The 112927-nt window shown below is 47.5% G+C and overlaps 4 protein-coding genes and 2 pseudogenes across 7 annotated transcripts; 2 read left to right on the top strand and 4 right to left on the bottom strand.

The window, feature by feature from the left end:
* Positions 1-4983: 4983 nt before the first annotated feature.
* ZNF264 (zinc finger protein 264) lies at positions 4984-36625 on the bottom strand. Its single transcript, NM_001270904.1, is given in 4 exon segments — positions 4984-15596; positions 20848-20943; positions 32851-32977; positions 36208-36625. Coding segments are annotated over 4 exon segments (1884 nt in total). The 5' UTR covers positions 36241-36625; the 3' UTR covers positions 4984-13968.
* A 3604-nt stretch (positions 36626-40229) lies between these two features.
* Positions 40230-41313, bottom strand: LOC100384963 (farnesyl pyrophosphate synthase pseudogene; annotated as a pseudogene).
* A 12973-nt stretch (positions 41314-54286) lies between these two features.
* Positions 54287-59937, top strand: DUXA (double homeobox A). Its single transcript, XM_008988746.5, is given in 6 exon segments — positions 54287-54439; positions 56768-56879; positions 57612-57757; positions 58821-58905; positions 58908-58922; positions 59390-59937. Coding segments are annotated over 6 exon segments (582 nt in total). The 3' UTR covers positions 59461-59937.
* Positions 59938-69444: 9507 nt separating this feature from the next.
* On the top strand, positions 69445-79039 carry ZIM3 (zinc finger imprinted 3). Its single transcript, XM_078359618.1, has 5 exons — positions 69445-69477; positions 69580-69636; positions 73826-74021; positions 75541-75639; positions 77277-79039. The coding sequence occupies exons 1-5, from the start codon at positions 69445-69447 to the stop codon at positions 78509-78511; spliced, it is 1620 nt and encodes a 539-aa protein (XP_078215744.1). The 3' UTR covers positions 78512-79039.
* Positions 79040-81979: 2940 nt separating this feature from the next.
* Positions 81980-95200, bottom strand: USP29 (ubiquitin specific peptidase 29). Of its 3 annotated transcripts, none has more exons than XM_035285149.3 (4): positions 95026-95200; positions 92057-92222; positions 90133-90233; positions 81980-85351 (listed from the first exon to the last, which is right to left on the bottom strand). In XM_035285149.3, the coding sequence occupies exon 4, from the start codon at positions 85333-85335 to the stop codon at positions 82579-82581; it is 2757 nt and encodes a 918-aa protein (XP_035141040.3). In that variant the 5' UTR covers positions 85336-85351; positions 90133-90233; positions 92057-92222; positions 95026-95200; the 3' UTR covers positions 81980-82578. The 3 variants fall into 3 exon arrangements, with proteins under 3 accessions (XP_035141040.3, XP_035141042.3, XP_017823704.4); XM_035285151.3 differs by having other exon boundaries at positions 90129-90233; positions 92057-92209; XM_017968215.4 differs by having other exon boundaries at positions 92057-92209.
* Positions 95201-100657: 5457 nt separating this feature from the next.
* Positions 100658-101534, bottom strand: LOC100410916 (COMM domain-containing protein 4 pseudogene; annotated as a pseudogene). The gene has a single exon (XR_013531152.1). The product of XR_013531152.1 is annotated as a COMM domain-containing protein 4 pseudogene (transcript).
* Positions 101535-112927: the final 11393 nt, after the last annotated feature.

Raw genomic sequence — 112927 nt, 5'->3', positions numbered from 1 at the left:
TCTACTAAAAAAATAAATAAATAAATTAGCCAGGCATGGTGGCGTGCACCTGTAGTCCTAGCTACTCAGGAGGCTGAGGCAGGAGAATCGCTTGAACCCAGGAGATGGAGGTTGCAGTGAGCAGAGAAATAAATCTCACCCTTTTGTATTCGGAAGCTGATAAAACCCAGTACATGCATGTTCTCAAAACAAACAATATTAGTCCTATAGTCACCAGGTGTGGTGGCTCAGGCCTGTGATCCCAAGACGTTGGGAGGCCAAGGCAGGTGGATCACTTGGTTTAGGTGATCCTAAATATAGCAACAGAACGGAGACTCCGTCAAAAAACAACCAACCAACCAAGCGAAAACAACAACCAAAAAAACACCAAGTCCCTCACTTGCCCTGAACTCTCTAATTCAACAAAATGGAAACGACTCCAACAATACAGGGCTCCTCGACGCCCAGCTCCAGTTGGAGGGGGATTTTTCTTTTTCAGGTGGAGTTTTGCTATACGTTTGCTTTCTGCAAGGGCTGTAGACTGGGTATTTCCGGTTATTTCAGGTGGATTCTGCATTCCTGCATGAGTGATCCTTGTGAAAACCCTGGACACCAAGGCTTGGGTGAGCTTCCCTGGCCGGCAATACTGTGAATGTTTAGCATACAACTTTGTTGTGTGCCCTTGTGCAACTGCCCTGGGAAGGAATGGCTGTTAGGTTTGTTCCTGGGCCAGGCGTGGTGGCTCGTGCCCGTAATCCCGGCACTTTGGGAGGCTGAGGCGGTGGATCACACCTGAAGTCAGGAGTTCCAGACCAGCCTGGCCAGCATGGTGAAACCCCATCTGTACTGAAAATACAAAAATCAGCGGGTGTGGTAGCATGTACCTGTAGTCCCAGCTACTCAGGAGGCTGAGGCAGAGGATCGCTCAAACCCGGGAGACAGAGGTTGCAGTGGGTCGAGAGCATGCCGCTGCACTCCAGCCTGGGAGACAGAGTGAGACTCTATCTCAGAAAAAAAAAAAAAAAAGAAAAAAAAATGTTGTGCCTGGCTTCTCACAGATTTCCTCCTGTGTGCGTTTTTCCTTTGGTGATCTTGCTCTGTATCCTTTCGCAGTGATAAACTGTCACCATGAGTATAAACAGCTTTTCTGAGGTTCATGACTTTCTTTTCTGAGTTTTGTTTGACTTTCGGGCAAATCGTCTAGCCTGAAGATTCAGGTACTGTGGAGAGAATGTCACATAACCTAAAATGTCAAAAATGATTAGGGCTCATTCACCTAACAAGTACCTGAATGTATACTTTTGACTAGAAACTATGCACCTGGAACAAATAGGAGAAACTCTAGATCAAGGTCTGTGCTCTCTTGAAGCTGGAAACTGAGTTGGGGAGAGTCGTTATTATTCAACAACCAAACAAACAGTCATGAAAGAATGGGTATGACCTAGCTGGGTGCTCTCTAGGACAAAATGAAGGATACATATTCGCTAACTGGGCAGAGCAGGTGGTGGAAGCTCCATCTCAGGTGGGAAAAGGAAAGGGAAGCATGGGGTGAAGGGGGAACAGCCGTAAGACTTGTGTGAGATGAGGGCTGGGGAAATAAGGTTTAGGGTGTTTACAGTAAAGTAGGCAGCTGACCCCGAGAGTGCAGATGAGGCGTGGAGAGAGGCCAGTGAGAGGAAAAAGGCCTGGGACAAAGCCTTAGAAATTTCAACACCGGCGCCGTGGCTCATGCCTGTAAGCCCAGCACTTTGGGAGGCCGAGGCAGGCAGATCACCTGAGGTCAGAAGTTAAAGACCAGTCTGGCCAACATGGTGAAACCATGTCTCTACAAAAAATACAAAAATTAGCTGGGCAGTATGGCAGGTGCCTGTAATCCCAGCTACTCAGGAGGCTGAGGTGGGAGAATCTCTTGAACCTGGGAGGCGGAGGATGTAGCAGACAAGTGGATGCGCCAACATGAAAGGGGAAAAGGAGTGAGGGGGTGCAGGGGAGAAAACCAGGAGCATAACCTTACAGAACCAAAGAGTACATCTGGAGAAAAGAGTGGACAGTAACGTTTCACGTCCTGTCCAGAGCCCAGAAAAGACAAGAACTCAGGATTTGTAAACAGGGAGCCACTGCTGACCTTCACCGGAGTGGCAAGAAGGGTGGCGCCGTAGTCGGGGTGTTTACAAGGAGAGGAGAGGTGTGGGAAATGGACAGAAATAACCCAAGGGACAGGTAATGGGAACGTTATATGAGTGAAGAGCCCCAAGAAGCCCCCCGTTAAAGAAAGAGAGGAAAAGACAAGGAACTCAAAGCTGGAGAAGCCTGTACGCACCCAGGGACACATGGAAGATCACACTGGTGATGTCTGACACTCAAGAAGTGTGAGGATAAGTCAGAAAGGGCTTGAAAATGATGGAAGAACGTGCAGGTGACGATCAGATGCGGTGGCTCATGCCTGTAACCCCAGCACTTTGGGAGGCTGGGGTAGGAGGATTGCCTGAGCCCACTAGTTTGAAACCAGCCTGGGCCACACAGGGAGACCCCTGTGTGGGGTAAGACCCTGTGTCAAACACACACACACACAGACGAACATGCAGGTGGAAAACCGGCTTGTAGGTGGCTGAAATGACATGTATGCCAAAAGTCAAGAAACTCAGATGAGAAAAGAGCACAATCACTGCTGAAGCGTAATTTCAAAGTTCAAGAAACACACTTTGAACATATGTGAGTTCTTAAATCTGAGAGCCAGGACATGGAATGGAACTAGGAAGAACAAGAGTCCACAGATGTTGAAAGACCGCACGGCTACAGATGGCTGAAGGCTTAAGAAAGAAGGGAGGATACCCAGGAAAGGGAGAATAATCAAGAAAACACCATGTGACCACGGCTGGAAGACGATATTCCTCCTCCAAACCTCGAAACAGTGAAGAAAGGACCCAGGGAGAATGATTCCTGAAGGGCATTGATGGTGTCTTTGGGGCCCTCCATCAGTCGTGCTTGAGCTTTCTTGAGTATCGGGCTGTGAAAAGGGCATCAGGAGCTGCCTTCCTAAAACCCCAACCCCTCAGGTCATTATTTTACTAACACAATGCTCCCTCAAACGCCTGGGTCCTGCCAATGCACAGGGTCAGCCCCTCTTTGGCACTGCTCCCCTGCTGCATCCATGGCTGTCTACTGAGTTCCAAGCTGAATATCACATTTGGCTTGGTGCACTGACAGTTCTTTGGAAACGACATGGAAATGGCTGATTTGCTCTGCTGAATTCTTGAAATTCATGAGTGCTTTCAGGTAGGTTTTTAAAAATGTAGATTGTGTTATTTAGCGTTGATGATGCCAACAGATGAGGAGATTGCCGCTGATGAGTATGTAACTCACAGTTCCCATGAAGAGGGGGCGTATCAAGCTACACAGGGCTAAACAGGGAAGCCTCGCAGTTGGTCAGGAGAGAGGAGTAGCAAGGGGAAAGTGTGGTAAAGCCTGTGTCATCATTTCTTCAGTTTTTGTTTTGTTTTGTTTTGAGACGGAGTTTCGCTCTTGTTACCCAGGCTGGAGTGCAATGGCGCGATCTCGGCTCACCCCAACCTCTGCCTCCTGGGTTCAGGCAGTTCTCCTGCCTCAGCCTCCTGAGGAGCTGGGATTACAGGCACGTGCCACCATGCCCAGCTAATTTTTGTATTTTTAGTAGAGATGGGGTTTTACCATGTTGACCAGGATGGTCTCGATCTCTTGACCTCGTGATCCACCTGCCTCGGCCTCCCAAAGTGCTGGAATTACAGGCTTGAACCACCGCACCTGGCCCAGTTTTTTTTTTTTTTTTAAGAGCCAGGGTCTGGCTCTGTTGTGGCTTAATCACAGCTTACTGCAGCCCCAAACTCCCAGGCTCAAGCAATCCTCCCACCTCAGCCTACTGAGTGGCTGGAACTAGAGGTGTGCACTACTGTGCTCCATGAATTAGGTTTTTTGTAGAGATGGAGTCTGGCTATGTTTCTCAAGCTGGCCTCAAACTCCTGGCCTCAAGTGAACCACCTGCCTTGGGTGCCCAGTGTTGAGCTAAAGATGTAAGCTACCACACCAGGGCTGTATTGCCATTTTCAAGCAAAGAAACGGGCAAGGCAGAATAAACAAGTCGTGAAATGGCTAGTTTGAACCATTTCAGGGAGCTCGAGAGTGTATGGACCACTTTTAGCTGCTAACTGGTACTGAGATGATTAAGAAGGGGAATCGTAGCTCCACATGTGAGAACTTGCCAAAGACAGTTGAGGGGTAAGGCTGTGGACTGGCTGGTTTGCACGTGAAAGGCAAGCTAGCACGGGAGACTTCTGCTACCTCTAAGAGGAGCAGTGTCTCCAGGACCAGCAAGGTCCCATCTGTCAAAACATCAGAATAAAAACACATGCTGAGCCGGGCAAGGTAGCTCGTGCCTGTAATCCCAGCACTTTGGGAGGTTGAAGCAAGGGGACTGCTTGAGCTCAGGAGTTCAATACCAGACTGGGCAACACGGAGATCTCATCTCCAGATTAAAAAAAAAAAGTCAGCTGGGCATGGTGGCAAGCACCTGTAATCCCGGTTACTAAGAGGTTGAGGCAGAAGGATCACTTGCGCCCGGGAGACTGAGGCAGCAGTGAGCTATGATTGCACCACTGCACTCCAGCGGGGGTAACAGGATTTCATTAAAGCCACCTGGCCAGTCAATACAAGGCCCGCGGCTCCTAACAGTATTTCTTCCTGGAGCAGTTTAGGTGAGAGCACACCTGTAAGATGCGTAACATGCCTGTGGCAAATAAATAAGAAAATTTTAACACTCAAAACCCAAGGACACTACTGAGCATCCAGAGACACTCCAGCTTCCCACAACTGAGAAAGCAAAGGCCATGGTGAGGCGAGCATGACCAAGAGGCGTGCTGTGCTATTCCCACAAGCCAGAGTCTCAGAGGCCTCCAGGACCCCTCTGCAGAGAACCTCTTGGCTTGAGTCAGCTGCTCTACTCGTCCCAAGTAGAACTCAGACAATCCATGATTCCAGTAACATACTCTTTAATCCCAAGTCATCTGCATTTAATAATGTAGAAATTATTATAAGCGTGTATTATTTAAATCTCTCCCCATTGAAGCCATGAACTAGTCTTAAAAGCAGCAACAACAGGATGACAGATTGTATACATATATACTATAGAAATACACATGGATCTGGCAGCAACATCTTTACAGAAGTGAACAAAAGGAGTACCTGCGATTCACAGCACTTGTAGCCATATTTATGTATTCATACACAATATGAATATTGTGTGCATATATATAGCTCGAAGCGGTACACACACACACACACACACACACACACAGCAGGCTAGGTCCTTTCTTACAAGACTTTCTCTGTACCTTGTCATAGCTAAATTAAACCTCTAGGCTAGGTTGTTCATAAGTTCCACTGCAACTTAGGATTTTCTTTCTCCTCTTAACAAAACTGAGGAAAGGAGAATTTTTTTTTTTTTTTTTTTTTGAGACAGAGTCTCACTTTGTCACCCAGGCTGGAGTTCAGTGGTACGATCTCGGCTCACTGTAACCTCCGCCTCCCGGGTTCAAGCGATTCTACTGCCTCAGCCACCCGAGGTCCTGGGACTATAGGTATGTAGCACCATGCCCGGCTCATTTTTGTATTTTTGTAGATACTGGGTTTCACCATGTTGGCCAGGCTGGGCTCAAACTCCTGATCTCAGATGATTCACCTGCCTTGGCCTCCAAAGTGCTGGGGTTACAAGCCACCTTACATGGTCTGGATTTATTACAATCATTACATAAGCCGTCACCACAGTCATGACCATTATTTTTTTGCTGAAAAAAATTATTTGCTTAATGTTAACATAAATTTGACTTACACAGTTTTTTAGTACCATTTAAGTCACTGTAGAAAAGTTAAAACAGCAGATGGGAGGCTGCTATCCTTTGAGTTTGCAAGGTTCGCCCCTGCTGGAGCGTGGGACCTTCGATTTCGGGAGCTTTACTACTGCTCCACCCAAAACAGCAGTAGCTCAGTGCCCTGTGTTTAGGTGCTATTCAACAAGGCACATCCTGTGTGACTTCACTGAAACAACACTCAAAAGATTGTGCCTGGTTTTCTCGGAATTTCAGCCTTTCCCTTACAATTTGCCTTGTATTCTTTTGCTGTAGTAAATCTTAGCTGTTGAGTATGACAGAATGCTGAGTCCCAGGTCTTCTCAGCCAACTGTCAAGACAGTCATTCATAACAATTTCTAAAATCATGTACAGCTGTCCAGAAAAGCCCAGGTAGATTCTCTTTGAGGTCAAGGAATGCTATATCTGGTGCCACCTATATGCACAGCTTCGTGGCAAACATTCTGAGAGAGAACCAAAAATTGCAATAAAGGCCAGGTGCAGTAGCTCATGCCTGTAATCCAGCACTTTGGGAGGCCGAGGCAGGTGGATCACCTGAGGTCAGGAGTGCGAGACCAGCCTGGCCAACATGGTGAAACCGTGTGTCTACAAAAAAATAAAATCAGCCGGGCATGGTGGCTACTTGAGAGGCTGAGTGGGGGAGAACTGCTTCAACTTGGGGGAGGGGGGTGGAGGTCGCAGTGAACTGAGACTGCAACACTGCACTTCAGTCTGGGTGGCATAGTGAGACTCCCATCTCAAACCACCACCACCACAACGAACTTGCAATAAAAATACTTTGCTGTGTGTGGCCATTTACCAAAGCACACACATACATGGGGGGTCTATTAAAAAAAGGTGGAATGAACAGAATGGGGCTGAGACTGGATGCGGGGACGAGGGAAGAAAAGATGGGTGCGATGTGTCTGCCCTGGGCAACAAAGTTCAACTGTGGGAAACTCAGCCTGATCTTCAAACACTCGTAAACCCAATGCACATCTGACCGCTTCTCTACTTATCCTTAGACCCAGACGGACACTGTTTTCTACAAAATCACAACACACATCGCACCCATTGAACAGTGGGTTTGGTTTACCTTCCTCAAGTTGAAGAAACGGCCGAGATGTGTTGTCAAATGAAGATCGTAGACTACAGCGCTGTTGAATCAACTTTAGTAAAAATCATGACCAGAAGGCAATTCCCAGCCTATGAGGAGCAGTCAGGTGGTTAAAGACATGAATTCTGAAGCCAGTCTGTGGCCTCCAGTCCCTAAACCCAAACTTCCTAATTGTGTAACCCTGGGAAGTTCTTTTTTCATGACCTTGCCAACTCTTTCTTGTAACTTGGAAAAATTCTTTTTTTTTTTTTAAGATGGGGTTTCACCCTGATGGCCAGGCTGGTCTTGAGCTCCTGACCTCAGGTGATCCACCCACCTCGGCCTCCCAAAGTGCTAGGATTACAGGTGTGAGCCACCGCGCCCGGCCAGGAAAATTATTAACCTGAGTCTATCTATACTCTGATCTGTAAAATGGAGGAAACAGCATTACCTACTGCACAGAGATGCTGTAAATGTTAAAAGAGCTGATGCATATAAAACATTCACAACAACGTCTGATACACAGCGACACTACTTTTGCATGCTCTTATAATTGTGGTGCATCCCCACAGACAGGGCCATGGCCACATGGCACACACATACAGGCTCAGTGTTTGTAAATACAGAGAAAGTGTAGAAACATGGCCAGCGGGTCACAGACATGAGAAACATCTGGTCTGGAGACATGGATTTGGGGAAATTCTGTAGATTATTGATGTAAAGTGTCTTCAGCAGGAATCATCTCATTCACAGAGCTTACGGCAAGTAAAAAAGCCACAACCAATGATGGATTCTGGGAAACAAAAATGTTTAAGAGTTGGAAGGAAGGGCCGGGCACAGTGGCTCACGCCTGTAATCCTAGCACTTTGGGAGGCCAAGATGGGTGAATCACCTGAGGTCAGGAGTTCAAGACCAGCCTGGCCATCATGGGGAAACCCCATGAAAAAAAAAAAAAAAAAAAAAAAAAGTTGGAAGGAAGATACAGACCCTCTGGAGGAGAAAGACAGCAACTGGCAGAAGCCAGGAAAGAACCTTCAGGTCAGAGGGGTGGTCGGCAGTACAAAGGTCTAATAAGGCAGTAAAAGGACAAATGATGGAAGCTCTTCTGTAGCTGCCCATGGAGTAAAAGAAATGAGAATGGCGGGGAACAGGTAGTGTGCTTCTGCAGGAGACAGAAGAAAGAGGGAGGCTGATGGGCAAGCAATGTGGAAACCGTTTGGGGATGAGGACAGAGACTTGAACACAGATACAGAGTAACGGGGAAAAATCTAGTTGTTACAGACAAGTTGAAGACTAAGCGAGGAAGTAAGCAGAGGAGCCTAGAAACAACTGGGCAGGAAGTGGGAAAGTGTGTCCGATAAAAGGCAAGAGGGATCCCGGAAAAGAAGTGACTCCTTCCTGAGGATACAACACGGCTTAGGCAGCTAGGGCATTTTACAAACGTTCCACGGACAACACGACTCTCAACAATCTGCACATCACCCTCAGTTGTAAGAGCTGTTCATAGAAATCTTTGTGAGGCACGACTGAGGAGACTGCAGGCTTTCTATTCCCCCAGAGAGTTTAACATTTCTATTCAAATGTCAAGACAAACCACCACAGAACCATGACTTTGGAATACGATTGTCTATTCTCTGAGAGTCTTTCTTTGGCAATAAAAACGAAGCAAAGAAATAGAAGGTGTACAAAAGAACGAAATGGAAATTAAACTGGAAAATACAAAACCAAGATGAAAAATCACGGGAGAAACGCAACAGATTAGGTGTGACAAAGGAAACAATCAGTGAGGACCACGGACCGTCAACAGAAATTAATTAATATTAACGACAGAGAAAACAGAATGGAAAACGAAGAAAGACGAAAGCCTGAAGGACCCATGGGAGTGTAAAAAAAGATCTGCCATTCATGTTATTCAAGTCCCTAAAAAAGACAAGACGGGGTGTGAAAAAAATATTTGAAGAAATAGGAGTTGAAAATCCCCCAAAGTTAGCAAAAGGCATAATCCTATAGATTAAAAAGCTGGGCAGGCATCAGGGAACACCAAGTAAGATACACTCAAAAAATTCCACGCCACGCACATCATAGTCGAACTTCTGAACACTACGGACAATGAAAAACACGCTGGATGAAGCTCAACAGAACTGATGCATTGCCAAATAGGGAATGATTATCTGAATGGTAGTAGATTTCTTATATTAAACCATAACGGACAGAACAGAGAGACATGTTTCTCAAGTATTAAAAGAAAACTGTAATCCCAGCACTCTGGGAGGCCGAGGCGGGTGGATCACGAGGTCAAGAGATCGAGACCATCCTGGTCAACATGGTGAAACCCCGTCTCTACTAAAAATACAAAAAATTAGCTGGGCATGGTGGCGCGTGCCTGTAGTCCCAGCTACTCGGGAGGCTGAGGCAGGAGAATTGCCTGAACCCAGGAGGCGGAGGTTGCGGTGAGCCGAGATCGCACCATTGCACTCCAGCCTGGGTAACGAGTGAAACTCCGTCTCAAAAAAAAAAAAAAAAACAACACAACTGAGGACTCTACACCCCACACATATATTCTTTGGGAATGAAGCAAACATAAAGATACCTTTAGAGGAAGGAAAACAAGGAACAGTTGTTACCCTAGAAAAAAGGCCACAGTAAGTTCAGTACACAGTGTGTAACGGAAAGGAAATGTTAATAGAAGAAGGCTTGGGACTTCAAGAAGGAAGAATGAATGATGGAATGGGTAAACAGGTCGAGACAATGCTCCTCACGACCTTTTGTAAAATACGCGAGAGATAAAGCAAAAATTACATCACGCACCATAGTGCTCAATTTTTGAAGAGGAATTACTTAAGATAGTTACATTAAGAGGTAGGGTAAAGGAACCCAGGAAGTGCTAAACTGTGGATACTTACATCAGCAATTACAATATTACAACTGTACCCGTGATAAAGTTGTCAAATTGCTGATAACTTACTAAACTGTCGTGTTATAGATTTACAGTGCAATGGTAGGACAGTCACTAAAAAATGCAGATATATGTAGTCCCTGACTTACGATGGTTCCACTTATTACTTGACTTTACGTGGTGCAAATGCTTCATGCACTCAGAAGAAGCCATACTTGAATTTTTATTCGAAATTCTTTGCAGTAATTTTATTATGAAATAGGCCTTGTGTTAGATGATTTTACCCAACGGCAGGCTAATGTAAATTTTCTGAGAGTGTTGAAGGCAAGATCGGCTATGATGTTTGGTAGGGTAGGTGTATTAAATACATATTTGACTTAATATTTTCAACTTGTAATGGATATTTTGGGATATAACCCCATCACAAGTCAAGGAGCATCTACACTAAAAACACTACGCATATATCAAATCAAACTCTAAGGAAAAAGATGAACTAGCCTACAGGAAGGTAAGTAAACAACCCCAAATAACAAGGAGAGGGATAATAAAACAAAAAAGCACACGAAAATCACTTAAGGGCAGCCTTAAGCCCTAAAATATCACTAGTCATTTTAATTTAACTGATTTCAATATACCAATTAAGAGAGAAATATGCAAAATGCATGGCCTTGAGTATATGCTGTTCAAAGAAACTGACTTCATAAGTAATGAAACAGAAAAGGTTTAAAATACAATGAAGAAATATTAACCATGCAAACATTAATCAAAATATGCAGGAGTCACTATAAAAATATCAGCTGAAGTACTGACAAGACTATTAAAAGGCAAAAAAAGGACATGAGTAAGGATAAAAGAGTCAATTTACCATGAAGATTTGGCGGATCTACATGTATATGTACCAAATAATAGAGCTTTGAACTTTGCGCAACGAAAAGTGACAGAACTTCGAAGAGCAACACACAACACACTCCCACAATTATGTTCAGGACTTTTTTTTTTTTTGAGACAGAGTCTCACTCTGTTGCCCAGGCTGGAGTACAATGGCATGATCTTGGCTCACTACAACCTCCACCTCCTAGGTTCAAGCAATCCTCCTGCCTCAGCCCCTCCTCAGTAGCTGGGATTACAGGCATGCGCCACCATGCCTGGCTAATTTTGTATTTTTAGTAGAGACAGGGTTTTGCCATGTTGGCCAGGCTGGTCTCAAACTCCTGACCTAAGGTGATCCGCCTGCTTCGGCCTCCCAAAGTGTTGGCATTACAGGCGTCAGCCACCACATCCAGCCTATGTTCAGGACTTGAACACCAGTCTTAGCAAATGACAGAAATGTTAGACAGAAAATCAGCAAGGACACAGCTGACCTGACTAACAATGAGCAGGATCATACAGACATTTGTAGAAACTCGATCCAGTAACAGCAGAACGCCCATTCCTTTCAAGCAGCCATGTGGAACAAGACAGACCCTATCCTGGGTCATAAAAAATGTTAACACATTTAAATGGTCAGATCAAATATGGAACGAATGAGAAAACAGTAACAAATACACTGAACACTAGAAAATTAAACATACTATTAAATAATTCATGGCTTAGAGAGAATGTTTTTAAAAATATAAATATTAGAATTGAGTAAAATGTAACAGAAACATATTAAAACTTGTGGGATTAAACTAATTGTGACGTTAGGAAAATTTATAGAATGTAATGCTTACATTAAAAAAGCAAAAAAAACTCAAATAAATAATCTAAAAACCCACTTTGGGAAAACTTACAAAGAGCCAAATACAACCAAACCAAGTGGAAGAATATAATACGGATCAAAGCAGAAATCAAAGAAATCAAGAACAGAAAGAGACAAATCGAGAATATAAAGTGCTAGTTCTCTGAGGTGAGAGATGAAGCAAAAATTACACCTTTCAGCACGGTGCACAATAGAACTGATTCATGTCTAAGAAGACTCACGACCACGGAGAGAGCACACGCATTTCAGATATCAAAAATAAAATGATGTAAGTACAGATCCCGCTGTCCAAACAGTAAGGGAATGCTACAAGAATATTTCCTCAACAGAACACAAACAAAGGGAATAATGTCAAATGATACATAAAAACAATTATACGCTACGAACAAGTCTGGCTCAATATTCAAAACTCTATCAAAGCAGTACATTCTACCACTGGGATGTGGAAGGAAAGTGGCATGACGCTATCAATCAGTGGAGAGAAAGCACTGAACGCAATTCGGCACTCATTCACGGCAACACAGAAACTCAAAACACTGTGAACACAGGACATTTTTAATACTTACAGAGAACATATGCTTTACAAGACTTACATTATACTTTATGATTAAAAACTGAACATGCTGGGCACAGTGGCTCATGCCTGTAATCCCAGCACTTTGGGAGACCCAGGCAAGCAGACTGCTTGAACCCAGGAGTTTGAGATCAGCCTGGGAATCATGGTGAAACGCTGTCTTTACAAAAAAATACCAAAATTAGCCAGGCGTGATGGTGCATGCCTGTAGTACCAGCTACTGAGGGTTGGTAGAGGCTGAGGTGCAGGGATCACTTGAGCCTGGGAAGTCAGGGCTGTGGTGAGACAAGATCGTGCCACTGCGCTCCAGCCTGGGTGACAAAGTGAGATCCTGTCTCAAAGAAAACAACTGAACGTTTTCCTCATAATACCAGGAACCAGGTAAGGATGGCCTTTCTCATCACTCCTATTCAACATTATAACCAAAGTCCCAGCTTGTGCAACGCAAGAAGACCAACAAAAAGGAAATAAGGAGTATACAGATAGGATGAAAGATAAAAAATGGTCTATATTTGCAGATAACGTTTCTATATAGAAAATTCCAAGGATTCTGTCAAAAGAAATTGCTAAAAATAAGTGGACTTACCAAGGTTGGAGGGTAGCAAAACAATGTCCAAAAAATTATATTTGTGTATACTACCAAAAATTGTGTGCAACTCAAAGTTTAAACATCAGTGGCAGTTACAATCACTCAGATTCCACACACAAACGAAAAAGCAGCACAGGATGCAGATTTTACCAAAAATGCATAGGGATGTATAAGCTGAAACTTTTAACTTAATGAAATACTTTGAGGAACGAGACCTGCTGAACTCATCAACTACAAGGCTCAACAGAGTGAAGACACCAATTCTTAACAGATTAGTCCGCAGATTTAATTTCGTTTCTGTGAAAATCTGAGCAAGATGGTTTTGTAAATATGTACAAACTGATTCTAAAAACTAGACGGAATGTCAAAGGAACTAAAAACGCTAAGTCGATTTTAAATAGGAGCAAAAAAGGATCACTTTACTCAATTAAAAAATTGACCAATGGTGGGGCGTGGTGGCTCATGCCTATAATCCAAGCACTCTGGAGGCCAACACAGGCAGATCACCTGAGGTTGGGAGTTCAAGAACAGCCTGACCAACATGGTGAAACCCCGTCTTAAAAAAAAAAAAAAAAAAAAAAATGACCACTGACATTTTGAGCTAAATAATTTTTTTTAAATTTAACAAAAATTTACCATATAGCTACAGTAATGAAGTTAACCAAAAGATGGGCATCAAGAAAAAGCCTGAGTGCTAAGACACGTAACCTCACTGATTTAAATGTTGGGTGTTTCATGGTTCAAGCCCCCTAAACTGTCACAGAGTTATGCTTCTCAAGAGTAAGTACTATCGGGAACACAGCAGATGTGCGATCCAAGTTTGCAGACTTGTCCTAAACTCACTCTTCTGACACTGGATAGCAATAAATGTATATACAAGACACAAAAAGGGTCAAGGCCCTTTACCTTGAAACACTTCCCTTCCCCCAAATACACTAAGGAATCTAGGACAAAGCGCTGCAGGCTTGGCAGAGAAGTCTAAAAAGATGTGTGCTTGCATTTCATTTTTTTCTATGTTTCCTCCTCCTTCTAAAAAATAATTCCTGAGATAACATTGCACTGTAAACTACGGAGAAAGATGCAGCTGAAGGTTTTCCTGTGTGCACAGTAACCACCAGGTCTCTCTCCAGGATAAATTATCAGATGGAGAATAAGGCTCTAGACGGAATGAATTTGACTCTTCAGATACACGTCATGTTCAGCAACAGAAGGTTTTCTCACAGTGAAGACACTTGTGGGGTTACTCTTTGGTATGGTTGGTCAGATGTAGAGGAAGATGTTTCCTCTGGCAAAATATTTGCCTCAGTGGTGACATTCAAAAAGTCCTTCCCTAAAAGAAGTTCTCGAAGGGTAACTGAGGTCTGCCCACTTGTGAAAGGTCTTCCCACATCTGTTACACTGATAGGATTCCTCCCAGTGTGCATCCTTTGATGCTGAGTGAGGGATGAGCTGCGACTGAAGGCCTTTCCACATTCACTGCACTTATAGGGCTTCTCTCCAGTGTGGATGATGGAGTGTCGAATGAGGTTTGTGCTCCAGCAGAAAGATTTCCCACACTCAACACATTCATAGGGCTTCTCTCCACTATGAATCCGCTTGTGCCTTGTGAGGCCTGACATGCGAGTAAAAGCCTTTCCACACTCCACGCACTCATAGGGCTTCTCCCCAGTGTGGATGCTGAAATGTCGAATGAGGTCCTTCCGATTGCTAAAGGCTTTCCCACATTCTTTGCACTCAAAAGGTTTTTCTCCAGTGTGGGCCCTTTTATGCAAGATAAAAGTAGAGCAGTGGGTGAAGGCCTTTCCACACTCACTGCACACGAAAGGCTTCTCCCCAGTGTGAATTCGCTGGTGCCTCTTGAGGTATGACCGGTGGTTGAAAGCCTTCCCACACTCGAGGCACTCAAAGGGCTTCTCCCCAGTGTGGATGACATAGTGGTGAATAAGGGCTGCGCTCTCCAAGAAGACCTTCCCACATTCACTGCACTCATAGGGCTTCTCCCCTGTATGAGTCTGCTGGTGCCACATGAGGTATGACCTGTGTTTGAAGACCTTGCCACACTCCAAGCACTCGTAGGGATTCTCACCACTGTGGACAACATAGTGCCGAAGAAAGCCTGGCCTATGTCGAAAGACTTGCCCACACTCTGTGCACACAAAGGATTTTTCTCCAGTGTGTCTCCTGTTGTGCAGGACAAAATTGGAGCGGTGGGTGAAGGCCTTTCCGCATTCACTGCACTTGTAAGGCTTCTCTCCACTGTGAATCCGCTGGTGCTGAGTAAGGTATGACTTCCGGTTAAAGGCCTTTCCACACTCCATGCACTCATAGGGCCTCTCCCCAGTGTGGATCATGTGGTGCTGCAGGAGATGTGTGCTCTTAATAAAGGTTTTCCCACATTCTGTGCATTCATAGGGCTTCACTCCAGAGTGAATTTTCTCATGTCCAGCAAGGAGGTGTTTCTTGTTAAATACTTTTCCACATTCACTGCATTTAAAGGTATTTTCCTCTTCCTGAATCATGGGACCTTTACCTGATTCACATGAGTTATGGCTATGGACTGTATCTGCCGGAGGGACTTGCTCCTGTCCAACCCTTGAACACACACCGTCAGCTGTCCCCACACCATCACATTCAGGGCTCATCTTCCCAGGAAGTTTCTGCTGGGGATCTATTCCTGGTATGGAGTGTCTTTCCTGCATTTCTGATAGCCCATCCTGATCCTTGGCTTGCCCCAACTGGGAGTCCACTGAGTTTCCTTGTGTCAGTTGTCCCTGAAGTGAGATTCCCTCTGACAAAGCTGGATCACAAGTAGTAGGTTCTGTGGTCTTCGGCTTTCCTTTGTCACCTGGAAGAAATCCAGTTCCCCAAAGGGCCTGTTAGTAATGGACACCATGGAAAGAAGAATATTACCATTTCTGTAAAAAAGCACAGATAAAAATATTGGTTCTGTGTCTCAAATTCTTGGGTTTGCAATTCTTTCTGTTCTGGCCCCTGGACTCGGGATACCCTGAAAGGGAGACCTAGTGGGGAGGGGCTGGCTGAGGAGACCGTGAGTTTGTAGTGGGGCTTCAGTTACACACTGGACCTGGGTGGACAGGGTAACGATTATACTGTGCATGGTAAGTTTCCTTTAAGCAATAAGCAAGGACGTTCTGTGTCACCACAAGAACAAGAGGAAGGAGCACCTCATGAGCCCACATGGAAGACAGGAAGTAAGCGACAAAAATTAATTCCCAAAAAGTAGTATGCTTGCTGTGTGAAGTCATGGAAAGTAACCTGTAAACAATTCCAAAATGTTTTTACTCATGGTGGGACCCAACGGCCCTAACTGACAGTTTATGTAAACGGGTAACTCATTATGGATCCCTCCACAGTTTATCCTGAAGAGATGACTCAGGCCACAGCAGAACACTAAACCACGTGATCAGAAGCTTGGGGCTTAATGTAACATCAACGCTCAGTCTCTGGAAAGGATGACATGCTGGAAACTGAGCCACACAAGTGATCACACAATCAACCGTGGTTATGTAATGACGCTTCAGTACAATTCTGGGCAATGGAGAGCTGGTGAGTGTCCTGGGTTGGCAACACTCTAAGCTCATATGCCAGACTGGGGCAGAGTGAGCTCCTGAAGAAACGGGGACTTTGTGTTGGGAACCTTTCCAACTTCACATTCTGTGTCATTTCTAATTTGTTCCTTTTGTCTGTAATAAACATGACTGTAACTAAAATAGGTTTTAGGAGTTCTGTGAGTCTTTTTAGCCAATTAGTAAACCTGACAGTGGCTTTGGGATCCAAACTTGTAGTCGGTGTCAGAAGAGCTGGACAGACCTGGTAGTTTTAGAGGACTGTGTCCTTAACCTTGAGTTCAGCTGATCCTGGTTAGGAAGAAATCAGAGTTTTCCCATAAGGAGTGCTCGACGAAGTGAGTCCTATGCTTGTGAAGAAGAGCTGCCATAAAGAGAAAGTGGGAAGGACACTGTAGTCTTAGGAGACAATACAAAGAAACTGCAGGATGGTATGGATGACAATCCAGGGACAGAGGGGAAACTGACTGTCATGATTCTGAGCTGGGTGACAGTGAAGGTCATGTGACTAATGCTACTATCAATCCAGGGCTCATGAGAAAAGAGGTAAGAGGACCTGGCTTGACACACACATATGCCCAGGAACAGCCTGGTAAAAAGAGTAGCACCATACACATCATCAATGGCCAGGCTGCTGTGTTTGGTGCTGCTCTTTTCATCTCAGCCTCCCAAAGCCTGTAATCCCACTGCTTTGGGAGGCCAAGATGGGCAGATTACTCGAGCCCAGAAGTTCAAGACCACTCAGAAACACAGCAAGCCCCCATCTCTATAAAAAAATTTTTAAAAACAAAACCAGAAGCACATTAGCCAGGCATGGTGGGGCAAACTACCCTGTCTCTTAAAAACAAACAAAAAACCCCAAATACACATAATCAAGATGAAGAAAATTATAAAATCTTATTTGAAGGTAATAAAGAAGATCTATATCAATGAAGAATTTAATAATATGAACTGACAATTTGACCCAAATTATATAAATTCAATATAATTCCCTGTAAAATACCAACTACACTTAATTATGGAACTTGATGGTATGTTAAATTAAGTAAATGAAGCTAGAAAAACTGGCTAGCCACATGGAGAATGAAAATAACTGTACTGCTATCTCACTATATAGTCCAAATCAACCTCACTGAAAAAATGTCAAGTGCCAAGTTTTAAGACTTTTAGAATAAAATATATATTTAATATTAGGTGAATCAACATTTTTATATAAGACAAAAAGTCATTAATTATATAAGAAAAGTCATAAGTTAAACTACAGTAAATTAAGCGAAAAAGGTATCTTTTGGTGAAAAAGATACTTTAAAAAGGGTAAGAGGACAAAATTAAAAACTAGAATATATTTTTCAGCATATGTAAGTGATAAAAGGTAAGCATAAGAAATGTACAGAGAATCCCTACCAAGCAAACAAAGAAAGGAAAGCAGGTTAATGGAATATGAATTTATTGTAAAGTAAATAAAGATCTGTATTTTCACAGGAGAAAATATAAATGAACTAAAAATCACAGTAAGTTGCTAAAACATTTCAGCAGCAAAAGAAAGGCAAATCAAGAGCACATGAGACTGTTCTGTGTTCATTTAATGAACAGACATTGAGAAGCCTCATAATGAAAAGGTCAATGGAACCTCTCCTTCCTGGTTGAGTGCAAACTGGTATAGGCTCTTTAGAAAACAATGGGAATGATCTCGCAAAGCTGAGCATTTGCATAGCCTACAAACCAATAATTTCACTCCAAGAATTATAAAAATACACACCTACACATGTGGAAATGAACTACATATATGAATGTCCGCAGTATCTCTGCTTTTGTGAATGAACACAGACAATCATTATTTTTTGCCTCTGGTTCATGGTCTCTCATGAACTATTTTTACTTATTTATTTTTTTGACATAGGATCTCACTGTCACCCAGGCCAGAGTGCAGCGGCATGAATAAGATCACTTCAGCCTCAACCTTGTGGGCTCAAGAGATCCTCCACCTCCGCCTCCTGAATAGCTGGGATCACAGGTATGAGCCACCATGCCCAGCTAATTTTTTAAATTCTGTAGAGATGGGGGTCTCGCCATGTTTCCCAGGTTGGTCTCAAACTCCGGAGCTCAAGTGATCCTCCCACCTCAGCCTCCCAAAGTGCTGGGATTATAGGCATGAACCACTGGGCCAGCCAAATCTAGACAATTAAGTGCCCACATAGTCAACAAACATATCAGTGAATATATAAATATGTCATGAGCCACAAGCATTTGCTTCGTAACTCAAAACAAAGTGTAAGAAACTTGAGGCCGGGCATGGTGACTCAAGCCTGTAATCCCTGCACTTTGGGAGTCCGAAGTGGATGGACTGCTTGAGGCCAGGGGTTTGAGACCAGTCTGGGCAACACAGTGAAACCTTGTCTTTCCTAAAAATACAGCCAGGCGCAGTGGCTCAAGCCTGTAATCCCAGCACTTTGGGAGGCTGAGGCAGGCAGATCACCTAAGGTCAAGACAAGCCTGGCCAACGGGGTGAAATCCTGTCTCTATTAAAAATGCAAAAAATTAGCCGGGGGTGGTGGCAGATGCCTGTAATCCCAGCTACCAGGGAGGCTGAGGCAGGAGAACTGCTTGAACCCAGAGCTGGAGGTTGCGGTGAGCTGAGATCGCGCCACTGTACTCCAACCTGGGCAGTGAGAGTGAAACTCCGTATTAAAAAATATATATATAAAAATCAGCCAGGTGTAGTGGCATGCACCTGTCATCTCAGCTACCTGGGAGGCTGAGGCACAGAGACTGCAATGAGCCAAGATAGCACCACTGCACTCCAGCCCGGGCTATACAGTGAAACTATCTTAAAAAAAAGGAAAAGTTAAAAAAAAGAAGCAAGCATATTTTTGAGTAGAGAAAGGATGAAATTACAAAACAAGCAGAATATAAATGAAGGAAGGATGTCCATGAAAGGGAATGTGATCTAGACCCTGGTGTAGGGACTGGCCGTGGCTGGAGCAAGACCTCGTCCAGTAAGGAAGAGAGAAGTTATCAATACAAGAAGTTGAGATGAACACGGAACGGCTCCTGATCAAGCAATACACGACAGCAGACATCCTTCTAACACGAAAGCATGCTGATACACATCAGCACTCGTATGCTGAGACATCTGCGCCTGAAGACGAAAACTGTCTGGCTGGCTGGATGCAGGGCCTCATGGAATGGTGGGGTTGACCTGTCTTGAGGTTGGGTCTAGTCTCCTAATCTACCTGGATGGCAAAAGCATTCACAGAAACTTGGGAGGCGGCAGGAGTCAGCAAGATCACGGATTCCTTCTTAGGCATGCTGAGTTTCGGGCTTTTGAGATTTTCAAGTGGAGATGTGACACTGAAGAGGGAACAGTCTAGAACAGACTCCGAGGGCTGAACAGGGACTGCACAGACACTCAGGGTTGGATGAGCAGCTCAAGGAACCCATGCAGGCAGAGGCCTAGGCTCTGCAGTGGCACCAATCCACACACCTGACAGAGACCCCAGTGCCCTCAGAAGCCTGACTGTGGGACAGAGGTCATATGTCATCCTGAGGGTTTTGGAAAACAGGAGATATAGAAAGAAATGGGAAAAGGACTGCTTTTTAGTGTCTCACTAACACTCAGGGGATGGGTGGAAGGAGAAGGTGGGAAAGGCTGGTAGGCAGAATGTAAGTGGAAAGAGAAACTGGGAGGGTGAGGTAAACTGTGCAGCTTTATGCATTAATGTATCACATAATTACATCTTCAAACTGCCCAGTGACATAAGAATAATTTCTGCTAACACTTTTCAGGAACAGACTTGGCGCAGTGGACTGAGTAGGTGCTCACTGAACCATCTGCTCTTCTCCTTGCACAGGCAGCTCAGCCACACTGCCCAGACCCACGGACCCAAGCCAAACGCCTAGTTCCTGTGGGTGGAATGTAAGGGGAGTTGCTATCTCTGGAGGGGGGTGTAACTTCCCTTATTCTCTCAATTCTCTGCCTGCTCAAGGATGTCAGGATAATCTTAACGCAACAGGCTGATGACAGAAGGAAGCTGAGTCCTGAATAGCCATGTGGTACAGAACCCTCTGCTGACCCACACAGACCTTGGTATGAGTGAGAGTTTTCATATGTGAACCACTGAGATTTTAGTCTGTCTGAAATAGTAGCTACTGTTAACTTAGCTGAAGTTATATATAAAGACAGGAGATCCTGCAACTTCATCAGGGCCACATAGCAGGTGATTGGCAGGCCACATTCGAGGCCCGCATAGTTGGAACCCCCAGACACATCTTAGTTTGAAAATCCCACTTCTTTCTAGGAATGGTGACAATGTGATGGGGCTGGGAGGACAGAGAAACCACAGGTCAAACGGCTCCATGGCTCTCAGATGGAGCATTCTACTGTGATCTACTGTAAGAGTTATACATAGACAGGCCACACTGAGAAGCTTCCCAAGAGATCCCAGGGCCAGTGGTCTCCTCAGTCTCAAACCTGCAGGGATTCCCACTTGCCCAGATCTTGGCTCCTACCTGGACGGGTGCCTTGGGAGAGGTCTTCCTTCCCGGTCCATGGCTCCTGCCCATGATCTAGGTGGCAGATCAGCTCTGGTCTGGGAACAGGACACCCTGTTTATGGAGAAAGAAAGTGGACACATGCATGTTGGTGAAAGGACATACAGACGTACAATCTAGTCTGGGACTTCAGGATGGGGACCAGACCTTGGAATGAAGCTGCTCCTGTGCATGGGGACGAAAAGCTGGCATGTGACCTGGAAACAAGAGCAGGCCATGCCATGCTGCCGTGGGATCTCTACCCCTGACAGTAAGTCAAGAACGAGGACTTATAGGCTGTAACCATGTCCAGGGGAACGAAAAGCTGGCGTGTGACCTGGAAACAAGAGCAGGCCATGTCATGCTGCCGTGGGATCTCTACCCCTGACAGTAAGTCAAGAACGAGGACTTATAGGCTGTAACCATGTCCAGGGGAACAAAAAGCTGGCGTGTGACCTGGAAACAAGAGCAGGCCATGCCATGCTGCCGTGGGATCTCTACCCCTGACAGTAAGTCAAGAACGAGGACTTATAGGCTGTAACCATGTCCAGGGGAACGAAAAGCTGGCGTGTGACCTGGAAACAAGAGCAGGCCATGCCATGCTGCCGTGGGATCTCTACCCCTGACAGTAAGTCAAGAACGAGGACTTATAGGCTGTAACCATGTCCAGGGGAACGAAAAGCTGGTGTGTGACCTGGAAACAAGAGCAGGCCATGTCATGCTGCCGTGGGATCTCTACCCCTGACAGTAAGTCAAGAACGAGGACTTATAGGCTGTAACCATGTCCGGGGGACTGGGCCACACAAGTTCACTGCATTATGTCATTCCAAAAGTGAGTATTTATGGAATACCTTAGAGAAAAACTGATGTGTTTACATATTAAATAATGACTCTTGTCATTCAAAACAAGGTATGTGATTTCAGTGACGTAAGTCTTACTTTTTTTGCATTCTAAGCAATGTTTTATAATGCTCTTCCTGTAGACCAAAGACAAAATGAGGATTCTAGCTGAGGATTTTCCCACAGCATCCCCAGGAAGTCCACATCGTGATCAACACCATTTACCGACAAAGAAACCCAGGCTCAGGAAGTAGTGATTTGCTGAAGAGCACAGAACTGGGAATGGCTGAGTCAGTAAGCACCTGGTCCTGCCATGTCTGTGCTGTTTAACCACAAAGCTCCACAACGCTGCCCAGAAAGTGCCAGGTCCAGGCATGCCAATGACAATAATCATGATGAGATGACAGTAACAGTACTGGTGGCAACAGGGACTGCAATGGCTCCCTGCCCACAGCCTGGTCTCCCAGGTGCTCTTCTGAGCCCTTTTCATGTAATAACTATATTAGTCAGTTCTCAGGCTGCTAACAGACGTATCTGAGACTGGGTACTCTACAAAGAAAAGGAGGTTGAATGGACTCGGTTTCACATGGCTGGGGAGGCCTCACCATAATGACAGAAGGCAAAGAAAGGTACATTTTACAGGGCAGCAGGCAAGAGGTCATGAGTAGGGGAACTCCCCTTTAGAAAACCATCGGATCTCATGAGACTTATTCGCTATCACGAGAACAGCATGGGAAAAACCACCCCCATGATTCAATTGCCTTGCACAACACGGGGATTATTTCAATTCAAGGTGAGATATGGGTGCTGACACCGAGCCAAAGCGTAACAGTAACACTCTACCCACAGTGATGGTGATGCAGAGACACGATGCTGATGGGATGCAGATGTGCTAAGTCCTCATCTTACCAATGTGCACACTGAGGCACAGACAAAGTTGGTAATTTGTCCAAGGCCACTGGGTTTTAAAGAGCAGCGCTGGGGCTGGACACCATGGTTCTGGCTCCCGTCCCAAACACGGCACTGAGGAGGAAACTACTAGAATCATAGAGTATGTGGTGGGTGGTGATGATGATGCAGAGACGTGAGCTGGGACTCATCCTCAGGGTACTAGCACCACAGAGTACGTGGTGGTCGGTGATGATGATGCAGAGACGTGAGCTGGAGGACTCATCCTCAGGGTACTAGCACCACAGAGTACGTGGTGGTCGGTGATGATGATGCAGAGACGTGAGCTGGAGGACTCATCCTCAGGGTACTAGCACCACAGAGTACGTGGTGGTCGGTGATGATGATGCAGAGACGTGAGCTGGGACTCATCCTCAGGGTACTAGCACCACAGAGTACATGGTGGGCGGTGATAATGATGCAGAGACGTGAGCTGGAGGACTCATCCTCAGGGTACTAGCACCACAGAGTACATGGTGGGCGGTGATGATGATGCAGAGACGTGAGCTGGGACTCATCCTCAGGGTACTAGCACCACAGAGTACATGGTGGGCGGTGATGATGATGCAGAGACGTGAGCTGGAGGACTCATTCTCAGGGTGAGGGTCCGGTTCAGGGACTCCAGACCTCAGTATTTCATGAACCACTAGAAATTTTAAAAAGTGAACCTTCTACTGTGATAGGGTTATATAAGGACATTTACAGAAACATCAAGTAGTGTACTCTCAACATTTTATAAAAAGAGAACTTCTAATTAAAAAGAATACCCACGAAGGACAGCTTCATAGATGAAGATTGATCCTCTAACCTGAGTAAGTTCAGGCTCAGTCAGACGGAAATACCGTAGGCATATTTTCTTCACTTTGCTCAGAACATCTTGAAGCCTTTTCAGACTTTGGGAGAGACTGCTCCTCTCAGGGACAGGTGATTTCTAGGAATACAAACTCCCCTGGAAACAAGCACATGCCTTTCATGTGCAATCCACCTAATACGAAACCATACCCCCAACCACTTCCTTAACGAACTCTTATATACGGAGTATTTCCCCTGCCCTACATCAACCCAGGGCCAGGTGCCAGACAACTAGAGATAGTCCCTATGCCCCAGATCTCACTGAAATTACTCAAATTGGCCAGCCCTAAACTGTTTACCACGCCCTGTCTTGCTTTTCCAGAAGAAACCCCACTATGAAGGGAAAACTCTCTCTAATCATGTTTTTTCTCCACTGCCACACCGTGACAACAATCGATACAGAACAAGACTTCTATGACCAAATGTGTGGGGTTTTTCCCCAGACTCCAAGCAGCGGACACCAATGTGGGGCGGGTGTCCTCTAATTGTTCGCACACGATCCACTGAGATGGCTTCAGAACCTACAGGTTGAGGGCTGAGTCTGCAAGCCTGCCCCACCCTACATACCAGTCCCAAGGCCAGGCATCGAACATGTCTGATGGGCTTGGAGCCAGGGTTCCCGAGACCCCCTTTGGGTTCCATTAATTTGCCAGAGTAGCCCACGAACGGAAGGAAACACTCATGTTTCCCAGTGTATTATAATGGGTATTGCAGAGGATACAGATGAAGCCACTCCTACGGCGAGATGCTGGCAAAGGGGCACAGAGCTTCCGTGTCCTTCCTGGGGGAACCACTTGGAAGCTCACTGGACTGTGACCTCTTACAGAGTCTCACTCTGTTGCCAGGCTGGAGTATAGTGGCGCCATCTCTGTTCACTGCAACCTCCAGCTCCCTGGTTCAAGTGGTTCTCCTGCCTCCTGCCTCAGCCTCCCGACTAGCTGGGATTACAGGCATGCACTACCATGCCCAGCTAATTTTTTTATTTTCAGTAGAGATGGGATTTCACCATGTTGGCCAGGATGGTTTCCATCCCCTGACCTCATGATCCACCCACCTTGGCCTCCCAAAGTGCTGGGATTACAGGTGTAAGCCACCATGCCCAGCCAACTGTGACCTCTTGAGTCTTTTTTTTTTCTTTTTCTTTGAGATGGAGTTTCGCTGTTGTTACCCAGACTGGAGTGCAATGGCACCATCTCGGCTCACCGCAACCTCCTGAGTAGCTGGGACTACAGGTACGCGCCACCATGTCCAGCTAATTTTTTGTATTTTTAGTAGAGACGGGGTTTCACCTTGTTGACCAGGATGGTCTCGATCTCTTGACCTTGTGATTCACCCGCCTCAGCCTCCTAAAGTGCTGGGATTATAGGTGTGAGCCACCGCACCCGTCAGGTTTCTTTTTTTTTTTTTTAAAGATGGGGTTTCACCATGATGGCCAGGCTGGTCTTGAACTCCTGATCTCAGGTGATCCACCCACCTTGGCCTCCCAAAGTGCTAGGATTACAGGTGTGAGCCACCGCGCCTGGCCGGCCTCTTGAGTCTTTATGGAAACTTCCCAACATCAGCATTCCTTCCCCAGGGTCTAGGGTTGGGCCCACTCATAAGACCCACAATCAGAAAGGTGGAGGAACGTTAGAGTGAAAGGAAGGCAGGAGAAGGTCAGAGCCCTGCCCTCAAGGCCTAACGCACCCAACATTTTAACAGAAGGGCTATGGGGGTTATGAACCAGGAGCAGCGGACAAAACCCAGCATGTATCATAAGACACCTTCACCCTCCCCTTCCACGCCTGTAAGTTCAATGAGATTATGCACATAATAAAAGTATTTGGAGTTCAGAGCTTGGGGCCAACGCTTGGGTCCAGGGGACCAACGCTGTAAACTCTACTCTTGTGTCTCTGTCTCTATTTCCTTTTCTCAATCCCTTGGCACCAGCAGGACTAAGGGCACCAGCATACGGGGTTGGGACTGGTACCCAAAGTGAAGAAGCTCAGTAGACTGCTGCTGCTTTCTATCCCTCAGCCAGAATGCCTCTGAGAAAGGGTGGGACCCAAAGAATGACACGCTTAGTCAAACTTCATGCAGTCAACTTGGCACCAAACGCCCCATCTTCAGAGTTACTGCAAACTGCTGATTGCCTAAAAATGGTCCCTTTCCAGGTAAAGAATTCTGAGAACCTCTTCCCTCACCGAAAAAAAGAAATCAAAATCACACATGTCTACACGGCCAAGGCCACAGTACGAAGCCTTGCCAAGACACTATTCTCTCTGGAGTTACAGACATTATGGGCAATAAGCAAGGCACACGTTTCACTCTCAAAATAAACAGTGCCACTCTTGAAAGATGCAATAACACTTGTACATTCTTAACGGGATTCTTCTTTTAGCGGCATTAACCTCTCTCTATTGTCACCCAGACACTTCCACAAATTGAAATCCTTTGAGTACATACAACAAAGTTGTGTGAGAATTACATGAGTGGAAGATGGACAGTGCCTGGAACAGGCCTGACACCGAATCGGTGCTCTGGGGACCCGGAATGTGACTATTAACTGCTTTTCTTAAAAGTGATCCACTTTTTATTTTTCTCAGATTTCTTTAGAAAGGGAATCCTCATCAATCTGGTGAGTGGAAAACCCTAGAGCCACTTGCCTTGATGGCGGGTCGCCATGAAAACGCAGCAATAAATGAAAACAATGCTGTCTGTGCAGGGCTGTCAGCTGAAGGCTGTCCCGTTGTGGAAAAAGGGAAATTACCAACAGTTTGCAGGGTGTTAAGACGCTGTACTAAGCCAAACCAGACTTTCCCTCAAACACTCCAGAGGCAGGAAGAGAAGAAATAAAAGAGCGGCTTCCTTGGGTGTTTCTCAGTGCCAGCTGATGAAGTGTCCAAGCACTCTCTGAAAAAGTTTCTCAACCTCAGCACAACTGACATTTAGGTCCAAATGGGTTTTTGTTTGAGGGTGAAGGAACAGGAAGAGACAGGGTCTGTCCTGTGCATTTTAAGAATGTTTGGCTGAATTCCAGGTCTCTACCCACTAGATGTCAACAGCCAGAATATAAAGCAGGCAGAAAAAAGGTGACAAGACAAGACTGGTTTAGCCTACACCTCTCTCTCGTGCTGGACGCTTCCTAGCCTCCAACATCGGACTCTAAGCTCTTCAGCTTTGGGACCTGGACTGGCTTCCTTGCTCCTCAGCTTGCAGACGGTCTACTGTAGGATCTTGCGATTGTATGAGTCAACTCTCCTTAATAAACCCCCTTTATGTATCTATCTATCCTATTAGTTCTGTCTCTCTAGAGAACTCTGACTGAATTTGGTACCAGGAGTGGTTCTAGGAGAACAGAATACTAAGGATGCAGTTCTTTTGTTGGTTCTGAGGTTTCTGCAGTTGGCTGCTTAATATGATTAGACCCCAAAATACAAATGATTCTAACAGTACACAGAACACTGACAGTCCCTGGAGTAAACTGTTTAGAGTTATGCAAAATAAATGAATTTGACACTCCTGATTCACAGTTTGCAAGAGGAAGGGAGTTTAGTGACTCTATATAACACCTTTGACTGTATGTGGAGAAGCAACGAACATACGAAGTTGGTTGGCTGCTCCTAAGTTCACTGCACAAAGTGATGAAAAGAAATGATAAACTCAGGGTCTTTCCTCTCACAAGTCCCCTCTCTCTCACTAGAGACAGAGCCATTTTCCTTACTCTTCTGTCTGTTAAACCTCCACTCCCCGCTCCCCACAAAAAGAAAACAAATGATGAACCCAGGGATTCTGACTCCTGGCTTCAGGAGCAGATAGTGAGCCTCAAATATGCTAGACTGTCCTCAGTGAGTCTTAGGTCCTGTACAGAGAGCTGAAATTGTGGAAAAACAGACACGAACTCTGTCATGTGGGTGGCTGACCTGCAATGAAATGTGCTTGCACAGCCTCAGCAGGTGTCTACTGTTAAATAAAGTGAGGGCATTGCTAAGAAAAGAATGGGACCCTGCAACTTGGAATGGGGATGTGTGGGAGGACCCTGATGAAGCTGGGGATGCTGCGTTTATAAACTCTGATGAAGCTTTTTTGCCAGAAGAAACAGCGTTCCCATCCCTATGCGGCCACCAGCCTTCCCACCTTTGTCTGAGGAGAGAAACCGTACGCTGCCTGAGGCAACAGTGATGGCCTCCCCTGAGGCAGCTGCTAGGCAAGATAATGCTGATTCTCCTCAGGAGCCACCTGCAACATCTTTGTTTGCTTCTAGACCTCTAACTAAAGTTCCGGTTCAGAGTGTGACTCACGGGGAGGTGAGCTACACTCAAAAAGAATGGCTTGAGTTTTCCAATTTATGTGAGCAGAAATCTGGAGAACAGGCATGGGAATGAATGTTAAGGGTGTGGGACAATGCTCGAAAGAACACACAGATGGATCAGGCTGAATTTATTGATTTGGGCCCTCTAAGTTCACTGGACAAAGTGAAGTAGGGATCCTGCATTTAATGTTGCAGCTTGGGGAGTTAAAAAAGTTCCTAATAGTTTATTTCCCTGGCTGGCTGAAATACAGATTAAAAGATGGCCCACTGTGAGCAAGCCAGAAATGCTTGAGCTCCCTTGGTTTAATGTAGAATAAGGCATCCGAAGCCTTAGGGATATCGGGATGGCGGAGTGGATTAGTCACTTCAGATCTACTCATCCCAGCTTGGAGGGCCCAGAAGATACACCCTTGACTAGTGATTTGCAAAGCAGCACCTGCATCTTTGAAGAGCCCTGTAATTGCTCTTCTCTGTATGTTAGATCTAGCAGAGGGAAGCAAAGTCACTCATCTACAAAAATTTAAACACAATGAAAACAACTGGATTCTGAGGTGGCAGGGGCCAAGTGGCAGCACTCAACCCACAAAGGCAAGGTGGGTATAGCTACCATAACGGACAGCAGAGGCAAAGCAGCAATCATAGTCTGACTCATGTAGAGTTCTGGCATTGGCTAATTATCACCATGTTCCTAGAAGTGAAGCTCATAGGAAGCCTACCGCATTCCTACTTAATTTACATAAGCAGAAAACTTCCAGGTCAAATGGATGAGACTAATTTGAATTACAAAAGCAGAGAATCAGCCCCTCAATCAATTTCCAGACTTGGGCCAGTTTACAGACCCAGAACCCCTTGAATGAAGGGGAGGCCAGGTGCCCTGAGGAAGGACCCCACTATACTACTGACAATTTATGCTGTTAATCTTTCTCCCATCCTTCCCCAAGACCTCTGGCAAATATCTGACGAGTAAGTCCAGTGTGTTTGCTGCTACTTGCTCACTGAATCCAGTCAGCTTAATGTCATCAATGTAATGGACCAGTGTGATACCAGGGTAACTGTACACTGGAGAAAGGGAAATGATCAGACATTTCAGGAACTACTGGACACAGAGACTGAGCTGATGTTGATTCCAGGTGGGCCTCACATTAAAGTAGGGGCTTATGGACGTCAGGAGTTTTAGCTCAGGTCCGACTTACAGTGGGTCCAGTGGGCCCCCGGCCTCAAACTGGTCACTTCCCCAGTGCCAGAATGCATGACTGGCATAGACAGACCTAGCAGCTGACAGAACCCCACACTGGCTCCGACTGGTAGGGCGAGGGCAACTAAGGTAGGAAAGGCCAAATGGAAGCCATCAGAGCTGCCTCTACCCAGAAAAAGAAATCAAAACCACTATCACATGCCTGGAGGAAATGCGACAAGTACCACCATCAAGGACTTTAAAGACGCAGGGGTGGTGATTCCTACCACATCCCCATTCCACTCTCCCATTCGGTCTGTGCAGAAGACAGATGGATCTTGGAGAGTGACAGTGGATTATTGTAAGCTTAACCTAGTGGTGACTCCAACTGCAGCTGCTGTCCCAGATGTGGTTTCACTGCGTGAGCAAACCAACACGTATCCTGGTACCTGGTGTGCAGCCACTGACGTGGCAAATACCGTTTTCTCCATTCCTGTCCATAAGGCCCACCAGAAGCAAGACGCCTTCAGCTGGCAAGGCCAGCAATATACCTGTCCTGTCCTACCTCAGGGGCCTATCAACGCTCCATCCTTGTCAGAATCTTATTCAGAAAGAACTTGATTGCTTTTTTGCTTCCACAAGGTATCACACTGGTCCATTACATTGATGACATTAAGCTGACTGGATTCAGTGAGCAAGTAGCAGCAAACACACTGGACTTACTCGTCAGATATTTGCGTGCCAGAGGATGGGAAATAAATCTAACAAAAAATCCAGGACCCTCTACCTCAGTAAAATTTCTAAGGGTCCATGGCGTACGGCCTGCTGAGATATGCCCTCTAAGGTGAAGAACAAATTGCTGCATTTGGTCCTTTCTAGAATCAGGAAAGAGGCAAAATGTCCAGTGGCCCTGTTTGGATTTTGGAGGCAATATATTCCTCATTTGGGTGTGTTACTCTGGCACATTGATCGAGAGATCTGAAAGGCTGCCAGTTTTCAGGGGGGTCCAGAACAGAAGGCTCTGCAACAGGTCCAGGCCGCTCTGCCACTTGGGCCAAATGACCCAGCAGATCCAATGGTGCCTGAGGTATCACTGGCAGATAGGGATGCTGTCTGGAGCCTTTGGCAGGCCCACAGGTGAATCACAGCAGAGGCCTCCAGGATTCTGGAGCAAGGCCCTGCCAGCTTCTGCAGAGATAAATGTTCTCCTTTCGAGAGACAGCTCTTGGCCTGTTACAATATGGGTCATCAAGTCGCCATGTGACCCGAACTGCCTATCATGAACTGGGTGCTTTCTGGCCCAGCTAGCCATAAAGTGGGTCATGCACAGCAGCATTCCATCAACAGATGAAAGTGGTATTATATGTGATTGAGCTTGAGCAGGTCCTAAAGGCACGAGTGGCTCAAATGCCCATGGACTACACTCCTGCCACCTCACCTTCCCTCCCCTAGCCTGCACCAATGATCAGTTGGGGAGTTCCCTATGATCAGCTGACAGGGAAAGAAAAGACGAGGGCCTGGTTCACAGATGGTTCTGCATGGTATGCAGGCACCATCTCAAAGTGGACAGCTGCAGCACTTCAGCCCCTTCTAGGACATCCCCGAAGGGCAGCACTGAAGGGAAATCTTCCCAGTGGGCAGAACGTCAAGCAGTGCACCTGGCTGGTGTACTATGCACAGGAGGAGAAGTGGCCAGATGTGTGATTATATACTGTTTCATGGGCTGTAGCCAATGATTTGGCTGGATGGTAAGGGACTTGGAAGAAGCATGATTGGAAAGTCGGTGACAAAGAAATCTGGGAAGAGGGATGTGGATGGACCTCTCTGGGTGGCCAAAAACTGTGAAGATATTTGTATTCCATGTGAGTGCTCACCAACGGATGGCCTCAGCAGAGGAGGATTTTGATAATTAAGTAGATAGGATGACCCATTCTGTGGACACCACTCAGCCTCTTTCCCCAGCCACCCCAGTCATTACCCAATGGGCCCACGAACAAAATGGCCACGGTGGCAGGGATTGAGGTTATGAAGGGGCTCAGCAACATGGACCAGCACTGAGCCCCTCAATACAGCACCATTCCTCAGGGTGATTAGCCAGCTACCTGGCAGCACGCTGATTACATTGGACCTCCTCCATCAGGGAAAGGGCAGATGTTTGTCCTCACTAGAATAGATACTTACTCTGGATATGGGTTTGCCTACCCTGCACACAACGCTTCTGCCAAGACTACCCTTCACGGACTCATGGAATGCCTTATCCACAGTCACGGTATTCCACACAGTATGGTCTCTGACCAAGGCACTCCCTTTGTGGGTAAGCAAGTGCAGAAGTGGGCTCATGCTCACAGAATTCACTGGATAGAACGGTGGAATGGCCTTTTGAAGTCACAATTACAATACCAACTAGTTGACAATACTTTGCAGGGCTGGGGCAAAGTTCTCCAGTAGGCCAGGTATGCTCTGAATTAGCATCCAATATATGGTGCTGTTTTTCCCATAGCCAGGATTCATGCCCTGTGATTAAAGTCAATGGGAAATCACAACAGCCCAATCCAGGCAAGACTAAAACGGTCCAGACCCTTCAGGAACGAAGGTTTGGGTCACTCTACCAGGAAACAAATAACCACGACCTGCTGAGGTGCTTGCCGACAGCAAGGTGAATACAGAATGGGTAGGAGAAGAAGGTGGTGATCAATTCCAACTATGGCCACATGGCCAGCTGCAGAAATGAGGACTACAACTGCCGTATTTCCTCCTTCTTTTGTTAAAAACATGTTTGTGATATATACACTTGTACTAAGAAAATATCTGCATTTTATTTCATTTATCATGCAATATAAGATTTATTGACTTCATATCAGCATTTAAGTAGTGTTACCTTTATGTAATAGCACTTAGGTTGAAGATTGGTGAGTTTCCAGTTGTATGAAGAATAGTTGTATTATGTTAGGCGTAATTACGACCTTATTATTCTTTATTTGAAGATTATGTACAATCTCAGGAGATGTGTACAGGTTCAAGTTGACAAGGTATGGACTTGATGGTTAACCTGGTGTCAACGTGAATGGATTGAAGGATGCAGCATACTGATCCTGGGTGTGTCCGTGAGGGTTGCCAAAGGAGAGTAACATTTGAGTCAGTAGCTGGAAAGGCAGGTCCACCCTTAATCTGGGTGGGCCCCATCTAATCAGCTGCCAGCACAGCCAGAATATAAACATGAAAAACACGAAAGGACTAGACCGGCTTGGCCTACCAGCCTACATCTTTCTTCCATGCTGGATGCTTCCTGCCCTCCATCATCGGACTCCAGGTTCTTCAGCTTTGGGACCCGGACTGGCTTTCTTGCTCCTCAGCTTGCAGACGACCTATGTGGGACCTTGTGATCATGTGAGTTAATACTACTTAATAAACTCCCTTTTTTATATACGTCTATTCGTTCTGTCCCTCTAGAGAACCCTGACCAATACAGGTGGTCACTCTTGTCTTGAACTCACTAAGGCAGAAAAAGCCATAGAGGATAGACAGTGACACGAGCAGACCCAGACAGAGAAGCCAGGACACCACTGTGGCGGTTGTCAGTTCCTACACCAGCCCCTCATGAAGCACAGCTGGAAATTCTACCTTTGGGTCCTGCAAAATATCCCACTTCCTTCTGTCACCTTCTTCTCCTTTGGCTGGGAGCCAAAGAGTAGTCTGTCTTTAGCCCAAAGAGATACAGCGAGACCAGACAGGAAAAGGTGAATATAGAAAATGACTAAAGCTGTGGGAAAGAGGCAAGGTAGGTTCCAGGGGCCTTCTTGTGCAGCCAGGCCCGGAATCAAAAGGTGAAATAAAGGAGGTGGCAGGTCCCTTGCATCGTGGAGAGGGAAGGCCTTACCCAGAGACACCAGGAGTCCACAGTTTTCCAGCATCACCTCCTGATACAGGGTCCGCTGCGCTAGGTCCAGCTGCCCCCACTCCTCCTCGGTGAAAGTCACAGCCACATCATCAAAGGTCACAGAAACCTGGAAAGTCAATTAGAAGTAGTAGTATTGGCCTTTCAGCTGCTGACTGTGATCACAGATTGTGCTCCACTGGAAAAGGTGCAGAGAGATGGGGTCCTGAAGCAGGGCACCTCCTGAGGGTCTAGCTCTATGCTGAGCTCAAGAGGGAAGGCATTATCCTCAAGCTTTGAAGATAATACCAGAGCAAAGGAGAGGAGTCTCCTATTTAAGGCCACTAGAGAATGACACAGGACAATGGAAACAACAGTGGACTGTGAGATACAGATACTAAGGGTTTTAAAAGGACAGGGAAATGAGGAAATGGTAATAATAGCAATTATGATTACAACAGCAATACAAGTCTCACTGGTCCAGCTCGGTGCCTGCCCCATGTTGAAGGCTTCACATCCTGTGTTAAAGTGATTAGAAGTCCCCAGCTCCAAACACGTGAAACTGACACTTGACAGCTGTTACCTCAAATATATAATTTTCTTTCTTTGAGCCTTGATTTCTGGATCAATACAATAATACTTCCCACTAGTAACAGTTGTTAAATTTAAAGAGAAATTATCTGATGCTCAGTGTGCTCTGGGATTTTTATTAATCCTTCCACAGCCCCTGCAATCAATACCATCATGGCCTCCAGTCAGTGACTTGATGTGAAGGAAGCTGTATCAATTCACCCCGTCACACATCTCACCACCGCAGCTAGGATCTAAACATGGAGTTACCATGATTCATGGTCTAACAGTGTAACTCCAGCACTTCATCACAGCAAATCTAATGCAATGAAGTTATAAAGCATTTCCACTCATTTCTGCCTTTAAATCCATTTCACTTAGCCCTGAAAACCTATCTGTGGGCCAGGCATGATGGCTCATGCCTGTAATTCCAGCACTTTGGGAGGTTGAGATGCGCGGATCACTTGAGTCCAGGACTTCCATACCAGCATGGCCAATATGATGAAACCCCATCACCGGGCGCGGTGGCTCACGCCTGTAATCCTAGCACTTTGGGAGGCCGAGGTGGGTGGATCATCTGAGGTCAGGAGTTCAAGACCAGCCTGGCCATCATGGTGAAACCCCATCTTAAAAAAAAAGAAACCCCATCTCTCCTAAAAATACAAAAATTCACCAGGTGTGGTGGTACATGCCTGTAATCCCAATTACTTGGAAAGCTTGGACAGGAGAATTGCTTGAACCCGGGGGGTAGAGACTACAGTGAAGCAAGATTGCGCCCCTGCACTCCAGCCTGACTGACAGAGAGAGACCCTGTCTCAAAACAAAACAAAACAAAAAAAGCTATCTGCGAACACGGGCACAGAAAGCACAACATTCCTCACTGACCCCACATGAGAGGCACTGGAGAGATTTGCATCTACTTGGAGAACGACGGGCCCCAGACCCGCTTCCCATGACCTCTGGGATCTCTCTGGGTCTCCCAACCCACTCTCCGCGCCCCCCACCCCCCGAAAAGGAAGTTCCGACATAACTTCTCTCTTGAGCCCACGGAACACGAGTGGCCAAGGATAATGCCGGCTGTGGCCATGAGAATAAAAATGAGAATAAGGGCCTCTGACCGGCCACAATGTCTGTATTAGCTGCGAATGGGTGGAACATCCAGGAAAAGACCACACACTCCTTCCCTCCTTGTCTCAGCAGCCGCAGAAAACCAGGGCAACCTCCCAGGCCCTCCTGGGCCTCCTGAAACGTACAATATACCTTGTGTCTGCCCACGCACTTTGGTCGGTCTGTTGCTGCCCTGCCCTCCACTTCCCCACTCAGAGCCCCAATTTCCTGCTGGAATGAGACCCGGTCCCCCAGAGTGGATGCTTGCAGGCCAAGGATGATGGGAGTCCCCAGAGGAAGCATCATTCACTCGACAACCTACAAAGCTCCCTCCAGCAGGCCCAACACCCCTTAGGACCAGGTATAAATTAAGTGGCTGTAGTCCCAGCTACTCGGGAGACGAGGCAGGGACCCCCACCTGAACCCAGGAGGCGGAGGTTGCGGTGAGCCGAGATCGCGCCATTGCACTCCAGCCTGGGTAACGAGAGCAAAACTCCGTCTCAAAAAAAAAAAACAAAAAAAAAAGCTCCCGTAATTTTAAACAAGACGATGCTTGGATGACCTCGGACTGTTCCAAATGCAGCCCTGGTATCAGCTCTTTCACCAAGGAATGTATTCCTTTATTCCTTCTCATGGAGATAGGCATTTAGAAACCAAATCTTCTATTAGCTATGTGTCGTGCTATTAGTATGTAGCAGTGCATCCATCACCTGAGTCCTGGACACTGTAGCTACTACGTACTTCTAAATCTTTCACCCCCTTCTGAGTCTCCAGGGTCTATTATTCCACTGAGGCTGAGACAAACAAATGCAAAAATGTTCACGTGTACCAACAGTTCAGCTTCCAGTTATAAATGAGAACATGCAGCTGGGCGCGGTGGCTCACGCCTATAATCCCAGCACTTTGGGAGGCCGAGGCGGGTGGACCACGAGGTCAAGAGATGGAGACCATCCTGGTCAACATGGTGAAACCCCATCTCTACTAAAAATACAAAAAATTAGCTGGGCACGGTGGTGCGCGCCTGTAATCCCAGCACTTTGGGAGGCCGAGGCGGGTGGACCACGAGGTCAAGAGATCGAGACCATCCTGGTCAACATGGTGAAACCCCATCTCTACTAAAAATACAAAAAATTAGCTGGGCACGGTGGCCCGCGCCTGTAATCCCAGCACTTTGGGAGGTCGAGAGGGGTGGACCACGAGGTCAAGAGATCGAGACCATCTTGGTCAACATGGTGAAACCCCGTCTCTTCTAAAAATACAAAAAATTAGCTGGGGGTGGTGACGAGTGCCTGTAATCCCAGCACTTTGGGAGGCCGAGGCGGGTGGATCACGACGTCAAGAGATCGAGACCATCCTGGTCAACATGGTGAGACCCCGTCTCTACTAAAAATACAAAAAATTAGCTGGGCATTTTGGGAGGCCGAGGCAGAAGAATTGCCTGAACCCAGGAGGCAGAGGATGCGGTGAGCCGAGATCGCGCCATTGCACTCCAGCCTGGGTGACAAGAGCGAAACTCCGTCTCAAAAAAAAAAAAAAATTAAGTGGCAAACCAGCTCTACACACCAAAGCGAACGACCACCGCGAAGACAAATCCGGGGGCTACCCGGGCTCCCACCCACTACGGGAACCGCCTCTGGCCCGGCACGGGAGCGGCGACGGCGAAGCCACCGTCCGTCCACTCACCTGAGCCCGGTCCGTCAGCACCGCTGCCGCCATCACGTCACCCCCTGGGCCGCAGAGCTGGGACAGAGGAGCCCCGGGCGGCTCGGCGGACCCCCACGTGTGCCCGGCCCTGGCAGCCGCGCTCGGGGCCGCCGCCTCCTCGGTGGCAACGGCTCTCCAGACCCAGGGCGCCGCCTCCCCGATGGTATCGGCGATGCAGACCCAGCGCGCAGCCCCGCTGAAGGGCGGGGGAGGAGAGACCGCGGCCTGACGGCGACCCAGGAACAAGCCCGTTGACGCTCGGTCAAGCTCGTACAAAGGTGCGCCGGGGATTCCTACTCTCCTCCCCGCCTCGGTCCTGACTAGGGCCCTGGAAAGCGGCCCCGGCCGAGACCCTCAGCGGCTCCAGACTGCTTCGGACACAAGCGCAGAGAAAAATGGCGTCCGCAGCGAACAACCCGGAAGTCCCGCCCCCGCCGGTGTGGGCCGCCGGAAACGTCCCCGTCCTAGGCCACCATTGGCCCAGCTCCCGCTGCAAGCTAAATGCACAGACTTGGCCGGACGCGGTGGCTCACGCCTGTAATCCCAACACTTTGGGAGGCCGAGGAGGGTGGATCACGAGGTCAAGAGATCGAGACCATCCAGGTCAACATGGTGAAAGCCCATCTCTACTAAAAACACAAAAAATTAGCTGGGCATGGTGGTGCGTGCCTGTAATCCCAGCTACTCAGGAGGCTGAGGCAGGAGAATTGCCTGAACCCAGGAGGCGGAGGTTGCGGTGAGCCGAGATCCCGCCATTGCACTCCAGTCTGGGTAACAAGAGTGAAACTCCGTCTCAAAAAAAAAAAAAAAAAAAAAAAAAGGCACAGACCTCTAGGTACTGTAGGTTTCCTAACGTGTTCAGCCAGGAGAGGAATGCTTCACGGTGCAAATTTTCCTCCCAGGGAAAGGCCCTCTCGGACCCAAGGACATGCTCCAGACCCACCTCTTTGCTGTGGGCACAACTCGAGGGGAAGGATGGAGGGACAGAAGGTTAGCCCGCTTTCTTCTCTGGGGAAGATCGGAGCTCGGGAGACAGGGACTTTAGTTCAGGTCAGGGCACATGCAAAGGCGCAGAACTGGGTCCTCAGCTCGCCTGGCGACTGGCACTCTTTCAGATGCCTCCTCCCTGGATCATCTTCTTGGAAGCCACAAAAAAATAGCCTGATGACCGTCTGGAAGCCCTGCCCCGACATGTGTGCGTAAATGGCCCTCTTTTGGGCCTCCTTTGCACCAGCGCAGCCTCCACGCGATGCAGGGAATCCTGTAGTTGGCCCAGACCACACAAAAAGTGGATTTGCCCACTTCTGAGATGGGGAGCCTGCAAGTGGAGGAGGCTCGTAGACTCAGGATGGTTAGTTTGAAATGTCTATAAAACCACAAAGTATGTAATCCCAGCACTTTGGGAGGCTGAGGCGAGTGCATCACAAGGTCAACAGATCAAGACCATCCTGGTCAACATGGTGAAACCCCGTTTCTACTAAAAATACAAAAAATTAGCTGGTCATGGTGGTGCGTGCCTGTAATCCCAGCTACTCGGGAGGCTGAGGCAGGAGAATTGCCTGAACCCAGGAGGCGGAGGTTGCAGTGAGCCGAGATCGTGCCATTGCACTCCAGCCTGGGTAACAAGAGCGAAACGCCATCTCAAAAACAAAAACAAAAACAAAAAAATTATAAAGTATCTCTGTCACAGGCAATTCAACTTACACTGCGTGTTGGAAGAAGGTTTGAGCATTGACACATGAATTTAAGAGTTGTTATCTTACACTGTTATTTCAAGTCATGATACTGAGTGAGACCATCAAGGCAATAAATGTAGATGGAGAAGAGAATAGACAGAGCCTGAGCAGGTGACCGAGTCTACATCATTAAGTGGTTAATGACAATATTACCGGAAAGGCCAGACTTTACATCTAGGTGCTCGCTGCACAGAAGGCCAATCAGTGAGACAATGAGTGTTGCCAGGGAGGAAAGGCTTTATTCGGTGTTGCAGTTGAGGAGAATGGGAGATTAATCCCAAATCCCTTTCCTCAACTGACCAAAACGAGGGGTTTATACATCAAGGAAGAAGTATAACTATGTGTGAGAAAACAGGAAGTAGGAAGGGGTCAGGAAGAGGAATGGGTCAACAGGCAGCAGACAGTTATTTAGGCAATCATGATGGGTAAGGGGTACAGCATGTCATTTTCCAGATGTGGTAATCCAGCAAGTTTCAACTTCTTGGTACTGTCTGGGAGGCCTGATGCTTGGGTTCCTTAGAAAGGAAATCAGATTAGGTAACTCTAAGTGGCTCTAGTTTTAGGAATGGGAGGCTCAATGTCTATAATGTGTTTATTCAAAAGAAACCATTAATATCAGTTTTTTTGGACACTGGAGCTGGTTTCACTTCCCTCTTTCTGTTTATCAATTCCTCAATCATGGGGCATCTGGACTTGATCTTTCTGGCTGCTTTATGCTGAGGAGGGCTATTGCGGGCAGCTCCATGCCATAGATGACCACGTGGCCACTCAGATTAACCCAAAGATTAATCCAACACTATATTTTTCTTTCCTTCCTTCCTCCTTTCCTTCTCTTTCCCTCTCCCTTTCCTTTCTTTCCTTTGAGGGGACTTTGCTCTTTCGCCCAGGCTGGAGTGCAGTGGTGCAATCTCAGCCCACTGCAACCTCTGCTTTCCGGTTTCCAGTGATTCTCATGCTTCAGCTTCTTGAGTAGCTGGGATTACGGGTGCCTATCCCCACGCCCAGCTAATTTTTGTATTTTCAGTAGAAACGGGGTTTCACCATGTTGGTCAGGCTGGTCTCAAACTCCTGACCTCGTGATCCACCTGCCTCAGCCTCCCAAAGTGAGCCACCACACCTGGCAGCGCTGTAGTTTTCTTTGGAAACACAGTTTTTCTCTCTCCAGTCCCTGACTTCCATCAAAGGCAAATCATAGTAGGAACAACCTATCTGCAAAATAAGCTTCTGTCCCACTATGCTTACCCAAACAAAGTTCAGCAAGAATCACTGTTTATACAGTTCCTCCTAAATTGGCGTTGCTGGAACCCCTCACAAGGAATCTCTCAGACTTGACCTCCAAAGACCTCTCAAGCGCAGCCAAAGCTTCATCTGCACCTGCAGATAACTGCATGAATTAGGTGAAAACCCCTTTTCTTAAGGCTCCAAAACACCTTGAGGTTCCTGGGCCTATCAGAGAATGGCACTGTATTTACTACAGGCCAGGAACCCTGCAAAGGAACTGCGTACACAAGATATGAGGCCAGTCCTTCCAAAGGCTCCCATCAGCTCCACAAAGTCAGTCTTAATTCCTCAAAGCAGTCTTCTCATACTTAAGAACATACCATTCCAGTCAAGCCCTGGGAAAATACCCAGTGCCTACAATTGTGTTACAAAAGAACGTGGATTTTTAAAAACGGAGATAGGGTCTTGCTCTTTTACCCAGACCGGAGTGCAGTGGCATGATTATAGCTTGCTACAGCCTCAAACTCCTGGGATCAAGTGATCCTCCTGCCTCAGCCTCCAAAGTAGCTGGGACTACAGGTGTGTGCCACCAGACCTAGCTAGAAAGCAGATTCTTATTGAACATATGCAAACAACCACATTGCCATGAATTAATAATATTCACAAATAGTTTCTGAATTCTGGAGAAATCAGGCAGAGAGAGAAATAGTCTTCAAATTTTGTTTACAAGTGTATTCTCAATTGTTGAAGGCTATAGATAGCTCGAAGGAAAAAAGTTTCATGGAGACAGAAAGTAGATTTCAAAAAAAAGTCCTCCTGACTCAAAAACAAAAAAGAATCAGCAATGTTTAAAACAAACAAAAAATAGTAAGTTCAGTCCTTGGAATAAATCTGTGTGTGGGTGTGGGTGGGGTGTTGGTGCGGGCGAGTGTCTGTTTATTCCTTTTCTCCCTAATTCCATTTCTCAACTGCATGAATCCTTTTTTTTTTTTTCACAATAATTTATTTATTGAGAGCCTCCTCTCCGCCCTTGCAGTCCCTAGGTCACTTTTTCCGCTTGTAGATTTTGCGCACAAGCCCCAGAAAGATAGCTGGGGGCAGGGCGCTGTGTACTGTTCAATGAGAGCCATAATGTGGTTGTAACTGTCTTCCTCATACTTCGAGAACGTGGCCGGCAGATCCAGCTCCTCCTATAATGCCTTCACTCTGGCCACCTTCTCAGCCTCCTTCTGCCCGTAATTTTCCTTCAGGATCTGGCACTGTTTCGGAGTGGACCGTTGCAGACACTGGACCACCAGCCAGCTGCATTTGTTGTCCTGCATGTCAGTGCCAACTTTGCCAGTCACACTGGGGTCCCCAAAGAGGTCCAGGTAATCATCCTGAATCTGAAAGAACTCTCCCATCTCCAGCAGGATCTTCTTGGCATTGGCATGCTCCTTCTCGCCATCAATTCCTGCCGTGTACATGGCTGCAGCTACAGGAAGGTAGAAGGAGTAGAAAGCCGTCTTGTACTTGACAATGGATTTGTACCTCTTTTCAGTGAATCTGCGGAGATCCACATTGTCCTGAGGGGCTGTGATGAGGTCCAGGGTCTGCCCAATCTCAGTCTGATAGGAACTCTGCAGGAAGAGCTCGATCAGGTTCAGGTGATGGGCCTGCTCCGGCAGTAGAGCTTCAGCAGGTGGTAGACACATGCTTTCAGAAGGATAGCATCATTGATGGCATCCAAACCCACACCTGGCTTCCGATACCAGCAGATCTGTCCCCGGCGGGTGAGGGATGAATCCATGGTGTTATCTGTCACCAGGAAGAAAGCTTACAGCAGTTCCACACACCAGCCCACAGTCAGGGCCCGCTGGAGACTATCAGCATCCTGTTTCCTTGGCTCCATCAGCTCCCGGAACGCTACGAGCCCCGTCAAACCCCGGTGATACTTGCCTCCAATGGCGTTGTACTCCAGGACCTCCTTGAGCCGAATGATAGCATCTCCTGTCTCTGGGTGCCCCATCTCATCCTCAGTCAGCACCGTAACAATCTGGGAGAAGTGCTGAACGAAATCCTGCTTTTCTTGGGCATAAACATCTGATTTCTGGTCTCCATTCATTCTGAGGGAGGAGCAAAGGGCTCTGTTCCTGGATGCAGGTTCCTGCTTCTGCATGAAAGATACTTTTTATCCTCTTGGCTCCACAATTAATGGAGAGAAAAAAAATCATCAACAGTGACTTTTAACAGTGCTTAATATACTATATAATAAAATATTTTTCATTTATAATAGTACAGTCCATGAAATCAACTCCTGCTCTGCAACATATTGGATACATATATATGTACATAGTTATGTATTTTATGAATACATCAGCCTTCTAATTAAAGTCCTAGAAGTTTTCACTCTAGACCAATAGAACAATCTCCAAAGCTACCAGGAGCTTGCATTCAAGAGTCCTTCTTATGAAGTCTCCGAAAGAAGCCCTGAACTGTAGCTGACTGCAAGCCACTTTCCGGAGTAGAATCAACGACAAACAATAACTGTGGATGACAAAAGTCTTAGGACAACCGTAGTATAAAAAAAATGGACAAGAACATTTGCTTCTTTCTATGACATAAGACAAATACATGAGACCGGGCGCGGTGGCTCAAGCCTGTAATCCCAGCACTTTGGGCGGCTGAGGCGGGTGGATCACAAGGTCAAGAGATGGAGACCATCCTGGTCCACATGGTGAAACCCCGTCTCTACTAAAAATACAAAAAATTAGCTGGGCATGGTGGCGCGTGCCTGTAATCCCAGCTACTCAGGAGGCTGAGGCAGGAGAATTGCCTGAACCCAGGAGGTGGAGGTTGCAGTGAGCCGAGATCGCGCCATTGCACTCCAGCCTGGGTAACAAGAGCAAAACTCCATCTCAAAAAAAAAAAAAAGACAAATAAATGTGCTTTTCTCAAGTTTTATGAGTGGGAGGGTCAGTCTCTGTGTGATGGCTTTGCTTGAATGCACTTAACTACAATTTGAATGCTGGGGCATATTGGGTTGATTGTATGGACACCACGGTTGCTGTGTCCTGAGGACACGGCCACTCCTTGACTACCTATCCTGCTTCACTGGTATATACTAAAAAGACGCCGGTGATACTGCTGAAGTTCTTAAATTGCACAGGATTTCCCACTGCAATCAAAAATTATCCATCCCACAGTATCAACAGTGCCAAGACTGAGAAACTCTGGGTTAAAGGACAGTCACAAGAAAGGATTAGGTAAGGGGAAGCAGATCAGAGTTTAGGGCTCTAGGCTACTATAATGGTTATCTTTAAAACCTTCTTTCTTTTTCTCATTTTATTTTGTTGCCCAAGCTGGAATGCAATAGCACGATCACGGCTCACTGCAGCCTCTACCTCCCAGGCTCAAGCGATCCTCCTGCCTCAGCCTCCAGAGTAGTTGGAACTACAGGTGCCTGCCACCCCACCTGCCTAATTTTTTTTTTTTTTTGTATTTTTTGTAGAGACAGGGTTCTGCCATGTTGCCTAGGCTGGTCTCAAACTCCTAAACTCAGGCAATCCACCTGTCTTGTTCTCCTAAAGTTCTGGGATTATAGGCGTGACCCACTGTGCCAGGCTAAAACCTTATTTATTGACTTCTTCCCGTCTAATTCAACCTGTACGCTAGGAACCACTTTCTTTTTCTAAACCTGTCACTCTCATCTGTAAGATCAGTTTCATTGCATCAGCCCTCCAAACTCATCCAAACTACAGCTGGGACATATCTAAATGTAATGCTTCTACTTTTCAGTTCTTTCTCACATAGACGAAGACACATGCACAGAGCAACATTGGTATTAGAGGAGCATGGCATCTATATTAGTCTGTTTTCATGCTGCTATGAAGACATACTCGAGACTGGGTAATTTATAAAGGAAAGAGGTTGGACTCACAGTTCTGCATGGCTAGAAAAGCCTCAGGAAACTTACAATCACGGCGGAAGGTGAAACAGGCACATCTTACATGGTAGCAGATGAGAGAAGTGACAGCCCAGTGAAGGGGGAAGCCCATTATAAAACCATCAGATCTCATGAGAACTCACTATCATGAGAACAATATGGGGGAAACTAATTCAATTGTCTCCACCTGGCCCTGCCCTTGCCACCTGGGGATGATTAAAATTCAAGGTAAGACTTGGTGGGGACACAGAGCCAAACCATATCCTCATCCTTTTTTCAGCATCTGGTTTATTGTGCTGTTTTGACTGGTAGACCTTCATTTTATTCAACAAGCATTTGGGGATGCGGAGTTTTCCCTGATCATCAAACTTGACTTTTGTTTGCCCTTTGACTAATTCTGATGTACTGTTCCTTACCTTGCTCCTAATAATGGACATTATGCTACTGGGTAAGTCTCCCTTTACAGCTTCATTAAAAAATTAAGATTGCCATAGGAGTACATATATACATGTAAATGAGAGATACAGAGAACTGGTTAAATCTAAATAAGAACTACAGATTGTAGCAATGTCAATTTCCTGATTTTAACTTTGTACTATATAAAGATGTCTTCATTTGAAAGAGCTGGATGACGAATACACAGAACTCTGCACTATTTTTTATCATTTCTGCATCTCCATAATTATTTTTTAAAATCTAAAAATGCAAATAAAAAGGCACTATTTTAATTTCCAAATGTTTTTTCTTATTTTATTTATTTATTTTTATTTTTTGAGACAGAGTTTCACTCGTTACCCAGGCTGGAGTGCAATGGTGCGATCTCGGCTCACCGCAACCTCCGCCTCCTGGGTTCAGGCGATTCTCCTGCCTCAGCCTCCTGAGTAGCTGGGATTACAGGCACACACCACCATGCCCAGCTAATGTTTTGTATTTTTAGTAGAGACGGGGTTTCACCATGTTGACCAGGATGGTCTCGATCTCTTGACCTTGTGATCCACCCACCTTGGCCTCCCAAAGTGCTGGGATTACAGGCGTGAGCCACCGCGCCCAGCCCCAAATGTTTATAAGTGTTCCCACTCTTACACAATCACTCAACCTCCCATTTCTGACACCACGTCTAAAGGAAAAAGCAAACTGTTCTTTTCTTTCTACTCTCTTAAAACAGAACATTTGTGTGACCAAATGAGTGGAGTTTTCATCCATCCCAGTTCTCCGGGAGACATCACTAGGTGTCCTATCAATCAAATCTGACACTATCTACTTGAAAGAAGTGTCAGATCCCACAGGTTGAGGACCGAGTCCCATAAAATTGCCCTTCACTTCAGATGCCAATCACAATCACCAGGTTGTGGCCTGTGCTTTTGACCAACTACATTAGAATTGGGGTTCCCGGCCGGGCGCGGTGGCTCACGCCTGTAATCCCAGCACTTTGGGAGGCCGAGGTGGGTGGATCATGAGGTCAAGAGATCGAGACCATCCTGGTCAACATGGTGAAACCCTGTCTCTACTAAAAATACAAAACATTAGCTGGGCATGGTGGCGCGTGCCTGTAATCCCAGCTACTCGGGAGGCTGAGGCAGGAGAATTGCCTGATCCCAGGAGGCTGAGGTTGCGATGAGCCGAGATCGTGCCATCGCACTCCAGCCTGGGTAACAACAGCGAAACTCCGTCTCAAAAAAAAAAAAAAAAGAATTGAGGTTCCCACAATGCCCTGGAACTCATTTCTAGAATGAATCATAGAACCCAGAGAAACACTTTGCTTATGTTTACTGTTTTATGATAAAATACATCACAAAGGATGCAAATGAACAGCCAGATAGAAAAGATACATAGGGCAAGGTATGTGAGAAGAGGTGTGGAGCTTCTATGCCTGGCACACTCAATGTTTTCAGCTGTGGGTAACCCATATAGGCACGGAGGAAGGAGAGCTAAGCAGAACCCTGGCACAATGAAACCTGAAGAATATCTCAGTTTATAGTATTACTACTCAGTTATTTCCTTTTATACAACCCTTTATATAATCATATATTAGTTTATAGAATTAGGGCTTGAAGTTTATCCCAGTTTAGTATTACTACTCAGTTATTTCCCCTTATATAATCCTCTCTATATAATCATATAATAGTTCATGGTATGAGTGCCTAAACAATATTTCCCTACATAGATGTAAAATGATATCTTAGTTCATAATCGGAGGAATGACTAGAGCAGACACAGTGCAGAGCATGAATTAAGGAGTAAGAACCTTATAATCAGAGGAATGCCTGGAGAAGACACAGTGCAGAGCATGATTTAAGGGAAAAACAGTTATACCAGGACAAGAATCCATGGCCCAGGCGGCAGCGTTTAGTATCGTGAAGATACCCGCTGTGTGGCAGACTTGGGGCGAGAGCCACTCCTGATAAAGGCGTTGTAGGACCTTGCTCCAGTTCTTATGGAAGGCTGCCCTCAGACCAGCAATCGCACCTTGGTGACCGTGAACTTTATCAGCTCTTGTTACTGTGCTGCTCAAAAGCATCTTCCTATAGAACTCACTGGAAGCTGCCAGCTGGTGGTGGTAACCCTGACAGCTCTGTCACTGCTGTATGACTTAAAGCATCCCCCATAAATCTTCTTAGAATTAGTTTGCCCATAGATAGAGGTATTGCACACTGCACCCTCTCCACTGCGCACGGCCCACCTTCAAGGCTCGGTGACGTAATGGGGGTGGACCCCCTTACTGCTCTTGGCCCTTGCCTCAATGACCTAATGGGAATGGACCCCTTGCTGCGCACTGTCCACCCCCTAGCCTGGGTGACCTAATGAAGCTGGATCCCTTGTTTTATTGCTCACGACCCTATCACTATCGTTAAAGACGATTTCACTCACTGCCCTGCCCCCTCAGCGCGCCCCACCCTAGCGGATTTCCCTTGCCTGCACCCCAGTGGGTAAAAGGGTAGACGTGGCAGCTCAGGGCACCTGCTTCCAGCAGGCTTCAGGCCCCACCCTCCCAGGGAGACCTATACACCTGTGAAGCTGCACAGAGGTGAGGCTGAAAAGTGGTACTGGAGATGACATCCCGGGTTTTGAGATCGCGGAATTGAAAACTGGAGTGAAACATAAAAATAAAAAGAAATAAAAGCTCGTCAAGGTCTCTTTGTCTTGTTGACGGTGTAGCACGAGTCAGATACCCGCCCTGCAGAAAGGTCAGGTCAGAAATTTAGGATGCAGAATGACTTCTGATTCTTCCCCCAGAGGCTCCACCTGTGCATTGCTGGCCTCCTGCACGACTTCACCTGCATTTTTATGTACAATTTTAAAGGTTCTGGATATATGTTGGAAGTGGAATCCTACCTGTGTCGTTTGGTAAACATTTACGAAAAGGCATGACATCTTGTTCTCCATTTTCACGAAGTGCAGTTAGACAATTAAACACAGATCCAAATTAGAAGAATGCTATAAAGACACACAAAACGTAAAAACAAAATATTATTTTAAAATGCTGAATTAAGAAAACACTTGCAGGACATAGGACAAATGCAGCAGGATATTTAAGCCTGAAAGAAATGTTCTACATAAGAAAGAAGCAAAGAATCGGAAACATAAGAAAAGTAAAATGTGGCGAGTACATTTGATTTAAGTTGTTCAAACACACTAGTACTCAAATTAAAAATAAAGCAGGCCGGGGGTGGTGGCTCAAGCCTGTAATCCAAGAACCTTGGCAGCCAGGGCAGGCAGATCACCTGAGGTCGGGAGTTCAAGACCAGCCTGACCGAATGATGAAAGCCCGTCTTAAAAAAAATGCAATAAGATATGATTTCCAGCTATAAGATCTATAATGATTGAAAATTTGGTGGCTGGGCGTGTTGGCTTGTGCATTTATTCTCAGAGCAATTTTGGAGGCCTAAGGGGTAGAATCCCTTGAGCCCAGGAGTTGGAGGCGACAGTGAGCCATGGTTGCACCACTGCACTGCAGCCTGGGTAACAGAGCAAGACCCTCTCAAAGTAAATAAAAAGTAAACAGTAAGAAAAATATTCTAAATAAACTGAAAGAGGTCAGGGTCACCGGTCTCACTGTTTAAGGGGTTATCTAAGCTCGTGGTCTCATGTCCAAGAAAATTAAAGAGTGTGGACACAAAGAGTAAAAGTTTAATAAGCTAAAGAAGAAAGCACTCCGCAGAGGAGAGGGGTCCTGAACGGGGTGCCATTTTTACAGCTGATTTCAAAAGATTTTTACAAGAAACTGCTCTTGGCCAGTCATGATGGCTCATGCCTGTAATCCCAGCACTTTGGGAGGCTGAGGTGGGCAGATCACCTGAGGTCAGGAGTTCGAGACCAGCCTGACCAACATGGTGAAACCCCATCTCTACTAAAAATATTAAAATTAGCTGGCCCTGGTGGCTTGCACCTGTAGTCCCAGCTGGTCAGGAGGCTGAGGCAGGAGAATTGCTTGAACCCAAGAGGTGGAGGTTGCAGTGAGCCAAGGCTGAGTTACTGTACTCCAGCTTGGGTGACAGAGCAAGATTCTGTCTCCAAAAAAAAAAAAAAAAAAAAACACACACAGAAAAACAAAAAACAAAATTCAAAATACTCAAACTAATAGAAACAGAGGGTAGAATGGTGGTTGCCAGGGGCTTGGGTGAAGGGGAAATGGGGATATGTTGCTCAAGAGGTACAAATTTTTAGTTTTGCAAGATAAATAAGTTTAGAGGATTTAATGTACATGGTGACGGTACTTGACATATGTACATAGTGACATTATGTGACATAGTTAACTAAAAAAAAAAATCTTAAAATGGGATGGTCAGAAGCAAACCATACTACTTGATATTTGCTGAGAGGATAGATTTTTTTTTTTTTTTTTTTTTTTTTTGCTACAAGGATAGATCTTAAGTACTCTTCTGCATGGGGGAGATGATAGAATTTTTTTTATTTTTATTTTTTGAGATGGATTGTTGCTCTGTTGCCCAGACTAGAGTGCAATGGCGCGATGTCGGCTCACTGCAACCTCCGCCTCCCAGGTTCAAGTCGTTCTCCTGTCTCAGCCTCCCGAGTAGCTGGGATTACAAGTGCCCACCAATGTGCCTGGCTAATTTTTGTATTTTAATTTTAATTTAATTTAATTTTATTTTTTAAAGATGGGGTTTCTCCATGATGGCCAGGCTGGTCTTGAACTTCTGACCTTGTGATCCACGTGCCTTGGCCTCCCAAAGTGCTGGGATTACAGGCGTGAGCCACCACACCTGACCAAGGATATTTTTTTAAAAAGTGTTCTGACTGGGCGCAGTGGCTCACACCTGTAATCCCAGCACTTTGGGAGGCTGAGGTGGGCGGATCACCTGAGATTGGGAGTTTGAGACCAGCCTGACCAAAATGGAGAAACACCGTCTCTAATAAAAATATAAAAAATTAGCTGGGCATGGTGGTGCATGCCTATAATCCCAGCTACTTGGGAGGCTGAAGCAGGAGAATGGCTTGAACCTAGGGAGTGGAGGTTGCAGTGAGCCGAGATCACGCCATTGCACTCCAGCCTGGGCAACCAGAGTGAAACTCTGTCTCAAAAAAAAAAAAAAAAAGTGTTCTGACCACACACATATGCACACAAACACAAAGGATATAATTTCAGGTGCTAAATACATTAATCAGCTTGATTTGATTACGGTAATCATATGTGCATATCAAAATTCAAATAATATATTTAAAATATTTGTATCATTTTTGGCTGGGCACAGTGGATCACTCCTATAATCCCAACACTTTGGGAGGCCGAGGTGGGTGGATCACGAGCTTAGGAGTTTGAGACTAGCCTGACCAAAATGGTGAAACTGTGCCTTTACTAAAAATACAAAAATCAGTTGGGCGTGGTAGGAGATGCATGTAATCCTAGCTACTTAGGAGACTGAGGCAGGAGAGTCACTTGAACCGGGGGGTGGAGGTTGCAGTGAGCCAAGATTGGCCATTGCACTCAGCCTGGGTGACAGATCGAGACTCAGTGTCAAAAACAGACAAAAAAATATCGTTTTTGTCAGCTGTATCTCAATAAAGCTAAAAGGTAATAAAATATTTAATCGGAGTAAAAATAACGTAATGCACACACACAAAGGGTGTGATTTGAGGTGGTAAATACATCAATCAGCTTGATTTGATTATGGTAATTATTATATGTGTATATCAAAATTCAAAATGATAAAATATGTATCATTTTTGTCAACTGTACCTCAATAAAGCTAAAAAGTAAATACAATATTTAATTGGAGTAAATATATTATGTAATATATAACATATATAATGTATATGTTATATTTAATATATGTTATATCATTTATGTTAATATATAGCAGCTATGTTATGTATTACACAATATAGTATTTATTAATATTATATATCATATATTAATATAATAGATTAGATAATATATTATAATTCCTTGCAAATATTCAATTTGTATCAATTAACCTTGAGAGCTTGTTTGGAGGTTCTAGCAGGGGAGCACAGCTACTCATATACCCTTGACCGAAGACCGGTCCTCCTCTATCGGGGGTGGTCGTCCTCTTCAACCGAGCACGCAGCTTTGGGAGGGGCACACATGGAGCAGTGAGGGAGGAAGGGGACACCCGCCTAGCCAGCCAGATCAGCCGAATCAACCCTGGCGATCAATGGGGCGACAGATGTCTCAGCCAGATCGCCCTTACATCCAATTTGTGTCAATTAACTTAAAACACATTTATAATTGTAATATGTAATGTTCAAGTAGATGTGCATATAATTTACATCAAAATAACATTGGCCGGGCGCGGCGGCTTAAGCCTGTAATCCCAGCACTTTGGGAGGCCGAGGCGGGTGGATCACGAGGTCAGGAGATCGAGACCATCCTGCTCAACATGGTGAAACCCCGTCTCTACTAAAAATAAAAAAATTAGCTGGGCATGGTGGTGCGTGCCTGTAATCCCAGCTACTCAGGAGGCTGAGGCAGGAGAATTGCCTGAACCCAGGAGGCTGAGGTTGCGGTGAGCCGAGATGGCGCCATTGCACTCCAGCCTGGGTAACAAGAGCAAAACTCTGTCTCAAAAAAAAAAAAATGTAAGCAGAATAGTACTCAAAAATATTCTTTTTAAAAAAACTGGGAACTATTGCAAGCTTCTCTCCCCATTTAGGTTCCAGCGACTTGAGATAAATTGTTTTCCCAAAGGGAGTTGGGGGAGCCAAGGAGCATGACACTCGTATGTGAGCTGGCATGGGGCAAAACGTTCTTCTTGTGATGGCTTAGGTGCAGGGATTGGTAATCATTTAAATATCAGCTGATGAAAAGGAGTCCTATCTAGTCCTTTTCAGATGGAGGGTACATGTTTCTAAGTAGTTTCTTTCTTTTTTTTTTTTTGAAGATGGGGTTTCACCACGATGGGCAGGCAGGTCTTGAACTCCTGACCTCAGGTGGTCCACCCACCTCGGCCTCCCAAAGTGCTAGGATTACAGGTGTGAGCCACCGCGCCCAGCCTCTAAGGAGTTTCTAAGGAGTGATACAGTGTCTAAGGGGAGAATTAGAGAATCATGTAAATGGTTTTAAAAAGTGGGCGGGACAACCTGGCTCAGCATATAAAAAGCCAGCCTCCGTGCAGATTTCCTCCCAGACAGTGGCTCAGCCTCCAGGACTCTTCCAGCATGGCCGAAGACACCTCTTCACACGGTAAGTTCCCTTGTGCTTGACTGAGCTCTTGTTGGTTTGGGGGAAAAGTAGGGCTAAAAACCTAGAGGTCTTGTCAGAAGTTGTGAGACCTGAACGTTGGACTTCATCTAATTGCCTACCTGGCTCCAACAGGCATCCCAGACTCATCGTGTTCCGAGCTGAACTTGAATAGTTTTGATGCTCATATCTACACGATTCCTCCCACTGTTTTCTCCAGCTCAGGAGGTGCCAGGTCATGCCTCATATCTAGAAAACACCCTGACTCTGTTTATTCCCTCATAACATCATCTAGGCAGGCTGAACATTCTGATGGCTTTAACATTCAAATATTTAAGGAATTTGACCATTTCTTGATCCATGTCATCAGATTATTATTGGTTTCTCTCATTAGATTATTAGTCCATCTCATTAGATTATAGGTCCATTGGATTAGATATCGAATCCATCTCATTAGATTATAGGTCCATTGGATTAGATATCGAATCCATCTCATTAGATTATAGGTCCATTGGATTAGATATCGAATCCATCTCATTAGATTATAGGTCCATTGGATTAGATATCGAATCCATCTCATTAGATTATAGGTCCATTGGATTAGATATCGAATCCATCTCATTAGATTATAGGTCGATTGTATAAGATTATTGCAGTCTCTTTTTCTTTTTAGTGCTTGTTTCACTGTATACTGTGTTCTCCTAACTGACCTCTCTGCTTCCATCAATCTATTTGCAGCCCTGTACCTGATGTGATGTTAAATTGTTAATTAAATCGTGTTGGCCAGGCGCAGTGGCTCACGCCTGTAATCCCAGCATCTCAGGAGGCTGAGGTGGGCAGATCACGAGGTCAGGAGTTTGAGACCAGAATTGGCCAGGCACGGTGGCTCACACCTGTAATCCCAGCATCTGAGGAGGCTGAGGTGGGCAGATCACGAGGTCAGGAGTTTGAGACCAGAATTGGCCAGGCACGGTGGCTCACACCTGTAATCCCAGCATCTGAGGAGGCTGAGGTGGGCAGATCACGAGGTCAGGAGTTTGAGACCAGAATTGGCCAGGCATGGTGGCTCACACCTGTAATCCCAGCATCTGAGCAGGCTGAGGTGGGCAGATCACGAGGTCAGGAGTTTGAGACCAGAATTAGCTGGGCATGGTGGCTCACACCTGTAATCCCAGCATCTGAGCAGGCTGAGGTGGGCAGATCACGAGGTCAGGAGTTTGAGACCAGAATTAGCTGGGCATGGTGGCTCACACCTGTAATCCCAGCATCTGAGGAGGCTGAGGTGGGCAGATCACGAGGTCAGGAGTTTGAGACCAGAATTGGCCAGGCGCGGTGGCTCACACCTGTAATCCCAGCATCTGAGGAGGCTGAGATGGGCAGATCACGAGGTCAGGAGTTTGAGACCAGACTTAGCTGGGCATGGTGGCACGCGCCTGTAATCCCAGCTACTCAGAAGGCTGAGACAGGAGAATTGCTTGAACTCAGGAGGTGGAGGTTGCAGTGAGCTGAGATCATGCCACTGCACCCCAGCCTGGGCAACAGAGTGAGACTCTGTCTCAAAATAAAATAAGATAAAATAAAATAAATTATTTCACTTATCTGCTCAAAACCCTCAATGACTTCTCACATTACTCAGAGTAAAAGGCACCTGGCCCCACTGTGCCCTAGATAACCTGGAGCCCGGTATGGTCTGTGACCTCATCTGCTTCCTTTTTCTTCTTTTATCTCCAGACGTTCTGGCCTCCTTGCCTTATGTGAAATAAGGCAGCCAGCATCCCAGCCCAGGGCCTGTCCCCTCTCTCTGCAATCGCTCACTCTCATCTGCCTCAAGTCTTTGTTCACGTTATACTTTCTCGTGAGCCCAACCCTAACTATTGCACTTAAAACTGTGATCTCATCCCTGCACACTTCACTCTTCCCACTTCATTATTTGCCATGGAAATACTCATCATCTGATTCACCACATCTTTTTATTTTTTATTTTATTTTATTTTTTTTTGAGACGGAGTTTCGCTCTTGTTGCCCAGCCTGGAGTGCAATGGCGTGATCTCGGCTCACCGCAACCTCCGCCTCCTGGGTTCAGGCAATTCTCCTGCCTCAGCCTCCTGAGTAGCTGGGATTACAGGCACTCACCACCATGCCCAGCTAATTTTTTGTATTTTTAGTAGAGACGGGGTTTCACCATGTTGACCAGGATGGTCTCAATCTCTTGACCTCGTGACCCACCCGCCTCAGCCTCCCAAAGTGCTGGGATTACAGCGTGAGCCACTGCATCCGGCCTCTTTCTTTTTTAAGTCTGGCTAAAAGATTGTCAATTTTGTTTATCTTTTCAAGAGCCCAACTTTTTGTTTCTTTGATTTTGTGTATTTTCTTCATTACAAAAATTTCTTTTTTTAAAAACATTTGTTTTTGAAGTGCAGTGGTGTGATCTTGGCTCACTGCAACCTCTTCCTCCAAAACTCGAGCAATCCTCCCACCCCAGCCTCCCAAGTAGCTGGGAATGTAGTTGCCATGCCTGACTAATTATTTTTTTTATAGAGATGGGGTCTCGCTGTGTTGCCCAGGATAGTCTCGAACTCTTAGACTCAAGGAATCCACCTGCCTTGGCCTTTCAAGGTGCTGGGGTTACAGGTGTGAAGCCACCCACACCCAGCCTCAACTGTTATTTTAAATGATCAATGCAAGAGGCTGCAAAATCATGCATAGGTAAAAGATCCATCTAAAATGTAAGATAATGTGTTGGAAACTCGAAAAAAGTATGAGACAAAAATGTATTTTAGTAGAATACAGTAAGAAAAGTTCACTGATGTGTTTTCAGACTCCAGGTAGCAACTACCCTTTAAAAAAGTTTAAGAAATTGGCCAGGCACGGTGGCTCATGCCTGGAATCCCAGCGCTTTGGGAGGCTGAGGTGGGTGGATCATCCAGCCCAGCCTGGCCCACTTGGCAAGACCCCGTCTCTACTAAAAATACAAAAATTAGCCGGGCCTGGTGGTGGGCATCTGTCATCCCAGCTACTCAGGAGGCTGAGGCAGGAGAATCACTTGAACCTGGGAGGTGGAGGTTGCGGTGAGTGGAGACCACGCCATTGCATTCCAGACTGGGCACCGAGAGTGAAACTCCTCCTCAAATGACAACAACAAACAATGAACCTGGGGGTATGAAATTAAAGATAAGAGGCTGGGTGTGGTGGCTCAAGCCTGTAATCCCAGCACTTTGGGAGGCCGGGGAGAGTGGATCACGAGGTCAACAGATCAAGACCATCCTGGTCAACATGGTAAAACCCCGTCTCTACTAAAAATACAAAAAATTAGCTGGGCATGGTGGCGCGTGCCTGTAATCCCAGCTACTCAGGAGGCTGAGGCAGGAGAATTGCCTGAACCCAGGAGGCGGAGGTTGCAGTGAGCCGAGATCGTGCCATTGCACTCCAGCCTGGGTAACGAGAGCGAAACTCTGTCTCAAAAAAAAAAAAAAGTAATCTATTAAATGCTTCTTCTTTTGTAATCTCCCTACAGAGATGGTAGGAACAAGTCACAGGCGCAGGCGCACCAAATTCACAGAAGATCAATTGAAAATCCTCATCAATACCTTCAATCAAAAGCCTTACCCGGGTTACGCCACCAAACAAAAACTTGCTTTAGAAATCAGCACAGAAGAGTCCAGAATCCAGGTAAGTTAAAGTTCTCTATCTCCAGGACCGGAAGTAGAAGGGAGGAGGGAGAACCATTAACGGAGCCCAGACTATGAACCCGTGTGCTAAGAGCTTTGTGGGAGTGTCCCAAGTGACCCTCAATAAACCCACAGAGGTGTTGCTCTCAGCCCCACTTCACAGACATGGATACTGAGGTTGACCCAGCTCACAGGAAGCCAGAGAACGTGTGTAGGCATACCTGCAAAGAGGAGGAGTTTTTTTTTTTTTTTAAAGCAAAACTGAATATATGTTCATTTTACACAAAGTACAATCCAGTATATGCAGAAAGGTACTCACCATCACAGTCATGAACAATAGCCTCCTATTTCCATTTGGTATGTCACTGAAAACCTGGTATATCACTTAGCTAAAAATCACATGAAAGCTCGCCTAGAGAAATCAAACTAATGTTTTTTTCCCCCCCAACCAATACATTTTCTCTTCATTAGCTAAATCTGATAGTGATATTCATTAATGAGGAAAAAAACTCACCGGGCGCTGTGGCTCAAGCCTGCAATCCCAGCACTTTGGGAGGCCGAGGCAGGTGGATCACGAGGTCGAGAGATCGAGACCATCCTGGTCAACATGGTGAAACCCCATCTCTACTAAAAATACAAAAAATTAGCTGGGCACGGTGGCATGTGCCCGTAATCCCAGCTACTCAGGAGGCTGAGGCAGGAGAATTGCCTGAACCCAGGAGGCGGAGGTTGCCGTGAGCCGAGATCGCGCCATTGCACTCCAGCCTGGGTAACAAGAGTGAAGTATCAACTCTGAATGGCAAAGACCCTAATCTGACTTACTGGCTACCAAGAACCCAGAAAGAGAATTCAAGAAGAGGGGGAAGCAAGAGCACTAGGGACACGATCTTCTTTTCGGTGAAATTCAGTCCCACGGCTATCTGAGCAAGGGTGCAAGGCAATGGAGAGGCAGCGAAGCTGCTGGGGGGGCTGTTCACAGGCAGAAATGCACCGGCTGTGCCCCTCTGTGGAGGAGGAGACTTTGAGCTGGTTTTTAAACATGTAATGATTGCAGCAGCTATTTACCTATTAAATCTTAATAACTAGAGCAAATCACATTGGCAGCAGATCGTGAAGGTGCTGAAGGCCAAATCTTTTGTTTTCATCTTTTTGAGACAGAGTCTCACTGTCTCACCCAATCTGGATGCAGCAGCACAATCACGGCTCACTGAAGCCTTGAAATCCCGGGTTCAAGCAACCCTCCCTCAGCCTCCCAAATAGCTGAAACTACAGGCACGTGCCACCATAGCTAATTTTTTTTTTTTTTGAGACGCTCTTGTCACCCAGGCTGGAGTGCAATGGCGCAATCTCGGCTCACCGCAACCTCCGCCTCCTGGGTTCAGGCAATTCTCCTGCCTCAGCCTCCCGAGTAGCTGGGATTACAGGCACGTGCCACCATGCCCAGTAATTTTTTGTATTTTTAGTAGAGACGGGGTTTCGCCATGTTGACCGGGATGGTCTCGATCTCTTGACCTCGTGATCCACCCGCCTCGGCCTCCCAAAGTGCTGGGATTACAGGCGCCCAGCCCATAGCTAATTTTTTACTTTTATTTTTTATTTTTTGAGGTAGAGGCTTGCTGTGTCGCCCAGAGTGGAAGTGTACTGGTGTGATCTCGGCTCACGGCAATGTCCTCCTCCCAGGTTCAAGAGATTCTCATGCCTCAGCCTCCCAAGTAGCTGGGACTACAAGTGCCTGCCACCACGACCAGCTAATTTGTGTATTTTTAATAGAGAAGAGACAGGGTTTCACTACGTTGGTCAGGCTGGTCTTGAACTCCTGACCTCGTGATCTGCCCACCTCGGCCCCCCAAAGTGCTGGGATTACAGATGTGAGCCACCAAGCTTGGCTGGCTATTTTTTTTTTTTTTTTTAGTAGGGACGATGTTGTCACACTATGTTGCCCCGGGTGTGAGTGCCAAGTCCTGCCCTAAGACTTGGTAGATAGGCCCGGTGCAGTAGTTCATGCTTGTAATCCCGGTGCTTTGGGAAGGCGAGCCGGATGGACTGAGCCTGAGGTCAGGAGTTTGAGACTGGCCAGACAAACATGGTGAAAACCCATTTCTACGCAAAATACACAAATTAGCCGGGCTTGATGGCACATGCCTATAATCCCAGTCCTTGGGAAGCTGAGGCACAAGAATGGCTTGAACTCAGGAGGTGGAAGTTGCAGTGAGCCGAGATTGTGCCACTACAGTCCACTCTGGGCCACGGAGTGAGACTCTATCTAAAAAAAATAAATAAATAAGCTGAAATTAACATGTAATTCTCTCCTTTCCTTTTCCTCACTTAGATTTGGTTTCAGAATCGAAGAGCTAGGTGTGGATTCCAGAAAAGACCAGGACCTGAGACTTCAGAATCAAGCCAGAGCCATGGGCAAGACCAACCTGATAGGAAGTTTCAAAGTAAATAACCCTCTCCCTTCTGTTTCCCAGCCAAGCTTCTCTACGGTAGAGCCAACGGATACTTTGATTGGGAAAAGAGTATCTCTTCCCTGATGACAGGATGTCATTCAGGGTCTTATGAGGCAAAGCGTTCATCATTCCCTGGAAGTTCTCCCCTGCCCTCTTCCTGGACCTTCTGAGTGTTTATCTTGCCTACTTTCTTTCTTTTTCTTTTGTTGTTGTTTTTTTTTTGAGACAGTCTTACTCTGCCGCTCAGGCTGGAGTGCAGTGGTGTGATCTCAGCTCACTGCAACCTCCGCCTCCCTGATTCAAGTGATTCTTCTTCCTCAGCCTCCTGAGTAGCTGGGACAACAGGCATGCACCACCGTGCCTGGCTAATTTTTGTATTTTTAGTAGAGATGGGAGTTTCACCACATTGGTCAGGCTGGTCTTGAACTCCTGACCTTGTGATCCACCTGCCTCGGCTTCCCAAAGTGCTGGAATTACAGGTGTGAACCACTGCACCGGCCTCTTGCCTACTTTCTGCTGGGAGTCCAGAAGCCCAGACATATCATCCTGTGTCTCCTCTAGAACCTTCCACCTGGAACGAACCTGGGACAAAATCCTCTCAGGAGGAGTCAGTGGGGTTGAAATGAGATGGAGAGCGACAAGCGTGATTCTGTGTTTGAACATGTGAACTGACCCTTGAAATATTCCTTGACCGCCCCCTCAATCTCTTCGTGCCTTCCCCAGGTAGAGAAGCCAGACGGTGTCGTACCGTCTACAGCGCCTCTCAATTATGCACGCTCATCGAGGCATTTATGAAAAACCCATACCCTGGGATTGATTACAGGGAACGGCTTGCCAAGGAAATCGGTATTCCAGAGTCAAGAGTCCAAGTGAGTGATAAGAAGTGTTTGGCTGTCCCATCTCCCAGGGACCTGGGCACACAGGAAGGGAAGCCACCTGGGCCTCGGGCAGTTCCTCATCATGCTGGGCACATTTCAGGGTCTTTCACCAGCTGTTCCCTCCCAGGTGTCCACAGGGCTCAATCTCACATCCCCTTCTGGTATTTTCTGTCTGTCCAGAACCATGTTGTATTCCTTGGGCCCTGAACAGTGTGTGGCATTTGACACCCAGTGAGAATTTGCTGAGTGAGTGAACGCTCTTTATCACTTCATATAAGCCAGGCATTTGGCTAAAGCCTTTTTTACCCCTCAAGACAGGTTCTCACTCACCCAGGCTGGAGTGCAGTGGTGAAATCTTGGCTCACTGCTGCCTCGACCGCCTGGGTTCAAGCGGTTTTTGTGTTTCGGCTGCCTGAATAGCTAGGATTACAGGTATGTGCCACCATGCCTGGCTAATTTTTTTTGTGTATTTTTAGTAGAGACGGGTTTCACCATGTTGCCCAGGCTGATCTTGAACTCCTGGCCTCAGGTGATCCGCCTGCCTAGGCCTTCCAAAGTGTTGGGATTACAGGGTTGAGCCACCGTGCCTGGCCTATTTGACTAAAGTCTTTATGTCTACTGTATCCTTCAGATCTTCGAATTATGTCCTGAGGTTAGAACTATGAGGTCCAGCCCAGGTGCTGTGGCTCACACCTGTCATCCCAGCACTTTGGGAGGCTGAGGCGGGTGGATCACGAGGTCAAGAGATCGAGACCATCCTGGTCAACATGGTGAAACCCCGTCTCTACTAAAAATACAAAAAAAAATTAGCTGGGCATGGTGGTGCATGCCTGTAATCCCAGCTACTCGGGAGGCTGAGGCAGGAGAATTGCCTGAACCCAGGAGGCGGAGGTTGTGGTGAGCCGAGATCGCGCCATTGCACTCCAGCCTGGGTAACAAGAGCGAAACTCCGTCTCAAAGAAAAAAAAAGAAAGAAAGAAAAAAGAGAAGAAAGCAAAGATGAGTTTTACACAACATTCTTTGTTTAAAAAGTTTCTTTGTCTTACCCACTTAGATTTGGTTCCAGAATCGAAGATCTAGATTTCATCTCCAGAGAAAAAGGGAACTTGTGTCCTTAGAACCAGAAGACCAGGGCAAGCTTTTGAGGGACTGCAAGGTAACGAGCCAGTCGTTCCCCATTTGGCTCCGGAGAGGAGCTCTTGGATGACCAGTGGCCAGCGCTTCGTCACGATGCTCCCCCTGGGAGGTGGAGGATCTTCCCACCCAAGTGTGCCACAGTATCATGGGGTTGGTCACAGTCCCTGAAGACTCTTCCCGGGTCTGTGGACCTTCTAAAGAATCCCACTGCCCACTTTCCAGTGGGAGTCCAGCGACCCCATGGATACAAATTTTGTTCACGGATGTATCCCCAGTACCTGCTAAAAAGGAAACACTCCATAAACTTCTGTCGAAGGTGTGATTGAGTGAGCGGAGGAATGAATCCTCAGACGTGTCCTGCCAGGGGCAGCGGGGGCGCGGCTTTCCCAGGAAGTATCAGGCTCCCTGTTGGATTGAAAAGGCGGGAAAAGGTTGACTTCCATGTTTGTGAATATAAACTGACCTCTTATATTTTTTCCTCCTTAGGTGCAGAAGATACACAAAACGGCACCGACTTCCCCAGCGACTCTCATTCCTCTAGAGCCAGAACGTGGTGAACATGCTCAAGTTCAGCGTACTTTATATTATCAGCTGGGCCCCAAATCTCTTACAGTCTGGGGGAAGAAAGCTGCCCAGGTGCCAAGGCAAGAGACTGAAGGCACAATCTGTCCCAGCATCATAAATAACTGATGACTTAGTTACAGCGATGAAACCAAATATATTCACTGATTACTTAGAGCACTGCTACCAGATAGGTGTGGAAACAATCACATAATCAATTATATAATCACTCTTATTAAATCATAATTCTCATGGCCGGGCGCGGTGGCTCAGGCCTGTAATCCCAGCACTTTGGGAGGCCGAGGTGGGTGGATCACGAGGTCGAGAGATCGAGACCAACCTGGTCAACGTGGTGAAACCCCGTCTCTACTAAAAATACAAAAAATTAGCTGGGCACGGTGGCACGTGCCTGTAATCCCAGCTACTCAGGAGGCTGAGGCAGGAGAATTGCCTGAACCCAGGAGGCGGAGGTTGCGGTGAGCCGAGATCGCGCCATTGCACTGCAGCTTGGGCAACAAGAGCGAAACTCTGTCTCAAAAAATAAATAAATTATGAATAAATAAATAAATCATGATTCTCTATTATTAATCTTTGCTTTCGTTTTATAGCATAGAATCATTGTAGTCTTACAGTATAGACATAATCGGGTGCAATATAATGAGGAACTGAAAGGACATGGTGAGAAGTGATCCTGAGGCAACAGTGAGAGCCTTGTGGTGAGGCCAGCACCTGGGAAGGCACCGTGACTCAGCAGTTAGGCCTTGTGCTAACACCAGTGCCTGGGAAGGCACCGTGACTCAGCAGCCAGGCCTTGTGCTGACACCAGTGCCTGGGAAGGCGCCGTGACTCAGCAGCCAGGCCTTGTGGTGAGGACGGCACCTGGGAAGGCACCATGACTCAGCAGTCAGGCCTTGTGGTGACGCCGGCACCTGGGAAGGCATCGTGACTCAGCAGCCAGGCCTTGTGCTGACACCAGTGCCTGGGAAGGCATCGTGACTCAGCAGCCAGGCCTTGTGCTGACACCAGTGCCTGGGAAGGCACCGTGACTCAGCAGCCAGGCCTTGTGCTAACACCAGCACCTGGGAAGGCACCGTGACTCAGCAGTCAGGCCTTGTGCTGACACCAGCACCTGGGAAGGCACCGTGACTCAGCAGTCAGGCCTTGTGCTGACACCAGCACCTGGGAAGGCACCGTGACTCAGCAGTCAGGCCTTGTGCTGACACCAGTGCCTGGGAAGGCATCGTGACTCAGCAGCCAGGCCTTGTGCTGACACCAGTGCCTGGGAAGGCACCGTGACTCAGCAGCCAGGCCTTGTGCTAACACCAGCACCTGGGAAGGCACCGTGACTCAGCAGTCAGGCCTTGTGCTGACACCAGTGCCTGGGAAGGCATCGTGACTCAGCAGCCAGGCCTTGTGCTGACACCAGTGCCTGGGAAGGCGCCCTGTTACTTAGCAGGCCATGAATGGGAGTTCCCCTTTCACTGGGGGAGTTCAGAGAACACTGCTCTGCCCTGCTCTCGAGGAAGGCCTGACATTAGCCAGGCCTGCCCAGACATCCAGGGGCTTAAATGCCTCTCTGTGGTGCTGTGCTCCAGAGGTCACCATCCTTGTCCGCTTTCATGTTCTGCTTTCCCACCCAGAGCTCCTTAGAAATCGTGAAAAAGAATAGAAGAATCCTGGCCGGGCACGGTGGCTCATGCGTGTAATCCCAGCACTTTGGGAGGCCGAGGCAGGTGGATCACGAGGTCAAGAGATCGAGACCATCCTGGTCAACATGGTGAAACCCCGTCTCTACTAAAAATACAAAAAATTAGCCGGGCCTGGTGGCGCGTGCCTGTAATCCCAGCTACTCGGGAGACCGAGGCAGGAGAATTGCCTGAACCCAGGAGGCGGAGGTTGCGGTGAGCCGAGATCGCGCCATTGCACTCCAGCCTGGGTAACAAGAGCGAAACTCCGTCTCAAAAAAAAAAAGAAAAAAGAAAAAAAAAAAGAATAGAAGAATCCTAAAAGCTTTTGATCTTTCTGATAAACGCATAGAAGGATGCTGACGTTTGTCCCTCCCCGCCTTGCAGCGGCTGCCTGAGAGGGAGGGGCCCCTGCACTGTAAGCACGTGATTTGCGTGACCCTATCAATCGTGTCGGATGAGTCATTCTCCTTATCCTGCCCCCCTGCCTTGTATACAATAAATATCAGCGCGTCCCGGCACTGGGGGCCGCTACTGGAAGATGCAAGGGTTTTCCTCTAGAACCGCCCGAGGAGAAACAGCCCTGACAACACCTTGATTTTCGGATGTCTGCGTTCCAGAACTGTAAGATGATAAGTGTGTGTTTTAAGGCACAAAGGTTTTGGTCAGTTATTATAGCAGTCAACAGGGAACTAATGTACCTTGGCTTCATCGCCAGTGCGTGGCCCACAGCAGGTGCTCAGTAAATGTTTGTCGAACGCGTGAAGCCATGTTTGAGGGCACTTGATGTTGAAATAAGAGGAGAATCGGGGGACTTGCCCGGGCAGCTGGTTAGTATGCCAGGCATGGTGGCTCAGGCCGGTAATCCCAGCTCTTTGGGAGTTTACGGCAAGAGTTCGAGAGTACTCTGGGCAACATAGCAAGGCCCCCATCTCTGCAAAATATAAAAATGAATTAGCCAGGCATGGCGGTGTGCACCTGTGGTCCCAGATACTTGGGAGGCTGAGGCGGGAGGATTGCTTGAGTCCGGGAGGGCAAAGCTGCAGTGAGCTGTGATTGCACCATTGCATTCCAGCCCTGTCTCAAGGAAAAAAAAAAAAGCCGGGCCTGGTGGCCCAAGTCTGTAATCCCAGCACTTTCTGGGGCTGAGGTGGGTGAATCACCTGAGGTCAGGAGTTTCAGACCAGCCTGGCCAACATAGTGAAACCCTGCCTCCACTAAAAATACAAAACATTTAGCCGGGTGTGGTGGCAGGCGCCTGTAATCCCAGCTACTTGGGAGGCTGTGGCAGGAGGATCACTTGAACCGGGGAGGTGGAGGTTGCAGTGAGCTGAGATCACACCACCGCACTGCAGCCTGGGTGACAGAGCAAGATTCCATCTCAAACACACACACACACACACACACACACGCACACACACACACGCACACACACGGTTAATATAGATTTGACGTGATCTCCATTAAGCGATACTGGTTGGAGAACAGAGAATATGAGGTCAAGTATGGACATAGAGAAATTAATTACAGAGTAAGAGATGATGGAGACTCAAACTACCTGGGGAGGTGGTGACCAGGAGAGCTTGTTCTCTAGAAAGAGATTTTACAGGTAGAGTCAGTAGTTCCCAAGGAGAGTCAAGCATCCCTCTGGAATTGTGAGTTTGCCTGGCTGGGTGAAAGGAATTGGTATTGACTGAAATAAGAATTTTGGTCTCACAGGTGACTGATGAACAATGAGAACACATGGACACAGGGTGGGGAACACTACACACTGGGGTCTATTGAGGGGAATAGGGGAGGGACAGCGGGGGGCGGAGCTGAGGAGGGATAGCATGGGGAGAAATGCCAGATGTGGGTGAAGGGGAGGAAGACAGCAAATCACACTGCCACGTGTGTACCTATGCAACTACCTTGAATGTTCTTCACATGTACTCAAAACCTAAAATGCAATTTAAAAAAAAAAAAGAATTTTGGGGCTGGGCACGGTGGTTCAGGCCTGTAATCCCAGCACTTTGGGAGGCCGAGGAGGGTGGATCACGAGGTCAAGAGATCGAGACCATCCTGGTCAACATGGTGAAACCCCGTCTCTACTAAAAATACAAAAAATTAGCTGGGCATGGTGGTGCGTGCCTGTAATCCCAGCTACTCGGGAGGCTGAGGCAGGAGAATTGCCTGAACCCAGGAGGCAGAGGTTGCGGTGAGCCGAGATCGCACCATTGCACTCCAGCCTGGGTAACAAGAGCGAAACTCCATCTCAAAAAAAAAAAAAAAAAAAAAGAATTTTGGCAGATTTTCTAGGGTGGTGAGATACAAGATTTCAGTTCCGACCAGACACTGTGGCTCAGAGCTGTAATACCAGCTCTGTGAGAGGCCAAGGTAAGACACTTGCTTGAGCCCAGAGTTTGAGACCAGCCTGGGAAACATAGTGAGATCCCCTACTCTAACAAAATATAAACAAATAGAATTTTTGAAAAGCAAAAAAATTATTTCAGCACTGGGTATGTTACTTTAGAGGTAAAGATTATAGCAGGCACATAGTTTGTGCTGGGCACACATCTGAGTTCCTAGGTCACTTCATCCTCCCAACCTGTCCTCCCACTTAAGGCTATTATTGCACATGAGGGAATTGAGGTAAAAGTGTGTCATTTGCCGTGGTTTGTCAGTAGTGTATGTTGGAGCAGAAGTGTGGCTCTAAAGTTCCCTTTTTTTTTTCTTTTGAGGCGGAGTCTTGCTCTGTCACCAGGCTGGAGTGCAGTGGCACGATCTCAGGTCTCTGCAACCTCTGCCTCCCGGGTCCAGGTAATTCTCCTGCCTCAGCCTCCTGAGTAGCTGGTATTACAGGCAGGAGCCACCATGCCCAGCTAATTTTTTGTATTTTTAGTAGAGACGGGTTTTACCATTTTGACCAGGATGGTCTCGATCTCTTGATCTTGTGATCCACCCGTCTCAGCCTCCCTAAGTGGTGGGATTACACGTGTGAGCCACGGTGCCTGGCCAAGTTCACTTCTTTTTTTTTTTTTCTTTTTTTTTTGAGACAGTCTTGCTCTGTCGCCAGGCTGGAGTGATGCGATCTTGGCTCACTGCAACCTCTGCCTCCTGGGTTCAAGCAATTCTTCTGCCTCAGCCTCCAGAGGAACTGGGGCTGCAGGCGCGCATCACCACACCCAGCTAATTTTTGTATTTTTAGTAGTGACGGGGTTTTACCATGTTGGCCAGGATGGCCTCGATCTCCTGACCCTGAGATCTGTCTGCCTCGGCCTCCCAAATTGCTGGGATTATAGGTGTGGTGACACCTGGCCACATTTTTTTTTTCTAATAGTGTCAAGGCAAGGATTGCTAGCAGAAATCTCTTTATCATCTTTCAAAAGAGTTAGGATGAGAGTTTAGTGTCACAATTAGTGGAAAGGATTTGTTAAGATCAATGGTTTGAAAAATAAATGTGGTAGAGCCTGCAGGGATCGTCCCATCTGGAATTTAGAGTCACATGTTCTGATCTGACAGTCTCACGGTTATCTCCTCGTGGCAGGAACACGTTTTTCAGAGAAGTGTTTCAATCCTTATTTTAAATAGAGACAACTTGAAAATGCTTCTCCCCAAACCAGTCCACTCCCTAAAGGTGACCATGATGTCACAAAGCATAGATATTTTCCCCAAGGTACAGAACTGGAATCCAATATTAAAGCAATCTTTCTTAAGTAAAAATAATTGGAAAAGCAATTACCACCAAACGCTTTGGAAATATAATCCAGGGACTTCTCCATACCTCACCTCACAAGACGGTGCTGTGGCTAATATGTCGTGGAAGCGTATGGGTGTCGTGTTGGCTCCTCACCCCAGCAGGGGCCACTTCTCTGAACCGCAGAATACCTACTCTGAGACTCTCCCCAAGGCTGTGAGAAGCTGGTGACTGCTGGTTAAAGAATTGAACTTGAGCCGGGTGCGCTGGCTCACGCCTGTAATACCAGCACTTTGGGAGGCTGAGGTGGGCGGATCACAAGGTCAAGAGATCGAGACCATCCTGGCCAACATGGTGAAACCCCGTCTCTACTAAAATACAAAAATTAGCTGGGTGTGGTGGTGCGTGCCTGTAGTCCCAGCTACTTGGGAGGCTGAGGCAGGAGAACTGCTTGAACCTGGAGGTGGGAGGTTGTGGTGAGCTGAGATTGCATCACTCCAGCCTGGTGACAGAGTGAGACTTCATCTCAAAAAAAAAAAAAAAAAAAAAAGAGAGAGAGAAAGAAAAAAGAAAAAAAAGAAAAAAAAGATTTACATCACCTCACCCCTTTCAGTTCACCCTTAGGCTTGTTCTGTCCCTTCCGGCTGGAATGCAGTGGCAAGATCTTTGCTCACTGTAGACTTTACCTGTTGGACTCAACTGATCCTCTCAGCTCAGACTCCCAAGTGTCTGGGACTCTGGAAGTGAGCCACGGTGGCTGGGATTCGGGATTCAGGTGTGAGTGAACCACCAGGCTGACTGGGTCATTTGCTTTTTTTTTTTTTTTTTTTTTTTTTGAGACAGAGTCTCCCTCTGTCACCCAGCCTGGAGTGCAGTGGTGAGATCTCAGCTTGCTGCAACCTCCACATTCTGGGTTCGAGCGATTTTCCTGCCTTAGCCCCTTGAGTAGCTGAGTAGCTGGGATTATTACAGGTGTGCACCACCATGCCCAGCTAATTTTTGCATTTGTAGTAGAGACAGGATTTCACCACGTTGGCCAGGCTGGTCTCGAACTCCTGACCTCAGGTAATCCCCCCGCTTCCGCCTCCCAGAGTGTTGGGATTACAGGCGTGAGCCACCACGCCCCGCCAAGGGTTATTTGCTAATAGTATCTTTGGGTATCTCTTCTCTTGGGAGGAGGTCCAGTCTGGTGCATCTCTCAGAATTCAGTTGGATGCTCAATTTTGGAGCGTCTCCATATCTACAGGCAAGGGCATGTAGCATGGGTTTAAATTCAACGCCCAGACAAGGGAGGGGCTGGGTTGGCATGCTGATCTGATTTTGAGAGTATTAGAACAGCTGAAGAGCTTTTGCCAGTTGGAGCCTGAATACTTTCTGTTGGGCAGAGAGGACTTGAAGGCATCGTTCCGCTTCTGTTGGCTCTATTTCTTTCTTTTCTTTTCTTTCTTTCTTTATTTTTTGAGACGGAGGCCCGCTCTTGTTGCCCAGGCTCGATCTCCACTCACTGCAACCTCCGCCTCCCGGGTTCAAGCAATTCTCCTGCCTCAGCCTCCGGAGTAGCTGGGATTAAGGCGGGTGTCACCACAACCGGCTAATTTTTATATTTTTAGTAAAGACACGGTTTCCCCATGTTGGCCATGCTGGTCTCAAACTCCTGACCTCCCTCCCAAAGTGCTGGGATTAGAGGTGTGAGCCACCACACCTGGCCAGTTTTCTCTTGTTTTATGTCAAACTTGTATGAACTTTAAAAAGTTTCCATTGGAAACAGATTGGGCAGGTTTGAAGGCAAAGCTTTCAAAATCACAATGTTTATGAGAGTTCGTTCAGTTTTGGAGAAGTCGAGGAAAGAGTTGGGAATTGAAGTTTTGACGTGGCCTGATAGGATCAGGTGGGGCTTTTGATAGGCAGTGAGTGTTTTGGGTCGTTTCCTGACTGGATTATGACAGGGAATAAATGGGGAGGGATGATTAGGTTTTCGTCATTAGTCAAACTTTCCAGTGTAAGTGCCTTTTTATTTTCAGTCCCTACCACAAGGAAAGAGCACAGACATCAGAAGTCGGGCAACGTGCTGATTTATACCAAATTCCACTGCAGGTAAGCTGATTTTTTTTTTTCTCCCTGAAAGCCAAATGTTTGGGGTTTCTTTTCTTTCTTTCTCTTTCCTTCCTTCCCTCCTTCCCTCCTTTCTTTTCTTTTCCTTTCCTTTCTTTTTTTTTCTTTCCTTCCTTCCTTCTTTCTTTATGACAGAGTTTCGCTCTTGTTACCCAGGCTGGAGTGCAAAGGCACGATCTCAGCTCACCGCAACCTCCGCCTCCTGGGTTCAGGCAATTCTCCTGCCTCAGCCTCCCGAGTAGCTGGGATTACAGGCACATGCCACCATGCCCGGCTAATTTTTTGTATCTTTAGTAGAGACGGGGTTTCACCATGTTGACCAGGATGGTCTCGATCTCTTGACCTCGTGATCCACCCTCCTCGGCCTCCCAAAGTGCTGGGATTACAGGCTTGAGCCACCGCGCCCAGCCCTTTTTTTTTGGAGATGGAGTCTTGCTCTGTAGTCCAGGTTGAAGTGCAGTAGCGTGATCTTGGCTCACTGCAACCTCTGCCTCCTGGGTCCCAGTTCAAACAATTCTCCTACCCCAGCCTCCCAAGTAGCTGGGGTTACAGGCACAAGCCACCATGCCCAGCTAATCTTTGTATTTTTTAGTAGAGACAGGGTTTCACCATGTTGGCTAGTTTGGCCTTGAACTCCTGACTTCGTGATCTGCCCGCCTTGGCCTCCCAAAGTGCTGGGATTAAAGGTGTGAGCCACCCCGCCTGGATTTTTAAACTGTTGTGAGCTGGGATCACACCACTGCACTCCAGCCTGGGTGACAGAGTGAGACCCTATCTCAATAAAATAAAATAAAAAATAAAAACTTTATTATTTAAACAGAGATGGGGCTTCACTGTGTTGCATAGGCTGGTCTCAAACTCCTGGGCTTGGCTGCTTGGCTGGGCGTGGTGGCTCATGCCTGTAATGAACCACTTTGGGAGGCTGAGGTGATTGGATCACTTCAGATTAGGAGTTCGAGACCAGCCTGACCAACATGGTGAAACCCCATCTCTACAAAAAATGCAAAAATTAGTCAGACATGGTGATGTGTGCTTGTAATCCCAGGCAGGCTACATGGGAGGTTGAGGCAACGGAATCCCTTGAACCTGGGAAGCGGAGGTTGCAGTGAGCCAGGATCCCGCCTGGCCGACAGAACAACCCTGGTCTCAAAAAAAAAAAAAAAAAAAATCTAACTCCTGGGCTCAAGTGATCCTTCCACCTTGTCTTTCCAAAGTGCTGAGATTATAAGTATGAGTTACCATGCCTGGTCAAAATCTGCTCTTTTGCAAAGAATTACCAAGGATCCAGCTGTCCCACGTATGGCAATGCAGAATGGATATCTGCGTCCGTGTTCACTGCAGTGTTATTCATCATGAGAAGGCATGGAAGCACAGCTGCTTCAGGCTTCACGGTTTTCTGCTCTCGACCCTCGTCACTGTGTTCTAGCTGAATGATGCTTGCCTCGTTGTCTTTGCCCAGGCTTGGTTTAAAGGTGCTGTTGAACTGCTGTTTAGTTTTTTCTCTCTCTCTTTTGTTTGTGAGGCAGAATCTCACTGTGTTGCCCAGGCTAGAGTGCAGTGGTGTGATCTTGGCTGACCGCAACCTCCGCCTCCTGGGTTCAAGAGATTCTTCTGCCTCAGCCTCCTGAGTAGCTGGGATTATGAGCACGCGCCACCATGCCCAGCTAATTTTTGTATTTTTAGTAGAGATGGGGTTCCACCATGTTGGCCAGGATGGTCTCAATCTCTTGAACTCATGATCCGCCCGCCTCTGCCTCCCAAAGTGCTGGATTTACAGGTGTGAGCCACTGTGCCTGGCCAGAAAAACCTCTTCTGAAAGTGAACTCATGCCGGGTGCGGTGGCTCATGCATGCAATCCCAGCACTGTGGCCAGGAGTTGGAAACCAGCCTGGCCAACATGGGTGAAACTTTGTCGCTACCAAAAAATACAAAAATTAGCCTGGTGCAGGGGCATGTGCCTGTAGTGCCAGCTACCTGGGAGGCTGAGGTGAAAGACTCACTTGAACCCAGGAGGTGGAGGTTGTGGTGAGCTGAGATCACACTACTGGACTTCAGCCTGGGCAAAAGAGGGAGAGTCCGTCTCAAAACAAAACAAAACAAAGCGAAAAAAGAAAACGGTCTTAAATACAGGGAAGATTACTGGAGTGATTTATGTATGGTTGACATTAAGATCCCCGGTCTCGTATATATTATAAGCTTGCCCCATAATTTCTTTAAGGAGCAACCTCTGCCTCCCAGGTTCAAACAATCCTCCCACCTCAGCCTCCCAAGTAGCTGGGATTACAAGTGTGCGCCACCACACCCGGTAAATTTTGTATTTTTAATAGAGATGGGATTTCACCCTGTTGGCCAGGCTGGTCTCAAATTCCTGACCTCAGGTGATCTGCCCGCCTCAGCCTCCCAAAGTGCTGGGATTACAGGTAGAAAAAGACAAGACAGCCGTGAGAACTCCATGATACACCACAGTTCCATTGACATGGAAGTCGCCACGTTGTTCAGAGGGGGTCATGGAGGAACAAGTCGGGGCTTTTCTGAGTGGTGTGAGGGGAGCCTTTCTCCAGGGCATGGAGCATTCTACACAGATGATCCCCAAGTTCCAAAGCAGTTCTGCTGTTTCATGATTCTTTCCCATTTTCTCTCAGGTCTGCCTTCCCAAGACTTTACTGACTGGTGAAGAACAGGAAATGAAGAATTCCCAGGTGAGTTTAAAACAAAAAAAAAATCTAGGCCGGGCGCGGTGGCTCACACCTGTAATCCCAGCACTGTGGGAGGCCGAGGCGGGTGGATCACAAGGTCAAGAGATCGAGACCATCCTGGTCAACATGGTGAAACCCCATCTCTACTAAAAATACAAAAATTAGCTGGGCATGGTGGCACGTGCCTGTAATCCCAGCTACTCGGGATCCTGAGGCAGGAGAATTGCCTGAACCCAGGAGGCGGAGGTTGCGGTGAGCCGAGATCGCGCCATTGCACTCCAGCCTGGGTAACAAGAGCGAAACTCCGTCTCAAAAAAAAAAAAAAAAAAAATCTAAATCTTCATAATGATCAAACGTATGACCCATGTTCCTCTTGCTCAGAATTAGCCTCTGCTAACCTTTTGGCATATTTTCCGCCTTCCTTCCATGCTTTTATTAAAAGGTAACACACACTGTACTTTCTCCTTTCCTATTGAAGCTAAAACATTTCAAGTGCAGCACAAGGCTGGGCATGGTGGCTCACACCTGTAATCCTAGCATTTTGGGAGGCCGGGGCAGGCAGATTGCTTGAGTTCAGGAGTTTGAGACCAGTCTGGGCAACATGGCGAGATCCCCTCTCTACAAAAAATTAGCCAGGTGTGGTGGTGGACACCTGTATTCTCAGCGACTTGGGGAGCTGTGGTGGGAGAGTCACTTGAACATGGGTGGTTGAGGCTGCAGTGAGCCATGATTGTGCCACTGCACTCCAGCCTGGGTGACAGAGTGAGACCTTATTTTTTTTTAAAAAAAAAAAAGCTTGGTTACCAAAACGCAGGGGTCTGGTCTCAGCTGCACAGAAAGCCAGTGACTGAGACAATGTGTATTGCTAAGGAAGAAGGCTTTAATCAGCTGCTGTGGCTGAAGAAATGGGAGCTGAGCCTCAAACCCACCTCCCTGAGCGACTAAAACTAGGGGTTTATATAACAGGGAAGAAATGTGACCACGTGTAAGAAAACAAGAACTAGAAAGGAGACATTTGGTGTGGTGAGTTTCCGTTTTTTTTTTTTTTTTTTTTTCTGTAGACAGGGTTTCACCATGTTAGTCAGGCTGGTCTTGAACTCCTGACCTTAGGTGATCTGCCTGCCTTGGCCTCCAAAGTGCTTGGATTACAGGCGTGAGCCACCACGCCTGGCGAGTTTCAGTTTTTTGAGAGGGAGTCTTGCTTTGTCACCCAGGCTAGAGTGCAGTGGTGTGATCTTGGCTCATTGCAACCTCCACCTCACAGGTTCAAGCGATTCTCCTGCTTCAGCCTCCTGAGATGCTGGGATTATGGGTGTGGGTGCCACCACTCCTAATTTCTGTATTTTTACTAGAGACAGGGCTTCACTATGTTGGGCAGGCTGGTCTTGAACTCCTGACCTCAGGTGATCCACCTGCCTTTGAGAGATCTGAAGGTCCTTTCCTGAGGAAGGAACTCAGATAAAACAAATACAAGTTTCAAGTATTAACAGCAGAAGAGCCAATTTCTATGTTTACCCAGAAACAACTATAAATGGATTACTGGGCTGGTTTCAGCTCAAGCATCTTTTTCTTTTCTTTTTTTTTTGAGGTGGAGTCTCACTCTGTCACCCAAGCTGGAGTGCAATGGCATGATCTCAGCTCATTGCAGACTCTGCCTCCTGGGTTCAAGTGATTCTCCTGCCTCAGCCCCCCAAGTAGCTGGGACTACAGGTTCATGCCACCATGTCTGACTAATTTTTGTATTTTTAGTAGAGACGGTGTTTAACCATATTGGTCAGGCTGGTCTCAAACTCCTGACCTTGTGATCTGCCTGCCTCAGCCTCCTGAAGTGCTGGGATTACAGGTGTGAGCCACCGCGCCTGGCCTCAAGCATCTTTTGACTACTGTTCTTATGAACCTGGTCAGCTGCTAAGCCCGAGACGTAACAGTGTCCTCTGTGTTTCACCCCAACCTACTTTTTAAATGACTGGTGTCTTGAATGGGTGTCCTCTCCCCACTCTGTTCCGTGTACATTTGCAATAAATTCCATGAATCTACACAATAAACTGAAAAAAATCCCAAACTGGTAACCAGTCAGAATCAATGTAAATCATGAGTAGCTCGAAGACCAAGGATAAGTTGTATGCAGTTAGGCAGATAATAGTTTCTTTGCCACTGTTAAAATTTAGGCTGATGTTGGAACCTTGACGGGAAAGGCACACTAAGGCTGGGCGTGGTGGCTCATACCTGCAATTCCAGCACTTTGGGAAGCCAGGGCAGGAGGATCGCTTGAGGCCAGGAGTTCGAGACCAGCCTGGACAATATAGTAAGACCCTGCCTCTACAAAGAATAAAAAATGAGCTTAGCAGGGTGGGGCATGCCTGTAGTCCCAGCTACTCTGGAGGCTGAGGTCGGAGGATTGCTTGAGCCTGGGAGGGTGAAGCCGCAGTGAGCCATGATCACACCACTGTATTCCAGCCTGGGTGGCAGAGCAAGCCCTGTGTGAAAGAATATATATAAAAGCAGGCTACAACACAAACACCACTAAAAAATTTATCTGTCCAAGAGGACACTGGGTGCTGACTCTTAGAGGTGAGATTTTCAGTTTCTCACAAAGGAAGTGGCTTTACGAGTGTGATTTCCAACACTTTGGGTGTTGAGTGCCAGCAAGGAAATGCTGCCCCTTCAGTCCAGAATGGCTGCAGAAGAGACCCAGGGGAGTGTGGGGTGACCCTGTGTGAGTGGGAACATGGTCGACGTGCCAGACACTGACCCATGTAACGGGTGTCACCCTTTCCCCAAATGCAAGGAAAGCCGATAAACTGGGGGAGTGCACCATCCAGTCTGTATTGCTGACTGTGGAAAGTGGATTAGCGTCAGTTTAGGTGCAGCTGGAAGAATTAGGGGGCTACTGGCTTATTCTACTTATTTATTTATTTAGACGGAGTCTCATTGTCTCCCAGGCTGGAGTGCAATAGTACAATAATTGTTCAGGTGATTCTCCTGCCTCAGCTTCCCTAGTAGCTGGGATTACAGGCCTATGCCGCCACGTCTGGCTAGTTTTTGTATTTTTAGTAGAGACAGGGTTTCACCATGTTGGCCAGGCTGGTCTCGAACTCCTGACCATGGCTGATCCACCTGCCTTGGCCTCCTGAAGTGCTGGGATTACAGGTGTGAGCCCCTGCGCCTGGCCTCTATTTAAAAAAGAATTTCTAATAGAAGCAGGATGTCTTAAAGAAAATTAGAAAAAAAATTCTTTTTGTATTTTTGAGACAGAGTCTTCTGTTGTCCAGGCTGGAGTGCAATGGCGTAATCTCGGCTCAGTGCAACCCCCGCCTCCCGGATTCAAGCGATTCTCCTGCCTCAGTCTCCTGAGTAGCTGGGGCTGCAGGCACCTGCCACCATGCCCAGCTAATTTTTTGTATTTTTTTTTTTTTTTTTTTTGAGACGGAGTTTCGCCCTTGTTACCCAGGCTGGAGTGCAATGGCGCGATCTCGGCTCACCGCAACCTCCGCCTCCTGGGTTCAGGCAATTCTCCTGCCTCAGCCTCCTGAGCAGCTGGGATTAAAGATGCTCACCACCATGCCCAGCTGATTTTTTGTATTTTTAGTAGGGATGGGGTTTCTTCATGTTGGCCAGACTGGTCTTGAACTCCTGACTTCCAGTGATCCACCCGCCTTGGCCTCCCAAACTGCAAGGATTACACGCATAAGCCACTGTGCCCAGCCAAAATAATAACATTTTCTTTGAGATGGGGGTTTTGCTATGTTGCCCAGCTAATCTCAAACTCCTGGTCTCAAGAGACCCTCTGCTTTGGCCTCCCAAAATGTAGGGGTGACAGGTGTGAGCCACTATACTCAGCCTCTGCCTTGCTCTAAGCAAAAGTTGACGATGTGGATTAATGAATGGTGGAGAAGATATATGATTAGTTTCCAGTTTGACTTCCTGAATCTCAAACCCATCCATTAGGGTTGCTCTTGTCGCCCAGGCTGGACTGCGGAGGCGTGACCTCGGCTCCCTGCAACCTCCATCTCCTGGGTTCAAACGATTCTCCTGCCTCAGTCTCCTGAGAGAATCCCTAATGGGTTTGAGATTCAGGAAGCAGAATCGGTGGGACCAGAAGATGGAGAAACACGGCAGTGTCGTGAGTAGGTCTAAGGTTTATGGCTCATTGGCAAGATACTCTGGGCACAATTTTTTTTTTTTTTTCCAGAGTAGAGCAAATTATGGACATGATTCGAGCTTGGTTCAGCAGAAACGAGTTTCCATATCCCCAGCCGCAGGAAGAGTGACCTTCGAGGATGTCACCGTGAGCTTCACCAAGGGAGAGTGGCAGCAGCTGAACCCCGAGCAGAGGGAGTTGTACAGGGATGTGATGCTGGAGAATTACGGCAACCTCGTCTCCGTGGGTAAGGACAGCTTCCCGGGCGGGGTGCTCTGAAACACGCAGGCTCCCGGGGCTGGCTGAATGATAGCGCTGGCGCCGGGGTGCTCCTTACTCGGCATGTTTTTGTATAACCGGGACTAGGGCGAGGTGAGTGAAGTGTACTGAGTGGTACATCTAAGGAGTCCTCATCCTCAGGGTCCCTCAAGTCCCCGGAGAACGAGGGCCTCTGTGTGTTCTGTGGGCTGGGTGCCCTGCCCTTCACCTTACTCCTGGTCCCGAATTTTGGAAACACTTCATCTTCAAAGAAGAAAAAGCATTTCCTTCCTTCCCTCCCTCCCTCCCTCCTTTCTTCCTTCCTTCCTTTCCCTCCCTCCCTCCCTCCCTTCCTTCCTCCCTCCCTTCCTTCTTTCCTTCCCTCCCTGTCTCCTTCCTTCCTCCCTCCCTCCCTTCCTTCCTCCCTCCCTCCCTTCTTTCCTTCCTTCCTCCCTCCCTCCCTTCTTTCCTTCCCTCCCTCCCTCCTTCCTTCCTCCCTCCCTTCCTTCTTTCCTTCCCTCCCTCCCAACTTTCTTCCTCCCTCCCTTCTTTTCTTCTTTCCTTCCTCCTTCCTCCCTCCCTTCCTTCTTTCCTTCCCTCCCTCCCAACTTTCTTCCTCCCTCCCTTCTTTTCTTCCTTCCTCCCTTCCTTCTTTCCTTCCCTCCCTCCCTCCCACCCTCCCTCCTTCCCTCCCTCCCTTGCTTGTGTGCTCTCTCTCTCCCCCCCCGCCCCCACTTTTTCACAGTCTGTCTCGGTCACTGAGACTGGAGTGCAGTGGTGCAATCATAGTTAATTGCAATTTTTTAAATTTTGATTTCTAGAGATGGAGTCTTGCTCTGTTGCCCAGGCTGGAGTGCAGTGGTTTGATCTCAGCTCACTGCAACCTCTGCCTCCCAAGTTCAAGCAATTTTTACTGACTTAGTCTCCCGAATAGCTAGGCTTACAGGCTGGCACCACCATGCCTGACTGATTTTTGTATTTTTAGTAGAGACAGGGTTTCGTGTTGGTGAGGCTGGTCTTGAACTCCTGACCTCAGATTACCTGCCTGACTTGGCCTCCCAAAGTGCTGGGATTACAGGCGGGAGCCACCATGCCTCACCTCACTGCAACATTGACCTGGGCTCAAGCCATCCTCCCACCTCAGGCTCCTCAATAGCTGGGACCACAGGTGTGCACCACCGAGCTTGGCTTTTGTTTTGTAGAGACTGGGTCTTTGCCAGTTTGTCCATGTTGGTCCCAAATTCCTGGGCTCGAGTGATTCTTCTGCCTTGGCCTCCCAAAGTGCTGGGATTCTAGGCATGAGCCACCATGCCCAGCCCAGAAAAAGCATTCGTTGTTTAGTTTAAATGCTCACGTGCATTCCCTCAAACTGTTCATCCACACAGCTCCCCTCAGCCAATGGCACATAGGCTCACACTCACACACAAATATTCACCCATGCGCACGCAAGCACTTACACAAACAACTCACACATCCACCGACACCAAGCTCTGCGGTATCTTCTGCAGCAGGACTAGAGGAAACCAGTAAACCCAGCGTGATCTTGAGGTTGGAAGAAGGAAAGGAGCCGTGGTCAGAAGAGGAAGTGCTGAGAGGTGGCCGTCCAGGTAGGTGACCAGGAGAGCACTGTGGGTCAATGGTTCAGGGAAGCTAATTCAGTTCTTTTCTTTTTTTGAGACGGAGTTTCGCTCTTGTTACCCAGGCTGGAGTGCAATGGCGCGATCTCGGCTCACCGCAACCTCCGCCTCCTGGGTTCAGGCAATTCTCCTGCCTCAGCCTCCTGAGTAGCTGGGATTACAGGCACGCGCCACCACGCCCAGCTAATTTTTTGTATTTTTAGTAGAGACGGGGTTTCACCATGTTGACCAGGATGGTCTCGATCTCTTGACCTCGTGATCCACCCGCCTCGGCCTCTTGGTTGCCCAGGCTGGAGTGCAATGGCGTGATCTCAGCTCACTGCAACCTCCGCCTCCTGGGTTCAAGTGATTCTCCTGCCTCAGCCTCCTGAGTAGCTGAGATTACGGGTGCCTGCCAACACGCCTGCCTAATTTTTGCATTTTTATTAAAGACAGGGTTTCACCGTGTTGGTCAGGCTGGTCTCAAACTCCTGACCTTGTGATCTGCCCGCCTCGGCCTCCCGAAGTGCTGGGATTACAGGCTTGAGCCACTGAGCCTGGCCCCTCAGTTTTTTTTTTAAACGATGAGGTCATTTGACAGCAGGAAGAGCCGGCTGTGACTTCCTGGGAGTGCAGAAAGAAATCTCCAGATATTATTCTCCACTCAGAAATGTTACTCTGAGTTTTCCTTTGCAGGCAAATTCTATTTCCTTTTTTTGTTGTTGTTGTTTTGTTTTAAAGACAGAGCCTTGGTCCGTTGTCCAGAATGGAGGCAGTGGTGCGATCTTGGATCACTGCAACCTCCACCTCCCAGATTTAAGGGATTCTCCTGTCTCAGCCTCCCAGGCAGCTGGGATTATAGGCGCCTGCCACTACGCCCAGCTAATTTTTGTATTTTTAGTAGAGATGGGGTTTCACCATGCTGGCCTGGCTGGTCTTGAACTCCTGACCTCAGGTGATCTGCTCACCTCTGCCTCCCAAACTGCTGGGATTACAGGTGTGGGCCGCTGCGCCCGGCCAGGGAAACCCTATTTCTTAATCTCCCCCTCCCTGGTATCCCTGGGCTCTCGCCGGCTCCCTGTGCACTAGCTCTCCATCCCTCAGTCCTTTACCGATAGACGTGTGATAGCTTCATGGAACATTAGTCCACCTAGAACGCTAACACAGCTAACATTAACTTTAGTTTCTCATAGACATTAGGTTTGAAAGCAGAACGATAGGCCGGGCGCGGTGGCTCACGCCTGTAATCCCAGCACTTTGGGAGGCCGAGGTGGGTGGATCACGAGGTCAAGAGATCGAGACCATCCTGGTCAACATGGTGAAACCCCGTCTCTACTAAAAATACAAAAATTAGCTGGGCACAGTGGCGCGTGCCTGTAGTCCCAGCTACTCGGGAGGCTGAGGCAGGAGAATTGCCTGAACCCAGGAGGCGGAGGTTGCGGTGAGCCGAGATCGCGCCATCGCACTCCAGCCTGGGTAACAAGAGCGAAACTCCGTCTCAAAAAAAAAAAAAAAAAAAAAGAAAAAAGAAAGCAGAATGATCACCACAATAGTTTGTTTATGGCATTTTATTTCAAGCATGTGAGTGGAAAGTTTGACACAGGACATTTCTTTGTATTCCGTTTTAGAAAAAAACTGGGACATTGGAGGGCAGATTTGGAACCCCCAGGATGTGAAAGAGAGTCTTTCAAGAGAAGTCCCGTCAATCAATAAGAGAACGCTGACTACCCAGAAAGGCACAGAACGTGTCAAATCTAAGAGAATACTTCGACCGAGCATAGACGATGTTTCTTCCGGACTTAGAGTCCTCGAATGTGGCCCACTTGAAAGGCATTTGAACTGCGATTTCAATTTGAAAAGCTATGTACAAAATAATTCTCATAAAGATAGTGGACACAGAAAATTAGTTGGTGATAATCCATCCAGATTTGTAGGAGAACAGCTTAAATGTAATGCACGTAGAAAGTTATTGGGTTCAAAGTCACGCCTTCAGAGTCACCTGGGGATGCATGGCAGTCAGAAATCCTTTCCATGCCCTAACTGTGGAAGAGCATTCCAGGAGAAGTGGAAGCTGAATAAACATCAGAAAACTCATGCAGAGGAGAGGCCTTATAAATGCGAGAAATGTGGAAACGCCTACAAGCAGAAGTCAAATCTCTTTCAGCATCAGAAAATTCATACTAAAGAGAAGCCCTACAAATGTAAGACCTGTGGAAAAGCCTTTTCCTGGAAATCATCCTGCATTAATCACGAGAAAATTCATAATGCCAAGAGATCCTATCCATGTAATGAATGTGAGAAATCCTTCAGGCAGAACTCAGCCCTCATTCAACATAAAAAAGTTCACAGTGGAGAAAAACTCTTTCAATGTGAGGACTGTGGAAAGGCTTTTATTTACAAGTCAGATGTCGTGAAACACCAGAGAACACACACGGGAGAGAAACCCTATAAATGCAGCATATGTGAGAAGGCCTTTTCCCAGAAATCAAATGCCATGGATCACGAGAGGATTCACACTGGGAAGAGAGCTTATGCGTGTGAGCTATGTGGAAATACCTTTATCCAGAGGAAAAACCTCATTCAACACACAAAAATCCATACTGGGGAAAAATCCTATGAATGTAATAGTTGTGGAAAAGCCTTCCTTCAGAAGTCAAATCTTCATACCCATCAGAAAACTCACAGCGGAGAGAGGGCCTACAGTTGCAGTGAATGTGGAAAAACTTTCATCCGGAAACTAAGCCTCAGTTTGCATAAAAAAACCCATACTGGGCAAAAGCCTTATCAATGTGCTGAATGTGGAAAAGCCTTCGCTGACAAGTCGTACCTTGTTAAGCACCAGAAAAGGATTCACTCCAGATAGGAACCCTGTGCACTTTAAAAAACATGGGCAAATCCCAGCACTTTGGGAGGCCGAGGTGGGTGGATCACGAGGTCAAGAGATTGAGACCATCCTGGTCAACATGGTGAAACCCCGTCTCTACTAAAAAAAAGAAAAAAAAAATTTAGCTGGGCACGGTGGCGCGTGCCTGTAATCCCAGCTACTCGGGAGGCTGAGGCAGGAGAATTGCCTGAACCCAGGAGGCGGAGGTTGCGGTGAGCCGAGATCGCGCCATTGCACTCCAGCCTGGGTATCAAGAGTGAAACTCTGTCTCGAAAAAAAACCAAAAAAACATGGGGAGATATGGGGGCCTGGAATTGTCACCGCAGAATTCATGTTGCAATGGTCTGTAATTTGAAGGCTATCTTTGAAGGTAGTGAGGACTTATTATGCACGATACCCTTTGAAAACTGGTTTGGCTTACTCAGCCAATGTTTAAGTATAAATGTTAATAGATGCCTTTTGTGTACCGGGAACTCTTAAAACACTGAAGACGTAGCAATAAACCCAATGTGCCAAAAACGCTTATGGAGTTTTATTCCAGTGACTAATGACCAGTGGTATCCATATCTTTAAAAACGTTTAAAAGACTATACTTTCGGCCGGGTGCAATGGCTCACACCTGTAATCCCAGGACTTCGGGAGGCCCCGAGCTGTGCGAATCACCTGAGCTCAGGAGATCGACACCAGCATGACCAACATGGTGAAACCGCATCTCTACAAAATGTAAAGATTGGCCAGGCATGGTTTTGGGCACCTGTAATCCCAGCTACTTTGGAGGCTGAGGAAGAATTGCTTGAACCTGGGCGGTGGAGGTTGCAGTTAGCCAAGATCGCACCATTGCACTCCAGCCTGGGCGACAAGAGCAAAACTCTATCTCAAAAATAAAAGAAAATGAATGAATGAATGAATAACATACAGTACTTTATAGTTTTAGGGATTCTTTCTATAATTCTTGAGTGGGGAAGTTTCTCTGGAGGTAGAGAGCACTGGAAACCATGACCAGGAAGTACAGCTTTCTCTTCAGAGCGCAAAGCTATCTTGGCATTGCTTCATGGGAACTGCCATTTGGCTTTCTTTCTTTCTTTTTTTTTTTTTTTGAGATATGTGTCACTCTGTTGTCCAGGCTGGAGCGCGGTGGTGTAGTCATAGCTCGTGACAGCCTCAAACTCTTGGGCTATCCTTCCCCTTCAGGCTCCCAAAGTGCTGGGATTACAGGCATGAGCCATGACACTCAGCTTATTTCTTTTCTTACCGTACTTTCCTTCTTTTCCTCTGAAATGCTAAAAACAATATATATGTATATATATTTTTTGAGACGGAGTTTCGCTCTTGTTACCCAGGCTGGAGTGCAATGGCGCGATCTCGGCTCACTGCAACCTCTGCCTCCTGGGTTCAAGCAATTCTCCTGCCTCAGCCTCCCGAGTAGCTGGGATTACAGGCACGCACCACCATGCCCAGCTAATTTTTGTATTTTTAGTAGAGACGGGGTTTCACCATGTTGACCAGGATGGTCTCGATCTCTTGGTCTCGTGATCCACCCGCCTCGGCCTCCCAAAGCGCTGGGATTACAGGCGTGAGCCATGGCACTCAGCTTATTTCTTTTCTTACAGTACTTTCCTTCTTTTCCTCTTAAATGTTAAAAACAATACATTTTTTAAAACCTCATACGCATGTTTCTGGTCGCTCTTCTCTTTTTTCCCCACACCCACTCTGCCTAATTTTGCCCCATTCCTTATACATCACCAGGCTCGTCTTATCTCTTTGTACCCACAAAATCCTCTCAACCTCCATCTATCTACTCACACAGCCATTTTTTTTTTCATGGAGTCTCACTCTGTCACCCAGGCTGGAGTGCCGTGGCACAATCTCAGCTCACTGCAACCTCCGCCTCCCGGGTTCAAGTGATTCTCCTGCCTCCGCATCCCAAGTAGCTGGGATTACGGGAGCCCACCACCACGCCCAGCTAATTTTTTGTATTTTTAGCAGAGATGGGGTTTCACCAAGTTGCTCAGGCTGGTTTTGAATGCCTGACAAGTGATCCACCCACCTTGGCCTCTCAGAGTGATAGGATTACAGGCGTGAGCCACCGCACCAGCTCTTCTGTTCTTTCCCACACCTACTCTGCCTAATTTCGCCCTGTTCCTTGTATATCAATCACCAGGCTCTTCTTATCTCTTTGTACCCACAAAATCCTCTCAAGTTCCATCTATCTACTCACATGGCCATTTAAAAAAATTGTTATTTACTCCTTGCTGAATTCAATGTCTAACACGTCACCTGTTGATGCTGTGTACACTATATGCTGTTGAGCGCTTGGCCACTAGGCAACGCCGTACATTTATGAAGATGGGTTTATTGTTTTTTTTTTTTTTTTTGAGACGCAATTTCGCTGTTCTTACCCAGGCTGGAGTGCAATGGCGCGATCTCGGCTCACTGCAACCTCCGCCTTCTGGATTCAGGCAATTCTCCTGCCTCAGCCTCCTGAGTAGCTGGGATTACTCAGCTAATTTTTGTATTTTCAGTAGCTGACCAGGATGGTCTCGATCTCTTGACCTCGTGATTCACCTGCCTTGGCCTCCGAAAGTGCTGGGATTACAGGCGTGAGCCATAAACTGATATAAACCCCATACGCTGCCAGGCGTGGTGGCTCACACCTGTAATCCCAGCACTTTGGGAGGCCGAGGCGGGCTGATCACCTGAGGTCAGGAGTTCAAGACCAGCCTGACCAATGTGGTGAAACCCCGGCTCTACTAGAAATACAAAAAGTTAGCTGGGCATGGTGGCAGGCGCCTGTAATCCCATCTACTCGGGAGGCTGAGGCAGGAGAATCGGTTGAACCCGATTCCACTGCACTCCAGCCAGGGCAAGAGACTCCGTCTCAAAACAGAAATTAAAATAAACCCCATAGCCTGACCCTCTCACTGCAGCAGACACACCAAGGTGGACCATCCTCCCTTCCTTTTTTTTTTTTTTTTAAACAGGGTCTTTGTCACCCAGGCTGGAGTGCAGTAGTGCAATCATAGCTCACTGCAGCCTTGAACTCCAGGCTCAAGTGGTCCTCCCACCTCAGCTTCCTGAGTAGCTGAGACGTGCCTGGCTAAGTTATTTTGGTGGAGACAGGGTCTTGCTATATTGCCAGGCTGGTTTTGAACTCCTCTGTTCAGGCAGTCCTCCCATCCTGGCCTCCCAAAACGCTGGGATTACAGGTGTGAGCCGATGCCCAGCAGGTAGACGATGCTTTTTTGTCTCACCATCCCCCTGAAGATACACTGCAGCACTAAGTTCCTCCTCATAAATGCTCTGGACAGGTCCCCCCAGTGTTTAGTGCTTCTTTCTTTGGAATCCCAACCGGCCCGCTCTCAGAAGGGCTTTGGGCCTGCATTTGTTGGAATTTCTCTGCTGGAATTTCTCTAGGTTCAGCGGGACGAAATAAAGAAAGGCAAAGCATTCAGTGAAAATCATTTATATGACATAAACAATTCATATCAACAGGATAAAAATACACCAAGACCCTCCACGCGTTAACAGTGTTCTTCAAACTTTCAGGAGCCCTTGAGTCTCCATCAGATTGCTAAGCCACACCTCCTGTTTCTGCGCCAGTGGGTCTGGAGGGGACCCAAGAATCTGCATTTCTAATCGGTCCCTAGCTGCTGCTGTTGCTGGTTGAAGAACATTTTGAAAGCCATCGTGTCGGCCAGGCGTGGTGGCTCACGCCTGTAATCCAAGCACTTTGGAGGCCAAGGTGGGCGAATCACCTGAGGTCGGGAGTTCAAGACCAGCCTGACCAACATGGTGAAACCCTGTCTTTTTTTTTTTTTTTTAAAAAAAAGAGAACGATCATGTCAAAACATGAAAAGCATCATTCTAATCTTGTAGGGAACATATGCATATGGGCCTGAGTTCTGGGATCTAGATAAATTCCCCCAAAATAAGTGTTTTTCATTGAGCTTTCACCCTGAGATACTTGTTCCTTCATTCTGGATTCTCCTTGCGTGGAGGAAGTGAGACCCAGTGAGTCGTTAAGCAGGTCTGTATAAAGAGTCATCTTACTGCCCCTGAGGAATCACCTCTGCCTGCGCGCTAAGCAGCCGAGAGTTCTCTGCCTTTCTTAGCAGCTCCTCAAAAATCCCACTGTGCATGTAAAAGAAGATATATCCAGAGTGGAGCCTCGCCTCCTGCATTTCGGTCTCTGAGATTTCTGATACACACAGATCATTGTACGTGAACCAGGCCTGCTTCTGAAAGTCATATGCATCGCTGATGTAATGGCCTGAATTTGGGGAGCTCCCAATATGGCTGACAACACTGATGAGTCTGTAGGCCTGGAGGGGATCCCCCACCTTCGTGTTCCTCGTCAGTTCCTGGACTTTGTCTCTTGCGTTCTCTGTATCTAAAATGTCTTTGTCTCCTGGGTTATCAGAACCAAATGCCCCCAGGTGATTCAGGTCAGCCTTCTGAAGTCTGGCTTCTGTAGGTAGACTGAGGGTCTCCTCTGTATGTTCCTGGGCATCTGGCTTCCGAACACCTGGAGGTGGTGCCTGCTGAAGAAGTTCCTCTATGATGCTCTTCTCGATACACTGCTGGAGCTGTTCAGACATCCTTGGAGATCCTTCTGGAATCCTGTTTTCCTTACACTCATAAGAGCTATCGGTAGACTCAGTGACGCTGTCAAAATGTAACTCTACAAATGTGTTGGTGTTCTCACACTTCTCAAGGTCTGGATGTTGAGGCATCTCTTGAAGGTGGAAGTCGAGAAGCCTTGTGTCCGGGCTGCTGATTGGCTCACCGCCATCTTCACAGATCACAGGAAGAGAAAGGTCTCCCTGATCCATCAGTGAGTCAGCCACTGGACACTTCTTTTCACCGGATGCCGTATCTCCAAAGTTGACCAATTTTGACTCTAGCGTGGAGCCATTTTCCAGGTCTCTCTGACGGTGCTCTTGGCTGGCTTCCCCACAGCCTCTCTGGAATCTTTGAAGGTCAGAATTCTTGTCTGGTTCCATGGGTAGAACCAGGGAGTCACTGGATTCCGAGGTGAGCTTCATTGATGCTGTTAATGGGCTGGTGCTCTCAGAGACCATCTCCCGAGAGACGTCCAGGACTTCGCCTTTCCCCAAAGGTGCGTTACTGCTCAAGGGAAGAGGTTGTTTGGTGCCCTCGTAGCAGTAAGAAGATAAGCTTAAATATTTGGGGATATAAACTTGCTCATTATTCTTCGCCAGCAACCAAGCGTCGTTGAAGCTGTAGCGCTTCAGATGAACGATGAGGACCCTGGAGAGCCGGCTGAGCGTGTGCATCGCAACACAACTCTTGCGCTTACACATCTCACAGTTATATTCAAGCTCTTCTTCTCTGAAGAAAAGATCTAAAGAATCCTGAATGGACGTAGGAAGCGCTTTTGTCTCTTGGTGCAGGTTGATGGAGAGGTAATTATTAGGTTCTACCTTGAGAACAGCATGACCACAGGCTTTGCAGATAATGGAGAGTTGCAATTCAAACTCAAAATTAGCAACAACGGGACAAACAAAGACTCTGGTGGCAGCGTGAGCAACATGCAGTTGCGGAGAGGAGTTTCCGTCCCCACGGCCTCTCCCGGTCTTCAGAATGGCGTTTAAGTTCTCCATGTCCTCTTTCAGCTGGTCTAAACATTGACCTAAGAACTCATGAGCGTCATTCTGCAGGTCGCCAGAAAATATTTCTGCGACGGCCGAAATGACTTTTTTCACGTTCCCAAGTAATTCTTTCTTGATCTCCGTACTGCAGAAATCTTTCAAAGCAAGCAGCTGGGTCAAGGTCATAAGAAGAGCCTCAAAGGGAATATATTCCCACGGGACATCTTGAGTGAGTAAGTCATCAGCGAAAGACGGAATCGCAAACAGCGACTGTAAAATTGCGTTCATGTAACAGGTGTTTCCCAGGTTGGGGAAGCCTTGCTGCGGTTGCTCTGAGAGAGGGTCAGGAGGCACCTGGGCTTCGTGGCATCTTGGGTCATCCCGGCTGTGCTCGGGTTCTAATGGAAATGTCAAACCATGTTCAGCCTCGAGAGTCTGGATTGCAAGAAGAGTCTCATCTAGGTCAGGATTTCCACTGGAGTTGAATGGAGGCCCAGGTTCCAAACTTCTCCCTTTTTCCGAGTCCTCTAAACTCGATGGATCATTCCCATAGCTTTGTGTATACTTCAAGGGATCTGTCTTATATTTCTCATTTGATCCAAGGTTATGTTCCTTCAGAATGTGCTCGTTCATGTCTAGGTCAGATGACAGTGTGTCTTTCCTCTTCCCACCTTGACTTTCTACTAATCCCTTTTTCACACATGCTGGTGATTTTGACATAAACAAAGGCATCTTCTGAGGGAAAGGTGTCTTGCCTCCTTTTCCATAACCTGGCTTGTAACAAATGTAAAATGAAGTTCTGTCAATCTCCTTCGGCACGTCCCTACTTTCCAACACGCTCCAGTCGTCGTCAGGTTTCGTGGGTTGTTGAAATTTGTTTTGATGGATTATGTCCAGGAACGTATTCAACTGTTTAGCGTCTTTGTAGGATAATTTGTCAATAAACAGGAACACGTTGTTTTTCAGAGTTAAACGCAGGTGACTTTTCCTTTTTTTACGACGGATGAGGACCACACTTCTAATGTTATTACTCAGCTGAAAAATTCTTGTGAGTTTTCCAGACTTGAAGGTGACCACCAGTTTAGTTTCCTTTTTCCTTTGCACGGTTTCAATGAGAGCTTCTTTCGACTTAGTCATCCCAGTCTGCCGGCTCCAAATTTGGATGAACCCACGCACTTTTAGAGATATCATCCTCTCTTTATGTAACCTAGAGGAAACAAGCATATGTGCATTTTAACCAAAAATATATTAACAGTTATATTTTATGAAAAACCTTATCCACATACAATAATAGTTTTTTAGTCTTCTCCTTATGCTTTAAATAAAATACGATTTTGAGGAACTCCTTATATTTTGAAGCTATGCCAGTTCTCTAGAAGACATAGACTGAGGGCACACGCTCTTTCAAGGCAGGAAAGAAGATGAGGGAGGAGACATACAAACGGCCAACAGGTATATGGACAGGTGCCCAATATCACTGCTCATTAACAAAGTCCACATTTGGTTGGGTGTAGTGGCTCATGCCTGTAATCCTAGCACTCTGAGAGGCCAAGGTGGAAGGATCGCTTGAGCCCAGGAGTTCAAAACCAGCATGGGCAACATAGGGAGACCTCATTGCTACAGAGAAGTTTTAAAAATTAAAAAAGGGGAGGGGCCAAGATGGCCAAATAGGAACAGCTGCAGTCTGCAGCTCCCAGTGAGACCAATGCAGAAGGCAGGTGATTTCTGCATTTCCAGCTGAGGTACCTAGTTCATCTCATTGAGACTGGTTAGGCAATGGGTGCAGCCCATGAAGGGTCAGCAGAAGCAGGTGGGGCATCGCTTCACTCGGGGACTGGAAGGAGCAGGGAAGGGAAGCCACGAGAGACTGGGCTACTTGGCCCAGATGCTATACTTTTGCCAACCTGCAGATCAGGATATTCCCTCATGTGGCTACACCACCAGGCTCCTGGGTTTCAAGCACAAAACTGGGCAGCTGTTTGGGCAGACACCAAGCTAGCTGCAGGAGTTTTCTTTGCACCTCCTCAGTGGCGCCTGGAACCCCAGTGAGACAGAAACATTCACTCTCCACGAAAGGAGGGAGCCAGGTGGTCTCATTCAGTGGGTCCCACTCCCACGGAGCCCAGCGAGCTAAGAACCACTGACTTGAAATTCTCACTGCCTGTACAGCACTCTGAAGTTCACATGGAATGAATGAACTTGGTAGGGGGAGGGACATCCGTGATTACCAAAGCTTTGGTGGGCAGTTTTCCCTGGACAGTGCTAAGGAGAGTGGGAGGTTTGGACCGGGCAAAATTCAGCACAGTGCAGCAAAGTGGCTGTGGCCTGACTGCTTCTCTAGATTCCTCCTCACTGGGCACGGCATCTCTGAAGGAAAGGTAACAGCCCCAGTCAGGGGCTTACAGATAAACTCCTGTCTCCCTGGGACAGAGCACCTGGGGGAAGGGGTGGCTGTGGGCACAGCTTCAGCAGATTTAATCTTTCCTGCTTGCTGGCTCTGAGAAGAGCAGCTGATTCTGACAAGAGGGATTATCCCAGCACAGCGTATTGGCTCTGCTAAGGGACAGCGGCCTCCTCAAGTGGGTTTCTGACCCCCCATGCCTCCTGACTGGGAGGGGTCCACAGACACCTCATGCAGGTGTGCTCTGGCTGGCATCAGGCTGGTGCCCCTGTGGGATGAAGCTTCCAGAGGAAGAAGCAGGAAGCAATCTTGCTGTTCTGTGGACTCCACTGGTGACAGGACACAGGGTCTGGACTATACGTTAGAAGAATAACCAACAAGCAGAAAGTAACAGTGTCAACACCAACCAAAAAGACTCCCCCCCAACACAAACGCCACCCGAAGGCCATCGGCCTCAAAGATCCGAGTTAGGTAAATCCACAAAGATGAGGAAAAACCAGCACAAAAATGCCAAAAATTCCGAAACACAGAATGTCTCTTCTCCAAGTGATTGCAACTGCTCTCCAGTGAGGGCACAAAACTGGACAGAGAATGTGAGTCTGACAAATTTACACAAGTAGGCTTCGGACGGTATAACAACAAACTCCTCTGAGCCAAAGGGGCGTGTTCTAACCCAGTGCAAGGAACCTCAGATGCTTGCTGAAAAGTTATAGGAACTGCCAACTAGAATGACCAGTTTAGAGAGGAACATACATGACCTGATGGAGCTGAAAAACACAGCACGAGAACTTTGTGAAGCAACCACAAGTGTCAATAGCCAAACTGACCAAGCAGAATAAAGGATATCAGAGATTGAAGATCAACTGACTGAAATAAGGCGTGAAAACAAGATTAGGAAAAAATACTGAAAAAGAATGAACAAAGCCTCCAAGAAATATGGGACTATGTGAAAAGACCACACCTACGTTTGATCGGTGTACCTGAAAGTGACAGGGAGAATGGGACCAAGTTGGAAAACACACTTCAAGATGTTATCCATGAGAACTTCCCCAACCTAGCTAAACAAGCCAACATTCAAATTTGGGAGATACAGAGAACACTGCTAAGATACTCCTCGAGAAGAGCAACCCCAAGACACATAATTGTCAGATTCTCCAAGGTTGCAACGAAGTAAAAAATGTTAAGGGCAGCCAGAGAGAAAGGTTGGGTTACCTACAAAGGGAAATCCATCAGACTAACAGTGTATCTGTCTGCAGAAACCCTACAGGCCAGAAGAGAGTGGGGGCCAATATTCACCATTCTTAAAGCCAGTAATTTTCAACCCATGATTTCATATCCAGCCAGGTAAGCTTCATAAGCAAAGAAGAAATACAATCCTTTACAGACAAGCAAATACTGCGGGATTTGGCCACCACCAGGCCTGCCTTACAGGAGCCCCTAAAGGAAGCACTAGATATCGAAAGGAAAAACTGGTCCCAGCCGCTGCAGAAACACACCAAAATATAAAGACCGATGGCACGGTGAAGAAACCGCATCAACTAATGCGCAAAAGAACCAGTTAGCATCGTAATGGCAGGATCAAATTCACACGTAACAATATTAACCTTAAATGTAAGTGGGCTAAATGCCCCAATTAAAAGACACAGACTGGCAAATTGGATAAAGAGTCAAGACCCATAGGTGTGTGTGCTGTATTCAGATGACCCACCTATGTGCAAAGACACACATAGGCTCAAAATAAAGGGATGGAGAAATGTTTACCAGGCAAATGGAAAGCAAAAAAAGGGAGGGGTCGCAATCCTAGTCTCTGATAACACAGACTTTAAACCAACCAAGATAAAAAAATGACAAAGAAGGGCATTATATAATGATAAAGGAATCAATGCAACAAGAAGAGCTTACTATCCTAAATATATATATGCACCCAATACAGGAGCACCCGGATTCATAAAGCAAGTTCTTAGAGACCTACACGGAGACCTGGACTCCCACCCAATAACAGTGGGAGACTTGAACCTCACTGTCAATATTAGTCACTGAGACAGAAAATAACAAGGGTATTCAGGGCTCAAACTCAGCTCTGCACCAAGGGACCAAAGAGACATCTACAGAATTATCCACCCCAATCCAATGGAGTATACATTCTTCTCAGCATCACATAGCACTTGTTCTAAAATTGACCACGTAATTGGAAGTAAAACACTCCTCAGCAAAAGTCAAGAGAACAAACAGTATCTCAGACCACAGGGCAATCAAATCAGAACTCAGGATTGGGCCGGGCTCGGTGGCTCACGCACTGTAATCCCAGCACTTTGGGAGGCCGAGGCGGGTATATCACTTGAGGTCAGGAGTTTGAGACCAGCCTGGCCAACACAGTGAAACCCCATCTCTAATAAATAAATAAATAGAAAGAACTCAGGATTAAGAAACTCTCTCAAAACTACACAACTACCTGGAAACTGAACAACCTGCTCCTGAATGACTACTGGGTAAATAACAAAATTAAGGCAGAAATCAAGAAATTCTGCCCAGGCACGGTGGCTCGCACCTGTAATCCTAGCATTTTGGGAAGCCAGGGCAGGCGATCACTTGAGGTCAGGGGTTCAAGACCAGCCCAGCCAACATGGTGAAACCTTGCCTCTACTTAAAATACAAAATTTAGCTGGGTGTCGTGGCTTATGCCTGTAATCCCAGATACTCGGGAGGCAGGGGCATGAGAACTGCTTGAAGTTGCAGTGATCCGAGAACACATGGACACACGGAGGGGAACGTCACACACTTGGGCCTGTTAGGGAGTCGGGGAAGGAGAGGGAGAGCATTAGGAGAAATACCAATGCCTGTGGGGCTTAAAACCTAGATGACAGGTTGATGGGTGCAGCAAACCACCATGGCACATGGATACCTATGCAACAAACCTACATGTTCTGCACACGTATTCCAGAAGTTAAAACTAAAAAAGAAAACTGGCTGGGAGCTGTGGCTCATGCCTGTAATCCCAGCACTCCGGGAGGCCAAGGCAGGCAGAACACCTGAGGTCTGGAGTTCGAGGCCAGTCTGGTCAACACAGTGAAACTCCGTCTGTACTGAAAATACAAAAATTAGCTGGGCATGGTGTCAGGTGCCTGCAGTTCCAACTACTCGGGAGGCTGAAGCAGGAGAGTGGCTTGGACCCAGGAGGCGGAGGTTGCGGTGAGCTGAGATCTCACCACTGCACTCCAGCCTGGGTGACACAGCGAGGGTCTGTCTGGGGTCGGGATTGGGGCCGGGGGGGAGAAAAATACAGGTAGTGAGGAAAGGAAGTAAGATGGTGTAAGATGGTGAGTTGTGCTAGATCATTAGCCAGAAACTGAGGCGGGGAGAGAGAGGGAGGGAGGGAAATACGAAGAGTGAAAAGAAACTTGAAGGGAAACATCTCAAAAGACAAATGGGTTTCAGAGGGAACAGAAAATCTCTCTCTTCATTTGCTCCCTCCCCTTGCTCGTTTGCCCATTTCTCTCCAGGCAGTCAGGAATGCCTACTTCCTTCCTACATTCCAGTTTCAGGGAAAGCAGTGAAATCCCGGGGAAACCAACAGTTTGCTTACTCACAGTTCTTTCCGAAGAAACTTGAGTCAATTCACGGAAGTTTAAGCTTTGGAGAGCTGTCCATGGTCTCCGTACAGGCAGAGCCCTGACTGCCAACGCAGTTACTAGGAAAAAAAAAAAAAAACAAAAAACACGAAAGGGTCAGTCCTGAAACAGCTTTATTTTAAAAGCCTGCACATAGTCCCAACCAGCTTTCATGTTAATTTACTGCATTATATCTTAGAAACTAGGAAAACCAACCTTCCTCCAAAGCCCTATATATTAATTCAATCTGTGAGAGTGTTAATGGGATTATCTCTAAATGCAGTCCTAAGAGCGCCCCTCCCTAATTATGCAGATTAGATTAATATATCAATTGACCTCCCATTCATTGGTTTTCTTGGAACTCTGCCGCGACCAGACCTTCTAACGATATTTATTGCTTGGGAAACTCTTTACTTTATTTGGGTCTACAACTTAAAGACTAGTTCTGACTTTTCGCCCCTAGAACTTTTAGGCATCTTTATTTGTTTCTAGTTACAAAGAGGCAATATAGAGAGGATACATCAAAATCACACGCTGGGGCCGGGTGCGGTGGCTCAAGCCTGTAATCCCAGCACTTTGGGAGGCCGAGGAGGGTGGATCACGAGGTCAAGAGATCGAGACCATCCTGGTCAACATGGTGAAACCCCGTCTCTACTAAAAATACAAAAAATTAGCCGGGCATGGTGGCGCGTGCCTGTAATCCCAGCTACTCGGGAGGCTGAGGGGGGAGAATTGCCTGAACCCAGGAGGCGGAGGTTGCGGTGAGCCGAGATCGCGCCATGGCACTCCAGCCTGGGTAACAAGAGCAAAACTCCGTGTCAAAAAAAAAAAAAAAAAAAAATCACACGCTGTACATTCCAACTTCCGGGGTCCGGAGCCTTTATAACACTAAGGCTGAAACTCCATCCTCCTGAGTCTTAGTTTCACATAAGTGAAAATGGGACGGCAATAATAATAGCTACTTCTCAGGTTAGCCCAAGTCGTTGGGCTAAAATGGCTCAAAATCATGTCTGCACATAAGTAATTATCATATTCTTACTGCTAATTCTAAGAATATGTTAAATACAAGGATGGCTCATCTGGAGAAAATTAAGGCTCCATCAGGGGAGGAGAGGAAGTCGAGTGACTTTTATCACTGGTTTGTTGTACTGTACACTCTATACGACTTACATGCCTGGATACAATTTAACTCTGCAAGTGAGCACGTGATATTCAATTTTATTACATTTAGCATAGTAAGAAAACTGAGGTCCAGCTATGTTGTTAACCACATTAAGGGACTTTTGGGGTTGCCCAGTTAAAGGAAGAGGGATGTGTAATCAGAAATGGCTGCTGTTGATGGGTGCCCACATTTCTTCAATATAGGGCACGAATTATAACCCAGCAAACCATGTGGGAAACGGAAAATCTTCCATGAAAATAATTAACGTGTCCTCAGTTTCCTGAGAGAGCCTAACATAATATCTAGAGTGTGAAGAAAATCCCCTCCATTTCATCCTGTGGCTGCTGATAAATCAGTGCCTCTTTAGGGAAACTTTACCCTTACTGGACCTTAAATTTAATAAGAGGAGGAATCACAAAAATTAGAGAGCATCGCTTTTCCCTGAGCTGAGTTCAAAAGATAGTCTTCCTCATTGTCATTTTGAATGCATGTTCTTTTCTGAAAATGCCAGTATCCAATGTCACAGAAAACAGAAAACTATGCCTCAAAATAAAAACCGAGAATCAGGATTCTCTAATTTACAATTCAGCCTCATAAAGGGCAGAAGATGAAATTCCCTTTATCATAGTATCAGACAGTATCTTTAGGGTATTAGGTATAGACAAACGCTGCTTCCAACACACATACACACATACACACACATCCCATAACCTAAACAAGCAAACTTTGAATGAAACTTACAGTTTGGACAGCTGTTTTGGGGTGAGAGTGGATAATAACTCCTTTTTCAGAAATGAGATCTTGCTATGGTGCCCAGGGTGGTCCCAAACTCTTGGCCTTGTGTGATCCTCCAGCCTCAGCCTTCCAAAGTACTGGGATTTGACTCCATAGTGCCTGGATGAGAATTCTGAAAGTTGAGTCTGACAGTGATTATGATGTTCTGACCTTTTATACCCAGGTGGCTCCACCCACATCCCAGGTTTCTTCCAGTACACACCTTTCTTGATTAACTTATCTCTGCATGAGAGTTTAAAATACTTGTTTGGAAAAGGCTAGCTAGTAGACCTATTTTCCTTTGTTTCAATTTATAAATTTAAAACTTTTATTTAGAAATCATTGCAAATATACCTCAGAATTGCAAGATTAGTAGAAATAACCCTTGTATTCCTTGACCCAAATTTACCAATTGTGTATGTTTTGCCACATCTCTCTACTTTCATTTTTTAATGTTTTATCTATTTATTTTATTTTATGTTTTGAGACAGAGTCTTGCTCTGTCACCCAGGCTGGAATGCAGGGGCGCAATCTTGGCTCACTGCAACTTCTGCCTCCCAGGTTCAAGCGATTCTCCAGCCTCAGCCTCCCATGTAGCTGGGAGTACAGGCATGTGCCATCACACCCATCTAATTTTTGTATTTTTAGCCCAAGCTGGTCTCCTGCTGCGGGCTCGAGCAATCCTTCTACCTCAGTCTACCAGGGTTAGTGTTACAGGCATGAGCCAACCGCCTACCCTTCTCTCTCTTTACGTATACCCCAAACCAATCGAGAGTGGTTGCAGATATCTTGTTCCCTTTTTTTTCCTCTCTCTCTCTTTGAGACAGTCTTACTCTGTTGCCCAGGCTGAAGTGCAGTGTTGGGATCTCGGCTTACTGCAACCTCCACCTCCTGGATTCAAGTGATTCTCCTGCTTCAGCCTCCCAGGTAGCTGGGATTACAGAGACGCCCTACCACACCCAGCTAATTCTTTTGTATTTTTAGTAGAAAAGGTGTTTTTCCACATTGGTCAGGCTGGTCTGGAACTCCTGACCTAAGTGATCCACTGCCTCACCCTATGGGCAGATCACTGCTCCTGGCTCTTGTTCATTTTTCTTGAGACAAGGTCTTGCTCTGTCTCCTAAGCTGGGGTGCAGTGGTGTAGTCATAACGCACTGCAGCCTCAATCTTCCAGGCTCAAGCCATCCCCCCACCTCAGCTTCTCAATTAGCTGGATCTACAGGTTTGCACCGCCATGCCTGGCTACTTTTTAATATTGTTTTCTAGAGGCCTGGAATCACTCTGTTGTCCATGCTGGTCTCAAACTCCTGAATGCAAGGGATCCTTCCACCTCCACCACACCCTGCTTCTTTACTCTTTAATCCGTCAGTGTCTATTTCCCAGGAACATCGATGTTCTCTAATATAACCACAATAGAGTTACTGAATTTAGGAAATTTAGCATAAATATAGTATTTTTATTTTATCCACTCCAAATTCAATTTCAGAAACTATAACAATAATATCCTGTAGAGAACATTTTTTCTGGTAGAGGATCCAGCTCAGAATCACACAATACATTCTGTATTATATTGTTGTATACCTGTTATTATGTTATATTATATATACTGTATCTAATTAATATACTTTGTCCCTTAGTATCCATGAGGGATTATTTCCAGAATTCCCCTTAGATACCAAAAGCCACAGATGCTCAAGTCCCTTATTTATTTTTATATATGTATATATATATATTTATTTATTTTGAGGCGGAGTCTCACTCTCCCAAGCTGGAATGCAGTGAGCCGAGATCACACCTCTGCCTCCTGGGTTCAAGCAATTCTCCTCTCCTGCCTCAGCACCGCCCCCCCATTATTATATTATTAGATATATAATTAATATATCTAAGTATGCAGATTAGATACATTAATCTAATCTGCATAATTAGGGAGGGGCGCTTTTAGGGTTGCATTTAGAGATAATCCCATTAACACCCGAGATTTTCTCACAGATTGAATTAACAGATAAGCCTTTGAATTAACATATAAGGTTGGTTTTCCTAGTTTCTAAGATCACAAGCACATGCTGTAACGTCTAGGTAATTTTTGTATTTTTAGTAGAGATGGGGTTTCACCATGTTGGCCAAGCTGGTCTTGAATTCCTGACCTCTGGTAATCCACCCGTCTCTGCCTCCTAAAGTGCAGGTGTGAACCTCCTAAAGAATTACAGGTGTGAACCACCATGCCCAGACAGATGTTCAAGTCCCTTCATATAAAATAACAGAGTTTTACTCCAATTGTTTACCTGTTTTCCTTATAGTAACTGTGCTTTTTGTCATATAAGTATATATATAACATATATATATCTCCTACATTTTCAATATATGTAACTTGTGTAAAAAAATGTGGATAGTTTCAAAAAGATCATTTTATGTTCTAGTAGTTACCCCGGTTGACCAGTGTGCATTTTATTTTTTTGAGACGGAATCTCCTTCCGTTGCCCAGGTTGGAGTGGGAATGCCGCGATCTCGGCTCACTGCAACCTACGCCTCCCAGGTTCAAGCGATTGTCCTGCCTCAGCCTCCCAAGTAGCTGGGATGACAGGTACCCACCATCATGGCCAGCTAATTGTTAGTTGGGACGGGGTTTCACCATATTGGCCAAGCCGGTCTCGAACTTCTGACCTCAGGTGATCCGCCCGCCTTGGCCTCCCAAAGTGCTGGGATTACAGGCGCGAGCCACCGAGCCCGGCCCTTTTTTCTTTTATATACTTTTTGAGACAGGGTCTTGCTCTGCTGCCCGGAGCTCAGTGGTGTGATCACAGCCCACCGCAGCCTCGACCCCTGTCTCCAGTCATCCTCCAACCTCCGCCTCCCGACCATCTGACACTACAGGCCCTGGCCGCCACGCCCGGCTACTTTTGTAATTTTTCGTAGAGATTGGTGGGGGAGGGTCTCACTATGTTGCCCAGGCTGGTCTCCAACTCCTGGGTGCAAGCGATCCTCCCGCCTCGGCCTCCCAAAGTGCTGGGATTACAGGCATGAGCCCGGCCGGCATTTTTTGTCTGGATGTTTTTACGTAAGCAGAGTCGTCATGATGGAGGTACCGTTCCTTGGACTTCCGGCTCCCCTGCTGTGGAAATCTCCGATCAGACACGCCCCTTCCGGTGCCGCCTCCCACGTTCTTCCGGGAACTCCGAGTTCTCGGAGCCACACGCTGCGCCTGCGCAGTGTCGGGCGCGGTCCTCGCAGCTCAGACCGCTCCGTGCGGGCTCCAGCGCGGCCATGTAACGGGAGTCGCTGGCCCAGAGCGGGTGAGGCTTAATGGCAGGAGTTGGGGTTCAGAGAAAACCAGCTCAGGGGCAGGTTCACCCCGCTCAAGTGAGGTGGGGGTGTGGGCAGGCGGCCAGGTGCCAGGATCCACGCCAGGAATTGCCAATAACCGCCATCCCGGCCAGGCGCGGTGGCTCACACCTGTCATGCCAGCAGTTTGGGAGGCCGAGGTGGGCGGGTCACCTGAGGTCGGGAGTTCGAGACCAGCCTGGCCAACGGGGTGAAACCCCATCTCTACTAGAAATACAGAAACTAGCTGGGCGTGGTGGTGCGCACCTGAAAGCCCAGCTACTGGGGAGGCCGAGGCAGGAGAGTCACTTGAACCCGGGAGGGTGGAGGCTGCGGGGAGCTGAGATCACGCCATTGCACTCCAGCCTGGGCGACAGAGTGAGATTCAGTCTCTGAGGGTGACCTGTGGTCCCAGCACTTTGGGAGGCCGAGGCGGGTGGATCACGAGGTCAAGAGATCGAGACCGTCCTGGTCAACATGGTGAAACCCCGTCTCTACTAAAAATACAAAAAATTAGCTGGGCATGGTGGTGCGCGCCTGTAATCCCAGCTACTCGGGAAACTGAGGCAGGAGAATTGCCTGAACCCAGGAGGCGGAGGTTGCGGTGAGCCAAGATGGCGCCATTGCACTCCAGCCTGGGTGACAAGAGCAAAACTCCAACTCAAAAAAAAAAAAAAAAAAAAAAAAAAAAAGGTCATCCTCCAGGTAGAAGAGACAGGAAAAAGGGCGCAGAAGGGACTTAAACGTCTCAGGCTTTCCAGCGCATTTGCCTCGGCCCCCCAGGAATCCTTCAGGGAAACTGAAACATGGCGGCCAGCCCCTGAGTCTCGGGGAAGCGGACGGTTTCCCAGCTGAGCTTTAGGAGGGCTCGCCGCGGGGCCTCACAGGTGACGTCATCTCCGGGGGTAGTTTGGGGGCGGGGGTCGCCGTGGGCGCGCAGAGAGCCGCGTGGCGCCTGGGCCAGTGATGCCCAGGCGCAGTCATTTGTGGGCCTGTTCCCCTGCGCGAGGGGACAAGGCTGGCTGGGGTCTGGGGGCGCGCGCAGTGGTGGCTGCATCCTGACAGCTTCCATCTCTCCCCCCCGAGGCCCGAGTCCTCTGCGAGAGTCACGTCTCTTCTTTTTATTTTTTGAGACGGAGTTTCGCTCTTGTTACCCAGGCTGGAGTGCAATGGCGCGATCTCGGCTCACCGCAACCTCCACCTCCTGGGTTCAGGCAATTCTCCTGCCTCAGCCTCCCGAGTAGCTGGGATTACAGGCACATGCCACCATGCCCAGCTAATTTTTTGTATTTTTAGTAGAGACGGGGTTTCACCATGTTGACCAGGATGGTCTCGATCTGTTGACCTCATGATCCACCCGCCTCGGCCTCCCAAAGTGCTGGGATTACAGGCTTGAGCCACCGCGCCCGGCTGGGCGCTCACGCCTCTGCGCCTGGGGAGGTCCCAAGGTGCTGGGAGACCTCGACCTGACAAGAACCGGGCGTCCAGGTTCTTGTCACTGGTGTGAGAAGGAATTCATGGACATGCTTGTCCATACAACGAAGTATGTAGATGTATTGCGAAGGGGACGTTCGTTCACCCGGGAGAAAGAAAAGTGCAGTCAGGCCGGGCGCGGTGGCTCACGCCTGTAATCCCAGCACTTTGGGAGGCCGAGGCGGGTGGATCACAAGGTCAAAAGATCGAGACCATCCCGGTCAACATGGTGAAACCCCGTCTCTACTAAAAATATAAAAAATGAGCTGGGCATGGTGGCGTGTGCCTGTAATCCCAGCTACTCGGGAGGCTGAGGCGGGAGAATTGCCTGAACCCAGGAGGCGGAGGTTGCGGTGAGCCGAGATGGCGCCATTGCACTCCAGCCTGGGTAACAAGAGCGAAACTCCGTCTCAAAAAGAAAAAGAAAAAGTGCAGTCATACCAAAGAGCATCACGCCCAACGGTTTTGGGGGCTGCTACCTTTATACAGTTAACCCAGGGGTGGAATATTCAGGAAGGTTCTTGGAAAAAGGCACACATTTCTTGGTACTGTGGTGCCATCCATCTTTATACTAAATGTGGGTGTTCTCAGAACTGTCACAGTGGGTGTGTGTCTTAGTGTGTTTATGAGCACATAATGAGGTCCTTGGTGAAACGGGTTAAATCCAGCACCATGCTGGGTCCAGTTGGCTTTACCCAGCTGGCCCACACCCTGGTTTTCAGGGTCTTGTCTGCCCTTATCTTATGCAGCTATTTCAATGGTTTCCTTTGCTAATCATGGGAAACGGTTGCCTCGAATTTTCTGGTCTCCTGCGACCCCTTTATTGTTCCTGTCTCAAGGAGCACCCCGTTTGTGCACATAAGGAGCCTGCATCGGGAGGAGGCCCCTGGCTGCTCATGGAGTTTCAGCCAGATGGTTGTGTGTTGGAGTCCTGCATTCGTTCCACTAACATGCAGCAAGGCCGTGTGGGTTCGAGACCTGCCTCCAGCACTTCCCCGCTGCGTGACACGGGCAAGTTGTTTAAGCTCTCTGTACCCAGTTTCCTCCTCGATAAGGCAGGGGTGGTGATGGCACTGTGTGTGAGCACTGCTCGGTACCAAGCTTGGATTTTCTAATCTTTTCAGGCAGATTCGTGGGAAGAAAAACACCAGCCGAGATATATAGAGAAAAAGAGTTTATTTACAAGGAAAGAAAAAGAGTTTATTTACAAGGATACCTAGAGACGCTCACAAACTTCAACACCGGCAATAAAGCAGCACGGGTTTTCGCAAGTCCAGACCAAGTCACCACCGAAGCTCAGTTCGGCTTCTGCTAAACAATCTTTTATACTTTTTAAAACAAAGAAGGGTCAAGTCAGGACACTGTCCACGTCTTCATCGTGTAACTAACATCCTTGAGGTGTTTACCAAAAATTGGATCAGGGAACTGGCCAGGTTCCCAGGTCCGGCTCTTCAGAGCCTTTTTTTGCATTGGGAAAATTCTGAGCTCGGAATACTCCCAATGATAAGGAAATGAAGATATAGAGTCTGTCCATGACGTGTAAACGTAATTAACTCCTTCTGTTCCATTACACACTGGCTCTAAAGAGTTGTCGTGAGAATTCACACAGGACATGAATTAACGTGTTTAAAATGCCCAGAACCTTGTCTTTGGATTCCCTCAGACCTCCAAGGTGTTTGCTCAGTAAAGGGAGACACCCAACTTAATTCGGGGTTCTACAGACCTTGCATTATTTGCAAAATACCACTGGCTTCTTGACACTGAAGTTATACAAATGTGCCGTCATTTCCTTCACAAGTTTCTGGTGTGGATGTTGCTTGAACTAAAACAACCCTGTGACAAGTGGCCTCATGGAAATCTTTGCACATGGCCATGCTTGTTTTCTGTGGCTGAACTTGTGGGATTTACCTGAGTCACCTGTAGGCAAGGTTGTCCCTGCCTCAGTAAGGTCCCCTCTGCCCTTTGCAAGACTTCAGTGTGGCCCCATGTCAGCTAAGGCAAAGATTTGGGGCTACAATTACTGGGTAGGGCATAGGGCCAATCTGGATTCTCATATTTGTTCTCCTTCCCATATCTGCTCCTCAGCCCTATGCCCTTTCTCAGGAGGTGCAGGAAATGATCAAATCCCAGATGAGGTTTGCATTACCATTTTTTTTTTTTTTTTTTTTGAGATGGAGTTTTGCTCTTGTTGCCCAGGCTGGAGTGCAATGGTAGGATCTTGGCTCACTGCAACTTCCACCTCCCAGGTTCAAGCAGTTCTCCTGCTTCAGCCTCCCTAGTAGCGTGTGTGACTTAGTGCCCACCACCACACCTGGCTCATTTTTGTATTTTTAGTGGAGACAGGGTATCACCATGTTAGCCAGGCTGGTCTTGAACTCCCAACCTCGGGTGATCTGCCCACCTCAGCCTCCAAAGTGCTGGGATTACAGGGATGAGCCTCTGCTCCCTGCGTTTGTATTGCTTTCTAACTTGCCCCTACGTCATTTTCCAGCTGTGTAATACATTCAGCAAGCATTTACTGTGTGTGGCACGGTCACTTCTCTAGGTTAGTCGTTTTCACTTGGTTGCAGTTTTGCTCCCGAGGGAACAATTGCCAGTGTCTGGAGACAGTTTCGGTTGTCACAATCTGGAGGATGCTCCTGCCAGGGTAGAGCTACTCAGCATCCTACAGTGCAGTGGACGGGACCCTCCCCAGCCTCCCCACCCTCCTACGGAAAGAGTTATCCAGCCCAAATGTCAGCAGTGCCCAGGCTGAGAAACTTTAGGTAGGGGAGATGTAGAGGTAAACCTAGCCAACAAAAATCCCTGACCTCATGAAGTTCATGAAGTTCATGCTCTCCTGGGCCACATTCTAACTGAAGGATTGACGTGTATTATCTATGTATCTATGCAGCTTTCTGTATATTTGCAGAGAAAAATACCTGGGATTTTATTATTTGCCTACTGTGAAGGAGAGCAACTTCTGGGAACTACGATCTGCGGTGATGACTTTTCTTTTGAGATGGAGTTTCGCTCTTGTTACCCAGGCTGGAGTGCAATGGCGCGACCTCGGCTCATCACAACCTCCACCTCCTGGGTTCAGGCAATTCTCCTGCCTCAGCCTCCTGAGTAGCTGGGATTACAGGCATGTGCCACCGTGCCCAGCTAATTTTTTGTATCTTTAGTAGAGACGGGGTTTCACCATGTTGACCAGGATGGTCTCGATCTCTTGACCTCGTGATCCGCCTGCCTTGGCCTCCCAAAGTGCTGGGATTACAGGCGTGAGCCACCGCGCCCGGCCTTGCGGTGATTACTTTTATCTTTGTCACTTTGGTGGAATGTGTAATTATTTTCATAAGCATGTATAATTTTTACCAAATAAAAGTGATTTTTTTTTTTTGGTAAAAAAACACGAATGTTTGTAAAAGTGGGGGAAATCATGATTATTTAGAGCGGGGTGGTGGAAGGGGTCTCATCAACCAGAGGTGGTTCTGCCCCGACCCAGTGGACCTTTGGCAATGTCTGGAGGCAGTTTTGATGGTCATAACTGGGTGAGGAGCTGCTCCTGGCCTCTAGACGGTGAAGCCAGAGATGCCATTCAATGCCCAACAATGGACAGCACAGACCCCACAGCCAAGAATCCTCCAACCGCAAATGCAGAGGGTGCCAGGGGTGGGTAGCCCTGATGTAGAGCGACAGTGGAGGGAGATGGAGGGAGAGGGCACTGGTGAGCTCACAAGCATTCCTATAGGACGCCGGCTCTGCTCGGAATCCCGGTCTAGCTGCTGCTGCTGCTGCTTTTTTTTTTTTTATGCTTCTGTTTATTTTTCCTGCTCACAAAAATGGCCAACAACTGCCTTTCAAGGGAAGGGAAGGGAATGCTGGGAAAGGTCCTCACGAGCCCTAAGCCGAGCTCTCAAGAGAGAAGTGAGGCAGCCGGGGATCTGGGAGGCCAGAGCCCAGCTAGGGCCCCAGTTTCCTAGAAGCGGGGCACCTCCTGAAGAGCAGTGCAGAGGGCATGACTCCATACAGGTAAGGCGGCTCCACACAGGCCTGTAACTCCCTTCTCAGCCCAGGGAGCTCATCAGGGTCTGGGCCTGCTTCAGCTCTGCCAGGAGGACCTGGAACTTGTCTGCTGAGAGGGACATGGCAACAGGCTGGGCTGGGGTACCTGGGGCAGCTGCCACCTCCAGGCGCAGGTGCACCATAGGCTCTTCCACAGACTGCAGCAGGCTGGAGCTCAGGGTGTAGTCTGCCCGCCAGCCTGCACCTGCCAACCTGTTTGTGCGTAGGCTGCAGACCCACAAGTGCTTCTGCCAGGGAATTTGCTTCTCCTGGTAACAGCGGCACAGGCCGGCGGCGTGCTCTGTGGGCAGCCCCAGCTGCTGCAGTTCGCTGGATAAGGATTCGCCATCAACACTGTGCTTGGCCGCACTGGAGAGGATGAAGCTCAGCACTGCCACTGTGGCCTTCACATCGCCTGACTCAAACTTGGTGTCAGCCATGAGCTTCAGGATCTTCTCATAATCAGTCCCCTGTCCCAGCAGGCCCTTTAGTACCTGGCTGCAGAGCAGCCGCAACTTCACAGAGGACGTCTTGGCCAGCGTGCTGATCTCTGCCAGGACCCAGTCGGGACAGTCCAGATCACCATAGAACCGGAACCTCATCGCGCCAGGGAATTCCTTTTTCCTCTCCATTTTTTTTTTTATTTGTATTTTTAAGATGGAGTCTCCTTCTGTTGCTGAAGGTGGAGTGAGGTGGTGGGATCTCGGCTCACTGCAACCTCTGCCTCCCAGGTTCAAGCAGTTCTTCTGCCTCAGCCTCCTGAGTAACTGGGACGACAGATTCCCACCACCATGTCCAGCTAAGTTTTTGTATTTTTTTTTAGAGACGGGGGTTTTCAGCATGTTGGCCAGGCTGGTCTTGAACTCCTGACCTCAGGTGATCCACCCACCATGGATCACCTGATGCAAGTGCTGGGATTACAGGCATTAGCCACCGTGTCTGGCCAAAAAAAGTTTTTTAGGTTGTTAATGAAGAACCTCAAGTTATGTTTCTAAAGATTTTTTTCTGCAGAGCAAATTCAAGCCCCATCCCCAACTCGACTGAATGTATGAACCAGGAGGCATACATCTCAGACAACAAGTTCTCATGCTTTTCTTTTCCTTTTTCATCTCTGAATGGTGCTGCTCCTCGAGGAGCAGGACTAACTCATGGGCAGTAACTGTGGAGTCTGCCCCAAGGTTCTTCTGTTGAAAACAAGGAACACAGGCTGGGCGCGGTGGCTCACAGCTGTCATGAATCCCAGCACTTTGGGAGGCCAAGGCAGGAGGATTGCTGGAGCTGAGGCGTTTGAGACCAGCCTGGGCAACATAGCAAGACCCTGTCTCCAAACAAATTTTTCAGAAAACTAGCCAGGTGTGCCGGTGCACACCTGTAGTTCCAGCTACTTAGGAGCTGAGGTGGGAGGACTGCCTCAGCCCAGAAGATTGAGGCTGCAGTGAGCCGTGATGATTCCAGACTGGGGGACAAAGCAAGATTCTCTCCAAGAAAACAAAAACGCAAGGGAAGTGATGCATATTTGAAAACATCATGTTTTGCACAATAAATGTATACAATGTTTTTGTCTAGTAAAAATAATTAAAAACTATTTATTGAGATGGAGTCTCGCTCTGTCGCCCAGGCTGGAGCATAATCAATGTCATGATCTCAGCTCACTGCAATCTCTGTCTCCCAGTTCAAATGATTCTTCTGCCTCAGCCTCCCAAGTAGCTGGGATTGCAGGCACGCATCACCACGCCTGGCTAGCTTTTGTATTTTAGTAGGGACGGGGTTTCACCACATTGGCCAGGTTGGTCTTGAACTGACCTCGGGTGGTCTGCCTGCCTCCGTCTCCCAAAGTGCCGTGATTGGGAGTGTGAGCCACTGTGCCCGGCCTAAAAATAATTAATTTTTAAGAAGAGTGGCTCAAGCCTGTAATCCCAGCACTTTGGGAGGCCGAGGCGGGTGGATCACAAGGTCAAGAGATCGAGACCATCCTGGTCAACATGGTGAAACCCCGTCTCTACTAAAAATACAAAAAATGCTTAGAAAGAGGGGCAGCCTCGTGTAGCAGTTAAGCCCCTAGAATGTAGGTTCAGGCTTCCTGGGACTAAACCCCAGCCCTGCCTCACAGACTTCACCTTCTGTTTTCTCACCTTTGAAATGGGATAATAGCAGCATCTTCATCATAGATGCTCTGTGAGGATAAAATAAGTTAACGGATCCAAAGTACCTAGAAGGGTGGGTAAATATTGTCTGTAAATGCCCCCAAGAAAGGGTCAGAATAGCAATTTTTTTTTCTTTTAGAGATGGAGTCTCACTCTGTTGCCCAGGCTGCAGTGCAGAGGTGTGACCTCAGCTCACTGCAACCTCCTCCTTCCAGGTTCAAGCAATTCTCCTGCCTCAGCCTCCTGAGTAGCTGAAAATACAGGCACCCGCCCCCCACACCCAGCTAATTTTTTTTGTATCTTTAGTAGAGACGGGGTTTCAGCATGTTGGCCGGGCTGGTCTCAAACTCCTGACCTCTGGTGATCCCCCCACCCTGGCCTCCCAAAGTGCTGGGATTACAGGTGTGAGTCACCACTCCTGGCTCCGAATAGGAAATATTTGAGGCTCTGCAGGCCACACAGTCTACTCACCTCTGCTGATGTGACACAAAGCCACAGGCAGTGTCAGTGAAGGGATGGCCATGGGCCAACACACCTTTTTTTTTTTTTTTTTTTTTTAAATTGCATTTTAGGTTTTGGGGTGGAAACCAAGATTTGGATTTCATATAATTTGCACATTCTATGAAATATCATTTCCTTTTATTTTCTCTGTTTCCCTTCTTTTTATTCTGTTCGCTTTCTCTCTCTTTTTTTTCTTTGCTTTCGTTTTGGAGACAGCGTCTTGCTCTGCCACCCAGGCTGGAGAGACAGTGGTGCAATCATAGCTCACTGCAGCCTGGATCTCCTGGGGTAAATGACCCTCCCAGTTCAGCTTCCTCAGTAGCTGGGACCACCACACCCAGTGCCACCACACGCAGTTAAGTTTTTAACTTTTTGTAGAGACTGGGGGAAGGTGGGTGTCTCACTATGTTGCCCAGTCTGGCTTTGAACTCCTGGGCTCAAATGATTCTCCTGCCTTGACCTCCCAAAGACAGGATTACAGATGTGAGCCAGTGTGCCAGGCCTGATTTATTTTCAATAACGTGAACACATAAAATCCATGCTCAGCTTGAAGTTCCTACAGAAACAAGCACTGGTCCATATTTGGGTTTGGCAAACTCTGCTCTAGCTCTGTGGTTGGCTTTCAGGAAGGCACCTGGAAGTGTCGGATAAAGAGAAAGAAAAGCAGAGAAAAGTTCTGCCAGGGAACCCGAGACGCTGAACTCCTCTGTAGGGTGGGGAGAGGGACTTAGAGCTGTTCCCTTTACACCACAGACTCCAAAGGGGAGCAGCCTGAAGCCTGGGGACACTTACCCACGGAAGACGGTTGGTCAGCACGGTCTTCATGAAAGAATAAAGATACGACCTTCTTAAACATAAACCGTGGAAGATTTCACTTCAAGGAGCCCAGATTTCTGGGTTTTGTGACCCACGTTCCTATGTGGCAGCAACAGGTTGGAGAAGAGCACGGAGCTCCTTTATTTATTTTTATTTAATGAATTTTTTTTTTTTCAAGGCGGAGTTTCGCTCTTGTTACCCAGGCTGGAGTGCAATGGCGCGATCTCGGCTCTCTGTAACCTCCACCTCCTGGGTTCAAGCGATTCTTCTGCCTCAGTCTCCCGAGTAGCTGGGACTACAGGAACGCGCCACCATGCCCAGCTAATTGTTGTAATTTTAGTAGAGATGAGGTTTCTCCAGGTTGGCCAGGATGGTCTCGATCTCTTGACCTTGTGATCCGCCCGCCTCGGCCTCCCAAAGTGCTGGGATGACAGGTGTGAACCATGGAGCCCCGCCAAGGAGCCCCTTTAGATGGGATGGGGAGGGTCCTGTTCAGGCTGCCCAACTCCCTCCTCCTCCGTCTCCTTCCCCTCCCTCTTCCATCTGTCTCCCCATTCCCCATCCTCCGTTCATCCACCTGAGTGCCAGACCCTGGTGGACAAGGAAGATACTCAAAAGATTTAACAAGGGTGGGGCAATAGCCGGTCCTAATAAGGCCCTGACCAATGGTACACGAGCCCCAGCTGAGAGCCCCCGGTGCCCCCAGCTCCTGTAGACATTGACGTTTAAATTTTACTGAATCATATGCATGTCTCAGATTAAATTTTTTTTTTTTTTTTTTTTTTGACATGGAGTCTCACTGTGTCACCCTGGCTGGAGATTCTCAGCTCACTGTAACCTGTGCCTCCCAGGTTCAAGCGATTGTCCTTTCTCAGCCTCCTGAGTAGTTGGGATTACAGGCATCTGCCATCACACCCAGCTAATTTTTTAAATTTCTAGTAGAGACGGGGTTTCACCATGTCGGCCAGGATGGTCTCGATCCTCTGACCTCTTGATCCGTCCGTCTCGGCCTCCCAAAGTGCTGGGATTACAGGCGGGAACCACCACGCCCCGCCTGCTTGTCAGATTTACAATAAATAAAGATCTGAAAACCGAAAAGTCCAGCGCGGTGGCTCACGCCCATAATCCCAGCACTTTGGGAGGCCTAGCTCGCGGAATCAGCTGAGGTCAGGAGTTCGAAACCAGCCTGGCCAACATGGTGAAACTCCGTCTCTACTAAAAAAAATAAAAAAAAATTAGCAGGAAGCTGAGAAAGGAGAATCACTTGAACCAGGGAGGTGGAGATTGCAGTGACCCAAGATGGCACCACTACACTCCAGCCTGAGCGACACAATTCTTTTCTTGAGACAAAGTCTCAAGAAAAAAAAAAAAAAAAAAAAAAAAAAAAGAGAAAAAAAAAAATAAATAAAAAGCAACCAAAAAAAAAGGGGCCCCAAACTACTTTATTACTTGTCTTGTACCACCACCTAGTGGCAGCAGGTAGCAACTGTAGCCCTGATGTAGAGCGACAGTGGAGGGAGAGGGCACTGGTGAGCTCACAGGTATTCCTACAGGACGCCAGCTCTGCTTGGAATTCAAATCTAGCTGCCGCTGCTTTTTAAAATTTTTTTTTTAATTTTTGAGATGGAGTCTCCTTCTGTTGCCCAGGATGGAGTGCAGTGGTGTGATCTAGGCTAATTGCAACCTCCTCCTCCCAGGTTCAAGCAATTCTCCTGCCTCAGTCTCCTGAATAGCTGAAATTACAGTCACCTGCCCAGACACCCAGCTTTTTTTTTTTTTTTTTTTTTTTCTATTTTTAGTAGAGACAGGGTTTCAGTATATTGGCCCCCTGGGATAGAACTCCTGACCTCTGGTGAGCCGCCCACCCTGGCCTCCCAAAGTGCTGGGATTACAGGTGTGAGCCACCACGCCTGGCCCAGAATAGCGAATATTTGAGTCTCTGCAGGCCACACAGTCTACTCACCTCTGCTGATGTGACACAAAGCAGCCACAGGCAGTGTCAGCGAAGGGATGGCCATGGCCCATCACAGCTTTATTTGTGGAAACCGAGGTTTGGATTTCATAGAATTTGCACATAGCATGAAATATCATTTTATTTTCTCTGTTTACCTTTTTTTCTGTTCTCTTTCTCTCTTTTTTCTTTTCATTCTTTTTTTGAGACAGAGTCTTGCTCTGCCACACAGGCTGGAGACAGTGGTGCAATCATAGCTCACTGCAGCCTGGATCTCCTGGGCTTAAATGACCGTCCCAGCTCAGCTTCCTGAGTAGCTGGGACCTCCACACCCAGTGTGACTACACCCAGTTAAGTTTTCAACTTTTTGTAGACATTTGTGTGGGGGGCGGGGGGGGGGTGCGTCTCACTATGTTGCACAGGCTGGTCTTGAACTCCTGGGTTCAAATGATTCTCCTGCCTTCACGTTGGCCAGGCTGGTTCCTGAACTCAGGTGATCTGCCGGCCTCAGCCTCCCACAATGCTGGGATTACAGGCGTGAACCACTGGGACAGGCAGAATGACACATGTGTGCCAGAGTGTGAGCTAGGCGTGACAGGGTGTGAGGCAGGGCGTGACACAGGGCATGAGCCTTTGGGACAGCCAGGATGACAGGTGTGAGCCAAGGGACCTCCAGGGAGCCCCTTTAGACGGGAAGGGGAGGGCCCTCCATTCAGGCTGCCCAACTCCCTCCTCCCCCCTCTCCTTCCCCTCCCTCTTCCATCTTCCTCCCCCATCCACCATCCCCTCTCATCCACCTGAGGTGCCAGACCCTGGTAGACAAGGAAGACACTCGGCCGGGCACGGTGGCTCACGCCTGTAATCCCAGCACTTTGGGAGGCTGAGGCGGGTGGATCACGAGGTCAAGAGATCGAGACCATCCTGGTCAACATGGTGAAACCCCGTCTCTACTAAAAAAAAAAAAAAAAAAAATACAAAAAATTAGCTGGGCACGGTGGCGCGTGCCTGTAATCCCAGCTACTCAGGAGGCTGAGGCAGAAGAATCGCTTGAACCCAGGAGGCGGAGGTTGCAGTGAGCCGAGATCGCGCCATTGCACTCCAGCCTGGGTAACAAGAGCGAAACTCCGTCTCAAAAAAAAAAAAAAAAAAAAAGAGAGAAAAGGAAAAAAAGGGAAAATCAGGGGCACAGCACCGCCACGGTCGAGGGGCGGCCAGCAGGGTGATGGAGAGGGAGCCAGGGCCACAACGTCCACATTCATACCACCTCAGCCTTGACCCCTGCGTGCCGATCATGGCCCACCCGGCCCGGCAGGAAACACAAGGAACAGGCTGATCTGTGATCGTGGTCAGTGCCCCGAAGAACAGACAGCGAGGCGTGGAGTGCCCGCCCGGTGCGGCTCCCGTCCCCGGGGTGATCCTGGAAGGCTCCTCAGAGGAGGTGACACATCTCGTCCGGCCTGGGCGACGTCCAGCGGCAATGACGGCCCGTGGCCAGCAGGTGGCGCCGCGAGAACGTGGCTGAAGCAGCTCTGACCCTGCAGAGCGCTGGGGCTCCAGGTTGATTTCCAAACATCTTTCTCAGCAGGTGAACCTGGGAGGGTGGCAGGAGAGCACATTCCCCTCCCGTCCCATGTGTCAGTTTTATTTTACCTTCATGGCAGCCAGTGCAGCAGCAGCCAGGAGCCCGGGGTCCCAGATTTGGGTTTACAGGCTGGCTGCACCCCAAACCCGGGTGTGTGCCCCGGCCATGAGGCCCTTCATGTGTTTATTATTCATTTGTTTTTCTATGGAGACAGGGTCTCACTCTGCGGTTCAGGCTGGAGTGCGGTGGCACCATCTTGGCTCACCGCAGCCTCCCCAGCTCCAGCAATCCTCCTGCCTCAGTCTCCCCAGTAGCTGGGACTACAGGCCCCACACCACCACACCCAGCGAATTTTTGTATGTTCTGTAGAGATGGGTTTTCGCCGTGATGCCCAGGCTGGTCTTGAACTCCTGGGGCTCAAGCGATCTGCCCACCTCTGCCTCCCAAAATGCTGGGATTATAGGCATGAGCCACCACATTCAGCAATTTTAAATTTATTTCCGTTTTTACATTTTTTTTTTTTTTTTTTTTGAGACGGAGTCTTGCTCTGTTGCCCAGGCTGGAGTGCAGTGGCACAATCTCGGCTCATTGCAACCTCCTCCTCCCAGGTTCGAGCTATTCTTCTTCCTCAGCCTCCTGAGTAGCTGGGATTACAGGCGTGGGCCACCATGCCAGGCTAATTTTTGTATTTTTTAGTACAGACGGGGTTTCACCATACTGGACAGGCTGGTCTCGAACTCCTGACCTCGTGATCCGCCCGACTCGGCCTCCCGAAGTGCTGGGCTCACAGGCGTGAGCCACCGCACCCGGCCAGTTCATTAGTATTGAGACAACTCATACCCACGTGAGACGCTGCTCACCGGGGAAGCCGGGTGCAGGAACAAGGAAAACTTTCGACTGTGTTTGCAACTTTCCTCCAAATCCAAGTCAATTCTAAAATAAAAGGTGATTCTTTTTGTTGTTTATCCGAAATCCGTATTTAACCAGGTAACCTGCATGTTTTTTTTTTTTTTTTCTGAGACGGAGTTTTGCTCTTGTTACCCAGGCTGGAGTGCAATGGCACGATCTCGGCTCACCGCAACCTCCGCCTCCTGGGTTCAGGCAATTCTCCTGCCTCAGCCTCCTGAGTAGCTGGGACTACAGGCGTGCGCCCCCATGCCTGGCTAGTTTTTGTATTTTTTGTAGAGATGGCATCTTGCTATGCTGCCCAGGCTGGTCTCAGACTCCAGGGCTCAATCGATCCACCCTCCTCAACCTCCAAAAGTGCTGGGCATGACCCACCATGCCCAGTACATCTTCATATACAGTATCTTTTTATATTTAACATGCAAGTTACAGAAGATATCATTTTTATGTGATGTATACATTTATAAATTTAATTCATGTAATTATAATACATCTGTATACTTTTTAAAGGGAGAGTACAAATTAGGTGATGTGAAATGTTCTGTTTCTTCATTGACTATGCCAGGAAATTAGATTTCGCGGTAATTCCGTGGAGCCCTTATCATGTGCCAGATGCTATGCCAAAAACTTGTAAAGACAGAAAGCTGCAGATTATGAAATTGAGTGTTGTCAGCTCTCAAAACGTGAATGAAAATTGTGGAGGACCGAATCCAGGAACAATTTGCGAAGCAGATGGCCGTTTAGACAAATGCGATTTTAAGCAGACATGTCCATAACACCGCCCACATTGTTCGGCGTCGGAGAGGAAAAGCTTCCCATCCTCAATTACACGGCCATGTATATAATTCTTGGAATTCCGCCTGGCCCTCAGCTCGGTGGAAAATTCCTTTGCGGATTTGCGAGCCGAGGTTGCATCTGGCCACCGGAGAGGTGGTGAACGTCCCAGCTGCTCTTTCTCCCCGAGCACAAGCTCTGCGAACTTCTATTCTAAATGTCGTCCCTCACCAATCCCTCCCCCGTTCCTCCTCCTCTCCCAGTGCCCCCATCACATGCCCTGCAGGTGATGACAGGAACCACCTCGATTTCTCTCTCTCTCTCTCTCTCTCTCTCGCTTCTCAGGCTGGCCCGTCCCAGCAAATGCTGTCAAAATCCACCCAGTTGCTTAAGACAAAAACCTGGGAGTAAGTCCTGATGCGCTCCCCTCCCTGCAAGTCCCGTGCGTCAACTTTATCTTCCCCTGTTGCCCACGTATTTCTCAAAAACATGCTCTATATGTTTATGTTTCTCTCCCCTCGGCCAGATCACTGTTAACTTAGGCCCGTGTGACCAGTCCGGGCTCTCCAGAGAAACAGAACCAACAGGCTCTCCGTCCCGTTCTTTCTGTCTCGGAGAGACAGGACTCAAAAATATGGTCTACAGTTTCTTTATCCGTCTGTCACTGGTGGGCATTTGGGTTGGTTCCAAGTCTTTGCTATTGTGAACGGTGCCACAGCAAACGTGTGTGCAAACTGGCGGAAGAGCAGAGAACAAAGCACCGCATGTCCTCACCCATAAGTGGGAGTCGCACGATGAGAACACTGGGGACTGTCATGGAGTGGGGGTGGGGGCTAGGGGAGGGATAGCAGGGGGCCGGGGGATGGGGAGGGAGAGCATTCGGATAAACACCTAATGTAGTTGACGGGGTGACGGATGCAGCCAACCACCATGGCCCATGTATACCTATGTACCCAAGAACTTAGAGTATAAATATATATGTATATGATACAAACTTGTCTCTCTCAATAGCTTTTCTCTCTATAGTAATGGTGATCTGGTGAGAGACAGAGAGAGAGAGAGAGAGAGAGAGAGAGAGAGAGAGAGAGAGAGAGAGAGAGAGAGAGAGAGAGAGAGAGAGAGAGAGAGAGAGAGACACTCCTTCTGCAAGGATACCGACCTCCCTTGGAGAAGGAAATGTGTCTGCCTCTATATTTATTTATTTTATTTTATTTATTTTTTTTTTGAGACGGAGTTTTGCTCTTGTTACCCAGGCTGGAGTGCAATGGCGTAACCTCCGCCTCCTGGGTTCAGGCAATTCTCCTGCCTCAGCCTCCCGAGTAGCTGGGATTACAGGCACGCGCCACCACGCCCAGCTAATTTTTTGTATTTTTAGCAGAGACGGGGTTTCACCATGTTGACCAGGATGGGCTCGATCTCTTGACCTTGTGATCCACCCGCCTCAGCCTCCCAAAGTGCTGGGATCACAGGCTTGAGTCACCGTGCCCGGCCTTGTGTCTGCCTCTCTATCTCTTCCACACCTATATCTGTATCTGTATCATCTGTAACTGCGTCTATGGGAACATAATTATCCATCTATCAAAATCTATTTTAAGAAATTAGCTCCTGTGATTGTGGGGCTGCTAAGTCCAGAATCTCTGAGCAGGCTGGACGTTCAGGCAGGACTTCCGTGTTATTACAGCCTTGAGGCAGAATTTCTCTCTTTCCAGCAAAGCACAGTTTTCACTCTTCAGACCTTCGGGTGACTGAATGAGGCCCAGCACGTCATGGAGAGGACATTCTGTTACTCCATTTACTTGATTTAAGCGATTGTGAATGTGAATCTCACCTGAAAAATACCTTCACAGCGACAGGGAGGTTGGACATGTGGGTGGACCCTGAGGTCCAGCTTCACAGCCCGGAGCACTGCAGAGGCTCCCGGGCCACCTCCTTCCACCCTGGAAACCGGAGCGGGGCTTCCACCCTTGGACACATGCCACTGGTATTCCCTGAAAGGACTTCATTTATTATTTATGTATTTATTTATTTATTTTAGATGGAGTCTTGGTCTATAGACCAGGCTGGAGTGCAGTGGCGTGATCTCTGCTCACTGCAACCTCCACCTCCTCGGCTCAAGCGATTCTCCTGCCTCAGCCTCCCAAGTAGCTGGGATTACAAGCGTGCGCCACCACGCCCAGCTATATTTTTGTATTTAGTAGAGACGAGGTTTCACCGTGTTGGCCAGGCGGGTCTGGAACTCCTGACCCCAGGTGATCCACCCGCCTCAACTTCCCAAAGTTCTGGGATTACAGGTGTGAGCCACCCTGCCTGGCCCTGATTTTGTATTTTTAGTAGAGACAGGGTTTCACCGTGTTGGCCAGGCTGGTCTTGAACTCCTGACCTCAGGTGATCCATCCTCCTCAGACATGAGCCACTGTACCCAGCCCCTAAATGGACTTTAGAGCAGGGGTCAGCAAACTGGCCGGCCAAATCCGATGGCCACCTGATGTTAACGAATATCACGTTATGGGCACAGGTCCACAACCATTTGATGACACGGTGTCTATGGCTGCTTTTGCCCTGCAGTAGCAGAGGCAAGTAGTTGCCACAAAGACCTTAAATGTTTGCCCGTTCCCCTCTGCGGGGGATTCTGAAACACGTGCAGGCATCTTGGATTGCCACACGGATTCGGGGGTGCGTGAACTCTCCGCTGCGGGGTCCCTGGATGCCGAGGGCTCTGTAACCTTGAAACAGGCTGTCCTGGCAGAGTGTCCTGGGTCCTCTGGAACCCATTGGCCTCCTGCTAGACACGGGTGCAAGTGAAAAACCTGCTCCTAACTGGCGACATTATGTTATCATCAGGCATTCACTCTGCAGGCTCACGTGAAGGATTCTTTAGTCAACTTTAATACAGGCGGAATTTCCCAGAGCTTCGACACTCCAACAGATCGGGGGTCAGATCTCTTTGTTTGGTTCGGGATTTGAGCAAGAGCAGTTCAGGTGAGATCGATGACTCATGCCTGTAGCAGATGGGTCACGTGTCACATTCACAGCGATCCTACAGGCAGATAAAGATATATACACACGTGTCGCCATGTACACAGACAGTAATTTAAACACGTAAGGCTGTATGGGTGTCTCTATGCATACGTGTACATATATTTGCACGCACATAAACAGTGAATCTGTACACACATAAGAAAAAATACATACGTGGGCTGGTTGCAGTGGCTCATGCCTGGCATCCCCAGCACTTTGGGAGGCCGAGGTAGGTCAGGAGTTTGAGACCAGCCTGGTTAACATGGCAAAACCCCGTCTCAACCAAAAATACAGAAGTTAGCTGGGTGTGG

This window comes from Callithrix jacchus, chromosome 22 (genome assembly GCF_049354715.1).
Source record: "Callithrix jacchus isolate 240 chromosome 22, calJac240_pri, whole genome shotgun sequence".
Lineage (NCBI taxonomy): Eukaryota > Metazoa > Chordata > Mammalia > Primates > Cebidae > Callithrix > Callithrix jacchus.
Note: the sequence above shows the minus strand (reverse complement) of the source record. Positions and strands in the feature narration are given on the sequence as shown.

Coding starts and splice junctions, on each gene's coding strand:
- ZIM3 (XM_078359618.1), top strand. CDS start 69,445: ATGGAGGAACAAGTCGGGGCTTTTCTGAGTGGT. Junction 69,637..73,825: donor AGGAAATGAAGAATTCCCAG/GTGAGTTTAAAA, acceptor TTTTTTTTCCAG/AGTAGAGCAAATTATGGACA. Junction 74,022..75,540: donor CGGCAACCTCGTCTCCGTGG/GTAAGGACAGCT, acceptor TATCTTCTGCAG/CAGGACTAGAGGAAACCAGT.
- USP29 (XM_035285149.3), bottom strand. CDS start 85,335: ATGATATCTCTAAAAGTGCGTGGGTTCATCCAAATTTGGAGCCGGCAG.